This window comes from Adiantum capillus-veneris, chromosome 12 (assembly GCF_014529385.1).
Source record: "Adiantum capillus-veneris isolate H3 chromosome 12, ASM1452938v2, whole genome shotgun sequence".
NCBI classification, from domain to species: domain Eukaryota; kingdom Viridiplantae; phylum Streptophyta; class Polypodiopsida; order Polypodiales; family Pteridaceae; genus Adiantum; species Adiantum capillus-veneris.
Genome location: NC_140942.1, coordinates 137,815,684 through 137,959,862, shown reverse-complemented (window position 1 = coordinate 137,959,862; position 144,179 = coordinate 137,815,684). Strand labels below are relative to the sequence as shown.

Below are 144,179 nucleotides of genomic sequence, written 5' to 3'. Positions count from 1 at the left end.
CTGATCTCTTTAGATAGTTGATTCCAGTGTTAGAATTTATAGCTATCCGAAGTTGTCAATTTAGTCAGTGAAATTGGAATAGAATATGAAAACTGAATTGGAATAGTTAACTGAACTGAAATACTACTGGGATTAGAAATAGACTGAATGACTGGAAAAGTGTTTCAAGTTTAGATTCAAAGTTTATGAAGAACGAGTACAAGGTATAACAGACTGAAGCCCAATTGACTACTGTAGTAATGATTACAGAGTAGAATTACAAATGAAGAGATTGTAACTCAAGAACAGCTTCGAAGACTAAAACCAAGAGACTAGGAGTAAGAAGTCAAAATACAAGCAGCCCAATTACAATGAATGGGTCCTATTTATAGCCTCTCAAAGTTACTGTGGTAACCACCGTGGTAATTACTGATTGATCCATTGTTCGGCTTCCAAGAGATAGTTCCCGCCTGTTGAGACTGTCTTTGCCGTCTACAGTGCAACACGTTCGCCTTCCTCTAGTAATGGTGGTGCTCTCTCATGCCCTCTAGCTACTCCCGATAATTTTTACCCATAAGAAAGTTGTTCATTTTGAAATTCCAAAGATGGAAGTTGTTCTTGTTCAACTTCTCACTGACAATCTGGTTAAGTCCATCATTGTTGAACGACATGTTTTTAACCCTTCACCAAGTCTCTAAGTAGCCTACTAAAAATAGTATGTTACCACTTGTAAACATATTATATGTTTATACACCTATTTCATAGCAGAATAATACCATAACAAAAAAACTATATACCAATGCCATCAGTAGCCCAAATTAGTCCGACCTAAGCAGCATGTCCAAGCAATTGTTGCCCTGATAAATTGCCTCTTTTAGAACTCATACAAACCAAAAGGTCGTGATTTTCAAAGCAGTCTAATGTAAGAAGTGTTAGCAAAATGCTGTAAAAAAGTGTAGCAGAAACCAGTAGTCAATAAGAAGCCTTGGAGCAGCACGCTATGCCCAACAGTAGGCTATCAAAATCCAATAAAGCCAATGAGCTAGAAGTTTGAAAGTCATCAGAAGGCCAAGTAGGCCGATAAATCATCAAGAAGTTGACCATCAGCAAGAAAGGACTATAATCATCTTACCAAACTATGGAAACCTTCTAGAGCCTTTAAGTGATGTAATTGTAGACAGCAATAACCTATCTTCGACTACTAGCAGCCTACAAAAATTGGGAGATAGTCTATGCCATCAAGCTTAATTGGTTTTGCTTCCCAGATGTAGGATGGGAGCATCTCAACACGAGCAAGACCTGTACTATCCAAATAAGTTCCCATGATCTTAGCCAGTTGTCCCTTCTGAAGACCAGAGACAGTATTACTCATTACGATGGTCAGCAACCAGTGGTGGCCAAAAAAAAGTTTCTTTCAAAAAGAGAGAGAGCTCTCAATCCTGAACTAGAGAGCTATCCCTTAGAGCCCAAAAAAACTTGCTCTGGCCTGCAATATCTAGTATAACAGTTGAATACAATCTAATTCAAATGATGCAGAGTGTAGACCTATGTAAAGGTCTAGAGGCAACCTAGACTCCATCTTAACAAAATAAAGTAGCAGTGGTTAAAATTAGACAAAAAACTCTCCAAAATTTAGAAATGTAGATAGCAGCCAGTATGTAAGGCTTTGGTTATCAAAGGTACAAATGTCATTCAGCTGATTCTAGAGCAACATCCTGTTCAGCCTGAAAGAGGTAGATATGAATGAGGCAAGCTCATCACAATCCAAGCCCCAATGCACAATCCAAACCAGTAGCAACCAATATCTTCATTAAACTTCAGCTGGATTATTAGGATACAAGCATCTCCAATCTTTCCACATCAGACAAAAGAGTCAGGTCACTTCCTTAAAGCAACCACGTAGTGTTACACGAGAAAAACACCAGATCAGTACCAACAGAGGTCCAAGCAAGCAATAATAGGAAAGTCCAAATCTATTTGGGCCAACATATATCCAAAAGGGTCAACTACATATCATGATATTTATCAAGTGTTTTTGTACCTTCAAACTAGTAGCTCTTGTACAAAAGCCAGCAAAATGAGTAAAATCAGAGGAGCCTAACTTCACTCATATCCTTTACTCAAAAGAACCCAATTCCAAGTAGTATTCACTTAATTTCATCCATTTAAAATGTAAGGGGGACTCATTCCACCATCCCATGTCAACTATCCATCAGGCAAACAGAACTGGTTCTGCTGCAAGGGATGTCATCCCCACCTAACTCTTCTGCAATCTCATTGCTCACATATATAGAAAGTCTTGAGTATGTTAGGTTATTACTGAGGCTGTAGCCAACCTCATCAGCCCAAGTACATATCTCAGCTGTAGACAACAATCCCATCAAACCGTTAGCTAGGTGGAATTCCAACCACTCACTCAAAGCCATTAGCAACAGTAAAGATAAAATGTTAGCACTTTGCATCATGAGTAACCATGTAGTGTTGTATTCAGAAGAAAGAAATATTATATGAATAACAGCACTGCACCATGTGAGAAGTATTCAAGTTTATTAAGAATCGGAGAGGCCAGCATCCATCCTGAAGTGGTGAGTTACCCCTTCATGCCATAAATCTCAGGCTAAAGAAATCATGCCTTGTTAGGATGTAGCCAATGTCAAATGTAGCCCTACTTGTTCCTTTTATTCGGAAAAGTCATCAATATGTTAAGCTTTTAAATGTGATCATACCTGCAAACCAATCATCCATAGGATGGATTTAAGAAAACATATATTTGACATTCGCCAAAAGATATTTAAAATACATGTTTGACATTCTTAGAAAACAATGACTGCTCGTGATGAAAGCCATTCCAATATCCCAAGACCATTATCTTTATAGAATTTTTTCTTGTTTATGCAGGAAAAGACCATAGCCAGAGTTGAATTTTCTAATTTGCTACTCTAAATTTTTCCTTAATCACTTGATACAACTAATTAAAATTGTAGAAATGTTACATAGTCAAGTACCTCAGAAGACTCGGGTACCACCTTCTTGGTGGGGTCCATTGTACATATATTTGTTTAAAAAAATACCCAAATAGAGAGCAAATCTTGATACAATGCAGAGACAGAAAATGAAGAGCAAAAAAATGTAGTGCTAGATGAAAGCTAAGTGATCATTATGCTCACCTTTTGTAGTGGTAGCCAGTTGATGTAGACCATAGTTATTATACCTATTCCATGGAGCTGGTCATAGTGAACAAAATGTGGAGCCGGCCTTCATCTCAAGCTGAGCTAGAGCAAGAATCTTGTGGATCCCATATATGGGGTTGAGTCTAATTAGCCAGCTATTTGCGTTGTTGTAGCAGAACGCAAAGCAGAGCACATGGCACGGCTACAGCAAGTGACTCAGCACCCAAATGGAGTGCAATAACTACACGATGGTGGTGCCATAATAGTTAAGTGGAATAAAGAGGTTACTACCCACCCCAATTAATAGGTGGTTCATATTTTTAGATCTAGTTATACCAAAACATAGGGAGCTATAGGCCCGAAGGGGTACATACACCACAAGTTTTGAGGCATAGTTTATATGGAAGAGAGATAAAGAAAGAGAGAGATACACATACATCCATCCTAGAGAGGGCTTGTAGTAAGATGTTAAAAAAGCTAGTGGATCAATTGGAGAGAGAGAGAGAGAGAGAGAGAGAGAGACCCACCCTTACCCAGGGGAAGGTCTACCACTTGGTGAGGGAGGTCATCACCAAGTGGTGAGACCTCCCCTACACCCTGTGTGCTAATGCATACTATTTAAAAGTTCAATGATGATCTCCTTGTTGGCCAAGCAAAGAGGCCAAGAGTTTTTTATAGAAATGCTTAATAGTACCTTGCAGCTCATTCAAGGCAAACCCATTGGCTTTGTATTTCTTAATCAGGTTACACATTGCCTTAAAGGCAATGAAAGAGTCCGAGGAAGAATACATAATGAGATACATCATGCCAAGACAATTTTTTAGTGCTACCTTATGTGGTCGATTACTTTTCCTTTTACCATACTCAATTTGGCCAAGGTTCAGTATGTCTCTCTTCCAAGGGAATTCAGTGACAAATCTCCCGGTTAGTGGAGAGAGAAATGAAAGTTCAAAGTTCAAAAAGGTTGTTTTGGTAACAACTCTCTTGTCACCGATATACATGCACTCCTTGAAATTTGGTTCAATCTTAAGACTATCAGGATATATTTGTGCTAAACAGTCAGCAAAGATGGGATTATTCAAACTAAACACATCATCCATATACCTGTAGGTATGTTGAAAAAGTGTTAGATCAATAGTGTTGGCCAATGTTTCTAACTGTTTAAGAATTTATCTATACTCAAAAAAAGCTAAGTAAAATTGCACATGATTGGTGAACAGGAGAATCCCATAGGGATAGCATTGATCGCCTAGCTGAACAAAGCAATTTTATGTAGCCATTCAATAAGATCATTTAGATTACAAAGATCATAATGGATCAGTGGTCCTTTGTGTTTGTTTTTGACCCATCTAGGACTTCTGGCTAATGAAATGGCATGATATCCCATTCCATTCCTCCTTCCAAACACCCATTTACTAATCTGTTGGAGGACAAAGAAAATCCCAAAAGGCTCAAAAGGTGAGAAGTTTTCATAGCACTGAGTGATATCTACTGAAAACATGGAAAAAATGCAATGTGGAAGATTTATGAACACTTCAGTTGCGTTCTTTACGAGCCAAAAGTTATTGAACTTAAGGCCAGTGAAAGCCTTCACCGTTGTGAATTTTTCACCACAAACAATATTGAGGTCGGTGAGGATTAGATTAAGGCAGGAGGTAACAACACTTGTGGTGTGTAACGTAGTACAATTAGAGGCATCTGAAATCCATCTGAACTTGTGCTTGTGACTTATAGGTCGGAAAAAGTATGGGAAGTTTAAAACTCTGAGTTTCTAGATTAAGATGACCCATTGAAAAGTCAAGGTATTGAATAGCTTCCTCAGGGTTCATTTTCAAGAGCAATAATTCTGGTCCCTTTAACCTGGTCTCAGCTGCCACCTTGGCCAAGTGTTTTCATATGACAGTGGGTATATGCGGGGGTTTGTCAAGCCCGACCACAAACCAATCTTGTTTTAGTCTTTCTAACAGGGAAGAAAGCATAGGAGAAAGCCATGTTGTTTTCTGGCTTAACCATGTAGGTGGAATAGACCCAATGCATGTTTGAAAATGAGAGAAGAGTGAATCATAAATTCTAGCATGTTGTAGAATTTCTAGATCCATTAGCTTGGCTATTTCAGCCAAGCTAAAGCAATTACGTAGTGCGGCAAAGCCAACTGTGGGTTTAGTGGTTGAAGTGGGATATGATTTAGACCCTTCCCGAGCAGGTCTTTGATTTATTTCAAACTTATTAAAGAAAGATCAATAGTGCATATGTGTTGTCCAAACTCCTTGAATTTAGTACAGTACTTTTGAAAACTTGAGCACTTACAAGCTGGTTGCTTTACAGAATGAGAAATTTGATTGAATACACCAAATTCTTCAAAGGAGGGTCAAAAGTCCAACCGAATGTTAATTCATTCAACCTGTAAGTGTTACCAAACACTTGTTGAAAAGCATATTGAATCATATATTTTGGTGCAAAGAAATCAAAGATACGATTTGTGAAGTGGCAATGAACAATTTGTTTCCTTTGTTTATCATCCTTGAGCAATAACAACTTCCCAAAAGCTGTTTGTTTGATCTAAAAAGCAATACAATCAACAGTTAAACATTTTCTTGATAGGGATATTCTTTCCTTTCCCTCTTACATAACTTCTAGATTTACCACATCATTCAGAGGACCCAGGTGTAGAGGAAGGAGACAGAAAGGAAGTGATGGAGTGTGAAGCAGAACTAGTCAGAAGGGATCTTTTAAGAGTAGGGGTTTCCTCTGTATCAAGTGAAGGTTTGAGCAGGGACAGGATATGTTTGATTCCCTTAGAAGCACTAAGATTGGAGAGAAAATGGCTAGATGCATCCAGTTTCAGTTCTTTTAGAATCTCATACATAAAATTCCTAAAATGCAAATACGCGATCTGGGCTCGCATACTTCCTTAGCTTGATCCCCAAGCCAAGAACAAACTATAGGGAGGAAGTGCTCCTCAGATGAAAAAAGGTCCTCAAGATGATTAAGAGGAACGCAATAGCATGATAGAACCAGAGGATGTTACTTTCACAATCATCTTTTGCATCCAAAGATTTGCAGGCACACTTGATGTAAGGTCGATAAATGTTTCAAACAGACTCCAAATAGAACTCACTGCTTTGTTTGGTAAAATTCATTGTCCCCTTAGTTCTAACATAAATGCCAGACAAGACCATGCACTTCCTAGAATCCAAGAAGTGCATGCTAAAAGGTGCTTTATTGACATCTCCTTTGTCCAAGAATTGACCCCTTTGAGGATTTCCAAATGACGGTCTTCACTTGTGGAGGTTGGAAGGGCTACAAGGTATACCCAAGTCTCAAAGGAAATGGGTGCAACAAAGGCTTTATTCTAAAGCTCCCAAAGATTTTGTTCAAGCTTGATTCCCTCAATGGCAATCTGCCTAGGTGGGAGGAAGGGAAAACATTTGGAGACCTTAGGAACCATATCGAGTAGAGAGGTCTCACTCAACAAGCTAAGTCCTTTTTGAAAGTTATTTACTACTTCCAAAGCCACATCATCCCTACAAAAGTGGCCATTTGGGGCCTTAGCAGGATCAAACAATTTAGTGGTAGCAAAACAAGAGGTAAGGCCACAAAGCTTCCTCATGAAGGTGGATAGATCTGCTCCCTTGGTTGAAAACTATAGCAAATCTGAGTTATGGCTCATTTCTATAGCAGAAAGTTTGGGAGCCAGCTTTTGAAGGTGAAGAAGTCCTTCCTTTGCATTAGTCTCCAAATTGGCGAGGACAAGTACCCAGTTGTTGAATGTTAATTGATTCATGGTGGAATCATGGGTATCTGTAACCTTTGAGTATTGGTTTAGGAGTGAAATGGCCATGGGATCCCGGATGAGTTTAATCACAAGGAGCGATGTCAAGGAGGGCAGGGTGGAAAGGTCAAGTTCGGCAGAGAAAGTGACAATCTGAAGACAAAAAGAAAATTATAAGAATATAAGAAAAATCTAAAAGAGGTGTTGGTAGTTATTCCATCTTAAAACCGACCAAGACAAAGGTCATAATGGTTGTGTGGGATACCTCATATCCCAGAAGATATGGTTGCAAGCCATACCTTCTAGAAATATTGTAGACTAGGTCTTGGTGTCCTAGGTCTAAACTGTACCAAAGAGCACCCATGTGCTTATGGAGAGAGAGTTCTAATTATTAACAATATACATTAACACATGAGATAAAAATACAAAGACCTTTGACTACAATTATGGTGCCAAATCATGTATTCATTAGACAGATATATGAAAATATATCCGCATTTACAAGCCAAAACTAAGTAAAATGATCTTGTACAGTGAGGCAGTTTAATGTACAGCACTTCTTCTTTTCAATCAAAAAACAAGGAGAGCAAACGCTTACGTGCATCCACAGTAAGAAAACAACCAAGCGGTTAGCCTTCAAACAGCATTACAGGTAACTGGGGTGACTTTTGTTGTCATCCATATCACCTAGGCACTAGAAAGACAAGGGAAAAAAATGCTGCTATAAAAATTTGTGATGTGTAAAAACTTTTGGTATTATTTCCCTCATTGATCATGAGTTTCTTGACAAACCAAGTAAAATTCTAAATCCTTTGTTAAGTAAGAAAAACCAGCAAGCTATTTGGGCCAGTATTTTTGATGCAACTTCCATAATACCATAACAAAAAACCTATATACCAATGCCATCAATAGCCCAAATTAGACCGACCTAAGCAACGTGTCCAAGAAATTGCCTCTTTTAGAAGTCATATACAAACCAAAAGGTCATGATTTTTGAAGCGGTCTAATGTAAAAAGTGTTAGCAAAACACTATAGAAAAGTGTAACAGAAACCAGTAGTCAATAAGAAGCCTTGGAGTAGTAGGCTATGCCCAATAGTAGGCTATCAAAATCCAATAAAGCCACTGAGCCAGAAGTTTGAAATTCATCAGAAGGCCAAGTAGGCTGATGAATCATTAAGAAGTCGACCATCAGCAAGAAAGGATTGTAATCATCTTACCAAACTATGGAAACCTTCTAAAGCCTTTAAATGATGTAACTGTAGACAGTAATAACCTGTCTCCGACTACCAGTAGCCTACAAAAATTGGGAGATATTCTATGCCATCAAGATTGTTTGGTTTTGCTTCCCAAATGTAGGATGGGAGCATCTCAACTAGAGCAATCCATGTACTATCCAAATAAGTTCCCATGAGCTTAGTTATTTGTCCCTTATCAAGACCAGAGGTAGTATTACCCATTACGTTGGTCAGCAACCAGTGGCTAGAAAAAAGTTTCTTTCAAAAAGTGAGAGATCTCTCAATCCTGAACCAGAGAGCTATCCCTTAGAGCCAAAAAAGCCTTGCTCTGGCCTGCAATTCTGGTATAACAATTGAATACAATCTAATTCAAATGATGCAGAACATAGAGCTATGTAAAGGTGTAGAAACAACCTAGACCCCATCTTAACAAAATAAAGTAGCAATGGTTAAAATTAGACAAAAAACCCCCCAAAATATAGAAATGTAGATAGAAACCAGTATGTAAGGCTTTAGTTATCAAAGGTACAAATGTCATTCAACTGATTCTAGAGCAGCACCTTGTTCAGCATGAAAGAGGTAGATATGAATGAGGCAAGCTCATCACAATCCAATCCCCAATGCCGAATCCAAACCAATAGCAGCCAATATCTTGATTAAACTTCAGCTAGATTATTAGGATACAAGCTTCTCCAATCTTTCCACATCAGACAAAAGAGTCGTGTCACATTCCTAAATCAATCGGGCAGTGTTACACAAGAAAAACACCAAATCAGTACCAAGAGAGGTCCAAGCAAGCAGTAACAGGAAAGTCCAAATCCACCTGGGCAAGCATATATTGAAAAGGGTCAATTACAGATCATGATGTTTATCAAGTGTTTTTGTACCTTCAAACTAGTAGCTCATGTACTCAAGCTAGTAAAATGAGTAAAATCAAAGGATCCTAACTTCACTCATATCCTTTACTCAAAAGAACCCAATGCCAAGTAGTATTCACTTAATTCCATCCATTTAAAATCTAAAGGGGGACTTATTCCACCATCCCATGTCAACTATTTGTCAGGCAAACAAAACTTCTTCTACTGCGCAAGGGCTATCATCGCCACCTAACTCTTCTTCAATCTCATTGCTCACATATATAGAAAGTCTTGAGTATGTTAGGTTATTAATGAGGTGGTAGCCAACCTCATCAGCCCAAGTACATATCTCAGCTATAGAAAACAATCCCATCAAACCATTAGCTAGGTGGAATTCCAACCACTCACTCAAAGCCATTACAGTAAAGATAAAATGTTAGCACTTTGCATCTTGAGTAACCATGTAATGTTATACTCGGAAGAAAGAAATGTTATATAAATAACAGCACTTCACAATGTGAGCAGTAGTCAAGTTTATCAAGAATCAGAGAGGCCAGCATCCATCCTGAAGTGGTGAGTTACCCCTTCATGCCATAAATCTCAGGCCAAAGAAATCATGTCTTGTTAGGACATAACCAATGTCAAATGTATCCCTACATGTTCCTTTTATTCGTAAAAGGCATTAACATGTTGAGCTTTTAAAATGTGATCATACCCTGCAAACCAATCATCCATAGGATGGATTTAAGCAAATATATGTTTGACATTCGCGGAAAGAGATTTAAAATACATGTTTGACATTCTCCGAAAACAATGACTGCTCGTGATGAAAGCCATTCCAATATCCCAAGGCCATTATCTATAGAGAATTGTTTCTTGTTTATACAGGAAAAGACCATAGCCATAGTTGAATTTTCTAATCTGCTACTCTAAATTTTTACTTACCCACTTGATACAAGTAGTTAAAACTGTAGAAATTGTTACCATATACATGTGGTAGTGATGTGTGTGAACACACTAGGACCACCGGGGCATTTTTTCCCTCTTTAGGAGGTTTTTTCCCCCGTGCATTGTATATACGCCCATCACTCTAGGGCTATCTATCTTTCCATTGCACACTAAGTAACACACTCTCTCTATTGTGTGCCTTGAGCTTCCTTTGTCTTCTCCAAGCTGTGTGTGTTTCTCTGCAACCCTAATTCCAACAATTGGTATCAAAGCAGGTCACGTCCTTCCGGGCTTAGTCGCCAGCCGCTCCAGCACACGCCTGCTCGCCTTCTCCGATTTCAGTGAGCTTTGGCGAGCGTTCGCAAGTCGACAAAAATTTTGGGACAGCTCGAAGAGCTTGGTCTGCTCAGAATTTTGATTTGGGCTCATTTCGGCCTCCATTTCCACTACAAGCAGTACAGCACAGGCTATTTTGTCATTTTGTGCAGAATTTCTGTCAGTGCCGTTTTCTGCATAACAGGTGCCTTATAGTCTTTCTACGGTTTGTGCTATATAGCACAGGTTGTTCCCGCTCCATTTCTCCTATTTTCGGGCAGTTTTCACATCAGGTGCAGCATTTACCATGGCTGACCACAACAACACAGATGTGTTCAAGATGTTTGCTATTGAGGACAGGTTGGATGGGGACAACTACCCTATGTGGGCTTATATGATGCAACATGTTCTTGTGTCAAAGGGTGTCTGGAACATTGTGCAGGGCATTGATGTACGTCCAGGTTCTGAGGATGTAGCTGATGTTGAGGATGTTGCAGGTCTTGCTGCAAGGATTGCATCTGTTAGAGTTGTTTTGCCTATGGCAGAACAAGCTCATTGGGATGTTAAGGATGCGCAGGCTCATGCATTGATTGCGTTGTCTGTGAAGCGCACCATTGTTCCTCACATCCGTTCTGCAAAATCTGCAAAACAGGCTTGGGATATTCTAGCACTTCTTTATGCAAGCCGCAATGAGGCTAAAATTGCTTTGCTGCGTAAAGAGCTGGAGTCGAAGATTATGCATGAGGAAGATGATATGGAAACTTTCCTTGCTAGTGTCAAGGATATCAATGAGCAGCTTATTTCTGCAGGTGAAGTCATTTCAGACAACTCCCTTGTACAGACGGTTCTTGATGCCTTACTAGATTCCTACCAGACATTTGCTAGTACTTGGAGACTGATGACCCAAGGAAATCCTGAAGTTGTCAAGTTTGATGCATTATGCACATTGCTGTTGCAAGAGTCGCTTTCTAGAAAAAACAAGGCTAGGCAGCGTGCAGTTGAACAGGCCTTTATTGCTTCTCAAAGAAAGGGTGGTAACAGTAATGCAGCCACTTCTCATGGTTCTGATGCGAGTAGAAAAAATTATGTTCCTAATGCTTCCACTGGCAGTACCTCGTCTGGCAAATCTGGTGATAAGGGCAAAAAGAAGATGCGTTGCCATTATTGTAAAGCCAATGATCACTTGATCAAGTTGTGTCCTAAGTTGAAGGCCAAAGAGGCTAAGAAGAAAGAGGGTGGTTCCACTGTAAATGCTGGTTCCACTACAAATGCAGCCATTGTTGAGTCTTCTGTGAAAGGAGACTGTGTTGCTGATGTTGATGCAGAATGGGCTTTTAGCGCAGAGTGCACTTACAATCCTGCTGTCCATGATGCATGCTTGTCAGTTGCTGCAGATTCACATGTGTGGTGTTTCGACAGTGGTGCTACAAAGCACATTACCTCACATCGTGAATTTTTTACCTCTCTCGAGTCTGTCCCTCATGGGAATTCAGTCACTTGTGCCAACAACGCCTCTTATCCAGTTCAGGGAGTTGGAAAGATTGTGCTCACTGCTTCTAATGGCAGTTCCTTCACACTTGTTGATGCACTTTATGTACCTGGGATCAAGAAGAATCTCTTATCTGTATCAGCACTTGCTAGACTTGGACATGATGTAGAGTTCATGATCTCAGCTTTGGTGATGAAATTGTTGCATCTGGGCTTCTGTGCCATGGGCTGTATAAGCTCACTTTGTATGACAAGTGTGGACAAAATTTTGCAAATGCTGTTGCAAATTCAAGGGCTATTTCAGATGCAAAACTTTGGCATGCACGTTTTGGTCATCTGAATTTTGCCAGTTTGCTGCGTTTGCAGAAATCTGATATGGTTGCTTCTTTGTCGCCTCTTGAAGCACCTGTCAAACATGTTTGTGAAGGCTATATTTTGGGTAAGATGCAGCGTTCTAAGTTTCCAAAGGATGGTTCAGTTCGGGCCACATGCAAATTGCAGCTTGTGCATAGTGATGTTTGTGGGCCCATGCAAACTCCATCCTTGGGCAATTACCTGTACTTCGTGACTTTCATTGATGATTACTCCACGCATGCATGGGTATTTCCGCTTAAATTGAAGTCCGAAGTCTTTATGTGCTTCAAACAATTTCTGGCTATGGCTGAAAATGTCTCAAAATATACTATGGGCACCCTCTGTTCCGATCGAGGGGGGGAGTATATGTCTCATGACTTTAATGCATTTCTAGCTAGTCGTGGGATAAAACACCAATGTACAGTGCCTTATACACCTCAACAAAATGGTGTTGCTGAGAGGAAAAACAGGTCACTGACGGAAATGGCATGATGTATGGTCAAAAGTCAAACTTTACCGCATTCTTTTTGGCTTGAGGCCATCATGTGTGCCACTTATGTACTTAACAGGTTTCCTACGAAAGCTTTGCAGTCCATTACTCCATATGAAGCATGGCATGATAGAAAGCCTTCTATTGAGCACATGCGTGTTTTTGGTTGTTTGGCATATGCTTTGGTGCCACAAGTGCAGCGCAGAAAATTGGATGATAAGGCTGTCAAATGTATTTTTGTTGGTTATAGTGCTGAAAGCAAAGGTTACAGGTTGTATCATCCACAAACAAAACGTATTCTGGTTTCTCGGGATGTAGTGTTTGTGGAAGATTCTGTTCAGCCCTTGTTGTCATGTACTAGAGACAGTAATGTAAGCTCACAGGACATTTATGACACTTTGTTGCCTCTTTTCAGTGGTGGAAATACGAATGTAAGTTCCAATGAGGCAAATGTACAGCCTATGGGGGTTTCTGAAAATGTTCTAGATCAGCCTATTATTGATGCAGATGTACATGATGTACTTGATGAGGAAAGGGCTGAAAATGAGCAGGCTAGAGGTATGCCAAAATGGCTGGTGCACACTTTGCGTGACAGTAAATTGGATGCACCTTTGTCTAGTCGTACTCGTTCAGGCTCTCGCCATGCATCTTATGCATTAGATTGTTGTGCTTTGGCTGTGTCTAGCTTACATGATGTTGAGGAGCCTCTGTCTTTTGATGAAGCACAAAATTCAGAAAATTGCATGGCTGCCATGCAATCAAAATATGATGCACTTATAGAAAATGACACATGGACTTTATGTGATTTGCCTCCTGGCAAAAAGGCCATTGGTACAAAGTGGGTTTACAAGTTGAAACGCAAACCGGATGGTGAGATCGATCGCCATAAGGCTCGACTTGTTGCAAAGGGTTATGCACAGAAAAAAGGCATAGATTATGAAGAGACTTTTGCTCCCACTTGTCGTATGACTACTGTGCGTTTTCTATGTGCATTGGCAGCTCATTTTGGTTGGGATGTACATCAATCAGACATTGTTACTGCTTTCTTGAATGGTGACATATTTGAGGAAGTTTATGTAACGCAGCCTCGCGGTTTTGTCATAAAAGGACAAGAGGACAAAGTATGCAGATGTAAGAAGTCTTTGTATGGGTTGAAGCAATCTCCTCGTGCTTGGTATGAGAAAGCTGACACTCATTTGGTGAAACGAGGCTTTCGTAACAATCCAACAGAAAGCACACAGTGTATGTAAAGCATGAGGATGATGTACTTCTCATTGTGGTTCTTTATGTCGATTATTTGCTGATCACTGGACCAAATGAGAGACATATTGCTGAATTTAAGGCTGATTTGAATGCTACTTTCAAGATGAAAGATTTTGGGACTGTTGCATCATTACTTGGGTTTACAGTTTAAGCAGTGTGATGGTGGTATTGCTTCGTGTCAAAAAAGTTACATAGAAACATTGCTATGTAAGTTTGGACTTGAGGATTGCAAATTTATTGCCACTCCCATGGAAACAGGTTTGAAAATGAGTTTATATGATGCTGGCGATCCTGCTGATGTCACTCTTTACCAAACTGTTGTTGGCTGCCTCATTTATGTATGCAACACGAGGTCAGATATTCAGATTGCAATCTCACAGGTCAGCAGATTTATGCATAGCCCAGGGCCTAAGCATTGGCAGGATGTCAAGAGGATTTTCCGCTACCTTACTGGCACTTTACATCTTGTCTTGTTTTATCCCAAGGGGGGATCATCGCCGCCAGACTTACATGCTTTTTCGGACTCAGATTGGGCTGATTGTTTTGACACGCGAGTGTCCACAAGTGGATTTTGTTTCATGCTTGGCAGTTCATGTATATCATGGTTGAGCAAGAAGCAACCTACTGTGGCCACTTCTAGTTGTGAGGCTGAGTACAGGGTAGTCTTCACAGCTACAGTTGAGTGTGTATGGCTCAGACGCCTTATGGTGGCTGATTTGGGTGTTGGACAGGACACTGCCAACACTATCTACACTGACAGTCAGAGTGCATTGGCAGTTGCGAGGAACCCAGTTTTTCATGCTCGCACAAAGCACATTGAGGTGCATTACCACTATGTCAGGGAGAGGCTCTCAGCAGGAGAGATCAGCTTGGCTTATGTGCCAACACAGGACAACCTTGCATATCTTTTCACAAAGGCTTTGTCTCGTGAGAATCTTGCAGATTTCCGCAAAGCTTTGGCTTACTCCCCTTTGTGGACTGATCCTGTCCTCAGGGCATGGAACTTCCCTTTACTCATGTGCCAGCTCACGCTCACCGCGCATCACTCTAGGGTGATTGTGTTACCATATACAGTGGTAGTGATGTGTGTGAACACCTAGGACCGCCGGGGCATTTTTTCCCTCTCTAGGAGGTTTTTTATCCCGTGCATTGTATATACGCCCATCACTCTAGGGCTATCTATCTTTCCATTGCACACTAAGTAACACACTCTCTCTATTGTGTGCCTTGAGCTTCCTTTGTCTTCTCCAAGCTGTGTGTGTTTCTCTGCAACCCTAATTCCAACAAATGGATCATAGCCAAGTACCTTAGAAGATTCAGCTATCATCTTCTTGTTGGGGGCCATTGCAAATATATTTAAATAAAATATTACCCAAATTGAGAGCAGAGCTTGATACAATGCAAAGACGGAAAATGAAGAGAAGAAAAATGTAGTGCTAGATGAAAGCTAAGTGAGCATTATGCTCACCTTTTGTAGTGGTAGCCAGTTGATGTAGACCACATTTGTTACACATATTCCATGGAGCTAGTTGTAGCGAATAGAATATTGAGCCCGCTTGCATCTCAAGCTGAGCTAGAGCAAGAATCTTGTGGATCCCATATATGGGGTTAAGTCTAATTTGCTAGCTATTTGCGCTATTGTTGCAGAACCCAAAGCAGAGCACATGGCATGGTTACAGCAAGTGATTCAGCACCCAAATGGAGTGCAATAACTACAAGATGGTGGTGCCATAATAGTTAAGTGGAATAAAGAGGTTACTACCCACCCTGATTAATAGGTGGTTCACATTTGTAGGTCTAGTTATTCCAAAAAATAGGGAGCTATAGGCCCTAAGGTGTACATACACCACAAGGTTTGAGGCATAGTTTATAGTGGAAGAGAGAGAAAGAGAGAGAGAGAGAGAGAGAGAGAGAGAGAGAGAGAGAGAGAGAGAGACATCCATCCTAGAGAGGGCTTGTCGTAAGATGTTAAAAAAGCTAGTGGATCAGTTGGAAGGAGAGAGAGAGAGAGAGATAGACAGAGAGAGGGAGAGAGAGACAGAGAGAGAGAGAGAGAGAGAGAGAGAGAGAGAGAGAGAGATCTTGCAAGCACGCATGCAGAGACACACAAAGATGGAGATAAAACCTATTCTTCTTCTTCTTACTAACTCAAGATAAGAGGTCTACAAAATAGAAGGAGAAAATAACAACATAAATGGAAGCTAGTACGATGGTCTAGTATGAAACACTAGTGAGTGAGGTGAATAGATGAGTTCCATCACTCTGGTAGGTAGACCAACTCGGTGTAGTATAGATGCAGTATCACTACAAAGATATGTGTATCTACCAAGCTTTTCTAGTGATGATGATTGTCGTATATGTTGAGCTTGAGATCTCAACATGGAGCTGGAGAAGTGAAGGTGTGTATGAGTAATAGTGCTAAGTTCATGCTATGATATGTTAGACATGTGCCAAAGCTAACTAAGAATTTGGTTCTAGTAGGAAAAGCTTGATGATCTTGGATAAACTACAGTGTTTGGCAATGGTTTCCAAATTATAAAAAAAAGGTATGCGTAATGGTGCTAAGTTCATGCTACAATATGTAGGACATGTGCTAAAGCTAACTAAGATTTTGGTTCCAGTAGCACAGCTTGATGATCTTGGATAAACTACAGTGTTTGGCAATGATTCCCAAATTATCAAAAAAGGTAACTTGGTCATGATCGAAGGCCAAAAGTCTAGCTCATTATATTCCTTGTATATATCTTCTATCAAAGAAAATTATATCTACGTAGTCGAGCTACTATCTACTGAATTGTGGTGTAGCCGGCTTGGTCATATGAAGGAATGAATCAATTGTAGTGTTTTGGCTATATCCATATGTTAAACTATATTAGTTTTTGTTTGTGTGAGCTTTGCATATTTGGGAAACAAACTAGGCTTACCTCATTGCCATCGGATAGGCATTTAAGGAATCCTCTAGATTTGGTTCACAACGATCTATGCAAGCCTATGTCGCATAAGTCTCGGGGGGGGGGGGGGGGGGGGGGGGGGGGGGGGGGGGGGGGGGGGGGGGGGGGGGGGGGGGGGGGGGGGGGGGGGGGGGGGGGGGGGGGGGGGGGGGGGGGGGGGGGGGGGGGGGGGGGGGGGTGGGGGGGGGGGGGGGGGGGGGGGGGGGGGGGTGGGGGGGGGGGGAGGGGGGGGGGGGGGGGGGGGGGGGGGGGGGGGGGGGGGGGGGGGGGGATGTCTCCATTGAGTTTAGGGACTTCTATAGAAAGTAAGACATTAGGGGGCAGTTTACTATATTGTACACACCTGCTCATAATGGATTTGTTCATCACGTGAATAGAACTATTCAAGAGAGGGACACCTCCATTCTATCTATGGAAAATTTTGCCCAAGATTTTTGGGGAGAAGTTGTTATGTATCGTTGTATATAATCAATAGGTCACCTAGTAAACCCTTGAGCTACAAGATTCCTCAAGAGATGTGGAAAAGAAAGAAGTCTAATTACAATATATTACATTTGTTTGGGTGTGAGGCATTCTCACATGTGCCTAAACCTTAGACAGAAAATAGACCCCAAGTCACACAAATGCATCTTCATTGTCTATGGTGCAGATAAAGATCATCTCTGGCACCCAAAATCTTGAAGAGTTATTTGAAACTCATAAATGATATTTAATGAATCAAAGATGCATAGACAGGATATGAAACAAGTTGAGTATTGCAAATTGAGATTTGAGGACATGGCATCAAGTCGAGTTATGCAAATAACTCAGTCTACTAGCAATGTGACTACCCCTAATAGTGCTCCAGAGAGAGCTAATGATGCTCTTGAGAGAGCAGAGTCTAGTAGGCAGGTAGTGCGGAGATCTATGTGTGTGTCTTGTACCCTTAAGCATTTTCAACAAGATTAGAATACATATTGGTCACTGACTATGCACAACCTACCTACTACCAAGAGGCTTTTGAGATGGAAGATAGCGTGAAGTGGGAGCACGGAATGCAATCTGCATATAACTTGATTGTGGCCTAAGTGTAAGGCTATATTGATTGCTAAGGGATTCAAGTAGAAGAGACATTGACAAGATTTTCTCTCCAATAATCAAAATGACTACATTGCATCTTGTGCTTGGACTAGTAGACACTGAAGACATGGAACTTGTCCAGATGGACGTGAAGATGTATTTCCTTCATGAGGATCTTGATGAGGATGTCTACATGAAGCAGCTAGAGGGTTTTGAAGTCAAACATGATGTTAGGAAATATGACGTAGCTAAATAGATATTTGAGTAGATTACTTAATGGAGAGAGATAGATTTCACACACAAGAGATTATAGAGTAGAGAGAGAGAGAGAGTACACACGATATACGTGCTTCACCCAATGTGGGCTACGTCCACGGGAAAGCAGCCACTCAATGGCTTTAGTACTTCAAAACAAGAAGTAGTTTACAAAGGGATTATACCCTTAATGGAGCTCTTGCCTTGCTTCACTCTCACCACCTCACACTCACCTTGTTGCATCAACTTCACACTATATAAAATGTGTGTAGAAATGGCCTCCTTTTATAGGCCAAAAGGGCTGCCCTCTCTCATGAGAGGTAGCCATGTGTAGCCGCCCTTGTGTAGATAAGTCCAAATCGGACCCTCCAATCCGCCCATGTGTGGCCTCCCTTGAGAAGACAAGTCCGCTTTTGAATTCGGCCACCGGCCATCGGCCATTGACTTCCGACCACCGGCCACCGGCCATTGACTACCGGCCACCGGCCAACCGACGGTTGTTTTTCGACCACTTTCCGGCCGCCGTCCGGCCATAATATTTCGGTGAAAAGGAATATTCCGGCGATGGAAAAAAAAAGTCTCAGGGGCTTCCGCCCCCGAGGCCCCTAAAGTTGCTCTTGATTTTTGGCCGTGAAAATTTTGGTTTCCGGCGAGTGATTTTCCTTTACGCACAATGGCTTCTCCTCATAATGGGGGCCTTACAAATGTGCGCTTTTACCACAAAAAATTACAAAGGTAAATCACGCTCCATACTTAACAATCTCCCACTTGGAGACTGATCTCCAAACCAAACCTGTGATTGCTTTCCATCCTGGCTTCTTATCCTTGAATGCCGATTGAAGATGAGCAAAAGCTCAACTTCTCCTTGTTGACCACCTTTGTAAACATGTCTGCAGGATTTTCACTTGTATGCACCTTTCCTAGCTTTACCTATCCCTCTTCCAAAAGAGTGCGTATGAAGTGATATCTCACCTCAATGTGCTTTGTCCTTGAATAAAAGGTTGAGTTCTTCGCAAGATGGATAGCGCTTTGGCTATCACTGTACAAGACACAATTGTCTTACTTGAATCCAAGCTCTTCTAAGAATCTGTGAAGCCACAGAATTTTTTTGCTTGCCTCTGTCATTGCTACATACTCTGCTTCCGTAGTAGAAAGTGAAACCACTTTCTGCAGCTTTGAAGCCCAACTTACTGTTGTGCCTCCAACTGTGAACACATAGCCAATAGTGCTCCTTCAAGTATCTTTGTCACCTGCCATATCTGCATCAGCATACCCTTCTAGAAAAATATCAGTTCCTCCAAAATACAAAGCATTTGTTGTCCCTTTTACATACCTAAGTATCCACTTCACAGCTCGCCAATTCTCTTTACCTGGGTTGTCCATGAACCTACTCACAACTCCCACTGCATGTGCAATGTTTGGCCTTGTCCAGACCATAGCATACATTAGAGAACCTACCGTTGCAGCATATGGAACTTTAGACATATAGGCTATCTCCTCTTGTGTCTTTGGACACATATCCTTCGTTAGTTTAAAATGACCAGCCAAAGGTGTAGAAACTGGTTTTGCATTTTGCATTGCAAACCTTTCTAGTACCTTCTTGATGTAATATGCTTGAGATAGCTTTATTGTCTTCTTCGTCCTGTCCCTTGATATTTTCATACCAAGTATCCTCTTTGCAGCACCTAAATCTTTCATTGAAAAAGATTTAGACAGCTCCTCTTTTAGGTCTTTGATGTCCTGCATGTTAGCACTTGCAATCAACATGCATGTTAGCACTTGCAATCAACATGTCATCAACATACAACATTAGGATGATGAATTTCCCATCTCCCAAATTCTTTATGTAGACGCAGTGATCCTAGTTGCATCTTGTGAATCCATGATCCAACATCCATCGATCAAACTTCAAGTACCATTGTCTTGATGCTTGCTTTAAACCATACAAGCTCTTCTTTAATCTGCAAACCATTTTCTCCTTACCTTTTACTTCATACCCCTTTGGTTGAAGCATGTAGATTTCTTCCTCTAAGTCACCGTGAGGGAATGCCGTATTTACATCCATTTTCTCGAGATTTAGATCATGAGTAGCCACAAGGCTTAAGACAAGCCTAATTGAGTTCATTTTTACAACAGGAGAAAATATTTCATTGAAGTCAATACCTTTCTTTTGAGAAAAACCTTTTACCACAAGCCTAGACTTGTACCTTTTCTTCCCACCTTCTTCTCCCTTCAGCTTGTACACCCATTTGTTTGGAAGTGCCCGCTTACCTTTAGGCAACTCAACCAACTCCCATGTTTGGTTGCGATGTAGTGAGTCCATCTCCACTTGCATGCTCTTTGTCCATTCTTCTTTGGATTCATGTTGCATAGTTTCTTCGTATGATTCTGGCTCTCCAGAATCTGAGATCAAGAGATGGTTGAAGGAAGGAACAAACCTTTCTGGAGGTCTACTTGCTCTTGTAGATCTTCGGGGAATAGGTTGAGGCTCCTCATTTGGTTGACATTGTTGCACATTGTCACCGTTTGCAGCCCTTGAGTCTTCACCGTCCTCAAGCTCCATGTACTCATCACCTGTTTCTTTTGTTTGTTTTCTTTCCAAGTAATCTTTGTACATATTTTGTTCGTTAAAAATTACATCCCTACTCCTTAAGATTTTACCATCTTCAAGATTCCATAAGCGATACCCAAAGTCACCTTCTCCATAGCCAATGAAGAAACCCTTTTTGGACTTTGCATCTAGATTTGATCTTAGGCTTCTATCTATGTGCATGAAAGCCTCACACCCAAACACTTTGAGAAATGCATAATTCACCGGTTTACCTGTCCATTCCTCTTCTAAAACTCCCCCATCCAATGCCGTTGAGGGTGACTAATTGATTAAGTACACAGACGTACTTACAGCTTCCGCCCAAAGCTCAAGCAGTAGGTCAGCATGTAGCCGCATGCTTCGTGCTCGCTCCATGATTTTCCTGTTCATCCTTTCCGAAATACCATTTTGTTGAGGTGTCCTTGGGGTTGTCCTTTGCCTCCGAATGCCATTGCTAGCACAAAAGCTTTCAAAAGCTTGGCTGCAATATTCACCTCCATTGTCGGATCTGAGGCATTTAACCTTGGTACCTGTTTCATTCTCCACAAAGGCTTTCCACCTTTGAAATATGAAAAATACATCGGATTTATTCTTCATGACATAAACCCATGTTTTTCTAGTCGCATCGTCTATGAATGTTACATAGTACAATGAGCCACCAAGTGATGGTGTACTTGCAGGACCCCAAACATCAGAATGAACCAACTCAAGTTTTTTATTTTTTCTTTCATTTCCTGATTTTTGAAATTTTACCCTCTTTTGTTTACCATAAACACAATCTTCACAGAAGTCTAAGTCCACTTCTTTTAAACCTGGTAGAAGATTCTTTGTTTGAAGGATTTGCATTCCTTTGGCACTCATATGCCCAAGCCGATAGTGCCACACCGCACTATCAACTTCTGTAGTTGCTGCACAAGCTGAAGGTTGTGTGCTCATAGTACACAAGTAAAGTGTACCGACCTTTTCTCCCTTGGCAACCACCAAAGATCCTTTTGAGATCTTCCACCGTTTGTTTCCGAATGCAATGTTGTGACCTTCATTGTCCAATTGTCCTGTAGAGATCAAATTTTTGCGAAGAGAAGGAACATGCCTAACATCTTTAAGCTTCCATTCATTTTTGTTAGCATTTTTGACAGAAACTGTACCTTTGCCGACAATCTCACAAGCTTCATCATCTCCCAAGTATACATACCCAAAATTACCTTTAGTGTAATCTTGGAAATGTTGCTTATGTGGTGTCGCATGGAATGAAGCCCCGGAATCTACGATCCAGGAATTAGACACATTGTCTAATGAGAGAATTAGAGCATCTTGCTCCACTTTACCTGCCACATTGGCCTCCCATGTTGGCTTGCTGTCTTGAGACTCTGACTCCTTCTTCTTCTTGGACCAGCAATCCTTCTTGATGTGGCCCTTCTTGCCACAGTTCCAACATTCAAGAACTGACTTTGTGTGTGACTTGCTCCGCCTTGAGCGATCACGACCCTTTTGGTTTTTGAACCTCTCTTTAGGCCTTCCATTTGTTTCCACTGACAATGCAGCACTTGATGATTCTCTTGTGCTTCTCCTTCGTATTTCCTCGCTTAGGAGAACACCCACAACATCATCAAACTTAAGAGTATGTGTGTCAAAAATAGAATTACTTACAGCCATCATAAGACAATCCCAACTATCCGGTAGAGATGATAGTATAAGGAGAGCTCGCACTTTGTCATCGAAATTGATTTTCACCGATCGAAGTTGACTTATGTTTGTGTTAAAGTCATTTAGGTGTTCTGCAACAACTGAACCATTCTCTGCCATCTTTAGATTGAACAAGTGCTTCATAAGAAATACCTTATTGGATGCCGATGGTTTCTCGTAGAAGTCGTCAAGTGACTTCATCAAGTCCTCTATGGTCTTCATCTCCAAAACATTGAGGCCACCGTTGACGCCAAGCTTAACCGGATTGTTCCCAGTGCCTTTCGATCAAGGACAATCCATGCTTCATCTGCCATTGTTGTGGGCTTCTTCTTAAGACCGCCTAGTGGCAAATAGAGGTCCTTCTGGTAGAGATAGTCTTCAATCTGCATCTTCCAATGTTGGTAGTTTTTGCCGTTGAACTTCTCAATCTTGAGCTTCCCTTCCTCCGCCATAACTCCCACTCAATTTAAGGAATCCTTTCCTTGGGATAATTTAGCTACGAGTAAACCTTGCTCTGATACCAGTTGTTAGGAAATATGACGTAGCTAAATAGATATTTGAGTAGATTACTTAATGGAGAGAGATAGATTTCACACACAAGAGATTATAGAGTAGAGAGAGAGAGAGAGTACACACGATATACGTGCTTCACCCAATGTGGGCTACGTCCACGGGAAAGCAGCCACTCAATGGCTTTAGTACTTCAAAACAAGAAGTAGTTTACAAAGGGATTGTACCCTTAATGGAGCTCCTACCTTGCTTCACTCTCACCACCTCACACTCACCTTGTTGCATCAACTTCACACTATATAAAATGTGTGTAGAAATGGCCTCCTTTTATAGGCCAAAAGGGCTGCCCTCTCTCATGAGAGGCAACCATGTGTAGCCGCCCTTGTGTAGATAAGTCCAAATCGGACCCTCCAATCCGCCCATGTGTGGCCGCCCTTGAGAAGACAAGTCCGCTTTTGAATTCGGCCACCGGCCAACGGCCAACCGACGGTTGTTTTCCGACCACTTTTCAGCCGCCGTCAGGCCATAATATTCCTGCGATGGAAAAAAAAAGTCTCGGGGGCGGAACCCTAAAGTTGCCCCTGATTTTTTGCCGTGAAAAATTTGGTTTCCGGCGAGTGATTTTCCTTTACGCACGATGGCTTCTCCTCATAATGGGGGCCTTACAAATGTGCGCTTTTACCACAAAAAATTACAAGGGTAAATAAGGCTCCATACTTAACACATGAAAAGCGTGTAATAGAAGAATTGGTGTGTAGATTGTGTAAGGCATTGCATGGACTAAATCAAGGGTCCAGGCAATGGTATATGAATCTTGACAAGTACATGCAGTCCCAAGAAGTTGAATGATGGCTATCGTCTTGATACTCTATGTTGATGATATGCTCATTGTTGGGAAGTCTAGAGATGAGATTGCCATCTTGAGAAGGTCACTTAGCATGCAATTTTCTATGAAGGATTTGGAAGATGCCAGTCACGTTCTTGGTATTTGTATCAAGAGGGATAAAAAACATAGAAAACTTGAGTTGTCACATGAAACATGGGATAGAAAATGTAGTTGTCACAAGAAACGTGTATCCACAAGGTTTTGCAATGTTTTACTATGTAGGGGGAAGGCTACCTTGAGTACCCCAATGCAAGCATATGAAAAACATATCAACAATGATGCTCCCAAGTCTGATGTTGAGAAAGTGGAATATGGCCAAGGTGCCATATTCTTTAGCAGTTGGCATTCTTATGTATGACGTGGGGTAGCACTAGGAATGTTGGGAGAGGGGGAGACCATTTTCTTGGACAATTCAACAAGTGCTCACAAACATAACCATCGACTTTTCACCTTCTCTCCCAAATCCAAGTACACACACACCTAAACTAGACAACACACACACACACACACACACACACACACACACACACAAAGAGAATAGATTTGACAAAGATAGAGTGTAAGTGAGTGTAAGATATGTAGACATAATTAGAGGATACACAACATGATTTAGCATAGTCTAAGAGAGAAAAGCAGAGAATCTTGCAAATGAATAGCCTAAAATCATAGCCCCAAACTCCACGGCACCCCTTCTTGTGGAGTTTGGTATTTAATTCATTATTTGAGTTTTGGGTGCCAAAAATGGAGGCCCCTCTTTTACATCTAGTCCACTTTAGTACTGGAGTGGAGCACATCACTTATTGCATGTCCCATAAGGGTGAGTTCTCACTAGAGCTATTTGCAAGCAACCATAGTGGCTTATTGAATAAAAAATCTAAAATATAGTGCAAAGGTAAAATGGACAAGAGGGTTATTATTTACCAATGCCTCCTTTTCAATTCCCAGAATTCCAAATTACAAATCATCATTAACTCACTTTTAGTAAAATCAAGTAGACAGATACGATTGTACAGATTTACATACATAGACCACTTGGGCCACGTTGGCCTTCAAGTGGGAGATTATTAGGGTTCACGCATGTTAGCAGTGGCTAAGGCATGCTACATTGATTATGTACCAAGCTAGGGATGTGCTATGGATGTGCAAAATATTTCCTATTCACATTGTATAAGGTCTTGGGCTTATTTGGGAGTTCCAAATTGTATATGCTAGAGAGCTCAACTTAATCCTATAGTAGAAAGGCTTGTGCTGCATGCTTTTAGAAAGGCTTGTGCTGCATGCCTTTATAAGAAGCCCTTTTATGCAAAGAGGCTTCATTCTTGGGTACCCATTCTTGAGAGCTCACTCTTGAGTGTTCACTCTATGGATGCCCTAGCCTTGAGCTTAATGTTCATGCTTCGAAGGCTACTGCTAATCCTTTGTAATTAAGGAAGCTCTTCTTGATTAATCTAATCTCTATTTTGTTCATTAGTCTTGTCTTCTCTACATTTCATTATTTCATGAAGTAGTTTTATACTCTCATTATTCTAGATTTGAGAGAGGTAATGACTTCTTGCTTTGATCTTAAATATCTTCTTCCATAAGTATTTCCATTAGTTGATGAATTCTCTAATTCTCTTTATTAGTGTAATGTGTGTGCACTCTTGTTCATGTGATTAGAGTTTGTGTCTAATTGTGTGCTTATTGTGTGAAGGTTTAAGAGCCTTGAGCACAATGCCACTCGTGTGTGATATGATTAGAGTACCTTGGCTGGCATGTGATGATTGGGAAGGCCAACTTCAATGCAATTAGTGTGTGCTTCGGTCATGGATGCTTGTGTTGATGATATGTTTTTGTGACTCAAATAAGATTGGCAAGTCGAACTTAGGTGGACTTGATGCGTGTAGGAGTTTCTTGATTAGTGGTTAGAGTGTGCTTAGAGTTAGTTTTGCCATGGCTAATCTCTACTTGCATTAGAGAGGCATTCTCTTGAATCCTCTTATTCATTGTGTCCGATGACTCTCTCACACTTGTGATGTTTCCCTGCCCTAGCCGGGTGATGCTCTCTCCATATTGATGATTTTGTCGGGGTGGCCTATGCTATGACTACCTCTTACATTTGGTGTCGTTGTCGGAGAGCGGTTGCCTTAGCTAGAGGAGTAGAGGATGCTTTAATAAGAGTAAATTCACTACTAATTTCATTGGTTTTGAGTGTGTGTAACACAATTTTGGTTTAATTTGATTGTGTGTGCAAGTAATTAAAAGCTGATTTTGAGTTATGAATACCCCAAACCCCCAATTTCACTAATTTCTCACTAACCATTACTACTTTCACTTCATTTTCATGCTAATTGTACTAATTTCATGCTAATTTTTACTAATTTTTTACTATAACCACCAACCTTGGATGTGTAATGTAAGATTAATCTCCTCATAAGAGGTGGAATCACTTTAATCAAGTTAATTGTGCTAATTTTTGCTTAATTTGATGATTTGAGTGTTGATTTTTGGCCATTAATTGGTCACTTTTGGGATCGATTTGGTGGTGCACACACTTGTGTGTGCAATGATGCGTCTTCCCGTGGAGCAAAGGAATAGCTTGGACTATGATTACGATGTAAGTGCACTCACTTGCTCATGTCAATTCTTGATTGATTAAGGTGGTTCAATGTGTGCTAATCACTTGCTAAAATAAGTGTGTAAATCAATTGACCTACACTTTGCACCTAATTTGATTCACTTGGGATGAAATTAATGTTCAATTTTGACTAATGAACCGTGTGTGTAACAAGACAATGCTTAATTCCTATCAAGAATTCATGTGTGTGCATAAAGCTCATTGTGTGTGTAATGCACCAAAGAGGGAAAAAACTGCAATAAAATTCCAGTGTGTGAAATTGATGAAATTAATGATATGTGAATGTGAAATCATGTAATTGGTATGTATGTTAGGAAATTCCAAGCAATGGATATGCCTATTTGTCAAAAAAATTGGGCAAAGATTGAGTGTGTGTGTGTGTGTGTGTGTGTGTGTGTGTGTGTGTGTGTGTGTGTGTGTGTGTGTGTGTGTGTCCAATTGAAGACCACTTGATTCAATGATTGATGGTCAATTGGGGCACCCAAATGCTTTTTGATTGTAAAATGTGCATCAAATATGTGTGCAAACCTTAGAGATAGGCCTAATTGCATTGCCAATTGAGCCAAATTTAAATTTTTGTGTTTAATTTTTGAGTGTGTGCATTGCTTGATTAGGTCAAATTAGGGTTAATTTTTGAGACATTGAGCATGCATGCATTTGTTTATGCTTGATCAAGTGAGAATTTTGAGCATTGCAGCAATTGATGTATTTTTTGCGAACAATTTTGGTCTAAACTTGGGCGTGTGTGCCTGTTGAATGGCATTTGATATCCAAATTAGATATGAATGATTGGCCTCAAATACTCATTCTGTGATGATTAAACGACCTAAATATTGGTGTGTGTATGCTTGATTGACTCAGGATGACTCAATTGGTAAACCATTGAAGACGATTTGATTACCGTTGGTGCAGCCAAAGTTGGTCGACCATAGAAGATGGCATGGACAGGTATGTGTAGGCTAGCAAATGCAGGGCAATGGGCTAGAGCAGCTATAAAGATCATGGGCAGACAGATAGCAGCGGATATGTATGGCTGATGCGGTTTATAGGCCAAGAAGGGCTCCCAAAGGGGCTAATTTGAGGAGCAAATGAAGGAGGTTCAAGGTGCAGTCTTTGGGCCTAAAAGTGTAGATCTTGAAGTGCTGAAGGAGCAGGTCCAGATGGCTCATCAAATGGAGCCCTGGTGTGCAAGATATTGCAGTTCAAAGCTAGAAGGTGTTGCAGATCCCCAACGGATAGGGCAGTTGGGCACAGGTGGCCCAAGTGTATGTCTGTGTTCACATGTGTAGTATTGAGTCCATATGATGCATACCTTGCTCTAGAACCCTGTCGAGGTCAAAAGAACGCCATATGGCACCTCCTCCAATGCAATCAGGTGGGCACAAACCCAGCCCCCGGTAAAACTTCAATTGACCATAACTTGCTATCCAGAGTTATGATCCGCAATCCGAAAAGATAGGCATGCTCCATAACTTGAGCACTAAACCTTGCTATATGCATAAACAACCATCTATTAATGTTGTTTAGCAGCATTTGTACCTTAATAAGTCATTTTGAACATTTGACAATTCTGGCCACTGAAATTGTTCCTGATATGTCATGTTGAAAATGGTATATAAAATGAATTCGACCAACACCTAGGGACTTTGTCGTGACACATACTTGAAATAGTGGGCACCAGTGTCAATCCTAGAGACTCATATTCTCCACATGTAGAATATGTATCATGTAAGGGTATCTAAAAAAAGAACATCCTTCAAGTACGAGATGTACTTGTGCGTGGAGGTAACTGTAAACACTCTATGACGGGAGTGAGAGGGACCCTCATTAGCCTTGCTCCACAATGGCTAAACCAAACTCCTTGAGTTCCTAGACCATGTTGTGTCCCATGTAACAACATGTGCCAAATAAACCCTACAAGTGGGTCTATAACTGCATAATGTAGAAATTTATTTTGGACACTACAACCCAAATTTCTTGGCTCTTACCTAATCTTGTCATCTCTCTTAAGAGCAAAAATGGATGAAGGCATAGAAGTTTAGGCATCCGATTTGGAAAAGTAAACAAAAACATAATCAAAAAAGTGATTATAGCCAAATCGGATGCATACCTGGAGGTTGAACGTAGTGTTCACTTATTCGTAGTGAAAGGCACCTGCCCAAATTTCCCGCCTGCAAAGGCCTAGGAACACTAATTGAAAATTAGTGAAATGCAAGTAGTATTGCACATGTAACCTTGGATGTTGCCTTTGCAATCCAAACCCCTTGGTTAAAATCGACAGTGTCAAAGCCCTTGGTTAAACTTTGCAGAAAAATTGCCCAACTAGTAGCTCACGCTTGGCCTATGTCCGTGGCCCCCCTTGGGCTTGCCCTTGGCATTACATTTCTTTCGAAGTTGAAATTTTCCAGTTACTGGCAGTTTGTGGACTTCTTTCCTTGAAAGTGCAAGTGTGAAGGTTCCAAGGATCGACCATCAACACTTAATAAGTGATTTAGTAATCATGAGCTGGGTCTTACCTCAAAACTACACTCTTATAGACACTCTTAATGCTATAGATAAAATAGAAGATCCACTCACATTGGAATCATATTCAGAACTGGATAGTCTCTAGACCCAAAAATCCATAATCCCAGGTTTTTGTGAATAGCAGTGCTATCTGAAATGCTTGCTTCATCTAAACATCTTGGTAGAGATAAGCATTTACGAGTTTGAGACTTTCAAAAACTCAACCGGATCTTCAGACGTAAAGTGTGTAGCGCTAAACTAAGGTCCAAAAAAAACAGTAATGGCAAGACTCTTGCTTGTCCATTAGAATCAATGGGTACTCAACTGATGGCTCTTAGCCATTCCAAGATAGGTGACTCTTAGTCCTTTGAAATCAAATGGCTCTTAGCACTTTTTGTTACGATATCAACATTAAAAAATCATGCCTACGTTCACCTTTCTCGCAGAGAATTTGGAGAGAGAGAGAGAGAGAGAATGATGGGCTGAGGAAAAACCCCTTATTCTAATGTGTTGTATGCCCCTTACATATGCGCCAGTGTAGACCATGTCTGTGTCATAGCTTATCCTATAAGCATACAACAGTGTGCATGTACAACGCTCTTGTAGAGAGAGGTACCATGAGGGTAACATAAATCACATATGGACCCACCTAGTGTATATGTGGTCATGATTGTACTAGAGTGACTTAGGTATGGCACTTTGGTTGTGAATAAACATAAAAAACGTTTTAAGATATCAATAACATATCTCGTCCTTGATAGAGTAGCTAGTGTTATAGCGGAAGCGTAAATAGTAATGAGATGGAATTATGTCAATCTCATTGGCATGCCATTCACACAGAGGTGTAAGCCCTTGGCAACATTGACGGCCCTACAAATTGAGCCGATACCATAAGTGCCTTGCACAGTCCGGCTTGGATACATCACAATTTGTCGTTGTCATACGTAAATTGTGAGTTTATATCCTCACATTGTCGAATGCACAGAACTGTATGCCAATGTTGTTGATTTGAAGTCAACGGCAGGATCTTGGCACGGGATAGAAGCCTTGCTTCTTATAAATATTGTCAAAGCACTTTGCTTTGTACAATAGGCAATCTTGGTCAACTTAAAAATTAAAATGTAGCAAAACAAGAAAACTCAAAATTGTCGAACCTAGTTGCCTTGTTGTGGCCTGTTGTCTTGAGTTTTTGAAATAAAAACTCGTTGAAATCTAGCTCATAGCCATATTTCCTGCTCGAGTGAGTTAGCGTATGTATCATCTATTTCCTTGTGTGATATAAAAACTTGCAGACATGTTGGCAAGTTTCCCTAAGTTCATATGCTATTAGCATATTCCAAACTTGGAAACCGCTATGCCGAATGTCGAAAAGGAAGCCTTGCTTCACATAAGTACTCATGCAATTTTGATGCTCATAGCTAACACATACTCTTGCCAATTTACAACGGCATAGCAAAAGAAAGTCAACCTTGTCACCAAGGCAACAGGCCGTGCCAATCTCCATGAGATTCTCAAGCACTACCATGTCCTAACCTTTTCCATGTAGGGAAGAAGCCTTGCTTGGAAACGAGATCATGTCTCACGCAAGCCTTGCTTTACTATGAGTGGTTGTTGCACACCTCGGGGGGTTCACCATTTAGTACCCCCCTATATAACGTGCATTCGCGGGGTTTTAAAAAAACCCCTCTTTTAACATGTCTGAATGAACAAAATGACCCCTTATTTTAGGATTTTTTTCCCAAAATTGATTATTAAAACCACTTATTTTAATGTATCTCAATTAAAATGCATAATTTTTTTTCATTTTCAAACCTCTCCTTTCAGACTCACGCTATACATTAACATGATTACATAGTGCACCCCCCGAGTTGCACAACGTGTGTTCATAAACAAAAATATCATGCTTTTGGTAATGTTGACAAGCCTTGCTATAGCTTAACACAAGCCGTGCTTGTCTGAAATGATGTTCCAATATATCATATATGCATAAGCCATATGTTTGTGCAATTCTAGAAATGAACAATCAATCAGGCATGCCAATTCATGCAGCAAAATGGATTTGACCAAGCTAGTAACAATCAAGTTGCTGTGATGGTAGTCAAGCCATGCTTGACAAATTCCAACCAACCCTTGGGCGACAATCAGTGACTAATTTGGAATTAGCAAACCTTAACAAAATTCATATGATTGCATAACCATTACGAAATTGAAGTGAAGACTTAAACGTAAGTACATGAAGTCTTGGCGGTAAATCCATGAAGACAGCATAGTCGATGGTACATGCTCTATCCCTTGGATATCCATGCATACAGGTGGAAACAATATCATCCGATGAAGTCTTACCCATAATGACAATGTCTCCATTCTTTCCATATTGGCTTGGCTCCCTTTGAGCACTCCTAGCATGCAGGCATGATTTTTTTGTCGAGTCTTTTGATTCTGAAAACTCACCCAAATCACTTATAGGCGATGAGCACGGATGTTTTTCAATAACCGCCTCGCTTATGATTAGTCACGTTGTCCAATAACCACTTTGAATATTGTCCAAAGGCACCAAATTCAAACGATCATCGGAATCCTCAAGCTGACTATAAAGACCTGGAAGAATTTTACCCGACAAATGTTTTTGCAATCTCAAAAAATACTGAGATTTTGGATGTGGAAGGTATCTCCGTCTTCCCCGTAGTTGTCACAACCCCTCTGTGAGTCTATAGCAAAGGAGTGTGGGGGGGGGAAACTATGGGTACCCTCCCTTATGCAATTAAAAAGAACCTAAGGGCCTTCGCCTTGGGTGCCCGTTGTGTGAAAACAAGCTTGGCATGGGCGATGGCGACGAGCAGCCTATTGCAGAAGAGAGGAGAGAGAGAGATGCCGCACGGGGCTTGCACCCGTCGGAGGTGGTGATGCAACCAGGAGTTTCTCCCCTTGTCCTCGCGACCCCGAAGATGTCGGTCTTGCCTGCTGGTCGAACCATCCTCTCCCCGACTAAGGGCACTTGCCCATGGTCCTCAAACCGCCTCCCTTCGCCTGCTAAGCGGCCATGCCTGCCTGCGAGATGTCTTCGCTCCTTCTGCTTGCATGAACATGCAAAAGCATGCAAAAAAATTATGAGCACCATGCCCTGGTCCCCAAAACTCGTGGCTCTGATACCAATGTGAGTCCCCTGGTGGGACTGCCCTGGAATGATCCTCCCAACCTCCCTTTATATAGCCCCCTAGGCCTCATTCCCGATCCACGCTAGCAGCCGGCCTCTTATGCATGGTCCTTGACCACTGGGGTTTATGCCCTTGGCATGCCATCATTCTCTCTGGAGCCAAATGCTCCCTATGTCTTTACGGTGCACCTCTAGGTTTATCAGGCAATCATTGATAGATCTTTACCCTTTTGGAAATGATGGATTCTAATCTTGCAATTGTTCCACATATAACCAAATGCTTTGCAATACGTACATTAAGTACACTCATCATATTTGTGATCCTTAGATCGATACTTTGAACACGAGGTCTCCAGCTTTCCAACTAAGGGTTTGGTCTAGCTATTTACTTCAATATTTTATCAAGCTTTCTCAACCATGACTTTTTCTCCTTTCCCTTAACCTGATCATCTGAATCGATGTCAGATGAATTGGAGCTGGATCTTGACTCTGACTCCTTAGTTGATGCCCCACTTCCACTAGAATTTTGTTTGCTCTTTTGACCCAATTCTTTCTTGGCCTATTGCTTCAGTTTCACTGGCCTCTGGACCAGATCATTGAACTTTTTAGTTGGTGTTGGAATCACATGTTCCTTAAGCTTTTTACTTCTGAACTCATTGAGGAACCAGACCCACGTTCTCTTTTTTCATGGAGGATCATTTAGTTGGCATCTCAACTCTTTAATCTTCTTCACATAACTCCAAACTGAAAGTTTCCCTTGCTTGATTCTGTCTAACTCACAGAGGATATTCTCGTCACTCCTATCATCAAAATATTACAGATGTAAGGATTTTATCAACTTGTTGTAGGTTCTGAGCTAACATGCATGATAATGGTAATACCATTCCTTGCTGCATCCATCAGTGTTTGTGGGAACTATTCCCCCCAATCGTCTTCATCAATATATTTCAGGTCAACATATTGCTCAAACGCTTGAATATGCACATCAAGATCATCCATTTTGCCTCCTTTGAATACTGGAAAAGCTATTTTCAAATCAGTGGAATGCTCATGGTTTTTGGATCTGTCTTTTGAGGCTAACTTTCTATCTTTGGTTGAACCCTTACTGTAATGGACTTTATCAGCATCCCATTTATCATCATGCCTTCACTATCCCCAGTCTGATGTCTGCCCTTGCTCTTATCCTTCCTATGAGATCCACTTGATCGAGAGCACCTCTCTGCTCGTTCTGAATAACTTCACCTAGAGTGAGCCAAATGCAAGGAATTCCAAAGCTCCTCAACTTTCTTGTAATCCAAGTGTGCATCTGTCTCATTCTCAGGGTCAGTGTCAGTGTCAAAGCCTCGCTCCGACTCCTCCTTTATGATATTGACACGATCCTACTCTTCCATGAATCTTGTGGTTGGTGTTCTGCAATGTCTCACTCTTCTAAGCAGCATGGTTGCATTGCAACTAACTCTAAACACCAATGGGGAGATAGATTCTCTTGCAAGGGACATTCAACTCACTATCGTGATCGCCAAAATGGAATGAGCTAATCACATTTGACAGCTATTCCAAGTTGGTGAGTTAGATTTAGTCAGATCAAATCAGACAAATAGACTTTAGATGGCATACGATCAGACAAAGACTAAGCTGGAAATATAAGACAAGAGATTGGAACTGGAACTGAAATATATTCAAATACTGAATGTATATAGTTGGAATTAGATACATCCAAGAGAGCTAGATAATGCTCATAGCAATTGCCAAATGAGTACAAAAGAGTGACACTAGACTCAGGGAACAACAGCAATAGTAACAGCCATGACAACCGTAGTAGTAGTGGTAATCCTGCAAAATGAGTGATATGCCCTATTTATAGGTATCTGACTGGGCCTCTGACTGACTGTAAGATGTATAGTTACTGCAATAGCTATATCCGATAATTACTAGCTCCAACCGACTATGCTGGAATCCGACTAGGGTCTGTTCCCACTGTCCACATGTGACCTAGGCTTGGAGCCAAGAAAACACAAAGCAAGCTTGGCTTCAAAAGCCAGGAGGAGAAGGAGGAGGAAGAATCGAGGCACCTTTTTGTAGCTACATCATCAATGGAGCAACATACAATAAAAGGGCAGGAAAGAGAAGCTCAGATGCATTTTTCTGCATTGATACAAAGCTCTACTGATGGTGAAAGTCCACATAGCAACGCCGGAGACAGTGTCGCCGCCAAAGGCGGCACAATTGTACTAGTTAGCTCAAAAGAACTGACAGTTTTCACGATATAGACTCCACCTTCAAAGTCGTGTTTACAAAGCATTTTTTGGCCTAAGTTGCGCCCAAAAAGAAAGGTGGAATGTTTTTTACCTTATCATGAAATTGGGAATATTTCACCCTAGAACTCCTATTACTAGCTATCAAGTGCTAGATAACTAGTCTTTGTAGTTTTGAACATGTTTTAATGCTTCTAAGGAATAAGTAATGTTGTATTTGATGTTATGGTCTATCTATGAAAATTTTATCAAGTTAATTTGATGGAAAAATTTACACTTTGATGACTTTCTTTATAGTGCTCATGCAATCCAGAGGTACGTTTGAGTGTACACATGGATTGCAAAGTGGGTGACACATCTTCCTTTAGTGTTGGGGCATGTAATAGACCATTTAACTAACAACACAAGGTTGGGAGGATTTTTCCATTGTATGAAAGTCAAACTTATTTTTAGTTAGAAGTGTTCCTCTCTTCAATGTAGCTAATTTCACTCAACAAGCATGGTAAGTTTGTAGCTTTAGTCCAAATCTTAGTATAAACTCTCAATTTGGCTTCATGTTGATAGTTTTTAAAGGGATTGGAAATGCCACATTGTGGAAGCCAATTTTATCATTTGTCAAAATTTGATACTTGCTACTTGTGTCTACAATTGTTATAGGGAGGCACTTTTGTGTCCTTCTATGACTGTAAAGGGCCAAGTTGTATCAAGAAGATGCGTGATTAGTGGCAAGGATAACCACAGCAAAGAAACATCAAAGATAGGTCCGTAGAAGAAGGAAAATGTGATTTTTTTGTATCTAGTTCTTTGTCCTAAAAAAAGTGTGGGAGACCATCCACTAGGAGGCAATTACACACTTACAAAACAATGGAACAATGAAGTGAATCTATTCTTGCAATAATTCCCATTTGGACACGGATCTACTTCCCCTACTCCCTACTCCCTACTAGCTCTACTCCTTTATTTATTCATTTCTTCAGGAGATTTCCCGATGAGAATACTCCCTACACTGGCTCTACTCTTTATTTATTCATTGCTTCAGGAGATTCCCCGAATCTCATTGTTGAGTTCAACTACCTTGGAACTCAATTCTCCCACACTCTAAAAGGGTTTAGAGGGTAAAACTCGGGCGGATGTAGAAGCCAATGTTCAGCTTTAACCCCCATAACCAATTCACCATCCATGCTACACTATTGTGCTCGCAATCATAACTATTATAAAAAAATAATCAAGTAATTACACCAAAAAAAAAAAAAACTTTTGACAATTTTAATCAATGCTTGGCGAAGGAAGTGGAATAATCTATGGACACGGAGTTGTATGTTGTATGTACGAAGTAGCAACACCCACTAGTTTTACAGGATTGCACCCACCCACATGTTACAGGAGTTGAACCATAACAATCACACTTATTATTAAAAACTTAAAATACGTAGCAACACCCAAGGACCTCAACCACCGTAAGTGCGCACCCGTGTGTGATCTCATGATCTCATGTGGAATCAAGGCCTTTGCCTTCATCCTCATGCATGATATCATCGTGACCAATGATCTCTCCATATTCTCCCATGCAGATAGTACTCCCTATCTAGCCCATCATGCTTTTCAAGTGGCTATCTCTCATATGGTAAAAGTCTGGTTCCTAAATAGCCACCCCAAGTTAGAGAGCAGATGTTGGTAGTGGTGTCTCGATTGTGAAATGTCACACTATCTGCAACATAATGTGAATATGGTTTTCCAACACACACATACATATGGCCTTCAAAAGGGAAAAAAGTAAAATCACCCTTAAAATGACACATGGATCCCTTGAGGTCTAAGCATTTTCCCAAGCTCCATTAAAAAGTAGTAGAGATTTTAGAGTCTCTAAAAATGGCAAAAAAAAATTTGGACCCTGATCATTACTAAGAGAGAGATTGTCCGCACATATTTCTGCTTCCACATATTTACGCTCAAGAGACATTATAGAAAGAAAAGAGCCCAATTTGAGGATGGACAAAAACCTCAAATTATTTTGTCAATCATTTATATCCACAACAAAAATGTGAAGAATGGATACAAAACCATTTTTGATGTGGCTCAACTTGAGAAGTTTGATGACTTGGAGGAGGTTCTTCTCTGTCTACAGACTGTTGAAGAGGGGCAACTGTGCTCAAATGTTCATCCTGATTCATGTGCACCGCTTCACTATAGTGTATATTGACTGATTGTGAGAGTGTGCTATAGAATGTGCCACTCTTAGAAGGGATTGATGCATTGTCCACCGTCGATGCCGCCGTCGATGATCCGACTTTGCGGGATTGAACTAAAGCTATCATTTGGTCCAATACATTGAGGGCTTTTTGAACCTCAGGGTCAACACTGGCTCCAGCATCACAGCTAGCTAGGCCTGTAGCATCATTAGTCCGGTCATATGATGAAGATCCGCCCTCCTCTGCTAGAACCGGAACTATCTCTTCTGCATTAGATACACTGGCAGAACCTGAACTCTCTGCTTTCTCATCCATTTTGCTGGACTTTGATACTTTCGAGGCTTCAGTGTCAGATGGCCTCTTGTGAGGCATCACCTGCTGCTCACCAAAACTTTCGCCCTTCCTTGATTCCAGTCCTTTCCTTAGTCGTTCATACATGGGCTCTGTTTCCAGAAGCTTTTGAAAGTGTCTACTACTTCCTTCCCCTTTGTTTATAGAAATGAGTGTCTGTCACCACCACAATGACCAAGTTTAATATCTGAAAAGAGCAAGTATATAGACTCAAATGCTTGCTTTCTATTACCATACAAGAGAGAAAAAAGCTTACGTTCTGATACAGTTTGAATCCAAGTCCTATAAGCTGTCTGGACATGAAATTGATTAGCCATGGAGGAACCAAATCGAGCTTGATATCAAGATTTGCAATTGTCCTACATGTCACAAGCATATCCCACCAAGTTAAAAGATAGAAATCGAAGCTTTTAACATCTCCCCATTGCCTCAAGTTTGTTGATTATGGATAATTTTTCTGACCAAAAATTCCAGGTTCTTGATTAGACCAAAATAAAGCCAACATCTTTCCTGTTACTCAAAATAGAAACAAACTTGTAGGCAGACGCCTTCATACTTGCAGGTACAAAACAAACAGACAATGATCCCCAATTTCTATCCATAGCTACACACATGTGCACACAAACATGCACATGTTCATGCATGTGTGCGCCAAAATGTGTCTGTGCGAGTGTGTGTGTGTGTGTGTGTGTGCACGGACATGTATGAACAAGGTTGTGAGCGCGTGACCATGCACATATGCATGTGTGTGTGTGTGTGTGTGTGTGTGTGTGTGTGTGTGTGTGTGTGTGTGGGGCTGTTTTAACTTACATAATAAGATATAAATGAACTTTTACATTCAAAAGACAGTTGTCTTTAAAGAAAAGACAAAAATTAGTTAAAAAACAACTCAGTCTTAAAATTATCTTTGTACATGGCATATGAGAATGAAGCTTCATTTTAGTATACAATGATATTGATCCAATAAAGAATTACTTCCCAAGTGGTAAGAGCACGTGTACTATCTGATAGACAATAGCTTTAAGCCAAAAAAACAATTCCAAAAAAGGATAGAGTCCTTACCTGCATTCCTCTAAACAAGACAATAGATTCGTTAGTCTTGGATGTGTATTACAGGTGTCAATGAACTATATCAGTTATTATCCATGTCCAACTTACAACCCTTTTTAACTTAAAACCACTGTCCAAAATGTTCATGTCTTTCAGTGAAAATAAGTTTATTTATCTCATTTATTGTCAATAATTGAATAATTTCTTTATAGCCCAATGTTTTAAACGACCTTTTAATAGATATTTAACATATATATCATTTTGATCAAAAGGCCATTACCCCTTTTGATCCAAGTGTCCTATTTTAACCCATAGGTTAGTTTCTCAGATATTGTTTAGCCAATTTGTCAGGCCCAAATTCCTAAGTACCATAAAGTATAATGTAACCTAGTTAACAACTTGAGATATGTACCAATACCGGAATAACTTTGCCAATTTTTTCAAGCACCGATTTCACTAGCTTTACTAAGTACCATGAAGCCATAAAGTGTTCTCAATACCAACTATAGATACCTCCCATTTTTTTGAAAAAAACTCGTCTTTTGACAAGCCAAATCAACATTCTCATATTCATTTGGGCTTACGAATATCAACCTACCAGAGTTTGTAAGTTTAATGAGAAGAAACACTAAAAGAGCCCAAGTTACGAAGATTAGTAAAGAGAAAAAACCCATATATGTTACCAGCATTGGCAACGTTTTGCAATATAAGCTAACACGCAAGATCCTTTGCAAATGTAACAATCCCAAAAGTGGTATATGGGAGGACAAAACCCCTTTACACTACGCAATAGTATGCAGAAATTTCCATGCGTTTGATACAAAGTCCCAACAGTCCCAACTCTAGGCCAAATAAACGACAGTATCAAGTATAAGATCCCCCATTTTTCTTTGTCAGTGTATTGCCACATTAAGCACCACTATACTGGTTGTGCATTGTTTACCAAAACATCCTCATCCAAAATGAATTACAGACGTTGTACAAGCTTAAAAAACCTTTTGTTCACAAGAAACAAAATCCCTTTACACTACGCAATAGTATGCAGATAATTCCATGCGTCTGATAGAGAGTAAAACAACTCCGACACTAGGCCAGACAAACGACAGTATCAAGTATAAGATCCCCCATTTTTCTGTCCGAATATTGCCACATCAAGCACCACTTCATTGTTTGTGTATGGGTTATCAAAAAATACCTTTATCAAAAATGATTTACAGGCGCTGTACAAGCTAAAAAAAGCCAGAAACTAATTACCCTAAAATAGCCAAAAACCCCAACAATAATCAGTATGATCATCAAAAAATTGTAAAGAATGAGGATGCAAGAGAGCTACACAAGACAAGCACAAAGCACACAGAGATGGAAAGCTTCTTCTTCTTCTTCACAGAAAAGAGAGTACAAAATGACTAAGTGCTAAAGCTGAAAAGTAGCACATATGTACATGCGGTCACTAAGTGTGAACTCGCTAGAAGCGTACTAGTCTGGCACTATAAGTGTAGTCCAGCTGTAGAATCACTGACAGAGATCCTCCGTGTCGGTCACCTAACGCGCCAGTGAGTAAATGCCGTAAGCGGCCAAGACCCGTAGTGGATGCCAGCTCAAGGTGTAGAGCTCGACATCTCAACAATAGTCCCATGGAAATAAGAACTTGTGTATTGTGGTTGTGGAGTATAGGTAGTTGAAACAATGGGAGGGGTAGGGACTACATGAGTACGTGGACCCATAGGTGCATATGATTGGTTCGCACTTGTAGGTACTATTGCAGGCATTGAGCTACCATGTAGCGGTGCTTTACTAACAAACGAGGTCCATGGCGTGTTTCTTGGCATGCCCATCATTGGGGTAGGCATGGTAGCCGTGGTGTCATCAAGGGAAAGATGAGCTAGATTTGGAAAAGTAAAGCTATCACTTGTGGGCTCAAATTGCATTGAGACCCCTGGCGAAACAACATATGGGGGATCGATGGGACTCACTGGGGGAGTCTCCATTTGTGATAGAGTGGGTTGTTTCCCTTTGCCCGTGTCTAAAAATCGCATAGGACCCGTCGAAGGTATGTTTATTCCTCGATTTTGCCTCTCGGACTGGATAATCCTATGGATGACATTGCAAATCATGTGTTGTTGTTCCTCTAGACTAGTGGCACTAGATGTATATTGTACAACTTCTAACCAACCCACATGGTATGTGTAGCCCACGTATAGGTCGGTCAAAGTCTCCGTGTGTAGGTCATATTCCCAATTTTCATTGAGAAATACCCCGTCCAAACTTGGTCTACTAGAGGGTTGCCGTGAGGTGGATGCAATGTTGCTTCCAGTGTTTTGACTTTTAGTCATCGCTACCTTAGAGGCGAATTTGGAAGGTGGTAGCTCGGTAGGGCCCTCAGTAAATGAGGTAGGTAGAATGTCCACGTGGACACTCTGAGGGAGTGTGGGGTCTACAAGAGATGTGAATGGTGATTCTACTTCTCCACCCCCTTCGTTTACTTCACTAGCCGTAGGTTCAGAGCGCGTAGATCTACTAAAAGTTTCCATCAAACGGCTAAAAACACTAGTTCTAGGTTGTTGGGCCCAGCTAGGTACGGTTTCATTTGTTCCCTCAGGGCTTTGTGTAAGATGCTCTTCCATAATATCGTAGTCAGAGGAAGAGTCTGTAGCCGCTATATTTGGGTCTTGGGTTGCACTACCTTGGGTCCCTGCCGAGGGCGTAGACCTTAGCGTGGAAGGATAGTGAGTACCCCCGTAAATCGAAGCACTAGCTAGTTGTTCGGACTCTAGCACATGACTAGAGCGTAGATACATGTGCTTTGGGTGTCCTACAAGTGTCGGCAAGTACTCTCAAATGTTACTTGCTTTGTTTTGTGGGTGTTTTGCACCCCGTTTTCTACTTGATTTTTTCTTGTTTTTGATGTTTTTTAATGTTTGATTTTTTTGATTGAAGTGTGTGATAGCTTGAAACGAGCGTATCACTTAAAGGGTCGATGTGTGCTTTACATCACAATTTTCGGACATCTGACGTTCCGTTAGTCCTCAAAAAATCAATTTTTAGCTACGTGTGAAGCTAAAATTCATTTTTTTTAAAGGCGACTGAGGCCTAGGCCTGAGCGTGAGCTTGGGCTTGGGTTTGGGAGATATTCTCGATCCCGGTCCTACCTTTAAATTTTTTTATTTTTATTTTATTTTTTAAAAAATTCTTTTTTTATTTTTATTTTTTTAAAGGATAAGGTCGCCGCGGTCTGCGCGAGAGCACACACACACTCTATCTACCTACTTCTAACTAATATACCTACTCTTACACACTAACACACTCTATTAACTCTCACTAATCTACTTCCTACTTACTGTACACAGAAAACTAACTACCTTAATACACAGAGAATAAACACAGAACCTTTGAAATCTCCATTAACAAAAAAAACTAACTACCTTAATACACAGAGAATAAACACAAAACCTTTGAAATCTCCATTAACAAAAAAAACACACAGTATAACACCAAATCCCTCTTCTCAACACACACACACTCTTTCCCTACCTTTCCTATAATTGAAATTGCACCTCGGAGAAGCACAAAGTGCTACTCGAGCTTAATGCGCGGCATTCCCCGCCAACAGGGCCAAAAATGTGTGCGTATGTCGCACGTGTCAATGCAAGGAACTTGTTGATACACCGTGTGCGAGCCACAAATGGCTCCAAGAACACAACAAGCTTAAACTAGTAAGCTCAAGAAGGCGATGGTGTGTCACTCACCGCTCTACGCTTGCTTCATGGAGGATTCCTCGCCGCGAAGAAGAAGGAGCCGCCGCTTCGCCGCGCTCAACCGCTTCGCCGCCACCGTGCCGTCGTCGCAATGCTCGATCGCACACACACACACACACACACACACTCTCTCTCTCTCTCTCACATACACACATACACAAGGAGGTGAAGAAGAAGAAGATGGAGATGGAGATGGAGCAAGAGCACTCTTCTATTGCACAAATGAGAGAATGAGTGAATTTTAGGTTTAGTTGACTTTTATATGAGCTCGCCCCATTCACACTTGGGCGCCCATGCTTAGCCAACTAATACCTTGAATGTTCCAGTTAGAGTGCGCCTCTCATCGGCGATCACTCTTACCCTTTTCCTATTGGACCGACAAGCCTGGTACCTGACTCTACCAAATAAATAATACAAAGTCCGCCGTAGGTTACAACGTCCGTCGTAGGTAATAGGGTGTCCGTGAGCCGTGAGGGTTAACAAATGTGAAGAAAGGAGGGAAATGCAGTAGATGGCTTTCGCTACAGTGTGATTATGGTGTGAGGGTGCATTGTGGGTAGATTAATAGTTGTTTCTATTAATTTTTGTCTCAAAGGTAGGGATCACTTCATGTGCATTACTGTACCAACTGCTCATCATCTCATCAAAGACTACATCTCTGCTCACTCGTAATTCTCGTGTAGTAGGATTGTAGCACGTGTACCCCTTTTGTTCAAGGGAATATCCCACAAGAATACATTTCTATGCTTTAGGATCCAATTTCCTACGCAATTCATCTGGTACATGCACGTAAGCTATGCAGCCAAACACTTTCAAGTGTGCCAAATCAGGCTTTGTACCTGTAAACTTTTCCTCAGGTGTTACATCATGCACCGCAGCTGTAGGTGTCCTGTTCATAATGTACACAGCTGTATTTACAGCTTCAGCCCAGAAATGATGAGGCATGTTCTTCTCATTCATCAATGCACGTGCAACCTCTGCAATGTGCCTGTTTTTCCTTTCTGCGACCCCATTCTGCTGTGGAGTATATTTGCATGTAAACTGCCTGTGTATACCATGCATTCGCAGAAAATCTGAAAAATCATTGGAGAAGTACTCTCCCCCTCCATCTGACCTCAATGTCTTGATTTGCATATCTGTCTCCTTCTCAATCATGACTTTGAAGTCTTGAAAGTGACCAAACAATTCACTTTTGTTACGCATGAAGTAGACCCATACTTTCCTTGTATGGTCATCAATGAAAGAGACATAATACCTGCAACCATGTATACTTGCAGTATCGGTTGGACCCCAAACATCTGTGTGCACCACCTCAAGTGGCCTTTTACATACATTGCGCTCATGTGGAAATGAGCCCTTTGACTGTTTTCCAAACTGGCATGCTGCACACACTTTATGCATACCATCCACCTTGAATTTGGGCAAACCTTTTACAATCTGTTTTGATTGCATGCTGCGCAATCTCTGCTCATTGACATGGCCAATGCGTTTGTGCCAAATGTCAACATCAGCCACAACACCTGTGCCCTGTGCAAATAATGCAGCTTTTACCTCAGGCATGTCTACATTCAGCGTAAACATTCTGCCCACACATTTGCCCTCTGTGATCAGCTTACAGCCATTCTGGAAATCTTCTACATAACAGCCATTTGAATTGAAGCGAACCTGCAAACCCTGCTCAACCATTTGTCCAACAGAAACAAGATTCTTTGTAATGTTTGGGACATGAAGTACATCTGCTAAGTACTTTGATTTCCCACTCTTCGTATTTAGAGGTATGTCCCCTACATGAGCAATGGGGTGAGCTGTGTCATCTCCTTTCTACACATAGCCTGACACATCTGGTTTGCGCATATCTCTAAACCACTCTCCACGAGACGTCATGTGATTAGAGGCACCTGAATCCACATACCAAACATCATCTTGGGTGGAATTCTCTGCAGTCATTGTATTCATTACATGCTGCATAACAAACATGCGCTCATTTTTGCTGTCATCTGCATCTCTGCTAGTAGATGCATAGTTGCCCTGTTCTCTCTTTCTACTTGCTTTTCCCTTTGGACAGTCACGTGACATGTGACCTCTTTCACCACAAGTCCAACATTCTCTACTATCTGGAGTATGTTGCTGCCTGCTTGATCCTGCACCACGACCTCTTTGACTCCCCCTGCCTTGAGACTGGTTTCCCCTGCCACCTGTATTGTTTTGATTTGATTGACCTTCCAGAAATTGGCCCCTGCAACCCCTTGGGCCTCGACCACGACCTCTACCTCTACCTCTGTTGGAGTTAGAATAGAAGGCCTGTTCAGAATTATTTCTACCATGAGAAGAAGATGTGTCAAGGTTCTTCTCCTCAAGAATAAGCATAGAAATCAAATCTTGGAACACGGGGATGTCGTCTCTTGTATTCATGGAAGACCTAAAATGTACATACTCATCTCCTAGACCATCCAAGCATGCACGGACAATGTCATCGTCTTCCACTGAGACTTTAATAGATCCAAGAGCCTCAATGATACTCTTGATCTTCAAGGCATAATCATTGATTGAGAGGTTGTTCCTCTTAACCTGATTTAGCTCCGACTTTAGTTGAAGTTTCCTGGCCTTGGTGTTCACCTCGAACACTCTGCCTAAGTTTCTCCATGCAATGGCGGGGGTTTCAGCATCCTGTAGATAGCCCATCATGCCATCTGTGATGCTCATAGACAGCCAATACATCACTTTGCTCTGGCCTTGTTGCCAGTCCCTCAAAGCTTTCCTTTGTTCTGCTGTAGCATTTGCCTCGAGAATCTCTGGTTCCTTTTCATTGTCTCCTTCTACATAGTCTCAATAACCTTTTCCTGTTAGGAAATTTGTTATTCTGAACTTCCATGCAGGGTAGTTATTTTTCTCAAGCTTCTCAGTAACAATCTGACTGAAACCGTCAGACATCTTGAAGCACTAAGACAAAATAGCTGCAATCTGCAAAAACCTGCAAATCTACTGAACCTGCTATCGTGGTTCCTGTAACGCTTTCTACACTCAACGAGTGTCCACAATCAAGCGTTTCACAACCACTGTACTTGTACAGTAAATCTCTGTATACTGCACTTTGGAGACGAAGGGATTGCGAACGAAGGGATTGTGATGCTCTTGCTCTCTTAGACTCTCTTGCCTGCACCAGGCTCTGATACCATGTAAAGAATGAGGATGCAAGAGAGCTACACAAGACAAGCACAAAGCACACAGAGATGGAAAGCTTCTTCTTCTTCTTCATAGAAAAGAGAGTACAAAATGACTAAGTGCTAAAGCTGAAAAGTAGCACATATGTACATGCGGTCACTAAGAGTGAACTCGCTAGAAGCGTACTAGGCTGGCACTATAAGTGTAGTCCAACTGTAGAATCACTGGCAGAGATCCTCCGTGTCGGTCACCTAACGCGCCAGTGAGTAAATGCCGTAAGCGGCCAAGACCCGTAGTGGATGCCAGCTCAAGGTGTAGAGCTCGACATCTCAACAACAATTATGTACTACAAGCCATCTTCAATTGCATAGTTATGCAGTCGCAGAAAAAATATCAAAGAAAAAACAAGGTATCGTCAGTCGATAACTGTACGATTTAGCAAGAAAAAACATTAATGTATGTCATCAAGGTATTACTATCAAGGTGAGCACAGACCTGAGATGGTAGCTCAACAACCTCCATAGCTGCTTAGTATCAAAAAAGAGCTAACACCTCTCCTTGAAATACACACGCAGAGGAAAACATACCCACAGACTAAGTGAGGGGCCAGAGCACCCTCACCTTATATAGCGCTCCTGGCATGTTCAAGGTGAAGACGCCCACGATCAAGTACTCAGTAGCTATTGCCTCCCAAGCCGCCTCTATGGCCACTCCTGCTTACATACGGGGAGTTGAGAGGGAGAGAGAGCCAATGTAGGGGGTATTATACGCTTTGCAATGTAGTTAAGTGAGACAGAGAGATCCAGCAGGCGTGAAGTTTAAGGTAATGAAAGCCACTACCTCAAAAAAAATCTCCTAAGGGGTGGGTTTCCATGGGGTGTTTAGGAGGAGGAGGGTTACCCCCCAATTTTTTTAAAAAAACCACACCGACTAATTCCGTTTTTAATTTGAAAAAATGTTTCCACAAGGGATCTATGAAAAACTATATGTTTTTTTGTTCTATATATATAATCAAACTACTGTATAGGTATACATGTGTGTGTGTGCCCGCGCGCATGCGCGCACGTGCGTGTCTTTCCATCTATGTGTGTGTGAGGTCGCACAAGCGTGTATAAACATATTTAGTATGTCTTTAAATATTTGTTTTCATTTATGAACATGTATAAATACATGCATGCACAAGCACATAGACAAATACATACATGCATTCATATCTAGGAATATATACGTACACAGACTTATAGATGTTCAATGCAACGGAAATGAGAGAATAGGTAGAATTGCGAGTTCACACTTCCACAATCCTTCGTACTTTACTTGTGTTAATTAATGCAACTTTGCGTTACAAATCCCCTTTCCCTCTTTGGATTCCTTGCATTATTGCAAATCTCTCCCCTTCTAAGCCTTCTCCTGCCCCAAGTGAGTCTCCAACTACACGTACCTTGCAGATCTTGGAGATCACCATGACAGAGCTGCTCTCCAAGGTTCCGCATTCAAAGGTTGTTGTTGTCCGCCATCAGATATAAGAGGTTGTGCATCTGTTGTAGCTGTTTTCAACGATATCCATTCATCTTCCGCTGCCACTCCCAACATGATATGAAAGCTCCAGTGTTGAGATCTGACATTGGAACGTTTCGGTAAAGTATTTGGTGCAGCGTGCTATTCTGGAGTTTTCAGAGAGGAGTTAGCTTGCTATTTTTCAGATTCAGATCTTGTATTGCCGCATCCAGTGCGATCGAGGATCCGGTAAAAGTTTTGCAAGTATTGAGAGGTTGTCTATCCGTTGCAGTAAATTTCACATGCAGAGCTATCATTTTGATCGAGTATAGACCCGAATTCAGAGGTGAAGAAGTGGTCTGGAGAAGAGAGAGTTTGTTGGCTGTCCATTTGTGTCTCAGATTTGGTGTTGGTTTAGAGATGTACAAGCTGATTTGGAGCGGTTAGCCTATCCTTTTCACACGACATACTTTTCGTGTCAAAATGTCGGAAAGTGACTCAAATGGTGTTGTTGTTGGATCACCGTCAAGAGCTACGTGGGATTGGTATCAGAAGGAGACAAATGAGAAACCTCTGAAGATACCTACCCTTACAACTTTTCCGGCTGGTCGTCAGTTAGATTGTACCAACAATAGTACTTGGAGGATGACGATGATGGTGGTATTTGACTCAAATGATCTCGGGTCCTTTACGATCAAGAAGGTGGAGAAGCCATCTACAACAAAGGAGGGTGCACTTTGGGAGCGTGTCAATGCTCGAGTGAGGTCCTCTTTCATCTTTGAAATGTACCCCACAGATTTTGGATCATGTGAAGGCAATGAATGACGAGTGCCGAGAAAATTTGGGATCATTTTAAGTCTATCCATGAGCATGAAGGCAATGAATGACGAGTGCCGAGAAAATTTGGGATCATTTCAAGTCTATCCATGAGCATGTTACCCCTATGAAGCGTATAGCTTTGCAAGTACAGTTGATCAACATGGATGCAGCCCGAGGTACTTTCATGAGGGTTCGCATCAACAAGATGCAATCCTTGCGGCAAGAGATTCTTCAGATAAAGAAGAATATTGTCTCAGAGGACATGGCCATTTATTCGATGTCCCAGTTACCGCTGTCTTACTCAGGTTTCGATTCTTCACTCGTTACAAGTGGACGACTGGATACTATTACGTGGGAGGAGTCAGTCCCGATGGTTCTGGACCAAGAGCAGCAGTTCAAATCCCTAGATCTTTTGATACATCAACCAAGGCTTTGGCTGTAGATTCCGTTGGACAGAGTGAGCCACGTACTTTGAATATCAATGCAAAGCAGGAAGCCTTCAAAGCCCAAAGACATTGCAACAACTGTGGAAAGAGGTTCATTACTAGAGGAAACGTCCTTTGCAGAGAGCGGAGTTTGCAACAGTGACACTTGCACCTACCTTTATTACACACGCGGAATCTCTCAGCACCTGATACCTCTGAAAAAGGAGGGAATTTTACTTTCCTCAATTCTCGAGATAGGATCATTGATAGTGGTGCTGTTAGGCATGACTTCTTCTCATGATTTGAGGCAGTAAGAAGGTGCAGTTATATTCAAAGACAGATTGATGACTCTTGTACACAGTGAGGAGGCTATGGAGCTTCTTCCAGACTCAGAGGAGCAATGTATATCTCTCATGTGCTTTATGTGCCTCGTCTTGGTTACCACATCTTGTCAGTGTATGAACTTTGCACACTTGGGATGGTGGTAGTATTCAATGAGCACAAGGTGTCAATTCGAGACAAAGCCTCCAGTCTAGAAATGAAAGGGGCTACAGTTGTGTGGATTGTACCAGCTTGATCCTCTTCATTCAAATTTGGACTCACACCCAGTAGAGTTTATTCTCACAGGTTACTTCGGACCAGATGCTACATGGCGTGCCACATGTGAGTGGTTACATTCGTGGGGAGCAGCAGAGTGCTCCAGTTGATACAGCACGAATGCTAGAGATACCCAAGTAAATCTCGGTTACTCACCAAGATTCAAGTGTGTTAGATTTGCAACAAGATGTGCGAGCCATGTCAACCCTCGCAAATGCTAGTTACAGTTACATAGTTTTTGACAGAGACCAGACGGAGGCGTACCTTGCCTTGTTGTCTTCTCGAGCCCATGATAGACAAGCTTCTTCTTTAGATGTCACTTAGCAGCTCCACAGTTGTGCAATACCACTAGGAGCTAAGAGGGGGTGTTGTCCCCTCTCTTGATGGGAGCCCAAGAAGTTGCACGTGGTAGCGCTGGAGTTTTGTGTGTGTGTGTGTGTGTGTGTGTGTGTGTGTGTGTGTGTGTGTGTGTGTGAGAGAGAGAGAGAGAACGTACGCTGCAGAGTTGCGTGTACTCTAATCGATAATACACTAAAAAATGAAAGTGTGTATTATGTATTTTTTTAGAGTACATAAGGGTGTGTTCACAACCTAGGTTTATACATGAGGTGAGGAGAGGGCCTTTATAATATACCCAAGAACCTCCCACTTAAAAGCCCGAAGTGGTACATTTAAGCTACCCAACTCCACTATCTTTATACAATGCTCATGCTGAGCTTTTGAAGGACTCTTAGTGAGAACATCTGTAGGGTTATCTTGGGTTTTGATCTTAGTCAGTGTGACAAGACCATCATCCAAGACCTCTCATATGAAATGGTACCGAATATCTATGTGTTTGGTACGAGCATGAAACATGGCATTCTTAGCCAGACATAGTGCACTCTCGCTAAGCATTGGAGCATGTGGAGGAAGTCCAAAGTCTCGGACCAGACGGCCAAGCCAAACAGCTTCTTTGAGGGCCTCTGTGGCTGAAATATATTCAACCGTTGTAGTACTCAATGCAGCAATTTTCTTTAGTCTCAAACACCAAGAAATACTCCCACCAGCTAGAGTAAAGACATACCCACTGGTGAATTTCCGATTGTCCATCCTGCCATGTCTAAATCACAGAATCCCCGCAAGTCCTGTGTACCCTTTCCATAGCATATACATTTCTCTTGTGTACCTTTTAAGTACCGAAAGATGCATTTCACTGCTTCCCAATGTGGCTTTCTAGGACTAGACATAAATCTACTGACAACCCCCACTGCATGAGACATGTCGGGCCGTGTGGCAACCATGCCATACATCAAAGATCCGCAAGCTAATGCACAAGGTATACCCTTCATAGCCTTTGCAGCTACATCATCTTTGGGATATTCAGTTTTGCTAAGCTTCGTATGTGGCGGTAAAGGCACACCAAGAGGCTTAGCATCAGCCATATAAACCTTTCAAGTATTTAGCTAGTGTACTTATCTTGAGAGAGAAATATCTCTCTATCTCTTCTAATCCGCATGCCCAAAATGTGTTCACTTGTCCCAAAATCTTTCATTGAGAAGGTTGAGCTCAACTGCCTTTTAAGAGCATTGATTGTTCTCTTATGCTTGCCTGCAATCAGCATATCATCCACATATAAAACTAGCACAATAAGGCTTCCATCATCAGCCTTTTTCGTGTACAAGCAATGATCTGAATGACTGCACTTAAATCCATGGTTGAGCATAAAGGTGTCAACCTTTTTGTACCACAGTCTTGGGGCTTGTTTCAGTCCATATAAGCTGTGTTTTAGTCTGCAAACCAAATGCACTTGTCCTAGAATGACAAAACCTTCTCGATGATCCATGTACAGCTCCTCATCCAAGTCACCATGAAGAAAAGCAGTCTCTACATCCATTTGATCCATCTCTAAATCAAGGAGAGCAGTGAGGGCAAACAATACGGAGTAGTCATCTTCACCACCGGTGAGAAGACTTCTTGGAATTCTATACCTTCCTTCTGTTTATAACCCTTGGCAACCATAGCAGCTACAGTACGGGACGGGACGTTTAATACGCGGTGTACAATACGCGTACTAGAAGTATTTTTGAGAATCAAAAATAAAATACGTCAACTTTTTTAGATATGATACTTTGATAAGAACAAAGGAAGCTATTCATGGACCTTCTCAATGATTCTTCAATATTTAACCATAGCATACATAAACAAGCACCATGAAGCTCTAAAACACGATTGATCAACTAGAAAAAGACATACGTTTTGAGCAAAAAAACATTAAGATAGAAAACATTATGAGACATATTGTACGCTTCAATACGGGACGTCGTGTATTCTAAATAAAATATGCGTATTTTAGCTGCTATGTTGGCAACTAACCATGCTTTATACTTAGGCTTCCTATTAACACATTTCACTTTGTAAACCCATTTGTTAGGGATAGCTTTTCTACCCTTAGGCAAAGGTACAAGCTCCCATGCATCATTTGCATACAGAGAATCATCTCGTCTTGCATAGCAAGCTCTCACTTACTCTTGTTTTCACATGATTGTGCCTCTTTATATATCAGAGGCTCATTTTCATCTGTCAACAAAATGCCATCCAAAGATGGCTGAAACCTCTGCGGCTGCCTTCTGACACGTATAGACCTTCTTATCAAAAGGTCCATGTTTTGCGGCAATGGGCCTACATCCTTAGGAATGTGCGCACCATCATTAGGTGGCTGATTTTCATCATTTCCTCGCTGTTGTAATCTATTTTCAGCATGTTCTTCATCTTGTCCTACCCATCCTATGCATCTATTGGTTGTCCATGATCTTTTGGCAGTAGCACAACGGGTTGCTGCTCATTTTCAGCATCAATAGGAACAAAATCTTCAACTAATGGTTGGTTGTTCATGCTGAAATTGGACCTTCTTTTTGTCAAGATCACCCTGTGTAGCATTTTGTTCAGCAACTTTGCCTCATTGCATACTACATCTCGGCTTTGTACTATCTTCCTATTCTGCGATAACCAAATTCTATAACCCATCTCTCCCTCATCTCCATATCCCATGAAGATGCCCTTGATGGATTTTATGTCAAGTTTGGTCCACAATTCTACAGGTACATGCACAAAGGCATCAGAGTCAAAGACACGCAAATGTTCATATGAAGCAAGTTTGCCAGACCAAACCTCTTCGGGAATGCCATTCGTCAAAATACGATTCAGAGAGTGAGAGCCTCTCCCCAAAACTCATGTGGGAGATTAGCTGTGGACAGCATGCATCTGACTCTTTCACAAAGTGTGCGATTATAACATTCGGCCATGCCATTTGATGTAGCATTATAAGCAGCCGTCAACTCCCGCTTAATGCCATGCATCTCACAAAACTTGTTGAACTCATTAGAGACATACTCTCCCCTATTATCCATTCTAATTGCTTTCAATTTAAGCCCTTTTTGTGTGGTAACAAAAGCATGAAACCGTTTGAAAGCATCCAACGCTTCATTTTTGCTCTTTAACACATACACCCATGACTTTCTACTAAAATTATCAATGAAAGTAACAAAGTACCATGCAGCCCCATATGAGCTAACAGACATAGTGCATACATCAGAGTGTACCAAATCAAGAACATTAGACTTCTTAGCGACGTCAGAGTAATAAGATGTCACGTGCACATCTAACCCAATGTGCATGTGGACAAGCTACTTCAGGTCTAGGATTCAGGTCAGCTTAGGAAGTGTTTTGGCACCTTTGTAAGCCTGTGCGCAAGCCGTGCATGTCCAGGCACTTAGAGTAGTTGCATATCCTCTGGTTGCACACAGCATGATCATCAGCATGACATTCAGTACCTATCATGAGCATTTTACAGTGCACACAACCCATTTTCCCAATTTATCCATTTTTCACTTATTATTTAATAAGTGATTTTGTTGGGAAACTGAGTAGAGCAAATTTGCTAAGTGACTATATAAGAAACCTAGCGATAGCACTTTCTGGCAGAAGAGGCAGAAGAAGTTCCAACAACTTGCAGTGCACCTTCTCAGCAAGACCCACAGGAGACTTAGCGTTTTCAGCCACAAGACAAACCTGGCGTTTTTGGAGATCCCAGATTAGCCAGCGTTTTCAGATTCCAACAGATAGCGCTACAGATCAACTGGCGTTTTCAGTTGCAGCACTTAGCCTAGCATTTGCAGATTCCGCGTTAGATCAGCCCCAGTTCATCAACGTTTTCAGTTTTCAGCACTTAGCCTCGCACCCATTCAGCCATTAGCCTCGCAGATGTCACCTACCCGCAGCAAATCTTCGCCGTACCGTCAGATCAGCCTGCTGTCCGCAGATTTTAGCATCTGCGTTTTCAATACATCGTCATCGCCGTCCTCGTCGACACAGTGTCAGAATTCAGCAGAAGTCAGCGTTTTGCAGATTTCAGCCCTAGCATTTTCAGATTTCAGCCCATCCTCTTCGTTGTCAACATTGTCGTCGTCGGCAAGTCCATTACATTAGACCATTGTACCAAATTTGTGCAATCAATAGCATAGACCTCTCTCGCTATAGAGAGGAGGGCCCTTGGAGGAGGGTTTGAGAACCGTCAAGTGTTGTATTCTCCTCTCTCTCTCTCTCTCTCTCTCTCTCTCTCTCTCTCTCTCTCTCTCTCCACCTTCATTCACAGTGTCATTCACTTTGTTTGTGATCATTGCACTCTCTCACTAAAGGAGCGGAAGGCTCTCCCTTCCGTAAGTAAAAGGAACCCTTGAGCACAGTTCGGAGCACTCATCTTGAGCAAAGTTCAACATTCACTTCCGCTGCACCTTACATACGAAGACTTCACATGTTTTACATTATACAATCATTACAAAGGTCGAGAGACCAAGGCCTTTTACATCAAATCTCCCTAAAGAGGAGAGAACCTGAAGGTCTTTCTGGCTCCTATGGCCAAGTCTTCTATGCCAAAGCTCCATTTGAGCAAGTACTTGCTTTATTAGTTACACTAGTTACACAATGCTGATACAATGATGCTAAATGCTGAGATGCTAATGGGTACTTGATGCTATTGATGTCGAGTACTGATGAGGTACTAATGGGTACTGACTAGGGATGTTGAGGGGTACTACGTTAGGTACTTGGTACTACGGGTACTGCTGGGTAATGTTGGTGCAGGGTACTGCGGGTACTGCTGGGTACTGAAGACACAGAGGTCCTGATGATCCCTACGCTGAGCTACCAAGCCAAAACGCAAGGGGTGCTAGATGCTCGAGTACTGAGTCGACGACGACGACGACGAGGGGTACTTGTACTGCGGTGCTGCTGAGGTGCTAATGGGTGTTGTTGGACACTTGGTACTGCGACAATGACAACAGCAACAACAAGGCTGTGGGCTGACCTGCTATCGCCGGAGACGGCGATGGGCTGAAAACTGAAAGCACTGAAGGTGAAGATGGCTGAAATCTGAAAACACACTGATGGTAATGCGGCAAGGACTGTAGCTGTGACGAGGCTATGCTGAAAACATTGAGGGCTGAAATCTGGTGGCGATCATAGGGTTGAAAAAGCTGATAGCTGATGGAGAAAACGTTGGTTGATGGCTGCTCCTCTGCCTTCTACTGGTGCCCAGAGGATTTCTGTTATAAGCCCTTTAGCCATTTGCCCTACCTATTTTTAATCAATGTTATGTCAAAGTCACTTATTAATAAATGACTTACGAAACTGTTCTTATACCTATATGCTTAAGTGACTTAACTCTGCAAGTCACTTAACTGAAGTGAGGGTATGCAACTATGACCGGCCTGGACATGCACGTCCTGCTAGAGGCTCACAAGGGTGCTAGGCTAGGTCCTAAGCTAAGATTGACGCTAGACTGTAGCATAAGCTTATCCACGTGGCGCGATTGCACTGCACACATGACAATATCCCTTGGGGAAGAGGTGCGAGCACTAGGAAGAGGTGGCAACTTGCCAACGTGTTGCTCTTTCGCATGAAGGGGTGGGTTCGAAGGGGTACTATCCAAGGAAAGGACACCTTGAAGAGGCATGGATGGCTACCAAGAGGCACAGCACGCTAAAGAGGTGCCAATGACGAGGTGCATTGTGAGGCTTCCATTAGCAGATTTCAGTATGCACGTCGGGTTTGCCATCCCTCTGTATATCTGTATTATGCATGTATTACAGATAATTTAGGGTAAGGGTTGCGTCATGGGACTGCAAGAGAAGGACTCCATCTTTCCTTTTGCCTCCATGCAACGCCAAGAGAGGGTTAGAGTGTAGCAGCAAAGGTGAGAGGCTCACAACCTTAGGGTCCCACTATGAGGATTAGTGGTGCTAATCCTAGAATTAAGACTAAAACCTCATACTTAAGATTAAATTGAGATTCAAGAGATGAGAACACTTGTTGAATTGATTTGATTGAATGAAACTAAGTACAATAGGCTCCTTATATAGGAGGCGAAAAGTCACAAATGAAAAGACACGTCTCGTGGTGAAGAGAAATGACCTTAATCGTAAAGACACGTCCTTTGGAAGAAGAGCTACAACCATTGGGTGAAGGGGTGTGACCAGTCGTCAAAAGAGTTTGGCTTTCGGCGACGAGGCATGTCCCAAAGTATCTACGTACCTCACCAAAGATCTACCATAGTGAAAGAAGGAGCGTTGGCGACGCTACCTGAAAAGCCAAATCCTCCTACACCAATTGTTGGACTCAAGGCTACAAGAATGCACACCCAAAGCTTGCAGAAGAAAGAGACTCTCAAGGGCACAAAACATGAAGTAGTATTACTTAGAGTGCTAGTACAAGAATAACCTACTAACAAGAGAAAAAAGTGCCCCAAATGACCGAAGTGTGTTCACGCACATCAATATCAGAATATTGAGACAGATACGCTTGCCTACATCAAGGCATGTAACAACTTCCTCTCTACTTTCAATAAGGAGCCATGCTTATACTCCGTCACTCTTGTGTGTGCCACCTATACAGGGGCCTGCCTAGCCTCCACCCTACGAGGAAGGACGGCCATCTTGGGCAATAAAGATACTTTTCTAATATGTGGCAACCATAAGATCACTTGTATGATAATAGCTTGCACAATTTTGAATCACATGTTCCACTCACATGAGATTGTTGAGCTTGCACAATTCTGAATCACACGTGCTACTCACATGAGATTGTTGAGCTTGCACAATTCTGAATCACACGTGCTACTCACATGAGATTGTTGGAAAAAAAAAAATTAACGCTTCGTTACACTTTGTATGTTTCAAAGATTCCGCAGGCCAGTTGGTTGGTAACAGTTCTATGTACATCGTTTGTATGTCAAAATATTCTTCGTGTTAAGGATTTTTTTGCTACAAGAAATGCTAAACGAATCAAGTCTAACTGACAAAGTACAAAGCATTGAACAAGTTCCCAAGACAATCACCTGAAATAACTTTGCCCTTGGTTGACTTTTTGCAAAGCAAAACCACCAGCAAGCTCCATGCGGACCACATCAGGTAGAGCATCTGGGATTTCTGAAGGCTTGTGGCCACAAATGGACTCTTCTGTATCAGGAAACTGATACACAGCTTTAGATGTTATTAAGCATTGCAGAACAAGCTCCTCAATAGTCTTAACGCTCGAATTAACTTGCCATTTCACAATAAAGAAAACAAAAGAGAGGACTCACTGAATGCAAGAGCACTATGATGAGCTCTTCGCCCAACACCTCCAGCTCAAACGCACACATGAGAACTTCGCGCGCTGCAAGTGGCCATGGCACTTTCACCCTTTGAATGTCATGTTTCACTTGTCACTACTGGTTGAATGCTCAAAGCCATGAAGGAAGCCAAAGGTAATTGCATCCATGATACACATACCTGATCAATGATATATCTTCTCCATTGAAGCCACGCTTTACCCACCTAGATTCTATCAACTTGAAGGGGGGAACAGTCATTTGTGGCCACCTAGACAGTCCATGTGGTGAGAAACTTGGCAGTTGCATGCACCAAATTACTGGGATGAAAAAGCTCAATATATTTACCAAAGGTTATATGACGGAGCCTCCCAGGCAAGGCACAATGCTACAAAGACCATAAGCATTAATCAATAGATCTGTACAAGAAAACTACAGGATATCCTGGAAAATATAGTTGCTGACAAAAATGAAGAAGGGTAGATGTAAAAGACGAAATGACAATCAGACTCGACCATCATCTTATACAATTGTCCAATTAATCTCATTACATTGATCTCAAGGCTCAAAAATCACAAAAATAAACTTAGAAGATTTTTTACGTTTTTGCCATGATAACCCTAAAGTATATGGTACCCTCTCCAGCATTGCATGTGCATATCCTAGAGCACGATAACCAGCATCACAGAAAAAGATGTCTCGCCCAAAAAGGAAAGGCTCTCGTTAAGGGTTGCATCCTGTCTAAGATTTTAGTCTCATTGGTCTTGGACAAGTCTTTTTAATTACAACCCCCACTTTGCTCTATGCTTCTTGTTTGGCCTTTTAGGGCGCCACTGCACTGGGGCTGAACTGCACACACCTGGAGATCAACCCCCCTGCATCATATATAGGTGCTGCCCCTACAACCTTGGAAAGGGAGGGACCAGATGCCTCCAGAAAATAGGGGGAGCCTGGGATATTTCAGGACCCTATCTGACCATGGAACAAAGCCAAAACCCGAGCTAAACATGGCTAGACACAACCCGACATGAGAGACCTACCTCACACTAGCCGGGCATAGCCACAAAACAGCCCTCACTCCCTAGCACCTGTCTCTGGGAGAAACTCGGACCAACTGGATGAACCAAGAGAGATGCCTGAACTCTAACACCCCCTCTCAGCAGAAAGTAAAGAGTCGGAAACCTGTACCTCCAGTCATATACCACATGTCAGAATCTCCAAGCTGCTACGAGAAGTCCGAGGAATGGGGCAACCAAGGCTACTAAGGAATTATATGTCCGACGATGAGGAACCCAAGAACTGAACAAACCACGATATAAAATAATGAATTGCAAACTGTATCTGAAGGAACTTCATCAGAACTAAGAGTGAAACTGCTATTGATCTTCATTTGTCTGGAAATCCACCCGAAAGAATATCACCCCACTCTCGAAGTGAATTGGGAACAAACATCCAGCCAAAAGGAACACACATCAATGTTGAAATTGCAGCTAACGCGGCAAGATCAAGAAAGCCTGCACACAATCTCTGTGAGAGTAGAACAAGGTGCTATATAAAGCCACCTAAGAGACTGTCAATCCTATCCATTGCACATGGAACCACAAGAACTATATGGAAGTAGTCTGCGCAAACTAACTCCCAAGATGGCTCCACGTCCCTTTTCTAAGTAGTAGCATTGCTGGCATATCCATTGTATGGAGGTACCAAAGTGTATCTATGTGTCTCTATCTACAGCTAATGGGAGAAGGTGCTAAGTTGTCCCATGACACATCAGAATCCATGTATGTCAACCATACAATAAATCCCTCCTCAGTAATGTAAGAAACTGATCTTTGTAAAGACCATTTTCTTCCCCAACGTTGCAAGGGGAGTCACCCATGTCCTCCATGCATCAATATGCGCTCGTGAGATCCTGGCTGACAATTTCATTGATCTCTCAAGATGTCAATGTGAGTGTGGATGGTGCGTTAGAGTGAGCATTTAGCTTATGTCGGTAAAAAGCAAACTAATTGCAAGGAATATTTGTCAATCCTAAAGTTCGCTTATGACAGTTCTAAGCATGTTTCTACTAGATTTATCAACCTAGATCACCAATTACAATGTGGTTGTGTTATGTGCAGCGGAAGTAATTTATGGTGAGTGCTGCCGATGAGTGCTCAGTGTGTACTCAAGGTTCCTTTTACTTCATGAGAGATGTGCAAAGACTAGAGAGAGAAGAGAATGATATTGTGAGAGAGAGAGAGAGAGAGAGAGAGAGAGAGAGAGAGAGAGAGAGAAGAAGAAGAAGAAGAGGAGAATTTTTAATGTTGTGGAAACTATCCCAAGAGACATCAAAGATCTATCCGACGAGAGTTGAACTCAAGACTTGTTATTCAAGAGGGAAATGGCATATGTATACCTAGATGAATCCAAGATAAGCCCAGATTCACCCTAGAAGGAAAGTGCAAGGTATAGACCCATGGTAGTCACCCACAAGACAAAATAACCATCAGCTCCATCATGCATAGTATTGACTAAATACCATGACATCCCCACTAACGCCGTCAGTGCCCAATAGTGGGTGTAGAACTAGGTACTAACATATGCTCCCCAACACAACACACAACACACGCACACACACATGAGCATACATCAACACAAAGTTTAGCGTACTGAGTTTCTGTCATGACTCCAGAGATCAAGGGCAAACTCAGCCGTAATGAAGCCTAGCACTAAAAAAAGCATTAATTCGGAAAAATTAGCACAAAAATGAGGTAGTTGATAGGGCATATGCACCACAAAAGATGGAAAGAATAAGCATAATATCAACTGGTTCTAACTCGGATGGAAACTCCACAATGTGAAGTCTGCATGTCCGCTATACGACTAAAAAATATACCTAGATAAATCCAAGATAAGCCCAAATTCATCCTTGAAGGAAAGTGCAAGGTATAGACCCATGGTAGTCACCCACAAGACAATATAACCATGTAAGGTACACCGGAATGAATGTTTGAACTTTGCTCAAGATGAGTGCTCCGAACTATGCTCAAGCTTCCTTTTACTTATGGAAGGGAGAGCCTTCCGTTCTTTAATGAGAGAGTGCAATGGACACAAACAGAGTGAATGGACACTGTGAATGGAAGTGCATGAGACTGAGAGATAAAGAGAGAAGAATACGACACCAGACTGTTGTCAAACCCTCCTCCGAAGGCCCCACTCTCTATGGCGAGCGCGGTCTACTTATGATTGCACAAATCTCTACAATGCTTGGACTTGCCGACGATGTCGACGACGATGAGGACGAGGACGACGATGCTTGGACTTGCCGACGATGTCGACGACGATGAAAACACTGGTCCTCTTTGTTGATCTGCTGCGGAGGAACTGCAAAACGCTAGGTTGATATGTTGCTCCCAAAAACGCTAGGCTGATCTGGGGTCAGATCTGGAATCAATCTGCAAAAACGCCAAGTGTCTTGCTGTGCAGATACAAAACGCTTGCTTGGTCCTGCTGTCGGCAGGTTGCTCTTGATGAAAAACGCTGGGCTGATCTTGGATCTGTGGCTAAAAACGCAAGGGTTTACCGCCGGTGGGGGGTCTTGTTGAGAAGGTGCCTGTTGAACGCGAAGTTCATGTTGCCTCTTCTGCTAGAAAGTGCTAACCTTGGTTTGCTTATATATTATCTTACCTAATTTGCCCTACCTACTTTCCAACAAAAGTCACTTAAAAATAATAAGTGAAAAATGTCAAAAATAGTGAAAATAGGTCTATGCACTGTAAAAATGCTACTGATGGGATCTGACTGGAATCTGATGGTCATGCTGTGTGCAACCAGAGAATATGCATCTAATCTAAGTGTCTGGACATGCACGGTTTGCGAACAGACTCACAAAAGTGCCAGATCACTTCCTATTCTAGACTGACTTGACTGAACTGAACCCTGGTCATGTTGTAGCTTGTCCACAGACACATAGGGTTGGATGTATCACGTGACATCCCCTCCTTTTCAAAGTGAGGTATTGGTACCGAACTGTATGGCGTCGAGGGAGATCGCCAATAGCATCCGGAACCTGGAAGGGACTCTTCGCCGGCCCACTCTGATGTGTGGGTCATGCCGTACTTGAACTTCATAAAGGTATGCAAAGCTTGCTTCTTTGGGCCGCGTTGAAAGCGACACAGTCTTCTGTGGATCCTTCAATGCTTCTACTTCGTCGAGAGTCATGCTTCTTTCTTCTTCAAGAATCTCCATGGCTGAAAATTCCTGAAACCATTTCCAACACAAAAACATGAACATACCTATTCCATGTAAAGTGAATGGAAAAAATCTTGTCTTCCTCAAAGACTGTGCATGCAATGTAGATGAACATATGGACGGAGTGCCAAACCGTTCACCACACACACACACAAACAATGAGATCGAATCTTTCTTTTTTTATCTAAAGCAATCAACTATGGCAATTCACAACGGAAATGCCCATGCTTGATGCTCATACTTTCATGTGCTATTTCTACAATTGTGTCATGCCAAGGAAGAGACATGGAATGTGACTTCCTTGAATGCATACTTTTCAGCTTTTCATGAGAAATCCACATACATCCGTGCTCATTCATGAGTGAAACGTGCTCAACGTACAATATGTCATGCCTAGTAAAAGGGATCACATAAAGACGCTGACTAAAATACAGGAAACGATCACGAATGAAACACTCGTACAATGCGTGCGTACTAATCATGCGAACACATAATACTTCCTATGAAGGTTCTTTGGACCTAGGCTCGAGAGCCAAGATCGGTTCTTCTTGAAGGGTTTCTTTGGACCTAAGCTCGAGAGCCAAGATCGATCCTTCGTGATTGATCAAATCTGCAACGAGGTTAGCTTCGCTAGAAAAAGCATCCACTAACACATCATCCTTGTGAACAATCACATCATCTTCATGAAAATCCTCATGCTTGTGAGAAATTACATCCTGATCATCATAGAAATAATCATGCTTGTCGTTGTCAACCAAATCCTCATGCAAATCATTGGCATTCAAGTCATCATGCTCATCATTATCATTCAGTTCATCATGCTTCTCATATCATGCAAATCCTGTGTGTCATGCTTGGGAGAAGAAGAGACTGAGAGAGTCTCCGTCTCCTGAATCTCTTGCATCTGTGCCTGCACTTGAGAAATGAGTCGCAAGAACTCTTGCATGTGTCGGTCGCTCTGTTCTTGTCTTGCTTTGGCTGCCTTTCTTTCTGCTTCTCTTTTTGTTTTGCTTTTTGCGTATATGCGATCCATTTCTGCTTTTCTTTCTGTGTTTCTTGCTTCGCGTTTTAACTTCATGTCCATCACCATCTTATCGAAAGCCTCCATAGGAGTTAGTGCAATCCTTGACGTAGATGGGGAAGGGGGAGAGTCGGAAAAACCTCCTGGTGAGGAAAATTCTTCTTCGCCTCTCATGCTCATTACCTCCAAGCAAAGTATCCATTCCGCTTCGAGTGATGACCATCCACTGAAGTCGTGGGTTCTTGTGGTCTTAGGTTCTTAAGTTCACGAGGAACTTGGGTTCTTGCGGGTCTTGAGGTTCTTGGGGGTCTTGAGGTTCTTGGGTTCTTGAGGTTCTTGAGAGTTTTCTTTCGCTTGCAATCCGTGTTAGAGAAGGATCTTCTCTTCACCCGAGTTCTGCTCGTTTCCGTGGGCGCACCCCTTGGCGGCCTTGAGCTCACACCAAGGTTGCTTTTTCCCACCTCATGTCGATTGGCCGGCCGCTAGGTGCACGGTCCGCTCTCAATGAGTGAAAAGAGGCACAAGGGAAGGCTGGACAAGCCCTTCTTTCTTGGGTTTCTTGTCACTCTTCAAAAACACGATTAGGAATCGACACGCCCATGTGAACTTGGGTTCGTGCGACCTCAACAAGCAAAAAAAACCTTGTGATTCTTGTGGTTCTTTCCTTGAAGAATACAGAACACTACCAAAGCTCTGATACCAATGTAAGGTGCAGCGGAATGAATGTTTGAACTTTGCTCAAGATGAGTGCTCCGAACTGTGCTCAAGCTTCCTTTTACTTATGGAAGGGAGAGCCTTCCGTTCTTTAATGAGAGAGTGCAATGGACACAAACAGAGTGAATGGACATTGAATGGAAGTGCATGAGACTGAGAGATAAAGAGAGAAGAATACGACACCAGACTGTTGTCAAACCCTCCTCCGAAGGCCCCACTCTCTATGGCGAGAGCGGCCTACTTATGATTGCACAAATCTCTACAATGCTTGGACTTGCCGACGATGTCGACGACGATGAGAACGACGACGAGACGGGCTGAAATCTGAAAATGCTAAAGGCTGAAATCTGCAGATCTTTCTCTGCTGGATTCTGACTCTATGTCGATGACGACGTGCTGAAAACGCAGATGCTGAAATCTGCGTTTTCCAGGCTGAATCTGTAAACTTCGCGGAATCTGACTGTGTGGCGAGGATCTGCTGCGGGAAGGTGAGATCTGCGAGGTTCGGGACTTCTACTGCGGGTGCTAACTGCTGAAAACTGAAAACGCTGGTCCTCTTTGTTGATCTACCGCGGAGGAACTGCAAAACGCTAGGTTGATATGCTGCTGCCAAAAACGCTAGGCTGATCTGGGTGCAGATCTGGGGTCAATCTGCAAAAACGCCAGGTGTCTTGCTGTGCTGATGCAAAACGCTTGCTTGCTCCTGCTGTCGCCAAGTTGCTCTTGATGAAAAACGCTGGGCTGATCTTGGGTCTGTGGCTGAAAACGCAAGGGTTTACCGCTGGTGGGGGGTCTTGTTGAGAAGGTGCCTGTTGAACGCGAAGTTCCTGCTGCCTCTTCTGCCAGAAAGTGCTAACCTTGGTTTGCTTATATATTATCTTACCCAATTTGCCCTACCTACTTTCCAACAAAAGTCACTTAAAAATAATAAGTGAAAAATGTCAAAAATAGGGAAAATAGGTCTATGCACTGTAAAAATGCTACGATGGGATCTGACTGGAATCTGATGGTCATGTTGTGTGCAACCAAAGGATATGCATCTAATCTAAGTGTCTGGACATGCACGGTCTACGAACAGACTCACAAAAGTGCCAGATCACTTCCTATTCTAGACTGACTTGACTGAACTGAACCACCCTGGTCATGCTGTAGCTTGTCCACGGACACATTGGGTTGGATGTGTCACGTGACAAACCATCAACTCCATCATGCATAGTATTGACTAAAAACCATGACATCCCCACTAACGTCGTCAATGCCCAATAGTGGGTGTAGAACTAGGTACTAACATATGCTCCCCAACACAACACACAACACACAACACACGTACACACATGAGCATACATCAACACAAAATTCAGTGTACTGAGTTTGTGTCATGACTCCGGAGATCAAGGGCAGACTCAGCCATAATGAAGCCTAGCACTAAAAAAAGCATTAAATCGGAAAAATTAGCACAAAAATGAGGTAGTTGATAGGGCATATGCACCACAAAAGATAGAAAGAATTAGCACAATATCAACTAGTCGTACCTCGGACGTTAACTCCACAATGTGAAGTCTGCATGTCCGCACTTGGAGAGAGAGAGAGAGAGAGAGAGAGAGAGAGAGAGAGAGAGAGAGAGAGAGAGAGAATGAAATGTTATATTAACGTCTTCGAAAGGCCAAAGTGACCTATGAGACCAAAAAGTTACAATTGATGAATCTGATATCATGTCTGAGTACGGAAATTACAAAGAACTAACACTAAAACACTAAGGAAAAAGGAAAAAGAAAATGAATCTCAAACTGATTCGGAATTAAGGCGAGATATTGGGGGGGGGGGGGGGGGGGGGGGGGGATGGGTTCAAATGAAATCTCTCATCGGTCGTTGTCGAATCTCATCAACCTCCTTCATGGTCAGTACTCTGGTTGGGCGTCTTGCATGTCGAGCTAGAGTGATCCGTATCTTCTGCTGCAGCCTTCGTCGATCGTAGGTGACCCCCCAAGGCCGCGGGCATCGGGATTTGCCTCGCTCAGTGACTCGGTGAAGCAACGTACCCCTAGTGTGGGTGGGTTCTGAGATCTGTTGTGATGACTGCTCCTTTGGCTCTCCCCTGGCTGGTGTAAAGAAATCTGTAATTCGTCTCTGAGGCTGTCTTTCCCCTGAGTCCTCAGCAAGCTCTCCCTAAGTCTGCACAGCTCTAGCAAGAACAATCCGAAACATCTCTGATCCTCGTATCTCATGACTCTAGAAAATGGTCCGAAACCTTCTCTGAACAGGCAGTGGAAGAAGCCGCGTATCTCATAGTACGCCGGGCAATGACATGTGTAGTACAACTCTGTCTCTTGCTCTAAGTTACATAAGTGACATATTCTGGCCCCTGCTGGCACCCCTCGAAATCGGCCAATCTCGATATGGAGTTGATGTGAAGATGTGCGTATATGTCCAATAGCGCATTGTATTCCATGAGATAAGTGTGTATCCATGTATGCAGGCCTAGTCACAAAACCGTCCTCCGTGAGATGAAGAAGATGCTCTCTGTAGAAGGCCATTTTTGTGCCCAACTCCTGTGTCGGCTGTTGTAACAGACTTGGACACTCCAAGTCAAGAATCAATCGCGATAGCACCAAATAACCACTTCAAAACAATTCACAGATCACAATAGTTTTTCACTGGCCCGGCGGAGTTTCGTGCCTAGAGATATTCGCCCCAAAGATTGGCGTCCCTTTCGGTATTTCTTTATGTATTAATCAATGTCAAAGTACAAGAGCGGTTAGGCTTTCACTCTCAGACTTTGCAGCCAGATGCTTTGCAGAGTGAGCCCTAAACCGTGTATATAAAGATTACAAGGGATGCCCAAAAGCAAAGCCCCAAAAGCTCGAAAGCAAAAGCATATTCTCTTTCTCTCTCTCAATGAGAGCAACAAAAAGCAATTATGCCTTTCTCTCTCTCTGTCTTCCAAAGCGTAGCCAAAATCCCACCTCCACGATTTTCGGAAATTAGGGTTTCTGGCAGAAATTAGGGTTTCTGCTGTCGGTAGCCACGTCATCACTTTGTGACATACCCCCCTCTTGAAAGCATTGTAATCAACCGCGATTACGCTTGCAAAACCGACAAAAGCCATAAACCGTCTTAGCAGACACTACCTGTTTGTACCTACGTACTAGGGACACACATCTAGCACATGTACCAAATCGACAGTCACATCACACAACATCACAGGACATCACTAGACACCACAAGACATCACATGACATTCAACATTCATTCGGATCTTAGACAATGATTTATCGGCAATGTAGCTAGCAATTGCATATAGGTCCAATCGGGACCTCATCGATGTCCGATTGACTAACCCCTATTGCAACCATGTCTATTCGAGATCAATCCGACCAAAATGCTGCAATCATTTCGTCTATCAGTTCCTGCACTCAAAAGAAGTGAATAAACAAATCGGTATCATTATCAAGAATTCCATTTCATAAAGTCATCAAGCAGAATACTTTCAGCTCTTAGTATCCCTGAAGCTCAAAGAGACATCGGTGACTTTAGTATCAAAATCAAGGCATCTGTTGACAAAGGAGCGGAGTAACTCCCCTCTTGTGCATCCCACTGCGCCAGATCTTCGGCCAAGTTGAATTTTTGGGTTCCGTTTGGAGTAGACTATGCTAAACCAAAACATCGAGGTAAAGGTTCACGATCCGAGGAGTATCTGCTAGGTCCTCCTCCTCCATCCACTTCGCACCAAGTGCACTGTGCAGGATAGTTCTTGAACTTAACCAAGAACCACCTTCGGACTTTACCTTTAGTCTTCGTATCCTTATGTGCCAAAATCTGTCCACGAACAAGGATCTCCTCGTTTTCGTCCACTTCGGGTTGCTCATCAGGCACATCACCCTTAAAAAGTTTCAAGAGACTCACATGGAATGCATTGTGAATCCTCCAAGTATCTGGCAGTTTCAATCGAAAGGAGACATCATTTATCTTTTCAGTAATCTGGAAAGGCCCGTAGTATCGCATACTAAGCTTTGAAAAAGCCTCTCCTTTTTCTTTTTCCTTCGTAGACGTGCCTTCTCAAAACGTAAGAGCACCCAATCATCCTCCTTCAGTTTCAAGTCGCAACGATGGCGATCCGCTGCCTTTTTCTGTCGTTCTTGAGACTTCTGCAAAGTCTCGCGAATATTCATCCGCTTTAAATATCTAATCTTTCGTGCTCAGGAAGGATGGAACATTCGCAGCACTTTCAATAATCTCAAATGGCATCTTCCCCGTCGAAGAGTGTATCGTGTTATTGTAGGCAAATTCCACCAAAGGTAAGTTCTTTTCCCAATGAGTCTTCTGATCCGAGATACAAGACTTCAATAAATCTAAAAACCACTGAATTGGCAATCTCAAATTGCCCGTCAGTCTGCAGGTGGAACGATGACGAGAACTACAACCGCGTGCCAATGTTCTCCAAAATTGCCTTCCAAAACAAACTCATAAATCTGGGTCTCTATCGGAGACAATCGTCTCAAACGTGCCATGTAATCGGAAAATCATCGTGATCATTCTGTGTTCTCGGGAGATCAAAAATGAAATCCATTGCAATACTTTCCCAGGGGCGGGTGGGTATGGGTTAAGGCTGTAACAATCCCTGTGCCTTATGCCTGTCAAACTTGAGCTTCTGGCATCCTAAGCAATTGCACACAAACTCTTCCACATCCTTTTTGAGTCTCGGCCAAAAGAAGTATCTCTCTACCCCCTTCATGGTGGTAGCAATGCCGCGGTGACCCGTAAAAGGTGGACAATGGCATTCAATCATAACCTTTTATCTCAATGGCTGTGTAACGCACAACATGGTTTTTCTCATCAAGTAGCCTTCCCGAATGGAGTATCCGGCTACTGTCTCCCCATCCCGTATCCGTGCGAAAATAAAACTGCAAAATCTGTATCTTTCTCATAAATCTGTGCTGTCATTTCCGGCCTAGAGAACAATCGGCTCTGGTAAGCAATGACATGGCCTTCTTGCATTAAGACCGCACCTAGACTACGACCACAAGCATCACAAAATACTTCAAATGACTTCTGCAAGTCCGGCAAAGTCAAATCCGGTCCTGTAGTCAATTTCTCTTTCAATGTCTGAAAGGCAGTCATCTCTGTGGATCCCCACGAGAAAGAGACTCCTTTCTGTATCAAGAATAGGCAAAGGGAAGCAACCTCCTCAATCTTTCAAGTGAACCGTCTGTAGTACGAACACAGTCCCAAGAAGCTTTCAACTTCATGGACATTCTTCAAATCGGGCCAATCACGGATAGTGTCTATCTTGGTCGGATCCATTTGCACTCCTGCCTGCTGAGACAAAGTGTCCCAAAAAAAAATGTGTCTCAGAAGCATATGATCTCTGTGTTCTGCTTCAATCTTGGAGAAAACAATGGTATCATCAAAGAAAGTGCCAACAAATAGCCTGTACTCTTGAAAAATCATGTCCATCATCCGGTTTAAATGTTGCAAGAGCATTGGTTAAGCCAAAAGGCATCACCAAAAAAACTCAAATAGCCCAAAAGTCGTCCCAAAGGCTATCTTGTAGACGTCTCCTGACGCTATTCGGATCTGATGATATCCACTCTTCAAGTCAATCCTGCTAAAGCATGAGGATCCCTGTAACCTGTCGAGTATATCATCGATCCTAGGAATCGGAAATCTGTTCTTGATGGTGATTTTGTTAAGAGAACTATAATCGATGCTCATTCTCCCAGATCCGTCTTTCTTCAAATCCAACAACAGTGGAGAGCAATACGGTGAAGTACTATGCTGGACAAGACCCTTTTCCACGAGGTCTTTCACTGGGTTCATAATCTTTTCATTCTATACTCGGCTCACACGGTTCGGTGGCGTGCTTCCAGGTATCAGGTCAATGGTCTGATCTTCAGGCCCTCTGAAAAACAATCGGCATTAGTGTGGAGAAAAATCTTGGCATTCTTTTGATCAGGTCAAAACATATTCAACCTTTATCCATCGTTCAGTTCTCTCCCAAAAGAATGAGTAAAGAAACGGAAGTTCATCAAGTACAATGTCTAAGCCCTTCATTTATAAAAGTCGCTTTCTCGGCCCGGTAGTCAACCACGGCGTAGTTCTTGTGGTACCAAGGGATCCTGAGTAGAACGTCACTTGCGTGCCCTGGACACCCCTGTCATTGCAAACGAAGTTTGCCAATACTCGGTGTAATGACAACATCTCATCCGGATGCCAGTCGAACTACCTCCGCCTGTGGCATCAGTCTCTCAGGCGTAATTTCAAATCGAGCCGCCAATTCCAAGTGAAAAGAAGTTGGCCTTGGCTCCTTCAAAAGAGCTTCCTAATCCTTCACTTTGCCCCAAAAGCGGCAAAGTTTGTACTTTCATTCATTAGATTCGGTGCAGGTCCCACGCCATGTGGTACCAGTTCTGCTTTTCTATCTACCTTTTCTGCCATGTCCCTCAGCTGCTCTCGAACTCTCAGGCCAGTCGTCATCTTAATCATTCTGTTCTTTCTGTGCCTTTTTAGGGCACTTCGCGGAGATATGTCCATGTTCCCCGCATCCAAAGCGCTTCCCCTCTCTGATGAAGCGAGCTCTCTCCTCAGGAGTAAGCTTGAGTCGTGCATCCTTTTTCTCTGGGTTGCTCTTTTTCTTTCTACTTTCATTCCCAAAAGTCTGTTCGGCTCGTTGTGTCATGGCCTCATCTGTGGGGTAGGTCAGACTGCCAGAGTGAATGGCAAAGCCCCGCTTCGCATGACTCATCAACTCCTGAATAGAAGTTGACTTCTGTTCCAAGCAGTGATCTCAGATCTCTGTAGGTAGACCCAAGGTAAACCGCTCAATCTGCTCTTGAACGAAATCTTCTTGAATGAAGAGGTGGGTAGAAAACAGCTCCAGAATCTTTCATAGTAAGCATTGACAGTATCTTTCTTGGTCATCCGAAGATGGTTCCAAGCAGCTCGTACATCTCGTTCATATTCTTGCGTCAACCAAGAAGAAATAAAAAGCTTCTTAAATTTAAACCATTTAACTGGCGCAGTCTTCTTTAAAAGAAGCGTGGACCACCAAGTACGAGCATTCTCCTTAGAGTAAGAGGCACCTCTGCGAATCTTGGAGTGCTCTGAATAGCGTCCTCCCTTAAAGTAAGAGGCAGCTCTCCGAATCTTGGAGTGCTCTGAATAGCGTCCTCCCGCGAAAGCGATGTCAAACTGCTGTATAAAAGACATAGCCTTCGAAGCTTCTGAGTATCCTGAAAAAGTATCAAACTTCATCGAGTGGTCACCTTCCTTAAACTCTCGGACTTTCTTGCTTTTATCTTCGAGAAAGTCATACTGGTTGGCTTTGTAAAAATTCTTCTTGTTCGCATAAAAGTTTCCGTCGTCCGAATCTGAGCTGTCTGTAGATGAGTCTTCAGTAGAACTGTCAATCTCTGGGCGAGATTTAGCCTTCTTTGCCTTTTTCTTGCCCTTTCCAAAGCTTTGTTTCTTGCTTCGCGTTTTACCTTTTCTGTCTTCTTCGCTCGAATCTGGAGAGCTAGAAGAACTGTCAGAAAAAGAAGAAGAAGAACTGGGTACTCCTTCAAATCAAACACGCTTCTTCTGTTTCTTTGCCTTGTTGAATGTCGACTGACGACCCAAATATCCCGGGAAGTCAGTGCCTTTCTTCTGCTTTTTGCCGTGCTTTTTGGCTTTCTTTTGCGCGTCAAAAAGCTGAGCAATCCGTGCATCAACCACCTCTTGTAATTCCTTCTCTGAATACTGTTTGTGATCAGAAGGTTTCTTGAGAGCGGGTTTCAGGGGTGGTGTAGTGGTTTTCTGCCACTGCGTATGCACTTCCTGAAAACTCGCTCATATATTTTGCCAATTTCGGATCCTTCGCAAAACTGAGCATCATCTTTGTTGCATCGCCGACCAATTGACGACACTTCATCTCTCTTTGCTCCGCCTGAGTAGGCCAAGGCGGGCCATACTCTCTGTCTGAATCTTCGTTGTGATCCTGCCCGCATTTCCAGATGCAGAGGGAGTCGACTGATCCTTGCGTGAAGCCATAGGTGCCGGGGAAAAAAATTTGGGGATTGGATTTCCTGTAGAAGAGAAATCGGCTGTGCTCTGATACCACTGTAACAGACTTGGACACTCCAAGTCAAGAATCAATCGCGACAGCACCAAATAACCACTTCAAAACAATTCAGAGATCACAATAGTTTTGCACTGGCCCGGCGGAGTTCCGTGCCTAGAGATATTGGCCCCAAAGACTGGCGCCCCTTTCGGTATTTCTTTATGTGTTAATCAATGTCAAAGTACAAGAGCGGTTAGGGTTTCACTCTCAGACTCTGCGTCCAGATGCTCTACAGAGTAAGCCCTAAACCGTGTATATAAAGATTACAAGGGATGCCCAAAAGCAGAGCCCCAAAAGCTTGAAAGCAAAAGCGAATTCTCTCTCTCTCTCTCTCTCTCTCTCTCTCTCTCTCTCTCTCTCTCTCTCTCTCTCTCTCAATGAGAGCAACAAAAAGTAATTATGCCTTTCTCTCTCTCTATCTTCCAAAGCGTAGCCAAAATCTGAGATTTGCGTCGCTCCAAAAAAAAAAAACGGAAATTAGGGTTTCTGGCAGAAATTAGGGTTTCTGCTGTCAGTAGCCACGTCATCACTTTGTGACAGCAATATCCATGTGCTCCTAGTGTCTAGCTGAATCAGATCCTGGCGTATGAGTTTGGTGATCGCTGTCCGTGTGAGAGACAGGGGGGGTGCTTCCAGGGAGTATTGAAACGGAGGCAATCTATCCATGTTGAATCCATGTGACTGAAACCATGCTGTCATCTGTCCATACCAACATGCTGTATCGCCTTGTCGCACTAGTTGTCGAGATGACTCCAGGGCAAGCCGAGCGTATCTGTCCCTCGGGAGATCCCATAAACCGTGTATAAAGGATACTGATCTAGTCAATGCCTCCACCACGAGAGTGGGAGTGGCTAGCTTGCCTCGGATAGTCTCATGCGGCACTGAGGCCTTAGCCCGAATCATCTGAGCGATCATAGAGACCAAAGGCCTCTCCATACATCTCCATCCATCAGTGTTGCCAGATCTCCCATGATGATCTACTGAGGGTCCCCATACCTGAACCCCATAGAGCATAGTTGAAGTCACTAGAGTGTCAAAAAGCCAGAGCTTTGTTCGCGGTTCCTAAAACTGAACCTGCGAACACATCCTCTCCAGTCTTCCAAGGCTGCAAACGCTCTCGTCAGTCTAGTCTTTGATGCTCTCCTCAGTGAAAACATCCGTCCACCAAAGACTACCCCAAGATAAGTATATGCATCTATGTACTCCACAATCTCCTGGCCATATGTAAATGTGGGTGCTGACCTCCTGACCCACTGTGGTGTGGTGTTGAACACCATAACCTTGGTTTTCCCCAGGTTGACAGGCAATCCACTGTCACGAGCAAACGTATGCAAAGCATCTCAATGACGTTGCATCCCCTTTGGAGAGTCAGAAATCAACACAATATCATCAGCATATAATAACCAGCCCCTCTATCTCCCTGACGCTCTACATAATCTGAAAATTCATCCACATACATCCCAAAAAGAGTCGGAGATAGAGGGCATCCATGCTTCACTCCAATAGTGGAGTGGACCATGTCAGACATTCCCTCAGTAGTGCAAACCCGCCCCATCTCCGTCCTGTATAAAGCCAGAATACCCCATATCAGCTCTGTAGGCACACCCATGTCCTGTAGTCTGTGTGTAAGTCTGGCTCTCGGCACTGTGTCAAAAGCTTTGCGGAAATCCACAAAGCTACAATAGATCCTCTTGCCATAGTGTCTACCCTCCTCAATAATAGCTCTGAGTGTCAGAATCTGGTCAAGAGTGGAGAAACCTCTCCTGAATCCTACTTGCCCTGGTGCTCGTATGCCCTCTCACTCTGCCCATCTACTCATCTCCTGCTCAAGAACGGATGCATACAGCCTAGCTAATGTGTGACCAACCATGATGGTGCGATAATTCCCGGGAATCATGGGATCTCCTGACTTGAAAATAGGCACAATCGTAGACATACTCCAAGTCTCAGGGAAGCCTTCATATATGGCTCAATTAAACATCATAGCAAGGAGCTCCGCAAGCATATCTCTGGCATGGATGAAGTGCTCTGCTACGAGACCGTCATGATCATGTGCTCTCCTTGTCTTCATCCTGTCAATGTCTTTCCTTACCCTCTCGGCAATAAAGAAAGAACATGTCTTCGGGCATGTCTCTAGTGGGTCCGGCAAACCTGGTGCTATATAGAGAGATGTGGCATATTCCCCCCATGTCTCTGTGGCGGTGACCGCTGGTGGTGGTGAATGCTCGTGGAATAGCCTCCATGCTTCGCCTGAGTCTTGACTCATAAATAGCTGATACAGATCCCGCTCAAGCTGAGATAGATAAGCCCTTTTATTTCGTCGCACTAGGCGGCGAAAGATAATATGTGACTGTCTATGTGTGGTAATACCCATGAGCACTTCCCTCTGTAATTTGATCCTCGTCTCTCTACACTCCTCATCATATCCACTGTTCTGGGGCATGCTCCTCGATCGTCTCCGTGTAGGCTGGCTGTGTGGATATGCCTCTGATATTGCATCATGGAGCGTCTCTATCAGTATCTAAGTGAGTTCAGCTAGTGGCCGTCCCTGCTCCTAAGTGCATAGCTACCTGTATATCTCATCCATATACACAGAATCTGTCTCTCTCATGAAGGTATACAGAGTGTGCGTGGGGACCTCTCCTAATGGAGCTGTGCTGAACTGAAATGTCAGGGTGAAAGACAAGATAGCATGATCAACTGCTACTCCAACAGGCCTAGTGCCCACCATGAAATCCTGAAAGCCGTCCTCGATGTTCCTATCTGGTCTCCAGTCTGCAGGCTATCTCCAATCTATATCCGCTCACCTACGGCATAGATTGCCCAAGGGCTTGATGCGTCTCAGAGTAGAAAATGATGTCTCTCCATGTGAAACTATCCTCAAAGGCACCTACATCAAGACGGAGTGACCCATTACAATTCCACGTTGCCATCTTTAGTGTGGTCCCATAGGTCTTGCACCGTCATGCGAAGCGTCGCTCCAATATCACCACCCTTCCATCCCTGTAAAAAGAAATCTTCCCTTTCTCCCTTGCTGCTCTAATTTCCGGCATTACTTTTGCATATGAGCAATATGCGAGAGGGTGAGGTCATCTCCAAGAAAGATGTCAGTCTTCTTTAGAGTCGGTCTCTTCTTCAAGAAGTCCTTCACTTCCATGGAGGGGAAACAGAGGATGAGTGCCCTTTCTTTTGAGGTTTCTCCGTTGCTCCCACTTTTCTTACTACCCACTCTCCAAGCCCTCGTATGTGTCTGCTCGTTAAACCCCACCAAAGTCATGAGTTCTTTCACCTCTTCATCCACATTATCTTGGTCTCTGAGGTCACAAATCCTTACGTGTAAGGCCCACCAGAGTCATGAGTTCTTTCACCTCTTCATCCACATTATCTTGGTCTCTGAGGCCACAAGAGAGAGGACTAACACCAGACGGGGTCGCAAACCCCCCTTCAAGGGCCCCCCAAAGAGGTATTTACTTTAGATTGCACAAATGCTGATCCAATGGTCCTAGATGCTGTTGATAGAATCTTGCGGTGGATGCTTGGATCTGAGAGGCTAAGGGCTGAAGCTGAAAATACCACGGCTGATCTAGCTTGGAACTGCACTCTGACAATCGCTGAAATCTGCGTTGAGCTAATGAAGTTGGTGATGAGCTGATGGCTGAAAAACGTTAATGATGCTTCTGTTGCGGGTACTGGGTGTGTCTGGAGAGGCACCTATACAGCAATTTTAAGATGGGTGGAGCATGCTGATTTGACATCCCACAACTTATAAATGCAAATAAAAGTCACTTATTAGTAAGTTTAAAACCTACTGATAAGAGGTGCTTCGTATGTAGCAAACTACGTAGGCTTGGTACTAATGATCTATACGGGAACACTCCCCAGTGCCTAAACCTAGCAGGACACTAATTGTGCTCATGTGTGATCAGAGGGTATGTAACTACTCTAAAGTGACTGGACATGCACGTCCAATGTACAGTTGTCCTAAACCTTAGAAGTAGAAATAACACATGTACATAGGCTTATATGTGCACGAGAAATCCCCCCCTTTTTATGGTGAGGTACCAATACCGAGTTGCATGGCTTCTGTCACAAACTGGTGATGTGGCAACCCTAGCAATTGTCCCAACCTACGGCCAAGTGACGAGGGGACCCTGGGGACACAAGAATATTAAAATAAATAAAGCGCTGGATTCTTTTGACGTGGCTGGCGTACAGATTTCTGCAATTCACACTGACTGTACGGATCTCCGCAAATCAGGCTGACAGCCGTACGGACTGGCCGGAAATTACGATGACAGCTTTTGGTAGTTTTTGGACGCCCAGTTGCTTTTGGAAACTTACTGCTTTTAAGGTTAATGCTTTTGGGGCTCTGCTTTTGGGCATCCCTTGTACCTTTAAATAAGTGGGCAAGGCCTCACTTTTCAGAGCATCTGGACGCAGAGTTTGAGAGTGAGCACCTACCCGCTCTCTTTGTACTTTGCACACAGATTAATACAAAAAGATATACCGAAAGGGGCACCAGTCTTTGGGGCCAATACCTCTTGGCACAGAACTACGCCGGGCCGTGTCGACCTAATTGTGAATTGTGAATTGTTTTGAAGTGAATCTCTCCTATGTCGCGATAGAATCTTGACTTGGGATGTCCAAGTTTGTTACACTGGTATCAGAGCACAAAAAGATTCTTCTTCTACGGAGGATCCGATCTTTTTGCAGCGCACAGAGCTTTCGGGAAAGAATCTCCGTGTCCCGACCCCAGACTTATTAGGCACTCCCACCCTTCATACATTACGCATCGGGCGCCCTCCCGTCTTCATCGCTCTGTCTTACAGGACATAAAGCCGTAAAGAATCCCAGATTACACATGGGTTCTCGTGAAGAATCTGACAAAGATGACAGCTCTCAATGGGAAGGCAAAGAAAAGTTGCAAATCCATCGTGGGAACTGAAGAAAAGAATGAAGATTTGGGCAAATTTTTTTCGGACAAGTTTGCCAGAAAGGAGTACAAACGTCAATTGCAGATTGGCATATGTGTGAACAGATTGATTAAGTATTCTCGGGACCCAAGATTGGCGAAACACCTGAAGAATTACCCGATTGATAAGATTTACTCAAGATGGGGTGCGGCCATTGCTTCTCCTCTCAGGCAGGGAGGAAAGCCAAAAAGACAGACGAGTGCAAAAAAGCGGAACCTGTACTCGCAGAAAGACATGGACAAGCACTCTTGAAAAGAAGCACTTCTACAGAGCCAACCAATATGACTTACTCGAAGACAAGAGCAAGAAAACAAAAGAATCTAAAGGTGGACAGGTGATTAAATTTGAAGCCTTTTCAATCCCGAGATGCTCGAACATGGTGGTCCACTCTTCTTTTGAGGAAGGAAGCTCCAGTTAAATGGTTGAAATTCAAAAGGCTCTTTATTTTCTTCTTGGTTGACTCGCAAGTACGAACGAGACATACGAACCGCTTGGAATCATCTTCGGATCACCAAGGGAGATTCTCTGGACGCTTATTGCGAGAGATTTTGGAACTCTTTTTTGCCAACCTCTTTATTTAAGAAGGTCTCGTTTAAAGAATAGATTGAGCGGTTTTGCTGCGGACTTCTTACAGAGATCCGAGACTACTACTTGGACAAAAGTCAAATTCTATTCAAGAATTGATGGGTCATGCGAAATGGGGTTTTGCCATACATTCGGGCAATCTGACTTACCCCACTGATGAGACTCATTTCATTCCAATGAAGAAAACACTCAAGCTGGATCATTTAGAAAGACTGTTCATTGCCCAGATATTCAGATTACATGGCATGCCTGAGACAATCGTCTCTGACAGAGATCCCCGATTCACGAGTTTATTTTGGAAGGCTATTTAGGAGAACATTGGCACACGGTTGCAGTTCTCGTCATGTTTCCACCCGCAGATAGATGGGCAATCTGAGATTGCAAATTCAGTCGTACTGGATTTATTGAAGTCTTACATTTCTGATCAAAAGACTCCATGGGAAAAAAATTTACCCTTGGTGGAATACGACCAGTACACGAGGGACTTGGACACTGCTTTTGCCAAGATCCAGGAGGCTTTAGCGAAATCTCAGGAAAGACACAAGAAGGCAGCAGATCGACACCGTCGCGATTTGAAATTAAAGGAAGACGATTGGGTGCTCTTACATTTTGAGAAGGCACACCTACGAAAGAAAAAGGGAAAGAAGCGGCTTTTTCGAAAGCTTAGCATGAGATATTATGGACCTTTCCAAATAAAAGAAAAGATAAATGATGTCTCCTTTAGACTGAAGCTGTCCGATACTTGGAGAATTCACAATGCTTTTCATGTGAGTCTCTTGAAGCCTTTTAAAGGCGATGTGCCCGATGATGGGGAGCCAGATGAGCAACCTGAAGTGGAGGAAAGCGAGGAGATACTCGTTCCAGGACAGATATTGGCACATAAAGATAAAAAGATTAAAGATAAAGTGATTAGGCGGTTCTTGGTTAAATTCAAGAACTATCCTGCATTGGATGCGAAGTCGATGGAGGAGGAGGAGGACCTAGCAGATACTCCTCAGATTGTGCAACTTTACCTTGAAGCATTTGGTTTAGCATAGTCTACTCCGATAAAACCCCGATTTCAACATGGGTGAATCTAGTGCAGCGGGTTTGCACAAGAGGGGAGTCACTCCACTCCTTTGTCAACAGATTGCCCCGATTTTTGATATTAGAGTCACTGATGTCCCTTTGGGTTTCAGGGCTGACAATATTCTACTGTATGACTTTATGAACTGGAAGTTCGAAAATGATACTGATTGATTTGTACTTGACTTGTTTGAGTGCAGGAAGTGAAAGACGAAATGACTGCAGCATTTCGGTCTCATAAATCTCTATAGACATGATTGCAATATGGATTAGTTAATCGGGCATCTGTGAGGTCCCGACTGGATCTAGATGCGATTGCTAAATACGTTGCCAATTAATCATGGTCTGAGATTTGGAATGAATTTGAATGTGATTCATGTGATGTCCCGTGATGTCAAGTGATGTCCGGTGATGTGACTGTCGATTGGTACATGTGCTAGATGTGTTGTTTTTAGTGCGTCGGTACTAACAGTCAGTGTCTGCTAAGACAGTTTCTGGCCTCTGTTTTTGCAAGCGTAATTGAGGGCGATTACAATGCTTTCAAGAGGGGGGTATGTCACAAACTGGTGGCGTGGCAACCCTAGAAGTTGTCCCAACTTATGGCCAAGTGATGAGGGGACGGCGTACGGATTTCCGCAATTCACGTTGACTGTACGGATCTCGGCAAATCACGCTGACAGCCGTACAGACTGACCGGAAATTATGCTGACAGCTTTTGGCAGTTTTTGGACCCCCGGTTGCTTTTGGAAACTTACTGCTTTTGAGTTTAATGCTTTTGGGGCTCTGCTTTTGGGCATCCCCTGTACCTTTATATAAGTGGGCAAGGCCTCACTTCTCAGAGCATCTGAACACAATGTCTGAGAGTGAGCACCTACCCGCTCTCTTTGTACTTTGCACACAGATTAATACGAAAAGAAATACGGAAAGGGGCGCCAGTCTTTCGGGACAATACCTCTTGGCACGGAACTATCCAAGTTTGTTACAGCTTCCTTGTTGTCCGCCAACAACTCTGGGTAATCATTGAAGAAATCGTCGTCGACCCACACTACCTCATGGGTTTTGCGATCCTTGAACTTCAAAAAGTACTGGCATGCTTGTTTCTTTGAGCCATGTTGAAAACGATGCAGCAAAATCTACTTTGGCTCCATGATTTCGTCTTCGTCTACGATCTCGGGTTCGTCCTCTTCGAGTTCTCCTTTGGGGGATCTCCCCGAAACAACTTAACCAAGAAACCTGGAAAACGTTATGCATTGACCATAAGTTAGGCAACTTCAATTTCAAAGACACATCTTTTATCTTTTTAATGATTGGAATTAGACCATACATCCTAAAAGACAACTTTGGACACTTCTTTTCTACTTGCTTAGGACGATGCTTCATGATTCTAAGATACACCCAATCCCTTCCTTCACAGTAACACCATGACAATGCTTATTAGCCTACCTTGAATAAGATTCCAGAGCCTTGATTAGATGAAGCTTTACTCTCTCAATAATCTCGTCCCAAGGCCTAGCTCTCACTATTGGCATCAGGCAATTGACTGACCGATCCAGTCAACAAAGACTGAAACGAACAACCAAATATTGCCCCATACAAAGTTCGACTAGTGGCACTGGAATACGAGTCATTCAAATTAGCTTGTATGACGGGAGATAATGCTCCCAATGAGACTATTGGTCATGGACATATAAGACATTGAAGGCTAACTCATTGTAACTCTCAGTTTGACCATTTGGACTGTGCATGAAATGCACATAAAAAATTCAACTTAGTGTCAAAATTTTCAAAGAGTGCTTGGAAGAAATGTGATGTAACCTTGACATCTCTATCTGACACAATTGACTTTGGCAAACCACAAAGGGGATATCGGTGCTTAATGAACAAACATGTTACAGCTTGTGTTGTGACTCTGGCCTTACAAAGAACTAGCATGCAAAACTTGTTGAAACGATCAACGATTGTTAAACACTGTGTATTGCTTGAATGCAAACTAGGTGAAAGATTAATCACAAAATCCATGGAAATGTCCTGAAATACCCGCATCAAAAGACCTTGCTGCTTATGTCACAAAGTGATGATGATGACGTGGCCAGGGTGGTCTCGTACGGTCCCGTACGTTTTGTACACGTACGACGATGTGCGGTACTAAACGAACTAAAAAAATTTATGATGTACGATGACGTTATGTACGTTCAAAATTAAAAAAACAAATAATTCTTAAGTCCAAGGCTTAGGCCTTAAAGAAACTTGACATTTGTACAGATTACAATTATGAGAGCTTGAGAGAGAGAGACCCAAGGGAGAGAAGATGGAGAGCTTGTCACTTGAGACTCGAGAGCTTCAATGGGAGCTTGAGGGGGAGAGACCCAAGGGAGAGAAGATGGAGAGCTTGAGCCTTGTCACTTGAGAGCTTCAATGGGAGCACATGGATGATGAGAGCATTGAGAGGCTAGAGCTTGTAGCTTGTAAGTTGTGTTGAGAACAAGGTGGAGGAGTTGCTTAAATAGATTATAGGAAGAGGAAGAGCGTGGGAGAGGGAGAGCATGGGGCATTATGCATGTGAGAGGGAGAGCATGGCAATGGGCATTGGTACATGCCACATGGTTGCAAACATGCTCCAAAACGGCTCTCTAGACGACCACTGACGTTTCCTATCAATGTTCAAAAACTGCCACCAACAGTCATAAACGGCTACATTTTTCGACCGAACGAAACGTACTAAACGTACTGAACGGAACGGGTCCAACCAAACAGTACTAGACGTTCCGTACGTTGAACCAAAACTACGTTGGACGTGGCTACCGACAGCAAAAACCCTAATTTCTGCCAAAAACCCTAAAATTCCTGGAAACCCTAATTATTGCCAAAAACCTAATTTCCGGAAATCACGGAGGTAGAAAAAAAAAATTGGTTTTTTTTTCACGCAAATCCCTGCTTTTTGGCTTTGCAAGGAAATTGGAAGAGAGATAAAGAGAGAATATGCTTTATTTTTACTCTCATTGAGAGAAAGAGAGAGAGAATCTGCTTTTGGGCATCGATTGTAACATTTAAATATGCGGTGAGAGCCTCACTTCTCAGAGCATCTGGACACAGAGTTTGAGAGTGAAACCCTAGCCGCTCTTTGCACTCTGACATTGATTTTAATACATACAGAAAAACCGGAAGGGGCGCCGGGGGGCCAATATCTCTAGGCACGGAACTCCGCCGGGCCAGTGCAAAACTATTGTGATCTGTGAATTGTTTTGAAGTGGTTATTTGGTGCTGTCGTGATTGATTCTTGACTTGGAGTGTCCAAGTCTGTTACAGTGGTATCAGAGCACGGCCGATTTCTCTTCTACAGGAAATCCGATCCCCAATTTTTTTTCCGCGGCACCTATAGCTTCACGCAAGGATCAGTCGACTCCCTCTGCATCTGGAAATGCGGGCAGGATCACAACGAAGATTCAGACAGAGAGTATGGCCCGCCTCGGCCTACTCAGGCGGAGCAAAGAGAGATGAAGTGTCGTCAATTGATCGGCGATGCAACAAAGATGATGCTCAGTTTTGCGAAGGATCCGAAATTGGCAAAATATATGAGCGAGACTTCTTTTCAGGAAGTGCATACGCAGTGGCAGAAAACCACTACACCACCCCTGAAACCCGCTCTCAAGAAACCTTCTGATCACAAACAATATTCAGAGAAGGAATTACAAGAGGTGGTTGATGCACGGATTGCTCAGCTTTTTGACGCGCAAAAGAAAGCCAAAAAGCATGGCAAAAAGCAGAAGAAAGGCACTGACTTCCCGGGATATTTGCGTCGTCAGTCGACATTCGACAAGGCAAAGAAACAAAAGAAGCGTGTTCGATTTGAAGGAGTACCCAGTTCTTCTTCTTCTTTTTCTGACAGTTCTTCTAGCTCTCCAGATTCGAGCGAAGAAGACACAAAAGGTAAAAAGCGAAGCAAGAAACAAAGCTTCGGAAAGGGCAAGAAAAAGGCAAAGAAGGCTAAATCTCGCCTAGAGACTGACAGTTCTACTGAGGACTCGTCTACAGACAGCTCAGATTCCGAATGCGGAAACTTTTATGCGAACAAGAACAAAGCCAACCAATATGACTTTCTCGAAGATAAAAGCAAGAAAGTCCGAGAGTTTAAGGAAGGTGGCCACTCGATCAAGTTTGATACTTTTTCAGGATACTCAGATACTTCAAAGGCTTTGTCTTTTATACAGCAATTTGACATCGCTTTCGCGGAAGGACGCTATTCAGAGCACTCTAAGATTCGGACAGCTACCTCTTACTATAAAGGGGATGCTCGTACTTGGTGGTCCACCCTTCTTTTAAACAAGCTGCGCCAGTTAAATGGCTGAAATTTAAGAAGCTTTTTATTTCATCTTGGTTGATGCAAGAATATGAACGAGATATACGAGCTGCTTGGAACCATCTTTGGATGCCCAAGAAAGATACAGTCAATGCTTACTGTGAAAAAATCTGGAGCTCTTTTCTACCCACCTCTTCATTCAAGAAGATCTCGTTCAGAGAACAGATTGAGCGGTTTACCTTGGGTCTACCTACAGAGATCCGAGATCACTGCTTGGAACAGAAGTCAGCTTCTATTCAGGAGTTGATGAGTCATGCGAAGCGGGGCTTTGCCATTCACTCTGGCAGTCTGACCTACCCCACAGATGAGACCATGACACTACGAGCCGAACAGACTTCTGGGAATGGAAGTAGAAAGAAAAAGAGCAACCCAGAGAAAAAGGATGCACGACCCAAGCTTACTCCTGAGGAGCGAGCTCGCTTCATTAGAGAGAGGAAGTGCTTTGGACGCGGGGAACATGGACATATCTCCACGAAGTGCCCTAAAAAGGCACAGAAAGAACAGAATGATAAAGACGACGACAGGCTTGAGAGTTCGAGAGCAGCTGAGGAACGTGGCAGAAAAGGCAGATAGAAAAGCAGAATTGGTACCACATGGCGTGGGACCTGCACCGAATCTAATGAATGAAAGTACAAACTTTGCCGCTTTTGGGGCAAAGTGAAGGATTAGGAAGCTCTTTTGAAGGAGCCAAAGCCAACTTCTTTTCACTTGGAATTGGCGGCTCAATTTGGAATTACGCCCGACAGACTGACGCCACAGGCGGAGGTAGTTCGACTGGCACCCGGATGGGATGTTGTCGTTACACCGAGCATTGGCAAACTTCGTTTGCAATGACAGGGGTGTTCAGGACACACGAGTGACGTTCTACTCAGGATCCCTTGGTACCACAAGAACTACGCCGTGGTTGACTACCAGGCCGAGAAACCGACTTTGACAAATGAAGGGCTCAGAGATTGTACTTGATGAACTTCAGTTTTTCTTTACTCATTCTTATGAGAGAGACCTGAACGATGGATAAAGGTTGAATATGCTTTGACCTGAACAAAAGAATGCCAAGATTTCTCTCCACACTCATGCCGATTGCTTTTTAGAAGGGCCTGAAGATCATACCATTGATCTGATACCTGGAAGCACACCACCGAACCGGCCACCTTACCGTGTGAGCCGAGTACAGAATGAAAAGATTATGAACCCAGTGAAAGACCTCTTGGAAAAGGGTCTTGTCCAGCCTAGTACTTCACCGTACTGCTCTCCACTGTTGCTGGATTTTAAGAAAGACCGATGTTGGAGAATGTGCATCAATTATAGAGCTCTCAACAGATTTCCGATTCCTAGGATCGATGATATACTCGACAGGTTACAGGGATCCTCGTGCTTTAGCAGGATTGATCTGAAGAGTGGATATCAGCAGATCCGAATCGCAACGGGAGACGTCTACAAGACAGCCTTCCAGACTACTTTTTGGATTATTTGAGTGTTTGGTGATGCCTTTTGGCTTAACCAATGCTCTTGCGAAATTTAACCGGATGATGGACGGGATTTTTCGAGAGTACAAGCTATTTGTTGGCACTTTCTTTGATGATATCATTGTTTCTCCAAGAATGAGGCAGAACACAGAGATCATATGGTTCAGAGATACACTTTTTGGGACACTTTGTCTCAGCAACAGGAGTGCAAGTGGATTCGGCCAAAAAAAAGAGACTACGTGATTGGCCCGATTTGAAGAATGTGTTCGTACTATAGGCGGTTCATACGAAAGTTTGCAAAGGTTGCTTCCCCTTTGCATATCTTGATACAGAAACGAGTCCCTTTCTCGTGGGGATCCACAGAGGTGACTGCCTTTCAGACATTGAACAAGAAATTGACTACAGGACCAGTTTGACTTTGTCGGACTTGCACAAGTCATTTGAAGTATATTGTGATGCTTGTGGTCGTAGTCTGAGTGCGGTCTTGATGCAAGAAGGCCATGTCATTGCTTACGAGAGCCGATTGTTCTCTAGGCTGGAGATGACAGCACAGATATATGAGAAAGAGCTTTTGGCGGTTATCCACGCTCTTACTCAGTGGCGGCATTACCTACTCGGAGCGGATTTTACTGTCTTTACAAACCATCATAGTTTGCGCTACTTCTTGTCACAGAAGCAGCTTTCGGAAAAGCAGATGCGGTGGGCGAACATCTTGTCACAGTTTCACTTCCAGATTGTCCATGTGCAGGGACAGAAGAATGTGGTGGCAGATGTTTTGTCTCGGAAGCCGTTGGTTCTGGCTATTTCCGCGATACATCATAGAAGCTTCGAGGATATGGTCGATCATTATGCCACAGATACAGATTTTGCAGATATTTTAACACGGATACGGGATGGGGAGACAGTAGCTGGATACTCCCTTCGGGAAGGCTACTTGATGAGAAAGACTATGTTGTGCGTTACACAGCCGTTGAGGGAAAAGGTTATAACTGAATGCCACTGTCCACCTTTTACGGGTCACCGTGGCATTGCTACCACCATGAAGGGGATAGAGAGATACTTCTCTTGGCCGAGACTCAAAAAGGATGTGGAAGAGTTGTGCGCAGTATGCCAGAAGGTCAAGTTTGACATGCATAAGGCACAGGGACTGTTACAGCCTTTACCCATACCCACCCACCCCTAGGAAAGTATTGCAATGAATTTCATTTTTTATCTCGCGAGAACACAGCATGATCACGATGATTTTCCGATTACATGGCACGTCTGAGTTGATTGTCTCCGACAGAGACCCCAGATTTATGACTTTGTTTTAGAAGGCAATTTGGGAGAACATTGGCACGCGGTTGCAGTTCTCGTCATCGTTCCACTTGCAGACTGACGAGCAATCTGAGATTGCCAACTCAGTGGTTTTAGATTTATTGAAGTCTTGTATCTCAGATCAGAAGACTCAATGGGAAAAGAACTTACCTTTGGTGGAATTTGCCTACAATAACACGATACACTCTTCGATGGGGAAGACGCCACGAATACTGAGAGCTGACAGTATTCTGGTGGATGACTTTATGAAATGGAATTCCTCGTAATGATACTGATTTGTTCTTGACTTCTTTTGAGTGCAGGAACTGATAGACGAAATGACTGCAGCATTTTGGTCTGATTAATCTCGAATAGACATGGTTGCAATAGGGGTTAGTCAATCGGACATCGATGAGGTCTCGATTGGACCTAGATGTGATTGCTAGCTACATTGCCAATAAATCATGGTCTAAGATCCGAATGAATGTTGAATGTCATGTGATGTCCTGTGATGTCGTGTGACGCGATTGTCGATTTGGTACATGTGCTAGATGTGCGTCCCTAGTATGTAGGTACTAACAGTCCGTGTCTGCTAAGACGCTTTATGGCTTTTGTCAATTTTGCAGGCGTAATCGCGGTCGATTACAATGCTTTCAAGAGGGGGATATGTCACAAAGTGATGACGTGGCTACCGACAGCAGAAACCCTAATTTCTACTACCGACGTGGCTACTGACAGCAGAAACCCTAATTTCTACCAGAAACCCTAAAATCCTTGCAAACCCTAATTTCTACCAGAAACCTAATTTCCGGAAATCGCGGAGGTGGAAAAAAAAATTTGCTTTTTTTTAGCGACGCAAATCCCTGCTTTTTGGCTTTGCAAGGAAATTGGAAGAGAGATAAAGAGAGAATATGCTTTATTTTTACTCTCATTGAGAGAAAGAGAGAATCTGCTTTTGCTTTCAAGCTTTTGGGACTCTGCTTTTGGCCATCCCTTGTAACATTTAAATATGCGGTGAGAGCCTCACTTCTCAGAGCATCTGGACGCAGGAGAGTGAAACCCTAACCGCTCTTTGTACTCTAACATTGATTTTAATACATAAAGAAATACCGAAGGGGGCGCCGGTCCTTGGGGCCAATATCTCTAGGTACGGAACTCCGCCTGGCCAGCATAAATCTATTGTGATCTGTGAATTGTTTTGAAGTGGTTACTTGGTGTTGTCACGATTGATTCTTGACTTGAGTGTCCAAGTCTATTACAGCTTACCCCTAGGGGCTTTTACTGTTTGACAAATGGAACATTGTGTGACATACTTAAACGCATCTTTTGGCATTTTAGGCCAATAAAATATTACAGCCACTTCAGGGTTTGATGATCAGTACAAACAATAAAATCTCTACCATACAAAAAATGCTGCCAATGCTTTAGCAAATGAATGACAGAGAGAAGTTCCTTGTCGTACACTGAGTGATTCTGCATTGTGTCTACTAAGAAATGCAACTAGATGGCCATGCTAGTGCAGCACAACTCTTATGGCGACGTTGCTCGCATTCGTCTACACCTCAAAGGGGTCATTCCAAGAGGCAAGGATGAGACACAGAGCTTGCCGTCTTGAGAGCTTCGAAAGCCTCAACGACTACTTCGGGCAAGACAACACGTTGACATTGAGTTTTAACCATCTTTTAAACATCAATAATTGGTGCGGCAATGCGTGCAAAATTTTCTGACAATATGCCTGATACAAGACCTAGAAAAGAACCCACATCATACGCTCTTTTGGGCAATTCCCAATTACAAACATATACTACCTTTGCGGCATGACACCATCTACTGAGATGATATAGCCCAGATAAGTAACCCTAGAAAAATTCCGACTTGTTAACTGCAAGCAGCAATATACAGTTGGCACTCATCTAAATGCGCTAAAACCTTCTCTGCATCCCGTTCATGCTCTTCCCAAGATGGAGAAAAAATGAGAATGTCATCTATAAAAATAAGCGCGCACATGCCGATCATGTCACCAAAAGGACCTACCATGAGACGGTTGAAAGTACTCATGGCACCTATCAATCCAAAAGACATAAAAACATACTCCCACTACCCTCGCTTGGTCTGGAAGGTAGTCTTGTCAAAGTTACTTGGAACGGGAACGGGGACGGTACCAGAACAGGAAAGGCAGGGACCGAAACGGGAAAGCCGGAACGGTCCACAAAAAAACGTTGAAATTAGCCTCAAAACAGCCTATAAGTTAGTAAACAATTATAAATCAAGCTTCTAACATCAATTAGAATCACGTTCAGGCATGTTTCAACATGTCGCTTGTGCGCGTTAGTGGTTGCGAATGTAAATTGTAATGAGACACCTCATCCCACCATCAAAGCTCATCCTTCTTGCCCCTCTTAACAACCGAGAGACCTTCATGTGCGGACGCTTGTGCATTGGGGGGATGTCCGATGGAGGGATGGAGCTTGAGAGAGGGATGCAATGGAGGGAGGGAGCTTGCGAGAGGGATGGAGCATGAGAGCTTGTACAATGTGGCTTTAAGCTTGAGAGAGCGGGTGAGAGTGGCCTGAAGGCTTGAAGCTTGAGAGAGGGTGAGAGTGAGAGTGAGAGTGGCTTCAAGGCTCAAGCTTGAGAGTGAGGGACATGGTCAAGTGAGGGGTGAGGGTTAGCTTTTGGAGAAAAATGGACCCCCCCCCCCCTTGGGAGTCTTGCAACCCTAAACTTGAAGTTCAAGTTTGAACTTTCAAACTCTCCCAAACACTGTGGCGAAACGGCTCCAACAGCTAGCCGGTTATTTTTTAAGTTCAAATTTCAAACTGCCGTCGTTTCGTCCCATCCGTCCCGTCCGTTCCCCTCTAATGTTTCGCATCCGGAATGTTCCGGCGTTCCGGTCATCGTTTCAGCGGGTTTGGCCGGCTGGAACGCCGTTTCGGTACGTTGACCCCCCGTTCCGATCGTTCCCTGTGTAACAAACTTCGACACCCCAAGTCAAGATTCTGCCGCGACACATCAAAGATTCACTTCAAAATAACTCACAGAACAAAAGAAAGTCGACACGACCCCTCCAACCGTGAACACATAGCCAGTAGTGCTCCTTCGAGTATCTTTGTCACCTGCCATATCTCCATCAGCATACCCTTCTAGAAAAATATCAGTTCCTCCAAAATACAAAGCATTTGTTGTTGTCCCTTTTAGATACCTAAGTATCCACTTCACAGCTTGCCAATGCTCTTTACCTGGGTTGTCCATGAACCTACTCACAACTCCCACTGCATGTGCAATGTCTGGCCTTGTCCAGACCATAGCATACATTAGAGAACCTACCGCTGCAGCATATGGAACATTAGACATATAGGCTATCTCCTCTTGTGTCTTTGGACACATATCCTTCGTTAGTTTAAAATGACCAGCCAAAGGTGTAGAAACTGGTTTTGCATTTTGCATTGCAAACCTTTCTAGTACCTTCTTGATGTAATCTTCTTGAGATAGCTTTATTGTCTTCTTCGTCCTGTCGCTTGATATTTTCATACCAAGTATCCTCTTTGCAGCACCTAAATCTTTCATTGAAAAAGATTTGGACAGCTCCTCTTTTAGGTCTTTGATGTCCTGCATGTTAGCACTTGCAATCAACATGTCATCAACATACAACATTAGGATCATGAATTTCCCATCTCCCAAATTCTCCGTGTAAACGCAATGATCCGAGTTGCATCTTGTGAATCCATGATCCAACATCCATCGATCAAACTTCAAGTACCATTGTCTTGATGCTTGCTTTAAACCATACAAGCTCTTCTTTAATCTGCAAACCATTTTCTCCTTACCTTTTACTTCATACCCCTTTGGTTGAAGCATGTAGATTTCCTCCTCTAAGTCACCGTGAGGGAATGCCGTATTTACATCCATTTGCTCGAGATTTAGATCATGAGCAGCCACAAGGCTTAAGACAAGCCTAATTGAGTTCATTTTTACAACAGGAGAAAATATTTCATTGAAGTCAATACCTTTCTTTTGAGAAAAACCTTTTACCACAAGCCTAGACTTGTACCTTTTCTTCCCACCTTCTTCTTTCTTTAGCTTGTACACCCATTTGTTTTGAAGTGCCCGCTTACCTTTAGGCAACTCAACCAACTCCCATGTTTGGTTGCGATGTAGAGAGTCCATCTCCACTTGCATGCTCTTCGTCCATTCTTCTTTGGATTCATGTTGCATAGCTTCTTCATATGATTCCGTCTCTCCAGAATCTGAGATCAAGAGATGGTTGAAGGAAGGAACAAACCTTTCTGGAGGTCTACTTGCTCTTGTAGATCTTCGGGGAATAGGTTGAGGCTCCTCATTTGGTTGACGTTGTTGCACATTGTCACCGTTTGCAGTCCTTGCGTCTTCACCGTCTTTAAGCTCCATGTACTCATCACCTGTTTCTTTTGTTTGTTTTCTTTCCAAGTAATCTTTGTACATATTTTTTTCGTTAAAAATTACATCCCTACTCCTTAAGATTATACCATCTTCAGGATTCCATAGGCGATACCCAAAGTCTCCTTCTCCATAGCCAATGAAGAAACACTTTTTGGACTATGCATCTAACTTTGATATTAGGCTTCTATCTATGTGCATGAAAGTCTCACACCCAAACACTTTGAGAAATGCATAATTCACCGGTTTACCTGTCCATGCCTCTTCTGGAACTCCCCCATCCAATGCCGTTGAGGGTGACCGATTGATTAAGTACACAGACGTACTTACAGCTTCCGCCCAAAGCTCAAGCGGTAGGCCTGCATGTAGCCGCATGCTTCGTGCTCGTTTCATGATTGTCCTGTTCATCCTTTCCGAAATCCCATTTTGTTGAGGTGTCCTTGGGGTTGTCCTTTGCCTCCGAATGCCATTGCTATCACAAAAGCTTTCAAAAGCTTGGCTGCAATATTCGCCTCCATTGTCGGATCTGAGGCATTTAACCTTGGTACCTGTTTCATTCTCCACAAAAGCTTTCCACCTTTGAAATATGGAAAATACATCGGATTTATTCTTCATGACATAAACCCATGTTTTTCTAATGGCATCGTCTATGAATGTTACATAGTACAATGAGCCACCAAGTGATGGTGTACTTGCAGGACCCCAAACATCAGAATGAACCAACTCAAGTTTTTTATTTTTTCTTTCATTTCCTGATTTTTGAAATTTTACCCTCTTTTGTTTACCATAAACACAATCTTCACAGAACTCTAAGTCCACTTCTTTCAAACTTGGTAGAAGCTTCTTTGTTTGAAGGATTTGCATTCCTTTGGCACTCATATGCCCAAGTCGGTAGTGCCACACCGCACTGTCAACTTCTGTAGTTGCTGCACAAGCTGAAGGTTGCGTGCTAACAATACACAAGTAAAGTGTACCGACTTTTTCACCCTTGGCAACCACCAAAGATCCCTTTGAGATCTTCCACCGTTTGTTTCCGAATGCAATGTTGTGACCTTCATCGTCCAATTGTCCTGTAGAGATCAAATTTTTGCGAAGAGAAGGAACATGCCTAACATCTTTAAGCTTCCATTCATTTCCGTTAGCAGTTTTGACAGAAACTGTACCTTTGCCGACAATCTCACAAGCTTCATCATCTCCCAAGTATACATACCCAAAATTACCTTTGGTGTAGTCTTGGAAATATTGCTTGTGTGGTGTCGCATGGAATGAAGCCCCGGAATCTACTATCCAGGAATTAGACACGTTGTTTAATGAGAGAATTAGAGCATCTTGCTCTACTTTACCTGCCACATTGGCCTCCGATGTTGGCTTGTTGTCTTGAGACTCTGTCTCCTTCTTCTTCTTGGACCAGCAATCCTTCTTGACGTGGCCCTTCTTGCCGCAGTTCCAACATTCAAGAACTGACTTTGTGCGTGACTTGCTCCGCTTTGAGCCATCATGACCCTTTTGGTTTTTGAACCTCTCCTTAAGCCTTCCTCTTGTTTCCACTGATAGTGCAGCACTTGATGATTTTCCTGTGCTTCTCCTTCGCATTTCCTCGCTTAGGAGAACACCCACAACATCATCAAACTTAAGAGTATTTGTGCCAGAGATAGAATTACTTACAGCCATCACAAGGCTGTCCCAACTATCCGGTAGAGATGATAGTATAAAGAGAGCTCGCACTTCGTCATCGAAATTGATTTTCACTGATCGAAGTTGACTTATGTTTGTGTTAAAGTCATTTAGGTGTTCTGCAACTGAACCATTCTCTGTCATCTTTAGATTGAACAAGCGCTTCATAAGAAATACCTTATTGAATGCCGATGGTTTCTCGTAGAAGTCGTCAAGTGACTTCATCAAGTCCTCCGAGGTCTTCATCTCCAAAACATGGAAGGCCACCGTTGACGCCAAGCTTAACCGGATTGTTCTCACTGCCTTTCGTCGATCAAGGACAATCCATGCTTCATCTGCCATTGTTGCGGGCTTCTTCGCAAAACCGCCTAGTGGCAAATAGAGGTCCTTCTGGTAGAGATAGTCTTCAATCTGCATCTTCCAATGTTGGTAGTTTTTGCCGTTAAACTTCTCAATCTTGAGCTTCCCTTCCTCCGCCATAACTCCCACTCAATTCAAGGAATCCTTTCCTTGAGATAATTTAGCTACGAGCAAACCTTGCTCTGATACCAGTTGTTAGGAAATAAGACGTAGCTAAATAGATAATTTAGTAGATTACTTAATGGAGAGAGACAGATTTATATACACGAGATTATAGAGGAGAGAGAGAGAGAGTACACACGATATACGTGGTTCACCCAATGTGGGCTACGTCCACGGGAAAGCAGCCACTCAATGGCTTTAGTACTTCAAAACAAGAAGTAGTTTACAAAGAGATTATACCCTTAATGGAGCTTCCGCCTTGCTTCACTCTCACCACCTCACACTCACCTTGTTGCATCAACTTCACACTATGAAATGTGTGTAGAAATGGCCTCCTTTTATAGGCCAAAAGGGTTGTCCTCTCTTATGAGAGACAGCCATGTGTAGCCGCTCTTGTGCGAATAAGTCCAAATCGGACCCTCCAATCCGCCCATGTGTGGCCGCCCTTGAGAAGACAAGTCCGCTTTTGAATTCGGCCACCGGCCATTGAATTCGGCCACCGGCCACCGGCCATTGACTTCCGACCACCGGCCACCGGCCATTGACTTCTGACCACCGGCCATCGGCCATTGACTACCGGCCACCGGCCAACCGACCGATTGTTTTCCGATCACTTTCCGGCCGCCGTCCGGCCATAATATTCCGACGAAAAAAAAGTCTCGGGGGCCTCCGCCCCCGAGGCCTTTAAAGTTGCCCCTGATTCTTGTCCGTGAAAATTTTGGTTTCCGGTGAGTGATTTTTCTTCACGCACGATGGCTTCTCCTCATAATGGGGGCCTTACAAATGTGTGCTTTTACCATAGAAAATTACAAGGGTAAATCAGGCTCCATACTTAACAAGAATGAGCCCTAACCTCATATAAAAAGGCCCTTGGCTTGGAAAGCAGTTACAGTGAAAAGCCTTCAAAACCCAAAAGCTTCTGGTCCAAAAGCTGCGAGCGTAAAATGCGAAAATCCGTAGAGTTCTGCCATGTCAACAGTCAGCAGAATTTTCAGACTGTTCGTACAGGTGTGCCACGTCAACAAACCAGCGCGTATCTTTTGTGTGTGTGGTGATGGTCCTGCTTCACCTTCTACTGCTCTGCCTCTTCGCTTAGGGTTTAGGCCCCTCGGCCCACATCTGCAAGTTGGCTCCCTTCTTCAAGGCTTTGACACGTTAGTAGTTTGTGACATCTCCCCTTCTTGAAAGAGAGTAATCGTCCGCGATTACAATATATCTTCAAAACAACTCAAGTTAGCTCAAAATTTTTCGAGGGTCATTCTAAGGGACAATCAATTTGCTCTTTTTGTTAAGGAGTTAGCTTCTCCTTTCGGCTCTTTTGATCAAGGAGTTAGCTTCTCCTTTCGTCCAAATCGGAACTCTTGATATTCCGGCGTAGTAAAATTAGTCATCACACCCAAACCGTACTGATCTTCCACAGGTGTCTTGATGCACTAAAATTACATACCCAAGCAATCTCATCCAATAAGGAATATTCAGTGATTGGCACATCGCAATGCAACACAAATGCTCACATATGCATATTACAAGACATAGAAACATAAAGCCGCCGATGAACACTCCCCCCACAAATAACCATCCAGGTTCGGGCCATGAGCTGTTCAACGACTCCCTCATCACACCTCCCGCAAATAACCTAAAAAGGTCCGAGCCATGAGATATAGAGGCCTTCTACAACCAAACGCCCCCCAAACCGCAGCCTGCGTCGTTTGGAGGTGTTGAGAGTAACCACTGCTCAGACTTCTTAATAATCCCCCATAGAATAACCATGCAGGTCCGAGCCATGAGTAAAAACAGCACTTTTCAATCATTCAATACTCCCCCCACAAATAACCACAAGGGTCCGGGCCATGAGTATGAACAAGCATTCTCAAACATCATTTCTCACCCTCCACCCGGGAGTAAAATCACCGATCATTGAAACCAGTATTAAAACAGAGTCAAACATTTCAAATCGGCACCAAGACAAGTTCAAAACAGATACCATCCATTTCAAACAAAGTTCCAAACAATACTTTCTCAAACAAAGTTCAAAAGTATCTAACTATAAAAGAACTAGAGAGTTCATTCAGGGTTTTGTTCAGACAACCGAACTTTGAGGATGACTGGCTTGCCCTTCTGCATCACAGTGATGGTTCGGTTCCGAACCTGGAGAGTCGCATCATTCTCATCATGCCAAGGCATGCCTAATAGAACGTCACAATTGCCAACTTCATGATGTGGAAATCAGCTTTTCCATGATAATCTTGAATAGTCACTGGAAGAGCACCAATGAGCGGTACCACTTTCTGAGTTTGCCCCGTGGCTAGCTCAGCTTCAATTTCTCCACCCTCTGCATCATAATCAAAGTGCATCTGCTTTAAGAATTCTGGATGGATGAAGTTCTCTGTAGCTCCGGGGTCAAAGAAAATAAGGGCTTTGAAGGCATTGACTTTGCTATATGCTCGACAAAGTTCATTTTGTACTTTCAAGGCGTATGCCATAGATGTCAGGTACTAATCCAATGGCCGGTTTAGCTCGTTTGGCTGGAGATGGTCCTCGGTTTCTGTCGACCGTCGACGTGGGAATCGGCTCAGCGGGTCTGTCAATGGTTGGGGACAACCAAAATAGTTATGTCCTATTTGAAAGCATCCAGAACATCGGCCTTCTTGTAGTAAGGGTCTCGTTGTTGAGGTGTCAAACGAGGCCTTTGTGGTTGACTTTCACGAGACTCTCGAGAATTTGTTCTTTGTTGGCGAGAGTTGTGGTTAGTGGCCGGAGATTCTTCTGTGGTAAACTCTAGCTTTCCCTTCATCAGTTTGTAGCCGACTGCGGCATGGTCCATAAGTTCTTGCATGGTGGAGACTTGCTTGCATAGACAATATTCCTGCAATGGTGATGGTAGTCCAATGGTGTATCTCTCGCATTGGGCCTCCAGGGGAACAGATCTAAAGAAGGACACCGAAAGGTACACGTCGAGAAACCTTTGGTTATATTCATCCATGGTTTCGGTGGCAAGCATTTTCAAGTTGCCCCACTCTGCCAAAATCCGGACTTCAAACATAGAAGTCATGTAACTACGTGCAAAAACTGTCTTGAAAGCATGCCAGGTCCTTGGAGCATGCGGTTGTGTCGCGATTGAACTCCACCATTGCATAGCATTATCTTTAAGAAATCCCGCTGCTCGAGAAATCTTGGATTCTTCTGTATAGTTCCCTAGAGCATAGATGTTGTCGAATTACTGTAGGAACTGCAATGCTTTCTTGCGATCTTTCACCACAGAAAAAGTGAAAAATTTGACTGTCGTGCCGCCATCTTTGAAATCTTTGGGTTGGTTAGGCACATATCCCAAGTATGGATAATAAGGGTATCCATATGGGCTCCAACCATGGTAGCCTTGTGGCGGTGGTGGTGGTGGAGGTGGGGACAATGGCGGTGGTAAAGGCGGTTGCACTGGATCAGGGTCAGAGATCTACACCATATTCTTGAAGACTCCCCCAATCGGAAAAAACGGCTCAGAAGTTTGTCAGTTGGAAGCTCTCGTACTTTCTGTTGCCGGAGGAGGAGGTACCAACTGGGGCATCAGAGGGGGTAACATGTAGTTCAAAAATTGTTGAAAACTTTGCAGCATCGGATGCCGCGAAAGAATGTCGTGAAGTTCGTTGAGCAGAAACTGCAAATATTCTGTTGAATCCATGAATTCCAAGTGTTGGGTTCTTTATGGCTTATGCCCTGTAAGACAGAGCGATGAAGACGGGAGCGCGCCCAACGTACGATGAAGTAAGGGTGGGAGTGGCTAATAAGTCTGGGGTCGGAGCGCGAACCTAAAATTTCCAATGCTCTTTGGAAGTGCGATCTTGCTCTGTCTGCTCTTTGGTGGGACCGGTATGCTTTCAGAAAAGCACACGTCTAATGCTCTGCCACAATCACAAGACGGGCACCATGTGCCAATAGAAAAGTATAGACTGAACAGACTTTTAGCCCTTCAATAAGAACTGAACTTAGAGAGAGAGAGAGAGAGAGAGAGAGAGAGAGAGACGACACACGACATGGAGTGGCGGAATTCCACCCCAAAGAGTATTGGCCCCAAACCTTGGCGCCCCTTTCAGTATTTCTTTATATTGCATCAACACAGTACAAGCCGGTACTCCAAACTCTACACCTTCTCTAGGGTAAAGTTCCAAAATCTGAGGTTCTATCGGAGTAGACTATGCTAAACCGAATGCTTCAAGGTAAAGTTCCAAAATCTGAGGAGTACCTGCTAGGTCCTCCTCCTCCATCCACTTCACATCCAATGTAGGATAGTTCTTGAATGTAACCAAGAACCTCCTAATCACTTTACCTTTTATCTTTCTGTCCTTGTGTGTCATAATCTGTTCTAGAACGAGTATCTCCTCGCTTTCCTCCACTGCGGGTTGCTCATCAAGCTCCCATCAACTAGCACATCGCCTTTAAAAGGCTTCAATAGACTCACATGGAATGCATTGTGAATCTTTCAAGTATCGGGCAGCTTGAGTCTAAAGGAGACATTGTTTATCTTTTCTTTTATCTGGAAAGGGCCATAATACCTCATGCTAAGCTTTGGAAAAAGCCGCTCCTTTCCTTTTCGTTTTCTTAGGCGTGCCTTCTCAAAACATAAGAGCACCCAATCGTCTTCCTTTAATTTCAAATCTCTCGATGTTGATCTGCTGCCTTCTTATGTCGTTCTTGAGATTTCGCTAAAGCCTCCCGGACCTTGGCAAAAGCAATGTCCAAGTCCCTCGTGTATTGGTTGGCTTCAAAAATCTTATCTTTAGTGCTAAGAAAGGGTGGAACCTTCGGAGCACCTTCAATGATCTCAACGGCGCCTTCCCCGTCGAAGAGTGGATCGTGTTATTGTAGGCAAAATACACCAAGGGCAAAAAAAATTCCCATTGAGTCTTCTAATAAGAAATATAAGACTTCAATAAATCGAGAACAACTGAATTTGCAATCTCAGATTGCCCATCTGTCTGCGGGTGGAATGATGATGAGAACTGCAACCGTGTGCCAATGTTCTTCCAAATAGCCCTCCAAAACAAACTCGTGAATCAAGAATCTCTATCGGAGACTATTGTCTCAGGCATGCGTAGTCGAAAAATCTGTGCAATGAACAGTCTGCTAAATGATCCAGCTTGACGGTTTTCTTCACTAGAATGAAGTGAGCTTGCTTGCTAAATCTATCGATGACAGTCCAAATGTCATCATGCCCACTTTGCGTCTTCGGGAGATCAAAAATGAAATCCATTGCAATACTTTCGGAGGGGCGGGTGGGAATGGGTAAAGGTTGTAGTAATCCCTGTGCCTTATGCCTGTCAAACTTGACCTTCTGAAAATCTAAACAATTGCAAAAAAAGTAGTCCATATCTTTCTTGAGCCTCAACCAAAAGAAATAACGCTCCACACCTTTCAAGGTGGTGTCGAGGCCGCGCTAACCCGTAAAAGGTAGACAATGGCACTCGGTCAAAACCTTTCTCTCAAGGGCTATGTGACACACAACATCGTTTTCTTCATCAAGTAGCCATCCCGTATGGAATATCCCGTTACTATCTCCCCATTCTTGTCACGTGCACATCTAACCCTATGTGTACGTGGACAAGCTACTTCATGACTAGGGTTCAGTTCAGTTAGCCTAGCTTAGGAAGTGTTATGGCACTCTTATGAGTCTATTCGCAGATCGTGCATGTCCAGACACTTAAGAGTAGATGCATATCCTCTGGTTGCACACAGCATGATCATCAGATTACCATCAGAACCCATCAGGAGCATTTTTACAGTGCACGGACCTGATTTCCCTAAATTAGCCATTTTTCACTTATTATTAATAAGTGACCTTGTTGGGAAACTGGGTAGGGCAATTTAACTAAGACAATGTATAAGAAAAGCTAGCGCTAGCACTTTCTAGGAGAAGAGGCAGAAGGGACCAAGTGTCCAACAAAGCACCTTCTCAGCAAGACTCCCCAATAGACCCCGGCAGATCTCTTAGCGTGTTTACAACAGACACTAAATCTGCACTAGCATTTTTGGATCAGCCTCAAGCTCTAGCGTTTTGCAGATTTCAGCCTTACGACATCGCGACATGATCCTCGCGGTAGCAGATCTTCACCGCATCGGTTCCCCCGCGACAGATCAGCCCTAGTGTTAGCAGAAACAACAGATCAGGCCGAGCATTTTTGCATCATGCAGTTCAACCTAGTGTTTTGCAAATTCTCCGCAATAGAACACCCAGTAGCTTCGGCGTTTTCAATTTTCAGCATATAAACACCGCAAAATAGCCCCCGAACCTCGCAGATCTCACCTTCCCGCAGCAGATCCTCGCCGCACGGTCAGATCAGCCAATAGTTGCAGATTCAACCCGCTATTTGCAGATTTCAACATCTGCGTTTTCAGCGCGTCGTCGTCGCATCGTCGTCATCGCCGTCGTCACAGACATAGAGTCAGAATTCAGCAGATACAAGATTTGCAGATTTCAGCCATTAGCGTTTTCAGTTTTCAGCCCGTCTCGTCGTCGTCCTCATCGTCGTCGACATCGTCGGCAAGTCCATCGCATTGTAGAGATTTGTGCAATCAATAGTGGACCGCTCTCGCCATAGAGAGTGGGGCCTTCGGAGGAGGGTTTGACAACTTTTTTGGTGTCGTATTCTTCTCTCTCTATCTCTCAATCTCAGCACCTTCATTCACAATGTTTACCACTTTGTTTGTGATCATTGCACTCTCTCACTAAAGGAACAGAAGGCTCTCCCTTCCGTAAGTAAAAGGAACCCTTGAGCACAATTCGGAGCACTCATCTTGAGCAAAGTTCAACATTCACATCCGCTGCACCTTACATTGGTATCAGAGCTTTGACAGTGTTCTGTATCACTCAAGGAAAGAACCATAAGAAAATTTTTTTGCTTGTTGCGGTCGCACGTAACCCAAGTCCACTTGGGCGTGTCGATTCCTAATCGTGTTTTGAAGAGTGAGGAAACCCAAGAAAGAAGGGCTTGTCCAGCCTCCCCTTGTTTCTCTTTTCACTCATTGAGAGCGGACCGTACACTTAGCGGCCGACCAGTCGACGTGAGATGGGAAAAAGCAACCTTGGTGTGAGCACAAGGCCGCCAAGGGGTGCACCCGCGGGAAAGAGAAGAGCTCGGGTAAGAGAAGATCCTTCTCTAACACAGATTGCAAGCGAAAGAAGAACCTCAAGAACCTCAAGACCCTCAAGAACCTCAAGAACCAAGAACCACAAGAACCCAAGTTCCTCATGAACTTAAGAACCCAAGACTTCAGTGTATGGTCATCACCCAAAGTGGAATGGATACTTCGCATGGAGGTGATGAGCATGGAAGTGGCGAAATAGAATTTCCCCCACCAAGAGGTTTTTCCAACCCTCCCCCTTCCCCATCTACGCCAAGGATTGTACCAAATCCTATGGAGGCTTTGGTCAAGACGATGATGGATATGAAGTTACGACAAGAAGCGCAACGCGCTGCCTTGGATTTGATCGTGAACACGAAAAAAGAAAAGCAGAAAGAAAGGCATAATTAGATCGTGAACACAAAGAAAGAACGGCAGCCCTAGAGCGTGAGCACAAAGAAAGAAAAGCAGAATTGGATCACGAGCACAAAGAAAGAAAAGCCGAATTGGATCGCGAGCGTGAAGCGCAGAGAGAACAACGCATGCAATAGTTGGTCCTACTATTTTTTTAAGTGCAAGAGCAGATTGAAAACAATCAAGAGAAGGAGACTCTCACAGTCTTTTCTTCTCCAAAGCACGACACACATGATTTGCATGATCAAGATGTGATTATTCACGAGCATGATGAATTGCATGATAATGATAAGCATGATGATTTGCATGGTAAAGATATGATTGTTCACAAGGATGATGGTTTAGTTGATACTTTTTCTAGTGAAGCTAACCTCATTGCAGATTCGAAAATCACGAAGAACCTATCTTGGCTCTCGAGTCGAGGTCCCAAGAACCCCTACAGGAAGTATTGTGTATGCGCATGATTAGTCAGTACGCATTGTTCGAGTGTTTCATTCGTGATTCTTTCCTGTATTTTAGTCACTGTCCTTATGTGATCTTTTCACAAGCATGTCATATTGCATATGAACACGATTCACTCATAAATGAGCACGGATGTATGCGGCTCATGAAAAGTCGAAATGTTTGCATTCAAGGAATTCACATTCCATGTCTCTTACTTGGCATGACACAGTATCCGAAAGAGCTGAAGAAGGATTGAGCATCAAGCATCGGCATTTCCATTGTGATTTGCCACAGTTGATAGATTTAGATGAGAAAGACAAGTTTCGATTCCATTGATTGCGTGTGTTTGATGAACGGTTTGGCACTCCGTCTATATGTTCATTTACATTGCATGCACAGTCTTTAAAGAAGACTAGAATTTTTCCAATCACTTACATCGAATGGGTATGTTCATGTTTTTGTGTTGGAAGTGGTTTCAGGAATTTTCATCCTCGGAGATTCTTGAAGAAGGTAGACACATGACTATAGACGAAGTTGAAGCATTGAAGGAGCCACAGATGACTGTCGCTTTCGGCACGGCCCAAAGAAGCAAGCATTGCAGACCTTTATGAAGTTCAAATATCGCATGACCCACGCATCAGCGTGGGCCGAGTCCTTTCCAGGATTCCAGACACTGCTAGCGATCTCCCTCGACGCTATACAATTCGGTACTAGTACCTCACTTTAAAAGGAGGGGATGTCACGTGCACATCTAATCCTCTGTGTACGTGGACAAGCTACTTCATGACTAGGGTTCAGTTCAGTTAGCCTAGCTTAGGAAGTATTCTGGCACTTTTGTGAGTCTGTTCGCAGAGCGTGCATGTCCAACACTTAGAGTAGATGCATATCCTCTGGTTGCACATAGCATGATCATCAGATTACCATCAGAACCCATCAGGAGCATTTTTACAGTGCACAGACCTAATTTCCCTATTTTAGCCATTTTTCACTTATTATTGATAAGTGACTTTGTTGGGAAATTGGGTAGGGCAATTTGGCTAAGACAATATATAAGAAAAGCTAGCGCTAGCACTTTCTGGCAGAAGAGGCAACAGAGACCAAGTGTCCAACAGAGCACCTTCTCAGCAAGACTCCCCAGCAGACCCCAACAGATCCCTTAGCGTTTTTACAACAGACACCAAATCTGCCCTAGCGTTTTTAGATCAGCCTCAAGCTCTAGCGTGTTGCAAATTTCAACCTTACAACATCGTGTGTGAGGTGCAGCCGATGAACGTTTGAACTTTGCTCAAGATGAGTGCTCCGAACTGTGCTCAAGGTTCCTTTTGTTCTTATGGAAGGGAGAGCCTTCCGTTCTTAATGGGAGAGTGTTGTGATCACAAACAAGTGAATGGACACTGTGCATGAAAGTGTATGAGATTGAGAGATAGAGAGAGAATACGACACCAGAGACGTTGTAAAACCCTCCTCCAAAGGCCCCACTCTCTATGGCGAGAGCAGTCTACTTATGATTGCACAAATCTCTACAATGCTTGGACTTGCCGACGATGAGGACGACGACGAGACGGGCTGAAATCTGAAAACTCTAATGGCTGAAATCTGCAAATCTTTATCTGCTGAATTCTGACTCTATGTCGGTGACGGTGTCGATGACGACGTTACGACGACTACGCGCTGAAAATGCAGATGCTGAAATCTACGTTTTCCAGGCTGAATCGGTAAACCTTGCGGAATCTGACCATGCGGCGAGGATCAGCTACGGGAAGGTGAGATCTGCGAGGTTCGGGACTTCTTCTGCGATGTCTGACTGCTGAAAACTGAAAACACTGGTTCTAGGGCTGAATTTGTCGCAAAGATCTGCAAAAACGCTGAGGTTGATCTGCAAATCAAAAACGCGAAGGGCTGAAAACTCACCTTGCGGGGAAACCTGCTAGCGCTAGGAAATCTGCTGTGTTGCTGTCGGAATCTGCTAACGCTAGGGCTGATCTGCTGTCTACTGTCACCGGGAATCTGCAAGTACAAAAATGCTGGCTGATCTGGTGCAAAAACGCTAGGCCTTTTGGTGAGAGAAAACGCCAGAGTTGTCGCAGGGGTTTGTCTTGTTGAGAAGTTGTCGCGGAGGTTGGTCTTGTTGAGAAGTTGTCTGTTGAGCAAGGTGCTCCTGTTGCCTCTTCTGCCAATTAGTGCTAACTCTGGTTTGCTTATATATTAACTTAGCAAAATTGCCCTACCTACTTTCCAACAAAAGTCACTTAAAAATAATAAGTGAAAAATGTCAAAAATAGGGAAAATAGACTGATTGCACCGGGAAAATTCTCCTGAAGGATTCTGATGGATTCTGATGGGAATGCTTATGATCATGTTGTGTGCAACCAGAGGATATGCATCTACACTAAGTGACTGGGCATGCACGGTCTGTGAACAGACTCACAAAAGTGCCAGATCACTTCTAAATCTAGACTGACTGGACTAACTGAACCCTTGTCGTGCTGTAACTTGTCCACGGACACATAGGGTTGGATGTGTCACGTGACATCGTCACATGATCCTCGCGGTAGCAGATCTTCACCGCATCGGTTCCCCCGCGACAGATCAGCCCTAGCGTCAGCAGAAACAACAGATCAGGCCTAGCGTTTCTGCATCATGCTGTTCAACCTAGCGTTTTGCAGATTCTCCGCGACAAAACACCCAGTAGCTTCAGCGTTTTCAGTTTTCAGCATATAGACACCACAGAATAGCCCCCGAACCTCGCAGATCTCACCTTCCCGCAGCAGATCCTCGCCACACGGTCAGATCAGCCAGTGTTTGCAGATTCAGCCCGCTATTCGCAGATTTCAGCATCATTGTTTTCAGCATGTCGTCGTCACATCGTTGTCATTGTTGTCGTCACCGACATAGAGTCAGAGTTCAGCAGATACAAGATTTGCAGATTTCAGCCATTAGCGTTTTCAGTTTTCAGCCCGTCTCGTCGTCATCGACATCGTCGGCAAGTCCATCACATTGTAGAGATTTGTGCAATCAATAGTGACCGCTCTCGACATAGAGAGTGGGGCCTTCGGAGGAGGGTTTGACAACTTTTCTGGTGTCATATTCTTCTCTCTCTATCTCTCAGTCTCAGCACAGTTTTACCACTTTGTTTGTGATCATTGCACTCTCTCACTAAAGGAACGGAAGGCTCTCCCTTCCGTAAGTAAAAGGAACCCTTGAGCACTGTTCGGAGCACTCATCTTGAGCAAATCAACATTCACATCCGCTGCACCTTACAATTCTATATTCGAGTGAATACATCGGAAAAGTCCGGATTTGCGGCGTACTTATCAACCATGTCTCGAAGCTTCTATGATGAATCGCGGAAATAGCCAAGACTAAGAGCTTCCGAGACAATGCATCTGCCACCAAGTTTTTATGTCCCTGAACATGGACAATCTGGAAGTGAAATTGTGACAAGATGTTAGCCCACCGCATCTGCTTTTCCGAAAACTGCTTCTGTGAGACAAGAAGTAGCGTAAACTCTGATGATCAGTGAAAACTTTGAAATCGGCTCCGAGCAGGTAATGTCGCCACTGAGTAAGAGCATGGATCACTGCCAAAAGCTCTTTCTTATAGCCTTGAAAACAAACGACTTTCATAGGCAACGACATAGCCTTCTTGCATTAAGACCACTCCCAGACTACGACCACAAGCATCACAATATACTTCAAATGACTTTTGCAATTCCGGCAAAGTCAACACTTGTCCAGTAGTCAGTTTTTTTTTCAAAGTCTAAAAGGCAATCACCTCTGTCAGTTCCCACGAGAAAGGGACTTCTTTCTAAGTCAATATGTGCAAAGGGGAAGCTACCTCTGCAAACGAAGGAACCGCCGGTAGTAAGAACACAAGCCCAAGAAGCTTCTAACTTCATGAACATTCTTCAAATCTGGCCAATCACATACAGTGTCAATCTTGGCCAGGTCCATCTGTACTCCTGTTGCTGAGACGATGTGTCCCAAAAAGTGTCTCTCCGGCAAGAAAAATTCACTCTTTTTGGCATTGATAACTAACTTGTGATCACGCAATGACTGAAAGACCTGTATAGCAGATGGTGTCAATGTTCTGCTTCATCCTTGGAGAAGACTATAATGTCATCAAAGAAAGTGCCGACAAAAAAACGATACTCTTGGAAAATCCTATCCATCATTCGGTTGAAAAAGTCGTTGGAGCATTGGTAAGGCCAAAAGGCATCACCAAAAATTCATACAAACCGAAACTTGTCCGAAAGGTTGTCTTGTAGACATCTAGAGCGATTCTGATCTGATGATATCAATCAATCCTGCTGAAACAAGAGGATCCTTGAAGTCGCTCAAGAATATCATCGATCCTTGGAATCGGAAATCTGTTTTTTGATAGTGATTTTATTGAGAGCTCTATAATCAATGCACATTCTCCAAGATTTGTCTTTCTTTAATACCAACAACACCGGAGAGCAGTAGGGAGAAGAACTTGGCTGGATAAGACCCTTTTCAAGAAGGTCTTTCACTTGGTTCATGATCTCTTCATTTTGGGCTCGGCTAACACGATAAGGTGGCCAGTTCGGTGGTGTGCTTCCAGGAATCAGATCGATAGTGTGATCTTCAGACGAGATGGGGTAAACTCGCCTGTGTCACGTGACACATCCCAACCCTATGTGTCCGTGGACAAGCTACACCACATCAGGGTTCAGTCAGTCCGATCAAGTTAGATTAGCAGTGATCTGGCACTTTTGTGAGTCTATTCGTAGACCGTGCATGCCCAATCACTTAGCATAGATGCATATCCTCCGGTTGCACACAGCATGATCATCGGAATTCCCATCAGAATCCATTAGCATCAATTAGGGGAATTTTCCAATGCATTTAGCCTATTTTCCTATTTATTGAGATTTTCACTTATTATTTTTTAATGACTTTCCTACAAAAGTAGGTAGGGCAATTTTGCTAAGTTTCTATATAAGCAAACCAAAGTTAGCACTAAATGGCAGAAGAGGCAGCAGGAGCTTCCCGCGCAACAGGCAACTTCTCATCAGTACCCCCCTCATGACCCCCCTAGCGTTTTTGCATCCTGACACCATCCTTGGCGATACCTTCTTCAGCAAGCCATTGCCATCCATCGTCAGCCCCTAGTGTTTGCAGATCCCCGCCATCGCCAGCAGATCCATCAAGTTCCCTTAGCGTTTTTCCAATACAGCCCAACCAGCGTTTTTGGATTGCAGAGCCAAATCAGCCCAACGTTTTTGGCTAGCAGCAGGATCCCTTCAGCGTTTTTAGTTTCAGCCATAAACCACAGAAGATCCTCGCAGTTTTCAGCCATGACACAGTAGCAAATTCCCCCCAAGAAGGTTGCAGATGGTTCTCCATTTTCAGCCATAAAAGAACAGCCCAAAACAGTCATTTTCAGCCATCAAAACACAACCCAAAACAGTCATTTTCAGCCTTGAAACAGTCCCAGAAATTCAGCATCTAAAAGATCTCAGATTTCAGCCCAAGTCGCCGTCGTCATCACCGTCATCGTCATCGGCATAGTCCAACTTGCATCTGTCCATTGCATCTGCATTGTACGGATTTGTGCAATCAAGTAGACCACTCTCGCCGACGAGAGTGGGGCCTTCGGAGGAGGGTTTTACAACCTCTCGGGTGTCGTATCTCTTCTCTCTCCTTCTCTCAGTCTCATTCACTTGCACGCACAATATCCACTCACTTTGTTCGTGACCACAGCACTCGACAAGACGGAAAGCTCTCTCTTTCCCTAAAGAACTAAAAGGAACCTTGAGCAATAAAGATCACTAATCTTGAGAAAAAACAACATTCATTCTGCTGCACCTAACATTGGTATCAGAGCTTTGGAAGTGTTCTGCATTACTCAAGGAAAGAACCACAAGAACCACAAGAACCACAAGAATTTTTTTTGCTTGTTGCGATCACACGAACCCAAGTTTACTTGGGCGTGGCGATTCCTAATCGTGTTTTGTTGAAGAGTGACAGGAATCCCAAGAAAGAAGGGCTTGTCCAGCCTCCCCTTGTGTCTCTTTTCACTCATTGAGAGCGGACCGTGCACTTAGCGGCCGGCCAATCGACGTGAGGTGGGAAAAAGCAACCTTGGTGTGAGCGCAAGGCCACCAAGGGGTGCGCCCGCAGAAAAGGGTAGAACTCGGGTGAAGAGAAAATCCTTCTCCAACGCGATTTGCAAGCAAAAGAAACCCTCAAGAACCTCAAGAACCCAAGATTCTCACGAATCAAGGACCTCAAGAACCTCAAGAACCCAAGTTCCTCGTGAACTGAAGAACCCAATACCCCAAGAGCCCACAAGAACCCACGACTTCAGAATGATCATCACTCAACGCAAATTGGATACTTCGCTTGGAAGTGACGAGCATGAGAGAGGCGAAGAAGAATTTTCCCCACCAGGAGGTTTTTCCGACCCTTCCCCATCTACGACAAAGATTACACTAACTCCTATGGAGGAGTTGGACCAAGAAAGAGAAGCAGAAAGAAAAGCCTACGAAGAAGACATGGCAGCCATAGAGCGCCAATACCAAGAAAGAATGGCAACCATAGCGCGTGAGAGCGAGCAAGCACGCTTGGAAGCCAAAGCAAGAGAAGCAGAATTTGATCGAGAGAACAAAGAAATGCAAGCCAAGTTTGATCGCGAGAACAAAGAAATAAGGCAAGAGATGTTGCGACTCTTTTCTCGAATACAGACACAGATTCAACAGAATAGGGAAAAGGAGACTCTCTCAGTCTCTTCTTCTCCCAAGCATGACACACAGGATTTGCATGATTGTGTGAAGCATGATGATGATTTGATTGACAATGACTTGCATGATGATTTGAATGACAATGATAAGCATGATGATTTGGATGCCAATGATTTGCATAATGATTTGGATGACAATGACAAGCATGATGATTTGCATGATCAAGATGTGATTTCTCACAAGCATGATGAGTTGCATGAAGATGATGTGATTGTTCACAAGGATGATGTGTTAGTGGATGCTTTTCCTAGCAAAACTAACCTCGTTGTAGATTCGATCAATCACGAAGATCCGATTTTGGCTTTCGAGTCGAGGTCTAAAGAACCCCCACAGGACGATTCGATCATTCAGGAAGAATCGATCTTGGCTTTCGAGTCGAGGTCCACAGATCCCTCACAAGAAGATTCGATAGAACCCAAAGATGTGATCTTGGCTCTCGAGCCTTGGTCCAAAGAACCCTCACAGGAAGTATTATGTGTTCGCATGATTGATACGCACGCATTGTTCGAGTGTTTCATTCGTGAAGGTTTCCTGTATTTTAGTCAGCATTGTTATGTGATCCCTTTTCCTAAGCATGACATATTGTATGTTGAGCACGTTTCTCTCATGGATGAACACGAATGTATGCGGATTGTTCATGAAAAGCTGAAAAGTTTGTATGTCAAGAAGTCACGTTCCATGTTTCTTCCGTGGCATAACACAGTTTCCGAAAGAGCACATGATAGTATGAGCACCAAGCATAGGCATTTCCATTGTGATTTGCCACAGTTGATTGATTTTGATCAAACAGAAAAGATTCGATCTCATTGTTTGCATATGTTCGATGAACGGGTTGTCACTCCATCTCTATGTTCATCTACATTGCATACACAGTCTTTAGAGAAGACAAGATTTTTTTCCTTCGCCTTACATGGAATGGGTATGTTCATGGTTTTGTGTTGGAGATGGTTTCAGGAATTTTTAGCCATGGAGATTCTTGAAGACGAAAGAAGCAGGACTCTAGACGAAGTTGAAGCAAGAAAGGAGATTCAGAAGACTTTGTGTCGCTTTCGGCGCGGCCCAAAGAAGCAAGCGTTGCAGACCTTTATGAAGTTCAAGTACCGCACGACCCACACATCAGAGTGGGCCGGCGAAGAGTCCCTTCCAGGATTCCAGATGCTGTTGGCGATCTCCCTCGACGCCATACAGTTCGGTACCAGTACCTCACTTTGAAAAGGAGGGGATGTCACGTGACACATCCCAACCCTATGTGTCCGTGGACAAGCTACACCACAGCAGGGTTCAGTCAGTCCGATCAAGTTAGATTAGCAGTGATCTCGCACTTTTGTGCGTCTATTCGTAGACCGTGCATGCCCAGTCACTTAGCATAGATGCATATCCTCCGGTTGCACACAGCATTATCATCGGAATTCCCATCAGAATCCATTAGCAACAGTTAGGGGAATTTTCCAGTGCATTTAGCCTATTTTCCTATTTTTTGGGATTTTCACTTATTATTTTTAAGTGACTTTCCTACAAAATAGCTAGGGCAATTTTGCTAAGTTTCTATATAAGCAAACCCAAGTTAGCACTAAATGGCAGAAGAAGCAGCAAGAGCTTCCCGCTCAACAGGCAACTTCTCAGCAATACCCCCCCTCATGACCCCCCTAGCGTTTTTGCATCCTCACACCATCCTTGGCGATACCTTCTTCAGCAAGCCATTGCCATCCATCGTCAGCCCCTAGTGTTTGCAGATCCCCGCCATCGCCGGCAGATCCATCAAGTTCCCTTAGCGTTTTTCCAATACAGCCCAACCAGCGTTTTTGGATTGCAGAGCCAAATCAGCCCAGCGTTTTTGGCTAGCAACAGGATCCCTTCAGCGTTTTTAGTTTCAGCCATAAACCACAGAAGATCCTCGCAGTTTTCAGCCATGACACAGTAGCAGATTCCCCCCAAAGAAGGTTGCAGATGATTCTCCATTTTCAGCCATAAAAGAACAACCCAAAACAGTCATTTTCAGCCATCAAAACACAGCCCAAAACAGTCATTTTCAGCCTTGAAACAGTCCCAGAAATTCAGCATCTAGAAGATCTCAGATTTCAGCCCAAGTCGTCGTCGTCGTCGTCGGCATAGTCCAACTTGCATCTGTCCATTGCATCTGCATTGTACGGATTTGTGCAATCAAGTAGACCACTCTCGCCGACGAGAGTGGGGCCTTCGGAGGAGGGTTTTACAACCTCTCGGGTGTCGTATCTCTTCTCTCTCCTTCTCTCAGTCTCATTCACTTGCACGCACAATATCCACTCACTTTGTTCGTGACCACAACACTCTACAAGACGGAAAGCTCTCTCTTTCCCTAAAGAACTAAAAGGAACCTTGAGCAATAAAGATCACTAATCTTGAGAAAAAACAACATTCATTCCGCTGCACCTAACAGCCTTGTAGACCCTCAAAGAAACAATCAACATGCATGTGGAGAAAATCTTGGCGTAACTCAGACATGTTCGTTATGTGTTCATTATTTAATTCTTTCAAATACATCAAGTAAACAAAGAGACTGGATTTCATTAATTTGGAAATTGCAGAAGCCGATACAATAGGGACAGACTCGCCCTTCAGTTCTACATCAAGAACAATTTTTCGGCCCTTTTCACTCGTCAAGGTTGCTTTCTTTGCCCGATAGTTGACCATGGTGTTGTTCTTATGGTACCAAGGGACTCCAAGGAGAATGTCACACCCCTCCAAAGGCATGATGTAGAAGTCCTTGTGCCTTAAATACCCCTGACAATGCAAATGAAGTTTGCCAATGGCAGGCGTAATGGCTATGTCCCGTCCGGGCGCCGCTAGAACTGAATCTGCCGGTGGTCCCATCCTGTCGGGTGTAATCTCGAGCCGCGCCGCCAATTCAAGTGAAATGAAGTTGGCCTTGGCTCCTCCATCAAAGAAAATCAAGGCTTCTTGATCTTTCACTTTGTCCCAAGCTCGGCAAAGTTCTGTACTTTCATCTATTAGGCTTGGGTCAGTACCCATGCAATCTGGTACAAGTCCTGCTTTCATCTTGCCTTTTCTGCCGCGTTCTTCTACTGCTCTCAAACACTCTGGCCTGTCTTCAGTCTATCCTTGTTGTGCCTTATTGGGGCACTTTGCGAAGATGTGCCCTTGTTCCCAGCAACCAAAACACTTCCCCTCTTTCATATAGTTAGCCCGAAGAGTCGGTCGAGGTCATGTATCCTTATCCTTCTTTTCTTGGAAATTCTTTTTTTTGCTACTTTCATTGTTGGAGGTCTGTCGCGTTCTCTAAGTCAAGATCTCATCAATGGGGTAAGTCAAATTTCCTGAATGTATCGAGAAACCCCGTTTCGCATGACCCATTAATTCTTGGATAGAATTTGACTTTAGTTCAAGGCAGTGGTCTCGGATCTCTGTGGGAGTCCGCAGCAAAACCGCTCACTCCGTTCCTTGTAGATATACCTTCATAAGTTCAGAATAGTCTAAACATAAGAGGGAATAAAGCACTCATAAAACTATAAAAGCAAGGGACACAAGAAAAGGAAAAAAAACTAAATCACTTTATTTGCTACGAACAAAACTAGATAAAACAAAACATTATGAACATAAAAATGCTTTTAGAAAAGGCATGCGCAAAATAAGTTGACACATATTACTTGGCTAAAACTTAAAACAAGTACTCAACTTTAAACAAAAAAGGAAAAGACATCTTAAAACCTTAATCCTAGAAATCAAACTTCACACAACAATTTCTAAAGAAACATATTCTCAAGTCCTAACATAAGCTAAATACGAAATCAATAAATGAATACTACTACAAACATACAAAGAAGAGGCTGCAAATAGCCAAAGAAGTATAAAGATCCAAACTTGACAATATGTGACCTCAACTTCGTTGCTTGTCCAAATAGGAAGAATAAGATTAACACGCATAGCTTGGACAACAGCTATGACATCCCTACTCACGTCGTCAATGCTCAAGAGTAGGTGCAGGTTTGTATAGAGGTCATTCATGCTTTGAACATACTCTACAAAACCAATGAGCCGAGTTTCTATCACCCTCCAAAGGTGATGGGCATACTCACTCATGATGAAGGCTAGCATTTGTCAAGCTAGAGTAAAAATACTAGAGGTGCTACAGATCAAAACAACAAAATAGTGTGTTACTAAGTCAAACAATAAGTGGGCTTTTAAGCTCCCCACTTTTCTTGAATTTACTATTGATTGCTATAAATATTGTGTGGCAGGCTCAAGACCACTACAGGAAGTTTGCAGATGCAAAAAGACGTCGCGTTTCCTATAAGGAAGGGGAACATGTCTTTCTTAAGGTGCCCAAACCTTTGGAAAGCTTGAAGAGTAGACCTTCTCCTAAGCTCTCACCATAATATTTTGAGCCGTTCAAGATTCTCAAGAAGATTAGTGAGCTAGCTTATTAGTTAGACTTACCAATATACTCTTATATTCGTCCTTCTTTTCATGTTAATCGCTTGCGGAACATGAAAGATAATGTGGTTGATACAAATATATTGGTAGAATTTACTACGCCTCCAGCTCAACCACATGAATCAAAAAGGATTATAGATTACCGCGAACCAGCTCAAGCACATGTGAGGTAGCTTATAAATTAGACTTGCCAATACACACTCATATTCGTTCTTCTTTTCATGTTAATCGCTTGCAGAAGCAACTTGGCATGGAAGATAATGTGGTTGATACAGACATGTTAGTAGATATACCTTCATAAGTTCAAAATAGTCTGAACTCGCGAATTATAAGAGGAAATAAAGCACTCATAAAACTATAAAAGCAAGGGACACAAGGAAAGAAAAAAAAACTAAATCACTTTATTAGCTACGAAACAAAACTAGATAAAACAAAACATTATTAACTTAAAATGTTTTTAGAAGAGGCATGCCTAAAATAGGTTAACGTACCTTACTTGGCTAAAACTTAAAACAAGTACTCAACTTTAAACAAAAAAGAATAACACATCTTAAAACCTTAATCCTAGAAATCAAACTACGCACAACAACTTCTAAAGGAGCAAATTCTTAAGTCCTAACGTAAGCTAAATACAAAACCGAAAAATGAATACTTACTACAAACCTACAAAGAAGAGGCTGCAAAGAACCAAAGAAGTACAAAGATCCAAACTTGACAATATGTGACCTCAACTTCGCTGCTTCTCCAAACAGGAAAAATAAGATTAACACCTTTATCATGCATAGCTTGGACAACAGCTATGACATCCCTACTCAGGTCGTCAATGCCCAAGAGTAGGTACAGGTCTGTATAGAGGTCATTCATGCTTTGGGCGTAATCTACAAAACCAACGAGCTGAGTTTCTATCACCCTCCAAAGGTGATGGGCATATTTAGTATTGATGAAGGCTAGCATTTGTCAAGCTAGAGTAAAAATAGTAGAAGCGCTAGAGATCAAAACAACAAAATAGTGTGTTACTAAGTCAATCAATAAGTAGGCTTTTAAGCTCTCCGCTTTTATTGAATTTACTATTGATTATCTTGAACATTCCAAAGGAAGAAACATTAAAAATAAGCTTACTACGATGCAAAAATGAACGAACGTATTTCATGATTCTTTTGAATGAGTATCCTTTCTCAACGAGTAAAGAAATAAGATGGCACGATTGAAACACAAAAGCAGGTTTACTAGAACAAAGACGAGAAAAATCTACATAATTGAGAGCGAATGACACCGTACTTAGCTAAAAGAGAAATGTTCGAAGAAATGTGAGACATACGGATGATATTTAGATTGGTATATTCTGGTTCAAGGCGCTTATCACAGATATCTACTTCTAATCCCAAGGGAGTCTAAAAAATCTTAAGGTCTAAAAAGGCACAACAATCACTATTTGTGGTACAGTTAAGTTCACAAAACTCCTTACGATAAATTCCTCCACCTATAGAACTCAAATTCAAGTACATAGAATCTTCAAAAGAAGGAACATCAGGAACAAAAAGATCATCTACAAAGCGTCTTACATTGCATAACTTGTGCAAAAATATTAGGGCAAGTGTTAGCAAACAAGACGCTCCATAAAATCAAACTCTTAAGTCAAAACATAGAAATTAGCAAGAAAAACAGCACCATTGGTGCCCATAGGGATACCAATGGTTTGCTTGAAAAGAAAGTCACCAACGGTTATATATAAATTGTCCAAAAGAAAATCTAACCAAGATATGATGTCAATGTCATCTACAATCCTGGTGAATCTCTTTCTTCTTTTGTCTACATCCACATTCTTACTTTTTAACCATAGGAAGTCAAAGTTCAAGGCTGACTTTTCTACAAGCAATGCCTTGTACCTACCTATCCTTCCCAAGCTTGTACGCAAAAACACATGAGCTTACTGAGAATCCAGCTCAACCACATGAACCAGAAAGGATTCTCGATTACCATGACTTGCAAACGCAGAATCACATTCATATGCAAGCTTTGGTCAAGTGGAAGGATAGATCTAAGGAAGGGTCCTCTTGGGTACACATCAATGTTCTCAAAAAGAGATTTCCCACTTTCGTTTTCAAGGACGAAAACTCTTTTTCAAAAGAGGCCCATGACAGGAAATAGATCCTACCAAGGCTACGAGCCAATGTAGATAGAGCCTATTATAGGTTTCTATTCGTATAGATGCACATGGCGAAAGGGGTCCTATATATAGGGGCATGCCTAGCCTGTATGTGGAGATGGTTGGGTGGAGCTTCAATGTGCAATAACACTATGTTTCAGAGCCACACTGGGGCTTCGTTGTGCTTTGAGCTTTTTAGTGTAGTTCCGCTGCTCCGGATTTGGCTCTAAAGATCTCATTCTTCGAGTTCACAGCGATTAGCAATCTCTCCATCCATCATACATCCACCGACTAGATTGACTATGATGTTCTAGATTAGGTCCCCAAATCTATACCCCATACGATAATGTGGATGTCACCATGTATCAAACAACCTAGCTTAGTGCAGGGCTCCTGAAATTGCACCAGTGAGCAGAAATAGATTTACTCCACAATTTTCCAAGGCTTTCTGCTCTCCTTAGAACTGGCTCCTCAAGATGTTTAACAAATTCAAAGTCTACAAAGAAACTAATTTCTATTGCGTACTAGGGCAAAAGAAGCAATTTTAAAAGCTCTCCAATTCCTCGAAAAAAAGGAAGACACCGGTATGCTTTTCTATGATTACAGAGAACTTTGAAGTGCAAATCAACTTGATAAAACATGGGGCTTCTCTCTTCACACTCTACCAGATGACAGAGACAATTAGAATTTTCTAGCAACAGCTACAAAATCTAGTAATCTTTCATATGATCTACATTTTATCAGAATCAAAAAAAATAGGCCATTCACTCACCATTTGTGATTGAACTGTAGATTAGCCCTTCTGCTAGTAAAGTATGGAAAGGTGTGCCCTTGGGACCTTCACAATACATTACACGCAATTGGCCTGTATCATGTTTCAGCTGAGAAGTAAAGCAAATATCAGCTACAAAACACTCAGTCATGCCTTAGGAGCCACATAGTAAAATGAAGATGTGAAAAGCTCTAAGAACAGATAAGTGCCAATACCTTCCAACCTTCGGAGGAGATATCTTTATCTGCCATGATCGTAAGATTATGATTTGCCTCCCCTGATGCACTTCGAAGAAGTTCAAGTAGGCTCCAAACCTGTTCAAAGCGGCTCCGCACAATCTCATGAATGTGGTTGCCCTCTGAGGCATTAGGAACAAAATGATTTTGTTAGTAAAATGATCAATTGTAACCATGCTAAAAACACTCTCAGAATACAAGAAGACAAGCAAAACACTCTGGAACAATCCATACACAGCACCCAAAAAAACGGGGTACATTACCTAGCTTGTCAAAATTCTGTAGCATGGCAGGGAACATCAAATAGTTACCAGAAACAACCCTAGAGATGGATTCAACAAGCATCCAAACTATCTTTTCACATAAGGTCCACAGCCAGAATAGGCAACTGCGAGGTCTTTGAGCAACTTAAAAAGTCACAAGGTGTGGTAATTTCAACTGAAAGGTGTTGAGTTGCATCTTGACACATCACAATTAGCTCACAATTGTACTTATGTAGATCTTGGACGACACATCTTGGCAGACCATGTATTAGGAGAGGTTGCAAGGGACAGATGCATTTTACTTTAATTTTGTTAAATTTTGTCCTTTGGAGAATAACTTATCTGGATGGCTGCCCCACAAAAACCTTTCATGATCCAGCAACACTATAGCGGACAAGCTTTGCCCTTCTGAGGGGAAGAAGACTTGAAAGATGTCGATATGCAGGTGCCCAAATTGCATTGTTCAGGCTCTGCCCACATCAGCTCACTCACAACACCACCTGAGCTCGGTAGATATAGCTGCTCTTAAGTGGTATTGCAACTACTGTTTGGAGTGCACGACTGGTGGCACACCAAGGATATATCTATCAATTATCCAGACGATAAACACTGTGTGGACCAACCAAGAAGGAGACTCTGCTCAACCGCGTCCATGGGGATATGCCTGTGTGTGGCTCTTGGCCTATAGAAGGTGGCACTTTACCAACAATGTTGGAAGAGAGTCCAGGATTTAACTTGAACAAAAGGCAATGGCATGTCATACAGCCAAAGAGAAAACACGAGAATGTAAGAAATTGAGAAGCACCCATTTTAAGAGATAGGAAATGGAGACAATTACCAGCGACGCTGTTATCTGTATGGAGGGATGTAGATGAAATTGGTGAAGCAGACGAAGAGGATGAAGAGACGGACGGCGATGGTGAGGAAGAAGCAGCAAGCCGGGAGGCGACCATGCGGTACACATTATCTTTGTCTGTGAGAGCTGCAGAGGAGAGGGTGGCCTCCAAGCGCTGCCTTCCCTCGATGACTGTCATCTCCTCTCTCTCTCTCTCTCTCTCTCTCTCTCTCTCTCTCTGTCTCTCTCTCTCTCTATCTCGTGCGCGCTCTCTTCCCCGCTCTTTGCTCCAGAGTCCGCCCGCCTCTCTTGGCTACTCAGCCTACGCTCAATTATTAGTTGACCACGAAAGACAAACAAATCAAACAGTTGTTAAAGTTCATTTGTATTGCAACGGCCCATCCCAAGACTGCACTTATATTCCCAAAAGGAAGCAACTTTCCCATTTATGGGTTCTATGTCTCTGTCATATGAGCTTGCACTCGGATCCCAACCAATGATGTAATACCAGTATCTAGCAAGGTGTCCTTCGAGTTCAAAGGGGATTTATGATTCTAATCTCTGTCGAAGGCAAAACGAAGGGTGAAACGCCATTAAAGAGAGTGTTGATTGTCTCATCAAATGGTGATTTGGGGTGAGCTAGTCTGAATCCCATTAATGGGATGTGTACTAATGACTTCTCATCATGATAGGGGCCATACCAATGTGCACAATACATCACCATGAGATGCATGCAAAAAGACGGGCATTCAGCGTTTGCCATAGGGTTTTTTTGGTTTTTGTTTTGGGGTTTTGGGAAGGGGGGGGGGGGGGTGGTTTGGTTCTAAATTGAAGACGATGCAAAGTGTTTTTAAAAAGTTAAATGGAAAAGGATCCTGTGAAGATGGACGTGAGAAAAGTTGAAGAAAAAAAGTGTCTATATATTACTTTGATAAAAAGAGTTTCACATGCTCATTGATATGGGGCACTTGCTACTTGTGGGAAGGCCCAAACCTTTTGAAGATAGGGAGGGGTAGAGCTAACTGTAAAGAAAGAGGATGCAAGAGAGCTACACAAAACAAGCACACACCACACATAGATGGAAAGCTTCTTCTTCTTCTTACAGAAAAGAGAGTACAAAAATGACTAAGTGTTAAAACTGAAAAGTAGCACATATGTACATGCGGTCACTAAGTGTGAACTCGCTAGAAGCGTACTAGGCTGGCACTATAAGTGTAGTCCAGCTGTAGAATCACTGGCAGAGATCCTCCGTGTCGGTCACCTAACGTGCCAGTGAGTAAATGTCGTAAGTGGCCAAGACCCGTAGTGGATGCCAGCTCAAGATGTAGAGCTCAACATCTCCCCCTCGAGCTCTGCATGTCGCAGAGTCCAAGCATAGTCCGGAAACGTCGAAGCTTCTCAGCTAAGAGGGCCTTGGTAAAGATATCCGCTATCTGCTCCTCTGTGCTGACGTAGACCAAGTCGATGTCGCCCGCCAACACTCGCTCTCGAACGTAGTGGTAATGGACCTCTATGTGCTTGGTCCTAGCATGGAACACTGGGTTCCTAGCCAACTGCATGCTGCTGAGGTTGTAACAATGGATGACAATCTGCTGGTCCACCTGCACTCCCAAGTCTTCAAGTAATGTACGTAGCCAAGCTACCTAGCACGCCGCAATTGCTGCACCTCTGTACTCGGCCTCTGTCCTCGATAAAGCAACCGTAGGTAGCTTTTTGCTGCTCCAAGTAACAGCAGCACTCCCAAAAGAGAACATGAAGCCACTCGTAGATCTCCTATCAACAATGCTACCTGCCCAATCTGCATCTATATACCCATACAATGCTAATGGCGCATCTGTTACATAGAACAATGCGTAGTCAAGAGTCCCTTGCACATACCGAAGTGTGCGTCGTACTCCATCCAAATGTGGCTTCCTCGGAAGCTGCATGAACTGACTCTCCAAGCCTACTGTGTAGCTCAAGTCTAGCCTCGTGATAGTCAAGTAGATTAGACTACCCACAATCTTCCTGTACATCTTGACATCCTCAACAACATCACCCTTCTCTGCACTCAGCTTTGCATTCACATACAAGGGAATAGAAATTGGCTTACAATCAGCCATACCATACTTTGACAACATGCCCAAAGCATACTGTCTCTGTGACAGCCATACACCCTCTGGAGTCCTGATCACCTCAATGCCAAGAAAGTAGCGCAACTCGCCCAAATCTTTCATTTCAAACTCCTGTTTGAGAAGACCCTTCACATGGTCAATCTCCATAGCATTGTCACCCACAATAATAAGGTCATCTACATATATGGTTTTGACCACAATCCCCACATCACTCTCACGTACATAGAGTGAATGATCAGCATGAGCTCTCCTAAACCCAATACTGACAAGATACTTGGCAATCCTGTCATACCATGCTCTAGAGCCCTGCTTCAAACCATACAAAGCTTTGAGAAGTTTGCATACATAATCTGGGTAACCTGGATCAACATAACCAGGTGGCTGATCCATATACACTTCCTCTTGCAACTCACCATTCAAGAAGGAATTCTTTACATCCATTTGATGCATAATCCATCCTCTAGATGCAGCCACTGCTATGACAGCTCTCACAGTCGTCATCTTTGCCACTGGAGCAAAGGTCTCCTCATAGTCTATGCCATACGTCTGTGCATAACCTTTTGCGACCAGCCTTGCCTTGTGACGCTCAATGTTACCATTAGCCTTATGCTTGGTTTTATACACCCATTTACAGCCAATAGCTTTCTTGCCACTTGGCAATGGCACCAACTCCTATGTGTCATTTGCTTCCAATGCAACCATCTCTTCATTCATTGCATCATCCCAATGCACATTTCCAACTGCATCCTCAAAACATGTGGGCTCCACATCCTGTATCACCTTAGCCATGTAGGCTTGGTGATGCGCTAGATACCCATCATGAGTCAATTTCTGAACTGGATTTCTGACTCTTTTAGATCTGCGCGGTCCTGGGTCACTCCTTTGCCCTCTAGCATCTTCTTGTACTTTCCTTACACCAGGTGTCCTGACAGCCGGAATTCCAAATTTCTCATCAAGACTTTGTTCAGAACCATCCGAATCCATGTCTACATGTGAAAAACCTGATGATGCATCAGCCATAAAGAGAGGTTCATCGACCTTTTCCTTTCCTTTTTGTGATACATTCCCTGTACCTGCTAGTGGAGTAACCTGCGTACGTAGTCTACCATTCCATGGCTTCTCAACAGAGCCACGAGAAGACGACTCTTATGGTCCACTCAAAACCTGTGACTGTGGCCTCACATTTTGTACAACCACATCATCTTTTACATCAGCCCCAATAGTGCCATGTGCATTACTGTACCAGCTGTCATCTCATCAAAAACTACATCTCTGCTCACTCGTAATTCTCGTGTAGTAGGATTGTAGCACCTGTACCCCTTTTGTTCAAGGGAATATCCCACAAGAATACATTTCTTTGCTTTAGGATCCAATTTCCTACGCAACTCATTTGGTACATGCACGTAAGCTATGCAGCCAAACACTTTCAAGTGTGCCAAATCAGGCTTTGTACCTATAAACTTTTCCTCAGGCATTATGTCATGCACCGCAGCTGTAGGTGTCTTGTTCATAATGTACACAACTGTATTTACAACTTCAGCCCAGAAATGATGAGGCATGTTCTTCTCATTCATCAATGCACGTGCAACCTCTGCAATGTGCCTGTTTTTCCTTTCTGCGACCCCATTCTGCTGTGGAGTATATCTGCATGTAAACTGCCTGCGTATACCATGCATTTGCAGAAAATCTAAAAAATCATTGGAGAAGTACTCTCCCCCTCCATCTGACCTCAATGTCTTGATTTGCATATCTGTTTCCTTCTCAATCATGACTTTGAAGTCTTGAAAGTGACCAAACACTTCACTTTTGTTACGCATGAAGTAGACCCATACTTTCCTTGTATGGTCGTCAATGAAAGAGACATAATACCCGCAACCATGTATACTTGCAGTATCGGTTGGACCCCAAAAATCTGTATGCACCACCTCAAGTGGCTTTTTACATACATTGCGCTCATGTGGAAATGAGCCCTTTGATTGTTTTCCAAACTGGCATGTTGCACATACTTTATGCATACCATCCACCTTGAATTTGGGCAAACCTTTTACAATCTGTTTTGATTGCATGCTGCACAATCTCTGCTCATTGACATAGCTAATGCGTTTGTGCCAAATGTCAACATCAGCCACAACACCTGTGCCCTGTGCAAATAATGCAGCTTTTACCTCAGGCATGTCTACATTCATCGTAAACATTCTGCCCACACATTTGCCCTCTGTGATCAGCTTACAGCCATTCTGGAAATCTTCTACATAACAGCCATTTGGATTGAAGCGAACCTGCAAACCCTGCTCAACCATTTGTCCAACAGAAACAAGATTCTTTGTAATGTTTGGGACATGAAGTACATCTGCTAAGTACTTTGATTTCCCACTCTTCGTATTTAGAGGTATGTCCCCTACATGAGCAATGGGGTGAGCTGTGTCATCTCCTGTCTGCACATAGCCTGACACATCTGGTTTGCGCATATCTCTAAACCACTCTCCACGAGACGTCATGTGATTAGAGGCACCTGAATCCACATACCAAACATCATCTTGGGTGGAATTCTCTGCAGTCATTGTATTCATTACATGCTGCATAACAAACATGCGCTCGTTTTTGTTGTCATCTGCATCTCTGCTAGTAGATGCATAGTTGCCATGTTCTCTCTTTCCACTTGCTTTTCCCTTTGGACAGTCACGTGACATGTGACCTCTTTCACCACAAGTCCAACATTCTCTGCTATCCGCAGTATGTTGCTGCTTGCTTGATCCTGCACCACGACCTCTTTGACTCCCCCTGCCTTGAAACTGGTTTCCCCTGCCACCTGTATTGTTTTGATTTGATTGACCTTCTTGAAATTGGCCCCTGCAACCCCTTGGGCCTCGACCACAACCTCTACCTCTACCTCTGTTGGAGTTAGAATAGAAGGCCTGTTCAGAATTATTTCTACCATGAGAAGAAGATGTGTCAAGGTTCTTCTCCTCAAGAATAAGCATAGAAATCAAATCTTGGAACACGGGGATGTCGTCTCTTGTATTCATGGAAGACCTAAAATGTACATACTCATCTCCTAAACCATCCAAGCATGCACGGACAATGTCATCGTCTTCCACTGAGACTTTAATAGATCCAAGAGCCTCAATGATACTCTTGATCTTCAAGGCATAATCATTGATTGAGAGGTTTTTCCTCTTAACCTGATTTAGCTCCGACTTTAGTTGAAGCTTCCTGGCCTTGGTGTTCACCTCGGACACTCTGCCTAAGTTTTTCCATGCAATGGCGAGGGTTTCAGCATCCTGTAGATAGCCCATCATGCCATCTGTGATGCTCATAGAAAGCCAATACATCACTTTGCTCTGACCTTGTTGCCAGTCCCTCAAAGCTTTTCTTTGTTCTGTTGTAGCATTTGCCTCGGGAATCTCTGGTTCCTTTTCATCGTCTCTTTCTATATAGTCCCAATAACCTTTTCCTTTTAGGAAATTAGTTATTCTGAACTTCCATGCAGGGTAGTTGTTTTTCTCAAGCTTCTCAGTAACAATCTGATTGAAACCGTCAGACATCTTGAAGCACTAAGACAAAATAGCTGCAATCTGCAAAAACCTGCAAATCTGCTGAACCTACTAACGTGGTACCTGTAACGCTTTCTACACTCAACGAGTGTCCACAATCAAGCGTACATACAACCACTGTACTTGTACAATAAATCTCTGTGTACTGCACTTTGGAGACCTGTTTAGAAACTTGTACAAAAAACCCCTAAAATTTTTTCGGCTGCGCGGGGCGCCTTCGGCATCTGGTCGTGGATTACGAACAAAGGGATTGTGATGCTCTTGCTCTCTTAGCCTCTCTTGCCTGCACCAGGCTCTGATACCGTGTAAAGAAAGAGGATGCAAGAGAGCTACACAAGACAAGCACACACCACACAGAGATGGAAAGCTTCTTCTTCTTCTTACAGAAAAGAGAGTACAAAAATGACTAAGTGCTAAAACTGAAAAGTAGCACATATGTACATGCGGTCACTAAGTGTGAACTCGCTAGAAGCGTACTAGGCTGGCACTATAAGTGTATTCCATCTATAGAATCATTGGCAGAGATCCTCCGTGTCGGTCACCTAACGCGCCAATGAGTAAATGTCGTAAGCGGCCAAGACCCGTAGTGGATGCCAGCTCAAGATGTAGAGCTCGACATCTCAACACTAACTTTAAGACCGATAGAAGTTAAGGTAGGGGTCAAATTGACATAACTTGGGGGCTCATGCCCATAGTTTTGTATGATGGGCAATGCACCAAGTTTAAGGACACTGAGATCGAGAAATAGGACAATGCATGAGCCAAATTTGAACCCACATCCCTACCAATGATAGGTAGGTACATCGTGTTGAGAATTGTCCTTCCCATGGTAACTTTGAGGTTTGTTAAAAAACATTATTTTATTTTGTCAGACTCACAATTGTGAGTCGCAAAGTTGTAGGCCTATTATCATAGCAAAGAATGTACATTAAGCCTCAAGCATCATATGTGCCTTGAGGAGTGAAGATATACTAAGTGGTGCATAAATCTTTACTTAGCCACCTCTACAGAGCCCTATGTTACTATTGGTGACTGGAAGAAGCAACTCAAACCGAAATGAAGCAAGTCAATTAGCAACATAGGAGGTTTGTCGAATTTGTATGGAGTCCCACAAATATGAGAGACAACAACATTTATCTACCAATGGTATGTTGTTGGCCTCCCTCAAAGGGAAAAGGCCTTAGTGATGCCTCCTCTTTTTGCTAATGAAAAAGAAAAGATTATTTTAAAAATACATTTTTCATTTTTCAAAATTGATTAATTCTTGATTGGTGCATGAAGTTAGTGGTCATTTAGTTAAATTAAATATTTCATTGGTTGGATGGGATAGGAACCCTTGATAAAAAGCAATGAAGATTTGCATGGTGAATGAGATCTTGAAGATATATAGCACAGAATAGGAAGATCCAAATTTCAAGGAGAAGGAGAAGGAGAAGGAGAAGGAAAAGGCCAAAAAACATGTTTCTCCTTGTCTTGGCTCTATTTGTTTGTTGCACACCAAAATGATTCTCTCTCTCTCTCTTTCTCTCTCTTTCTCTCTCTCTCTCTCTCTCTCTCTCTCTTAATACATCCACATGTGGAAGACATTTCGCTTCCTCTTTCCACTTTGCGTGTCGTAGGTTGCAAACATCTTTTCTTGCTAGGGTTCATAGGCTAACATTGTAGTATGGTGAGCACTAGCTAGGCTTGAGTATAGGATAGCAGTGGCGGGAGGAGGCAACATGCCACGTTAGGCAAACATAGGGGACCAGGGAGCGTTGTAGGATGGAGAGAAGCTAGTTTAACAATGAGCATCATGCACAACTATTCATCCATGCAGGCAGGTTAGGCCTCTCCCTTCATGGGCTCCTTTCTCATCATTATGCCTCTGTCTGTCTAGTTCACAAGGGAGGGTGTGGTTGTGTGGCAATCGAGAGGAAGATGAGGAGCCACACTACCAGTATAGGTTAGCATTTTAATTTGAAAAGGCTAGTTTTAAAAATAAATACATTGGTGATTGATTAGATAGAGAAGAAATGATCAAGGGTCTTTTCCTTGAGCAGGATGTATCACAACACTCATAAACAGATGGGATCATGAGAGAGAGCAACTGCGCAAAGTGAAGGTGCACAATACTGCATGATGCCAACTCTATTCTGAAGACACTAGGTGGGATACGAGTGGAAGAGAACCTGGGCATTCCCAACACCAACATCATCCCCATTGCCCTTACCCAACGCCGCCCGTATTATCTTGCTCGCCCTCATTAACTATCTCTAGTTCGCCCTCTTGGCCAACAATCTACATAACCAGGTCAGGCTCTGTACTCCTCGAGCATTTTGGAGTCATATCCTCCTTCCCAAGCATTCTTTAACAAGTCCCTCAATAAACTTATACGGCCTATGCTCATCTTATTGTCTTATATTGGTTCTTATGTTATGCTTCATGTGGATACCTATAACATCTACAAGGCCAATAGCAGCATAATCTCTCTCGAGTATACCCTGTTCAAACCCTTCTTTGTGGGAGGTTAGGCCGGGACTCCAACATGCTTCTTGATGCTATGTTGAACTCAACATATTACACATTGGCGTGCGTTAACTTTAGCAACCCGCTTGTCGTGTTATCAGACACTGACTGGCCTTATCAGGGTGATTGAACACTGGATGTAAATGCCACCATGGAGAATGTAGCTACCAGCTACAATAACAATCTCATTACTTGCACTATCAAAAACATGGGCACTTCCAAGCACCTTGAATGCATCCACTCTTCTGACCACCTACATGTTGCACCCCACTAGCTTTGGCTAGCTCCACGGATGAGGACATATTAAAATCTTTCTGGATTGGGCTTGCGGCATTGGTCAAGCCAATTGCTCTTCCATCTAACCAATTATGGTATGCTATATGAGCCTGACACCATTTCCAACGAGCCCTCCTATGCTTTCAATTCCTCCCACCAGGTCAATGTCGATGTCTCTCCAGCCAATTATACCTTTTGGCAGGGCATCAATTGTTAATCCCAACGAGTTGATGAGGTTTTTGTTCTACTCATTCAGGCAACACTTTAATTGTCTAGTCTTGCTTACTTCAGGTTCCTTGTTCTTGATGTCTTGACTGATGTTATCAAGAATGAAAATTTGGGTAGCAATTTTAGTATCATAGGTCTTTGCTTTTTTCCATTGCCTCCATAAATAGCTGCTATGACACTAAATAAAAGCTAAATGTAGCCGTGTCAATTAGTTTTCAGTAGCTTGTTTATGATGTCTTGACTAATTCAAAAGAAGGGATTTCTTATTATCTATTTTAGCATTGTCTTTAACTTTCTTTTATATCTTGTCTTTGTACTGGTGATATGAACAAGTGTGTTCTGGTTAGTACTTTAAATATTGTCTGCCTTTGCTTTCTCATGTTTCCTCATAATTAGATGCATTAGAACATGAATGGAAGCTAGGTGCAACAATATTGGCTTCCAATCGTTGGTCTATGTTTGAAATGATGACACAAAGAATGATATTCTAGTTCGCAATTTCAGTATCATCTGTCTCAACCTTTGGTTGCACACTAGCCTCAAAACTAGCTACAATGGAACTTAGAGGTAAGCTTAGCACGGTCATATTGACTTTTGACTACTTTTTTATGATGTCTTGATGATTTTACATAGAAGAAAATTTTGGTCAGCAGAATTACTTTCATCTCCCTTTGCTTTCTATTGAGTTGCATAAGACTTTGCAATTGGAAAATCTGATAGACAATTAGATGCTAAATTGGTTTTTCCAGTTGTGCAACCTTATAGGCGTATAATTGAATGTACATTGTTATGTCTTTATTTGGTAGTAAATGAAAATATGCACTTAAAACATGCATGCACATGAATGGGACATGAATCAAATGTGATGAATGTAGAGAAAATATTCCTTTTTTCTTCTCTATTATATAAGGAGCATGACGCTGTTTCTAAGTGACATTATTCTGACTTGTCAAAGAAGACCAGTTGTTGTGGCATTAGCTTAAAGGAAGCAATTTTACCTAAAACATTCTTCAACTTTGAGCTTCACATTTTTAAAGAAATTTTAAATGGATTTTTTTTTTGCAAGCCTCGTGATATCACTTGTTTTAATATATAGTACTCATATGATAATTTTGAAGTAATATTTGTTAGCAATATGACTATAGACTTTAGAGTGTAGGGTTTTGTCCTTTGGGCATATCAAAAAGCCCAACTCACAATTCTTTTTTGAATCGTAGAGTACTCATAGATAGTATTCTTGTACAAAGAATAAAAGAGAAAGGAAGCATGTATTTGCATGTGCCATGCACCCTAATATAAAGGTATGAGCTCCATGTCATCAATTTGTACAACATGGCAATGACATTGTGAGCACAAAATGGAGATTGAAAGGTAAAGACTCATTATTTAGTTATTTATCTCCTCTAAAGGCTTTAGTAGCCAAAGGGTGAAGGTAGTTGAATTTTCATTGTTAGATAAGTGTCCTTAAGGAAGCTTTAAAAGTCTTGCCAATAGAAAGAAATCATAGCCTGTTAAATGTTTTTTTCCAAAGTGAATTCATTTTTTTGGCATGCTTGAAAAAGGTTTTAGAGAAGAAAAGATTAATTCATAGGAGTTTGATCCCATGATGTAAAGTATTGATAAATGGTCTTTTCATTTAAGGACTTCAAAAAAATTCATTTCACTAATTGTTTGTATTATTTCTATGTTTGTCGAGTCTATCTTTTCTTATAAGAAAGTATTAATATATTTTTTTGTTTGAATTTTTAATGTGTAGTTTTATTTTACTTCTTTTTCATTTTATTTTGTTTCAAAATAGTGATGTGCAATGTGCATCTTTACTTTGTTATTTAAAAGTGGAGCCCTTTGCAATATATAACCATTTGTGAGTAGGTATGTATAATAGATAATGCAATTTTATATGTACACACAACAAAAATTCTACGTGATTGTAGTCACTTATTTAAACTTACTTTCCCTCATCCCTTCTTAACTTACCAAGCCTTCCGGCCTCCTCACCTTGTTTTTTTAGTAGAGCGTAGTCCCTCGTGCATGATGATACAATGGGTGTCCGTTAGCGTTACCAAGGTTGCTTGATCACATTCGAACCTATGACTTGCGTCGAGGAGAACGAATGTTCAACCAACTAAGCTAACACCTTTGGACAAAAGCTCATTATTGTTAAGAAAACAAAAACAAGCTGAAAAGAAGTCATGAGGACCTTAGGATGAAGAGAACCATTTGCAAACCAAAATTTATTTAAAACAAAAACGTAAGAAGAATTCGTGGGACCCTTAAATGAAATGATCTCTTAAATGAGTTATGCTTTGAGGATAGGTTGGTAAATAGATCATTGCTTTTTTTTGACCCGCCCAAAGGGCAAAGGCTATAACGATGCAATGTTTTTTTGTTGATTAAAATAAAAAAAATAATTGAGTTATATTTTTAAGCATTTTTTGTTAATCCAAAAATGTTGATTGGTTGAATTAAGATAGTGAGTACTCATTTAAATAAAAAGAGTGTAACTCTAATGATGACATGGCTTGAGTTTTGAAATATTAAAGATTTTGAGCTGCCTCTAATAAAAAGAACGTGGGTTTAGTTTTGAGTTTTTCGACCTGCCCAAAGCGCTAAGGTCATAGTGATGTGTGCCCTTTTTTGTCAACCAAAACAAAAAAGAGAGGTTAACTTTTCAAAAATAAACAATTTTTAGTATTATTTTATTGGTGGATGGAGACAGTGGAGTCTGAGTCTGAGTGGACACTCATTATGCGCAAAGGAGATCCAGAAAATGATGAACTTGGGGCGTGTGTGAGTCTGTCGCTTCTCAGTGAATTACTATTCCCCCGCTCCCACTCTTTCCATCTTCTTCCTCTATCTAGGAGAGAGAGAGAGAGAGAGAGAGAGTAGGTGGATGAGATCGAGCAGCAGCCATGGCATCCTTGACAATTTTTGCCCGTGCAGAAACGCTTGCATCCTCGTCGTGCTTGGAGAGAGAGATGGAGTCGTGCACCACTGCACCCCTGTGCTGTGAGTGAGAGAGAGAGAGAGAGAGAGAGAGAGATCAGCAACCATGGCATCCTTGACCAGCTCTGCTCCTGTAGGAATGCTTGCATCCACTTGTCGAGAATGAAGGTGGCTCCTTTTGTTGCTCGTCCCAGTGTGAAGGCAGCCATTGCCCCTGTCAGAGCCATGGTTGTGCAAAAGAGCGAGGCGGAGAAGGAGCAGGAGATTCTGATGAGGCACGCTCTTGTTTTTTGGGGCCTTCGCCTTGCCTCAACAGATCCGAGGAAGAAGAGGAACAAGTGCCCCACCATCTGCGTGCAACAGCCCACGGCCTCATGTTGCTATAATTATTAGAGAGCAAGGTGCTGCGGCGCCCAAGGCAGCGAAGTCTCTTGTTATCATTTTCTGGTGGCACCCTTATACTTGCAAATGTATCTCGAGGTCAGAGAGAGAGAGAGAGAGAGAGAGAGAGAGAGAGAGAGAGAGAGAGAGAGAACTAGCGTTCTGTCTCGCAATATGGGCAGGAAAGAACTGCAGTCAAAGAGAGCACCCCACAAGGGGAAAGCAAGTGCTTGCTATAAGGCTGCAAGCCCTTATCCTGCGCATTAGGCCCTGACTCCGTCATATTCATATCTTTCCTAATTAGCAGACTGTTGATCAGGGGTAGATAGAGAATATGGGCAAGAGGCTAACAGTTGAAAAGAGTAACACTATAAATTTATTTTTATTCCATCTTCAAAAGCCTCATCACAGCGTCAAAGCACTTAACTCTTACCATCACTCAGAGATAGATCGTTGAAAAGCCGAGATGTACAGTTTTTCCAGGTTTGGGAAGTGGCCTGCGTGCTTGGCCACCACAGAAAAGGCTACCTTGCGTGCTGCATCGTGTACGAAAGATGGCATCTCTGAAGAACAAGTGCTGGCTATGGAGTCTAGAAGCTGGCGCATTATGGCTTGGGGTACTACATTGGGAGATTGGTGCTGAGGCACTCAGAAAGCAAGCGTTGTATTGAGTCAACATGCCCTCCTAGAGTTTCTGTGAGCACGAGCTTTTCTCCAGCGTCAATTGTTACTTTCTGCTTGAATTTGGTGAACTCTTGGTGCAAGCTGGCATTGTAGTTAGTTTGTGACTTGGAATTGCTGCCGTTGGGCATGGTGGAGAGTTCTGCACTCGATATTATGAGGTCCGCACTACAATCAGAACCTGGCAGCAATAATATATCCTCTAAAGCTTTCTTCACAACGTAGGAGACATTCAGAATTAATGCTACACTGGCATCCACCAGGCTACAGATGTCGCCACTTAGTAGCTGCAACTCTTGGCGTTTCACCTCCAGTGAACTATCAATCTGTTTGAGCACTACGGGGAAAACGTCGGCTATGGTTTGCGTTTGGAGCTGCACGAGACGATGCGCAAGAGCTTCTACGCCAACCATAGATTTGCAGAGCTTCTTCAGCTTGGCATGCGAAGAGAAGAGCGTTTCTTCAGCACACTGAGCCTCCTCAAACGAGGCTTCTTTTGTGCAGTTGCGCACACAGATGTATCCCAGCCCTATTTTGACAGCATCATCGGTGATCTTCTGGAGCAAGCCGTCCGGACACAAATCGACTTTGGTGACGACAGCCAGTGTGTGCTTGCTGAGTTTGTCCACTTGTCCTAGCTGGACATGCGGATGAACTCGGCGCAGACGGAGAAATCCATGGCTGCATATAGGACGTTGAGGATGATGGTTTCCTCAGGCTGTATATACTTGGCCATGTTCTCCTCGCATATATTAATCGACTCAGTTGACCTAACGCATCTACCCCGATCGTGTATGCAGCTACATTGCCTAGCCACGATAATTTTGTGATCAGGATCCTTGCCTCTGGTTTTAGGAATGTCGATGCATGTTGCTTTTGCAACCTGCAGGCTCTTCTCTTACATGTGGTGTTGCCTTGGCAAGAGGCCTATGAGGGTCCTATCGAATGGGATTTATATCCAAGCACCATCATGATTGCAGGAGCTTTGCGTGGCTCACCATCACCAAGGAATAACTCTCATGATGCTATGGCATCGCCTTTTGCCACCTGCATGCAAACAAAAGCTTGTAGTTTAGCTTTGGCAAAATCAGAGAGATTGTACAGATTTGCAATTGGCTAAGGCGACCTCTGTAGTTTGAGCCTGCTGGAGGTGGATAGTGGTGAAAGAGAACGGCAATGGCGCTGGTGTCTGAGTGATGAGCTTGCTTCAAAAATTTCCACTATCATGTTCAAGAGATGAGCCTCCTCCAGCGAGAACCACCATTTGCAGTCATGCGAGGTGGTTGCAGTCATGCAAGGGCCAGCAGTTCCTTCCTCGATATGGGCAGATGGGTCCTCCAAGTGGGGAAACTGGGTGCCTTCTTGGGATGGCCTAATTTGTTAGAAAAGGCAGAATGTCCTTGGCGCGCATGGGCAACGGTATGGGCTGGGCATGACTCCTCAGCAACAACAGTAAAAGCCTTGATGGTAGAATCATCTACTCTTTCTCCAGTAGGATCAACTTGCTCAGCATGGAGGTTACCATCCTCAAAATTTGTAGCCGCTTTGGATGCCTCTAATTGGGAAGCAAGGAATTCGTTAATGATGGCATCCTCCTCCTTGGTATATGCAGAATAACCATTGTTCATTGAGTAACCTCCAACTTCATCGTCTGCGCATGGCTTCCGCAAGCATGCGAGGGTTGGAGTTACTCCGACCTGATCATCTTGAGGCTCGGCCGCATAGGGGCCAGCAAGTGTTTCATGAGTTGATTGACCATCGCCATTGAAAGAAGCGGCATCATGAGGCTGTTGGGTCATGAAATTGCATGGTGGTTTATCAACAGAGAATACTGTAGGTATGGCATTGACCAGAAATGGCTTCAGGCATTGCAGTGACCAGAAATGTTGTATGGTCTTGATGAGGCAATAGATGAGAGCATCTGCAAGGAGTGATAATGTATCAAATTTTCGCTCAGAATTGGCAAAATAGGGACTTTCTTGTGAGTCCGCTGCACCATCAAGTCTGGCTCGCCAGTGAGGGAAAGAGGTTTCATTAAAGGGGGCAGCACAGCCAGCAACAAAAATTTGCTCCGGGTAGGCTTCGGCAAATGGGCAGCAACAACAGGAAAGGTTGGCATCATTAGGAAGTAGGGGTTCGGGAAGGGTTACCTGGCGATTGATACCATGTTGTGGGATGCCAGGAGGGTGCCCACTGTCATGTATGTTAGACATTGTGTGTGTTACATTATGTGTGTGTGTGTGTGTTACACAGAGAAAGAGGGAGAAGGTAGAGAGAATATACACGCAAAGATAGACGATAGGTTGTGATCTGTTATTGAGTTACATGAGGGTTAGTTTTATAAGGTTTGAAGTTTGGATATGAATACGTGTCCGTGCCTCTTCACTTCTCGAGGCGTACACCTGGCATTATTTTTTATTCCAACATGCCCTAAGCTTTGTAGCAAGCTAATGAGGAGGGTATCTGTAGGTAGAGCTGTACTGAGCAGTGAGCGTTCACTCACTTTCTCTCTCTCTCTCTCTCTCTCTCTCTCTCTCACACACACACACACACACACACACACACACTCTGGACGCACATGACACTGCGCATGAACTTGCAGGTGGTGGAAATGGAGATCAACACAGACACTGCACATGAACACGAATTGGCTTTGTGTGTGTGTGTGTGAGAATGATGAGGTCGTGGGGAGTACGGGTCAGAGACTCGAATCTCTAAAATGCGTGAAGGTTGCTTGAAGTTGTATAGTCTCTCTCATTCTCTCTCTCGTGAGTCGTCACTGCCTTCAGCCATGATTTTGCCATTGGCGTGCATCCCCTGTGTAGAAGGCTTGGACATAGCACACTTGTTTGCAAACCCTGCTCTCTTTGCCAAGAATAGAGTTATGCACTGTCATGGGTCATTAGATTATGTAAAACATAGGATCTAGTTTGATGATCGAGTGCAGCGTAGAGGTGATGGTTGGGTCTTCTTAAAATGATTTGGCAGCGTAGAGGTGATGGTTGGGTCTTCTTAAAATGATTTGGAGTACTTGGGTAACCCAACCTTAATCACACGTAATGCACTATGGACATTTGCAACTACCTGCAACAATGCACTATGGACATTTGCAACTAGCTGCAGCTCATCCTGATGATGGGTGTTGTGGAGGGGATCCAAGGAATACCATGTTGGGCTTCATAATATTCTCTATGCTAAGTAGCTAGCATATGATGTCATTAGTTCTCTGTATTTGTTGAACTACGCACACCAACCGTCTTGTATGGAGGTGAGATGAAATCTATCTAGATGACAGCTCTTAGGACCGCACTCCAAACCTTGAAGTGTAATTATATAAAACATCTCCCTTCGCATGTTTGCATAAGCTCGAAATTGGGATTGTAAGAAGCTATCGAGCGACTACATGCAAGAGGTAACCAGCTTGTGGCAAAGGTTGAGAAAGGAAGATAGATAGGCATTTGGAGTGTGCATGGAGAAGCTAGCAGAGCCGATAGGGATAGGGGCCATGTTTGCAAGAGAGGAGGTAGGATCAGGGTTCTCTCTCTCTCTCTCTCTCTCTCTCTATCTCTATATCGGAAGTCCACTCTATCGGAAGGCTCCTGTACTGGAGTCCACACTATCGGAAGGCTCTTGTACAGGAGTTGTAGAACTGTTATTACAGGTACATGCAATATTTTGAATAGTATTTTTGTGTCAAGCTATTTGTGAAGCACTTGAATGCGTGATTCAGTATGCCATATGGCTTGCAACAGATGCCTTCAGGCTTCTATGTAGTGTGCATGCACCATGATTGGTTGTTGATATTCTAAAATAGAATGTTTAATTGTGCGAGTTGTATCTACTAAGTGAATATTTCTAATAGCATTATTGTAGAGAGAGAGATTATCATCCTCACGAGCTCCAACAAAAATCATCGACAATATACAGTGAGGCACATCATTGAAGGTTAGGCCCAATAGTCCTGCTTTGGATCACTTAATTTCTCAATGCAAAGGTGCCTTCTAAGTTCTTTGTAAAGTGTTCTCCTTCAAAAGAGTAAGTGCAACCAATTTCACTTTTGGGTTGAATTAGAGGGTATCTTTGAAGATACCCTCTTTGACATGAAGATTAAGGGAAGCATCTCACGCGTGGATTGGGGAGAGAGAGAGAGAGGGAGAAAGAGAGATGACAGGTGGGAGGCCGAAGACACAAAGAGAAAAAGAGGGGGAGATATTTAAAAAAAAGGAAAATTACCAAAATGCCTTTGATTTTCCTCAAGTTTCAAAAATTTCTAAAATATCGTTGTGTCTATTTGGTTGGATTGTTCAATATTTTCTAATTTTTATTCTTTTTTTGCAGTTGAGATCCATTTTGGGAGCTTACCATGTAATTTGTAGCAAATCACTTGTGGAAAAAAAGGGCTTTTTATCTCCAGAGCTTGCATATCCAACTCACATTCTAGTTTTAGCATCTTGTATTGATAAACAATCAATCTTCTTCTTATGAAAAGCTGCAAATTTTTTTATCATCTTTGGAGAAATCTAACCTCGTGGGAGAGCTGCCAGGGGTATTTTTGGAAATTTGAGAAATTTGAAGGGCATTTTGGGAATTTATCACAAAATATTGGGGGTAATTTGCAATTTTTGTGTGGAGGATGCAGAGACTGACGCGAGAGTGGGATTTTTTGATCTTGCGATGCAGATTTTGGACCCATTGGGAGGGACGCGACGTCTTTGTCGACTGGAGGGGATCCTTTCGCTGGAACCGCATGATGCTCTCTCTCTCTCTCTCTCCCTCTCTCTCTCTCTCTCTCTCTCTCTCTCTCTCAGGCAGGGGCAGTGTTGAAGCCAGATTGGGGCAGTTGCCAACGCAGTAAGAGGGCCGCGTCTCTCTCTCTCTCTCTCTCTCTCTCTCTCTCTCTCTCTCTCTCTCTCAGGCAGGGGCAGTGTTGAAGCCAGATTGGGGCAGTTGCCAACGCAGTAAGAGGGCCGCGTCTCTCTCTCTCTCTCTCTCTACGCAGTCATATCCCCCTCCTAGTCCCCTCGACGCCTAGCAGGCTGTACCCTTCGAGAAAACCAGAGAGAGGGATTCTGTTACTCATGATGAGCACAGCGGACACACAAACCTAGGTGATAGAGAGAAATAGATGGAGGCTGGTCTCGAGATCAGCATCTTGCTTCTCAACAAGAGAGAGAGAGAGAGAGAGAGAGAGAGAGAGAGAGAGAGAGATGCCAGGTGTCAGGACGAGCCGGAGACAGGGCTAGAGCTGAGGCTGCAAGGAGATGGTGGTGTTGCAGCTCTCTCGAGCACATATAGCAGAACAAGGTGACTGGATGTGTGAACAAAGGGTCCAAGCTTTTCGCTTAGACCTTTGGCAGATTCCGTGGCGTCTCCTTGGGAAATTAATGGGTTTTTGAAGAGTAGACCGAGTAGGATACCAAAGAGTATATTCCCCAGAAAATGAGTAAGCTATTACTTCAACCTTGGCCCTATCCTAAACGTTCAAACTCACAACAAAAATCAAACCATAGGCTAATCTTTTCTTGGTGTCTTCTTTCTCTCTGTGATTAGGTTGAGTAGGCTTTCTTGGTTGAACGCTACAAAACTCTTAGACGAACGGCTTATAGCAATCGCATCTCTAATGGCAGGCCTTGTGAATTTTTCACTTGTTTTTTAACATTCACGAGGAAGAGATTGATTTGATGATTGTGTAGTCCATTGAAAAATATTCATGTGACTCACTTTTCTCAAAGAAGAGTCAAGGTCACAAAGAAGAATGAGACTTTTTGATAAAACCAATAGTTGTGAAAGTTGCCAACTATTGGATTAAAAAACAATCTCCGATGAAACTTGGTGAGCCCCCCTCCCCCCCCCTCCTTCTCCCCTCCCTCAGGACTAAGTGGCACGGGCATGGGAGGGTGGGATCTATGGTGGGGACATTGTGGGCCGTAGATCCCAGTGGCGGCGTCGAAAGTAATCTAGGGTACCCTAGTTTACTTTTTAATTTAAAAAGTAAACTAGGGTACCCTAAATTACTTTCGACTGTCGCCCTTGTGCATACATGTTATAAGTAAATTAGGGTCCCCACGTTTCACAACGCGCGCATGGTGTAGTGGTTAGGGTGTGCGCCTCTCATGGGTGAGGTCACGGGTTCAAAACCCACGTGGGTACCCTAGTTTACTTTCAAAACTCGGGTACCCTAGTTTACTTTTTACAAAAGTAATCTAGGGTACCCGCATTCCAGATCTACGGCCCACAATCCTCTGGCCGTAGATCCCACCCTCCCATGCCCGTGCCACTTAGTCCTGAGGCCTCCCCTCTTCCCATTGTCTGTCAATGTTATTGGGGACCAAGCAATTCACCAACCAATCAAGTAGATGGGTCCAAGAAGACCATTGGATGATTGTGAATCTAATGCCATGATGTGTGAACAAGATAAAAACACTAAAATAAAGGGTCCATTGACAAACTAAAACAAACGAATATTTTATTCTTTCATAAGAAAAGGTAGGTTCGATAATCATAGGAAATAATAAAACAATTCATCGAAATGGACTTTATGAGGTCTTAATAGTGTTTGCAAAAAAGTCAAGGTTTAGTGTATTTGAATCGATTGAAATTGCAAAATCCTGGCTAGATTCAGAGCTTGCCTTGAATAGGTTTTATTGTAAATATCAACAAATGCTTCAAATTTTGATTGAGAAGTTGGAAGATTTTTTAAGTGCACCTTATTTTCTTTGGTTAGAAAAAATGTACCTTATTTTCTCCGGTTAGAAAATTTAAGAGAAAGGGGAGTGGCACATGCAACTCTCCACCCAAACCATGCCTAATATAGGCCCTTGGTCTGCTAAATATAGGCTCCCTTGTATTGCATGCGTGTCTTGGCCCTTGGCCCTTACTTGTCTTACCCTAGGCTTGACATTATCCCCCCTTGGAGAAGTGTTTTCTTTTTTGAAAACAAAAGTTGTGATATCCTCATAAGAACACTAATGTTTTCAATTGTGGCATCCTTGATGGATCTAGGTGTCCATTTGAATGAAACACGGTTCAATAGCAGGTTCAATAAAATCAAGAAGAGCATCTTGATTTTCTAGATTGTTGTCCCTTTGCAACTGTTTTGTGTAACCGGTCTATCTTTAACGTAGTGTTTGAACTCTATTTATAACTCATTAGAGCATACTAAATGAGTTACACAACTAAGAGGTGTTTGGAAGGATACCTCTTCTTTCTTTCCATGAGAGTAACATGCTGACATAACTGATTAGCATAGATAAAGTCCTTAATTTGTTATCATTCTTCATTAGTATAAACAACCCCACCATAACTGGTGATTGAGGTTGAGAATCGGACCTAAACATGAAGGGACTAAACTTAGTCGCGACATGCTTTGCCTCATGGTAAGAAAACTCCAACTAAAGATATAACCATTCCAATGGTATTGTTTGGTGCTAATGTACATGCTTAGCATATCCTCTAGCACCGAGGTTAACACTTGTAGTTTGATTAATCAACAATTCTATAAACAATAAACTTGGTTAACTTTAGAGATCGAAAAATTAGATTAAATATGCCGTACAAAATTTAGTCAACTTATCTATCACCCAAACCGAGCCATGACCACTATTGGTGATTGATAAACCCATAATTAGTCTCATAGGGATACCGCTTGTATAGTGCAAAATACTTTAGAAACTACTAATGTCATGAATGTGCATGCCGCTCTAAATCAGCCTTTGCTAAACACTAGGGCCCATACATTTAGTAAAAACGGATCCAAAATTGCATATCCATGCACATACTCATCAATACTTATGGTTAATATTATGCTCACAACTAACATGAAAAGCTGTGAAAGTTGTGCTAACTTAATTAGACCATAGTAGAATGTGAACATTAAACACATCTAGGTTTGTTCAACAATATGCGTAACCTTAACAAGTCTTGCTAGGTATCCAAAAATTTCTTGCCACTAAAATTATTCTTGATATGACGTACTCAAGATGGTCTAATAAACGAATCTGACCAGCACCCAGAACTTTGTTGCGACACATAATTGAAAAATAGGCGTCAGTGTCAGTCTGTCCCAGGGACTCATATTCTTCACATGTGGAATATATCTCATATAAGGATGTAAAAAAGAATGACATCCTTCAAGTACAAGATGTACTTGTGTATGGAGGTATTTGTAAGCACTCATCGACATGAGTGAGAGGGACCCTCATAAACTATGCTCCACACTAGCTAAACCAAACTCTATGAGTTCCTAAACCATGTTGTATCTCATGTGACAACATGCACCAAATGAAGCCTATCTTTTTTAGATCCATAACGACAAAGTACAGAAATGTATATGGTACACTACTATCCCAAAATTCTTTGCTCCTACATGACCTTGTCATGTGTCTAAAGAATGGATGAAAGCATTCAAGCTTATACATCCTACTTGGAAAAGTCAATCAAAGCATATTAAAAAATGAAATAAAGCTAAATCATATGCGCACCTAGAGGTTGAACTTAACATTCACTTACTCGTAGTCAAGTGCATATGACCAAAAATTGTGCCTGAAAAGACCTAAGAAACACTAAATAAAAAATTAGTGAAAATCAAGAAATATTGAACTGCTAACCTTGGGTGTTGCCTTGGTAATCCAAATCCCTTGGTTTTATTCTACAATGTCCACCCCCTTGGTTAGATTCTGCATGAAAACTGCTTAAAGTAGCAGTTAACCGTAACCAACATAGTCTACCATGTCTAACAGTGATTGGAATCAACTTGGGAAGTTAAACCTATCTACTATCCCTTGGTAGATTGAGGACTTCTCTATACAACTGTGAAGAGGCCAATCAATGACCATCAACACTCATAGAATGATTTGGATTTAGTTGGGTCATACCCCTAGAAATACAACTTTATAGCCACAATTAGTGTTGTGAATTAAACTACAGATTATCTCAAGTTGGATCTTACTCAAAACTGGATCTTGAAATAACTAGATCTCTCTATGAATAGAAGAGAAAGATTTCCAACACCCCAAAGAAGATAGTCATACTAGATTTTTTGGGTTTTTAAATAAGAGATTACCTACTCTGAGTCTCTCTTAGTTTATTCATGTCATCTCATGAATTAGTTGGTTGATAGCTAAGCAATGCCTACTTCCCACCACAGAAAGCATCATCTATATTGGCTGCACCTTGAGCCAATGATGTAAAGTGTGTGTAGTTGTAGACATATAAAACAATCAGTAGGCAATCTATAGCTTCAATTCTTCCTGATCAGAGTAGATGATGTTATAGCAGAAGCATAAAAAATGATTCAAAGGAGTGAATCCCACCATAATGGCACACCATACATGCATATGAGAAATTAGAGTGATAAGCCCTTGGCTTTAATGACGGTCTTGATAGTTTGAGCCAATACCATATGTGCCTTGCACGATTGTAATGGCATGGATACATCACAGTTTGTTGTTGTCAAACGTACATTGTGTGCTTATATCCCTTCATTGCCAAATCACCAAACCTATGTTCCATTACTTTTGGCCTAAAATCAATGCGTAATAATTTGGCATAGAGTCAAAGCCTTGCTTCTTGTTAAGTCTGCCAAAGCACTTTGCTTTGCCCAATAGGAAATTCTTTTCCAAATGAAAGGTCATTTGGCTCATAGCCATGTATAATGAGAAATAGAGAGCTATTGTATGAACTATGCAGGCCCTCTTGGCTTGGTTCATACTGACCTCTAGTGACAAAGATTCAAACATGTTGCAAAGGTTTTCCCCAAGTTCGTATGTTGATATCATATTCCAAACTTTGGAAACTTTTATGCAATGTGCCCTAAATTAAAAGCCTTTCTTTGCTTAAATATAACAAAAGGATAAGATAGGATGAAGCGTGTAGCTAGAGATTGCTCTTACTGACATATAGATGCTCTGACAAATTGAAATTGACCTTGTTGATCGTTCATTGATAATTGACCTTATCGGATTGTGACAATAGATAGCTCAATAAATAATGTAGCTATCAAACTTCATCTAACTGCCAAACTTTGATCAACCTAAGAACCTTTGCTTGCCAACTTGGCCATGTAAAAAGTCTACAACATTGAATAAGTTCCAAATTTGAAACTAAAATTTAACGTACTTACCGATTTTTTGTAATTTCCATCATATTGTATATTCTTGTTGGTATGGTTGGCTTGCACAGAATGTTGCATATGCATAGAAACAATGGTGTACCCTAGACCATTGTCTTGATCAACTTAAGTTCATAAATATTTTGCCTAGGAGCCATGCCCTAGCAAAAAGTCAAACCCCAAACTCACAGATGGAGAAAGAGAGACTTCTACTAGCTTCTTGGATCGTAAAGAGACGACCATGCTAAACATCTTTGTACCCTGTAGATGATCTAGCAATAGATCTTGCCGTACTAATATGTACCAAGTATTCGTGACCTCCCCCAATCAAGAGCTATCTCCTTGAGATACCGAAGCATTGCCAATTGGCCTTGCTTTTGCATCAAAAGTTAACCTCTTGGAAACCTCTCAATTGAGGTGCTCTGGCCAATGCATTTCATGCGGAGAAGCCGTGCTCCTTATCAAGACCGTTTCTTACTCAAGCCTCTGGTCTTCATACCAACCTTTGGTCTTCCATGGCCAAACACACGTTCGTTACATGCCATAACTATCAAGAACATTCTCAACAAAAGTAAAAAATCAACTTTGTACCTCATGAAGGTACTAGTGCTGACTTACCTTGCCGTCATAACAAGCGAACAAATTTCAATAAAGAAGAAAACCGATAAATTCTATTTGGCCACTTTCATTTGTATTGCACCTTGCATGCCTTGACAAGCTAATGCCTTGTCAAACTTGCGAAAAACCATGGCGAATCATGTCCAACCTTGTCTTTGTTATCAACACCTTGCCGACTCTGTATTTTGACTTTGTTCAGCCATTGCATGCGATTTCCCTTACCAAAACCATGAGGAAATGATTCCAGCTCATTCCCTTCATCGATGTAGCCTTGCTATAGTTTGCTAAGTCTTGCCAAAAACACCATGCTAACACAACTTGGTCGAGAGCCTTTGTTGAACAAAGCTATCTGGGCATCAATTATTTACAAAACCTTTGCTCCTTGGCCAATTTGCATGGTTCGTCTCATTTAAAGAATTTGTGCATGCTACCTGTATCAACTCTATAGTAAGTTTCTCATGTTTTAGCTGGTGATCAATGTCACGACGTTGAGGTCATGAAGACACCATGCCTGAGCTTGTAAAGAAAGCTCACACTACCGTGGGACTTGTAATTGGGGAGGGTACCCCAAATCAGGGCACCCCTTTCTTGCTAAAAAAAGAAAAAGAAAAGCTTTTTTTCTCTGCTTTCTTTAACGCACAACAATAGCGCTTTAGATGAGAGAGAAGCTCGCCCTGCTCTGACAACTTCAAATTTGTACTCGCTACAAAAACGAAACATGAAGTACTCTCTAGGGCAACCACTTTCGGTGGCATGCCGATCTCAAACCATGCAGGTCCAAGTTGCACCCTCCTTGTAAGCGGCCTTGCCTATGCAACATGTCGGAAATTAGGATCTCCTCCTTAGGGCGCTTTCCCACGGCCCCTTCAGAGAGGTAGAGAATCGAGATCATGGGGCCTACCATAACAGCTTGAACACGAGAGAGAGAGAGAGAGAGAGAGAGAGAGAGAGAGAGAGAGAGAGAGAGAGAGAGAGAGAGAGAGAGAGAGAGTTAAAGGAGAGACAAAGTCAATCCTCCAAGATCCACGCATGCTTTCCCCCCCTCCTCCATGGCTGCCTCTTCTCCCCCTTGAGCTATGATATCCGTGTAAGACAGAAGGAATTGTCAAATGCAACTCCCCACCCTTGGCCCTGACCTGTCTTAAATTTTTTTATGGAGAGCCTTGGGTGAAAGGATTCTTTCACAAATTAAAATATACAAAAAAATTACATTGAGTCAGTGCTTTACATCATGAAATCAAACTCTTTTGAATTTATGAATGCATTTCTTAGTCTCTTGTTCTCTAAGGCCTTTTTGAGCAGGCCCAAAAACTAAGGTTTAGTGTAATCCTACCTACAAATGCACTTGTGAGAACCTACAAAGTTTAGAAAAATTTAGTGCAAAAATATTCAAATTTAGTCAATTTACAATTCTCATACATAAGTTTTCCAAAGTTTTTGGAAGAAAAAATAATTCGAGCTTTGACAAACATTGCAATGAAGGTGCCAAGACAATAATAAAGAATTATTCAGTCACGTCAAGTTTCCTTATTTAGCAGCTGGGTGGCTGCACGTAGTTGGTTTGGATGGCCATAGCTATACAGACGGTTCTTGGATGTCAATAAATCAATATTGAATGCTTGTACGTTGCTTTTTTTTGCCTTTGTAAAACTAGAGTGCTTTGTTAGCTGCATTGTAGTGTATAGTGCGTAGGAGCAGATACGAAGATGACAGTCTAAAGCAGATTAATACTTCTAGTTCTGTCTTAACACATTTATTGCTCAAGGGAGGGAGGTAGATAGATAGATAGATAGATAGATAGAGAGAGAGAGAGAGAGAGAGAGAGAGAGAGAGAGAGAGAGAGAGAGAGAGAGAGAGAGAGAGAGAGAGAGAGAGAGAGAGAGAGAGAGAGAGAGAGAGAGAGAGGAAGTGCGTTCCAAGAGATGACATTTTGGACAGGAAGCTCGTCGAGCACTTTTCTGAGCTTCGTAAGTATTTGGCATACATGTCAACCAAGCCATTTCCAAGAACAATGTCTTTTTCCAATAACCTTTTCCCATATCAACGTCCGCATAATGCCACATGCCTTTAAGATGCAGTGTAGGTGATTGCACTTGGTGAGATGCCATCTCTTTACATCTGCCGAAAACAGCCCCGAGCTTCCTGGCCCTGTCTCTATTGGGCATAATCTGCAACAATCAATGCACTCCAAGAGACGACCTTTTGGACAAGAAGAGAAGCTTCCAAAGCAAGTTTTGTGCTTTGTGAAGTACACCAAATTTGGCACGCATAGGTGATTGCATCTAGACAGAGGCCCTCACTTTACATCAACTGAAAACAGCCTAGAGCTTTCTGACCCTACTCATGTTTTGTGTATCCCGCAGTTAGTGCATTCCAAGCGAACAGTAAGCTCCTCAAGCACTTTTGGTGCTTTCTAAAGTGCACCACATTTGGCATACATATCGACCAGGGTAGTGCCAAGCATGACATCTCTTTTCAATAGCCTCTGACTAACAATATCATCATGAAATTTTGTGTCCATATCAGCATCTTGTGTAGAGCCACATGCTTCAAGATGCACACATAGGTGATTGCATCTAGAGAGCAATGTGGTCCAAGAGACGACATTCCGAACAAAAAGCTCCTCAAGAACTTTTTGTGCTTTCTCAAGCACACTACATCTGGCATACATGTCGATCACTAGGGTAATCAATTTCATGTGCAAGAAACCAGTCTTAATGGGCTGCCTATGATATTCGTGATCATCATCATCTTCATATATATCCAAATCAAAATATTCATCAGGATACCACCTATCAACAGCTGTTGAAATACGAGGAGCATGATTTGACATAGCTCCCACCAGGAACATATCAACTAAAGCACCACCAAGCACAACATCTTTCTCTAACAGTTCGTGACCAGCAATCATAAGGTGCATTCTCTCACCCATGTCAACATCTTGCGTAAGGCCACATGCCTTCAAGGTGCCATTGCAGGTGACTCCACCTAGAGACATGCCTTCCCTACTCATGTTTTGTGTATCCCATAATTAGTGCATTCCAAGTGAACAGTAAGTTCCTCAAGCACTTTTGGTGCTTTCAAAAGTGCACCACATTTGGTATACATATCGACAAGGGAAGTGCCAAGCATGACATCCCTTTTCAAAAGCCTCTGACTAACAATATCATCATGAATTTTTGTGTCCATATCAACATCTTGTGTAGAGCCACATGCTTCAAGATGCATGCATAGGTGATTGTATCTAGAGAGCAATGTGCTCCAAGAGACGACATTCCAGACAGAAAGCTCCTCAAGCACTTTTTGTGCTTTCTCAAGCACACTACATTTGACATACATGTCTATCACTAGCGTAATCAATTTCATGTGCAAGAAACAAGTCTTAATGGGCTGCCTATGATAGTCATGATCATCATCATCTTCATATGTATCCAAATAACAATATTCATCAGGATACCACCCATCAACGACATTTGAAATACGAGGAGCATGATTTGACAAAGCTCCCACCAGGAATATATCAACTAAAGCACCACCAAGCACAACATCTTTCTCTAACAATTCGTGACCATCAATCATAAGGTGCATTCTCTCACCCATGTCAACATCTTGCGTAAGGCCACATGCCTCCAAGGTGCCTCCACCTGGAGACAGGCCTTCCCTTTGTGGTGCAAACAAAACAATGCTTCCTTCCCACAGCCATGTTGACAATACCCTGCAGTCAACAGATTCCAAGTGAAAACATTCCAAAGAAGAAGTAACCCACTAATATGGAGCTGAGTGTGTATCCTACTCACTTGGTACAAATCCTTCTTCTTAGCATAGGCTTTTAGTCTCCTTTTGAGCGAGGAAACCTCATTTTGCATCTGAGTAAAATAGTTGGGAGCTTCCTTGCCACAGCCATCTCTCACATATCCTGCAATCAACACGCTCCAAAAGGCGACATCTCATCCATGACTTCTGTTTCTCTCATAAGGTCACCACATTTGGCATAAATATTGACCAAAGCATTGCCTACATGTTTCCCTGACTAAAACCACATTGTGGATTCTCTCAACCATTTGAAGATCTTGTTTAAGGCCACAAGCCTTCAAGGTGAAAGCATAGTTGATTGCAATTGGAGACATGCCTTCCCTTTGCATATGGTAAAAACAGTTTATGGCTTCCTTTCCATGGCATAGGTGATTGCAACTAGAGATAGGCCTTCCCTTCACAATTAGTGAGCAACATCACAAAGCTTCCATGGCATAGCCATGTCAGACATCACATTCTTTTTGTGTTTTCATAAGGGCACCACATTTAGCATACAAACCGACCAAAGCATTGCAAAGCGCGACATGTTTCTCCAGCACACCCCGATTAGCAATCTCATTGTAAATTCTTTGGCCCATATTGCAAGGGCTGCCATAACCATGCTGGGCTTATCCAGTAATCAACCCATTTTAAGAGATGACATTTTGGACAGAAATATCAACAAAAACTTTATGTGCTCACATGAAATTCATCAACCTTAAAAAGGAAATTGCAAACAATATTGTGGAGCTCAAAGTCTGTCCTACTGACTTGGTACAAATGTTTGTCTAGTCAGAAAAGAAAAATCGTTGCTTTTGACTCGTCATAAGCTGATTGCAAACAATATTGTGGAGCTCAAAGTCTGCCCTACTAACTTGGTACAAATGTTTGTCTAGTCAGAAAAGAAAAATTGTTGCTTTTGACTTGTCATCAAGCTCTTCCTGTCTATGCTTGACTTGTGTAGCCATTTGTCAGTGGATCTGCCGCAGCACTGCAGATACAAGGTTCAAACCCAGTGACACTTACAAGATATTCATTGCCTTCGAAAACTGAAAAACAAGATTGCGCTTGTGTGTGTGTGTGTGTGTGTGTGTGTGTGTGAGAGAGAGAGAGAGAGAGAGAGAGAGAGAGAGAGAGAGAGAGAGAGAGAGAGAGAGAGAGAGAGAGAGAGAGAGAAAGCATTAAAAATAGTAGAAAAAGCTCTGACCACGTGGAGGCTTGAGAGCTCGAGAATTCAAAAGAGGCTGCTACGCTAACGAAGTAACAAGCTAGAATTGATGCTTATTATTTCTTTTATTGATGGACCCACCCTTTCATGGGAAGAAGTATGTCAACGTGTTTTTGAGAATGCATAGGGGGAATGTGGGACAATTCCTTGGAGAAGCAGTTAGGTGTCGAGGGTAGTGTGGGTTGAGGGGAGAGTTTGTCGACAACGGAAAGCTATCTCAGATTAAACAAGTGTTATCACGTGTCGAATGCAAAATAGAGACGAGGGAGGGAGAGGAACGGATAACTTGCATGTATTTAAAAAAGGCGGACGCAAGCTAGACTCAGTCTTCCCATTCTTTGCATGGCTTAGTGTATCATGACAAGAGTGGCAATTTTCTACCCGTGTGAGTTCAAATCAAGGGTCAAAATTTTGACAGGTCCAAATTATGAGGGGTAGCTCACAAGCCAAAGCATGGAGTCGATGGAATCTCTTGAGATTCCACATAATAAAATGGAGAGAGAGCGAAATGAGCTTCTTTTCATCCAAAGGAGCTAGCTTGGTTGTTTGAGCATTCATCCTTGGTGACCAGGGTCATTGGTTCGAATGCAGCCAAGTGATCCATTGGCGCTCACGAACGTACCTTGTCACCTCGCACGGGAGTTGTGAGATTTGCCAAAACAAAAGTGGAGAGAGAGAGAGAGAGAGAGAGAGAGAGAGAGAGAGAGAACACCATTGCATCCTCTATCATTCTGAAGGAGGCAGATGTCAAAGAAAGGGTGTTGCATATTCTCAACAAGCTCATAGCTTGAGGAGAAACCATAGCATATTGTATCATGATATTGTAATATAAATACAAAGGTTCCCAAAAGAGAGAGAGAGAGAGAGAGGGAGAGAGAGAGTGAATGTGAAGTTTTCCTTTCATTTCATAGCCATAAATTAGAATGCCAACGCTAAAAGAATCCCAAAAGAATCATGAAAGGAAATTGTGTATGCTTGCAAAAACGTTTTTTTTGGAACATTGAACGTCACGTTGTTCTTTTTTGGCATGCCCAAAGGGCTAAGGCCATAGTGACGTGTTAGTAAAAAAATGTCATATGTATTTTAAAAAATTAAAATAAAGAATAAACATGGTCAGTATCCTTTTGAGTGGTTCTTGAGAGGACGGGTTGGTTGTCTTTTGAGTGGTTTTCGAGATCATGGGTTAGGTGTCTAGTCAAGAGTGGTTACACGCTGGAATTTTTAAAATGAGTGAGGCTAGCATATCATGAATCTTTTGGTTTTTGGAGCCTCCTTGGGCTCAGTGGAGCGTGGTCTCCTTGGGGCCGGGCTTCATGGAGCCCTAGGTTTAGGGCTAGTGTGCGCCAAGCCTCTGTGCGGTCTTGTGTTGCTTTGTTTTGTCGTTACTCATCGATGTGTGCTTCATTGTTGTGCTGCTCTGTCATGCGGTGTTGTGCTGCCTGTTTTGTCATCCTCTTCGCTGATGTATGGCGGGGTTGGGTCGTGCTTTGGTGTTGTGCTACTTTGTCCTGTGGGGTTGTGCTGCTCTATTTTGTCATTCCCTTTGCGCTCTGTGGCATATCGGGACGTCCTTCAGTGTTGTGCGTGGCTTGTCTCTGTGCGGTCTTGTGTTGCTCTATTTTGTCGTCCCCTTCGTTGATCAATGACGGATCTGGGCCGTGCTTCATTGTTCTGCTGCTCTATCGTGCAGTGTTGTGCTCCCTGTTTTTTCGTCCTCTTCATTGATCTGTGGCGGATCTAGGTCGTGCTTTGGTGTTGTGGTGCTCTATCCTGTGGGGTTGTGTTGATCTGTTTTTTCATCCCCTTCACCGATCTGTGGCGAATCTTGGACGTCCTTCGGTGTTGTGCTCCTTCGGTGTCGTGCTCCTTTGGTGTTGTGCTCCTTCGGTGTTGTGCTGCTCTGCTTTATTGTCCCCTTCATCAATCTGTGGTGGATCTGGGCCATCCTTCAGTATTGTGCTGCTCTTTTTTGTCGTCCCCTCTACCGGTCTTTGACGGATTTGGGCCGGCCTCCTGAGTTTTCTACTCTGTTTTGTCACCTCTTTGCAAGCACTGTCTGACTCCACATCGGTCATAACAAAGCTTTCTACTGCGACATG

General features: G+C 42.7%; 2 protein-coding genes across 2 annotated transcripts; both read right to left on the bottom strand.

The window, feature by feature from the left end:
• Window positions 1–36,207: 36,207 nt before the first annotated feature.
• LOC147446577 (uncharacterized) lies at window positions 36,208–114,006 on the bottom strand. Its single transcript, XM_086525775.1, has 9 exons — window positions 113,650–114,006; window positions 112,528–112,670; window positions 112,313–112,421; window positions 56,155–56,194; window positions 55,988–56,077; window positions 55,798–55,897; window positions 55,552–55,685; window positions 37,134–37,236; window positions 36,208–37,033 (listed from the first exon to the last, which is right to left on the bottom strand). The coding sequence occupies exons 1-9, from the start codon at window positions 113,843–113,845 to the stop codon at window positions 36,356–36,358; spliced, it is 1,593 nt and encodes a 530-aa protein (XP_086381901.1). The 5' UTR covers window positions 113,846–114,006; the 3' UTR covers window positions 36,208–36,355.
• An 11,658-nt stretch (window positions 114,007–125,664) lies between these two features.
• On the bottom strand, window positions 125,665–126,832 carry LOC147446576 (uncharacterized). The gene has a single exon (XM_086525774.1). It carries the CDS (start codon window positions 126,745–126,747, stop codon window positions 126,274–126,276), a length of 474 nt encoding a protein of 157 aa, XP_086381900.1. The 5' UTR covers window positions 126,748–126,832; the 3' UTR covers window positions 125,665–126,273.
• Window positions 126,833–144,179: the final 17,347 nt, after the last annotated feature.

Coding starts and splice junctions, on each gene's coding strand:
- LOC147446576 (XM_086525774.1), bottom strand. CDS start 126,747: ATGGTTGGCGTAGAAGCTCTTGCGCATCGTCTCGTGCAGCTCCAAACG.
- LOC147446577 (XM_086525775.1), bottom strand. CDS start 113,845: ATGACAGTCATCGAGGGAAGGCAGCGCTTGGAGGCCACCCTCTCCTCT. Junction 112,422..112,527: donor TCTCCTCCGAAGGTTGGAAG/GTATTGGCACTT, acceptor TTTACTTCTCAG/CTGAAACATGATACAGGCCA. Junction 56,078..56,154: donor GCTCCGTCATATAACCTTTG/GTAAATATATTG, acceptor TGGACTGTCTAG/GTGGCCACAAATGACTGTTC.